This window comes from Convolutriloba macropyga, chromosome 11 (genome assembly GCF_964194025.1).
Source record: "Convolutriloba macropyga chromosome 11, txConMacr16.3, whole genome shotgun sequence".
Classification (NCBI taxonomy): Eukaryota; Metazoa; Xenacoelomorpha; order Acoela; family Convolutidae; genus Convolutriloba; species Convolutriloba macropyga.
In genome coordinates, this window is record NC_134478.1 from 49,850,694 (window position 1) to 49,994,872 (window position 144,179).

At 35.5% G+C, this 144,179-nt stretch overlaps 3 protein-coding genes across 4 annotated transcripts in view; 2 read left to right on the forward strand and 1 right to left on the reverse strand.

Moving 5' to 3' along the window:
• Positions 1–9,321: 9,321 nt before the first annotated feature.
• Positions 9,322–82,978, forward strand: LOC142349160 (uncharacterized). The gene is made up of 28 exons (XM_075400575.1): positions 9,322–9,426; positions 9,496–9,584; positions 10,059–10,228; positions 10,842–11,008; positions 11,961–12,084; positions 17,670–17,750; positions 18,433–18,551; positions 22,980–23,154; positions 24,645–24,771; positions 32,471–32,591; positions 33,013–33,120; positions 36,016–36,231; positions 38,862–39,104; positions 39,415–39,630; positions 41,893–42,085; positions 42,857–43,045; positions 43,537–43,729; positions 44,087–44,205; positions 51,271–51,494; positions 51,716–51,782; positions 53,605–53,982; positions 65,297–65,515; positions 67,887–68,141; positions 68,517–68,693; positions 74,817–74,969; positions 78,157–78,333; positions 81,588–81,992; positions 82,584–82,978. The coding sequence occupies exons 1-28, from the start codon at positions 9,367–9,369 to the stop codon at positions 82,976–82,978; spliced, it is 5,160 nt and encodes a 1,719-aa protein (XP_075256690.1). The 5' UTR covers positions 9,322–9,366.
• A 20,530-nt stretch (positions 82,979–103,508) lies between these two features.
• LOC142350022 (uncharacterized) lies at positions 103,509–115,572 on the reverse strand. 2 transcript variants are annotated; one of them, XM_075401925.1, is made up of 5 exons: positions 114,889–115,572; positions 110,711–110,891; positions 105,235–105,604; positions 104,547–105,169; positions 103,509–103,969 (listed from the first exon to the last, which is right to left on the reverse strand). In XM_075401925.1, the coding sequence occupies exons 1-5, from the start codon at positions 115,074–115,076 to the stop codon at positions 103,835–103,837; spliced, it is 1,497 nt and encodes a 498-aa protein (XP_075258040.1). In that variant the 5' UTR covers positions 115,077–115,572; the 3' UTR covers positions 103,509–103,834. The 2 variants fall into 2 exon arrangements, with proteins under 2 accessions (XP_075258040.1, XP_075258041.1); XM_075401926.1 differs by having other exon boundaries at positions 104,547–105,157; positions 114,889–115,567.
• A 20,244-nt stretch (positions 115,573–135,816) lies between these two features.
• Positions 135,817–144,179, forward strand: part of LOC142349293 (uncharacterized) — a 13,755-nt gene continuing 5,392 nt past the window's right edge. Inside the window, exons 1-2 of the mRNA XM_075400763.1 lie at positions 135,817–136,087; positions 136,744–136,906. Of these exons, the coding sequence (XP_075256878.1) occupies positions 135,915–136,087; positions 136,744–136,906 (336 nt within the window). The 5' untranslated portion in view covers positions 135,817–135,914. The remainder of the gene's footprint in view (positions 136,088–136,743; positions 136,907–144,179) is intronic.

The following is a 144,179-nucleotide window of genomic DNA, read 5'->3' on the forward strand; positions in this document are numbered from 1 at the left end:
TTACTGGTGATGCATTTGTAACCCCACAGGTTGTGCGCGCTCCAGGATGCCCTGTCGTACCATTGTCTCAAGCTTCTCTTTGACCCTGTCTGGGAGAGGTAGAGGTATCTTTTTGGCTTTGCAGAACATTGGCTGTGATCCCGGTATGAGTTTCACGTGCGCTTTGTATCCTTTGAATGCAGGTAGTCTTTCATGACTCACTGCATTGATGCCTTCAAGGGGTAGTATGTCTCTCCCAAGTAACCCAAATTTTTTTGTCGGATTGCACAACTGCTAGTTGTTGTTGCCTATAATTGCTTCCGTTCCACTCAACATCACATGATAGTGATCCCAGAAGCGTCAGTTGATGACCATCATAGGCCTCAAGACGGCTGACTTTCCCATTTAACTGAGGTTTACCAAGCTGAGTCCAGATTAATGATGATATCACGGTGCTATCAGCACTGGTATCAAATTGCATTTTTATTTTATGGTTCTTTACTGTAATGTACTCCCATGTCACCGACGTGTTGAACACAATTTCCCGTGTATAGTACATTTCATCTCCATTTCGGATGATGTATGACCAAACAAAATTACCCTCTTTCTCGCAGAAATTGTTGTGCTGGTCAGACTTACCTGACTTAGGCTGGGTTTTACTTCTGTACATTTTTGAAAAGTTTCCCACTTTTTCACAGGTGTTACATTTCTTGTTCAAGGCCGGCCATGGCTTGCTACTGTGTGGTTTACCTCTACATCTATTACACAAGTTACCATTGCTTTTCTTACCAGTGAACTTTTCACTAAGTTTTCTGAAGGTCTTTTTGAAGTTGTATCCCACTTCTCCTTTTAATACAAATGGTCTATTACCACTTGAGGAACTCCCAAAAGCCATTGCTTGACTTCTTAACCGTAAATTTTCTGTCATTTTAGACAGAGACATCGTAGGCTTAGTTTTAATGCCGTCTATTAGTCTTAATTTGGCGTCAGCGTCTCTCAAACCTGAAATAAATTTAATTTTTACCAACTCGTCCTCAGGGTTGGTTACTGTTTTAAGTTTTGCGAAGTCACAATAACGTGCTTGTTCTCTGAGGTGCGCTAGAAAATTGTCGTTAGATTCTCCAGCGCCTTGAACAACGGACAGAATTTTAGCCCTTTCTGCCGTTTCTACTCTCTCTCTTTAGGGGAAATATAGTTTTGAATAGCTTGTCTGATCTCTTTAAAAAGAGTGTCTAACATTTTTTTAGGGCTCATAAGGCTCCTAAGTTTAAGAATTGCGTCCTGGCCGCATATAGTAAGAAAGAGATTTTTTACTTGTAGGTCCACGATCGTACCGTTGGTGTTGGCTTTATCTTCTTTCTTCTCTGCGCGACATTTCGCCACAAAAGACATGATCCACGCAGTACAGGATTTAGCATTCTGCAGATCCAAGGTTTGTCGCTCGTTTGGTGGTCTGGTCACCATGGTCGTGGTCTCGAGCACGAGTAACAAGAAATTTATTATTTTAATAATTGAATTCAAAATGGTCGAATCGATGATATAAATCGATTTTTAATTCTAGTAGTAGACTGCAAGCTTACATTCAACTAGACGGAGTTTCTGCGCAACTAATCAAACTATCCTTACTCAATTGACATTCCTTCCGCATTTTTAGTACGTGAAGTGAATAACTTGGCACAGCAATCGGTTCACGAGTCGACAATGGCACCCCTTGACACCTAGTCCTTTTCTGGTAAAACTAAAGTTTAGCAAAGTGTCGTGGTCTCGAGCACGAGTAACAAGAATTTTATTATTTTAATAAATGAATTCAAAATGGCCTAAATGTACAAAACTTCACAGGTACTCATAGTCCGTATCACTATGAAAATTTACAGATCCGTCTAGATATAGATAAACTGATAGGGGTTAATTTACACCTTAGTTGTGAACAAGTTTTTCCCCTTGCCGTGTATGGCAAGTACCAGTGCAGTTTTTTGCACTTAACTCATTGTTCTCCCTACCTGAGAACATGTCATTTCTATCTACTAAGAGGGTCGAGGAGTTGATTTCTGATCATATCTGTTGTTGGGAAGGTGGAGTCTATCACACAAAATTATGGTTTAAGTACACTGATAAACTTGTGGTATGAACAAATTTGAATAGACGATTCGGTTCAAATTAGAAGCCGTTATTCAATTTCACTTCTGCAAACATCAGTTAAAAAGTTTTCTTTATATATCGAAGTTTTAATTAAGTTGCTAAGTTTGCAAGTTTGAGCTAGTTTTTTGAGCAAGTTTGTAGGAATAGCTTCTCCAATTCTTTCTGGTTGTTAATTATTTCTGGTTGAAGTTCTCGTGGCCACTGAAGGTTGTTCCCCTTCAACTACTGAGGTTTTTTTTACTAGAGTTGGGTGATGCCACGTCTATGTCGTCCCTACTGCTCTCAGACTGTGGGTCAATAGATTCAGTCTCGATGTCGTCAGGTTCCAGCCTCGCAATTTGGTTGTCACTAACAAGCACTGGCTTGTTTGAATTCTCCGACTGAATGAACGAAGTGTTCATTCCCTTAGTTCAATATTTCAGTCGAGACTCTATCGCCGAGTAATTGACTCGTATGGTGTCCAAGGTGGTGGTAAATTGATTAAACTTAAAATTTTATATAAAATTCTCTGTATCGTCTGCCATCTGAATTTAAATCTAATCTAATCTAATGTAGATGTGAAAACAGCAGCTTAAAATTGCACCTCATGATATTCGCGTAAAACAAATAAACATAAAATTTGAAAAAAACGTGTTTCTATTGAGAAAACAGAAAAATGAAGACCCCATTGAGAAATGTATGATCCTCTTGTTTTCTTGCACTTTTTGGTTGTACCCCAAATGTAGCAATTAAAACTCTGGCTACCAATATGGATCATCTGGTTTTCAGCTTGAATAACGTTGAAAATGATATCTATATGAAGAAGCAGTGAAAGCAAGCAGTTAAAACAATCAATGAACAATGTGGATAACAGAAGTAACCGTAACCAGGAGATATTTACTAACAAATCCAGTTCGACAACGGAAGCGACACTCAAGTCAAACGAAAAATCCAAACCAAGCCGTAACCTGTGCTTAAATGAACAGAGCCAACCGATAAAAAACAATTAGAGAAAAGAGCACGTATTGAAATCGCAAAACAATTGATCCAAATGAGAGATCTTAAAAGCATTTCAGACGTTCTTTTTGATGTGGCCGTCCCCCAATTTTTTTGTTGAGTCTACAGCTACGACGAAGAATGAATCTGGCCAAGTGGACAAAGTATGTAAATAACGAAGATAGCTTTACGTATTTGGCAGCGTATGCCGAACTTTGATGGGACGATGAGCTAAAGAAGTCAACAAAGGAAAAGCTTGAGAAACACGCCTCGGAACTAAAGAAGAGAAATTTCAGTCAGATGTTCAGGAATTGGACTTTTTTGGACTATTTGTTTGCAACATGGACTTTTTAGTTTTAACTGGTAACAAACGGCTGATGTCCAGATCCGACTATTAATAAGGCAGAAACAGCCGGGTCAGAACATCAGCCGTTTGTTACCAGTAAAAACTAAAAAGACCAAGTTGCAACGCACATACCAGATGCTTGTCTCAAATTAGAAATGCCAAAAGAGAATTTCTGCCTCTGCGCAATAGCTCAAGTTGTTGCTAACAAAGCCTCAAAAATTTTGATTAGGCGCAATCAGTAAACAATTGATTCCAATAGTCGGACCAGCAAGAATTTGCATTCAGAAAAAAAACGGCCGAAAGATGCAAAAACTAAATGTCTTTGGCTTGGGAGAATTCGTTCGTGATGGCTCAACTAATTTTGAAGGTGGCCTTAGAAAAACGAGAAAAGTGCAGATAAACGCTTTAACACGATGTATTTAGAAGAGAAGTATCCTCTTCAGTGCAATCGAAAACTTCTTGTACTGAGTATAGAATGCCATCAACAACTTGAAACCTGCTGTCGTGTCATGGCAAATCCCCTCAAAAAACTAGACTGCATGAGGCATTATTCCCCATAGAATGGTTCGCTTTGCGGGCCGAACAAGATCTTTCTTTGGAAGAAAGAATCTAAGTAATCATAAAACTAGAACCCAATCTATGCAACAGTTAAACATTGTCTTACGTCAGTAGCATTCTTAGTTTCTGTTGTTAAAGCAAACAAAAATTTCTCTTTTAGGGGAAACCCTAAACCTTACACCACACGTTTTTGAGTTACCAAAACGCTTGCCGTATACTACTGACTTTGTTTATGTTTGTGATACTCAGGTATATTTTTAGATCATCGTTTGTCAAATAAAGAATTTGATCTTGATATCACTATGTACCTGGTCTGTTGCAAGAGCTCTTTGAACGGTAAAAATTTAGTTTATCTTAACAGCGTATTACAGATTAGAAACAGTTTAATTGTTCTACTTTGCAATTTTGTAACTAGTATAATCTGATAGTAGCTGTTTTTTATCTACACAAGTTTGGTGAATTATGAATGGTTATTAGAATTTCTGTGATAGATTTATCATGATATATTAAAAAAATGAAGTTTCGCCATTTTTGCCTTCATGCAAGTCAGTAGTCTTTTTTTATTATTAGCTGACGCAAACCTAAGCACCTCAGTTGTTAAATAACAATTCTGAATGAAAAATGCAGACAAATTGACTGCAGTTTTTATGGAAGAAACAAAATCTCAATGTGTGGTAAGACAAATCAGAAATACTTTCTTGATTGACATTAATGAATACTCAGCAATTTCTAAACATTTTATTCCAAAATAAGCCGAGTTTGCGACACATCTAGTTCACGTTTGCAGCTCGACGAAGTTCACATTTGCTGTTAGTTCACGTAGAACGCAAGATCTAGACTGAGCAGCCGTTACCTGCACTTAAATGAAAAGAACCAACCGATAACAAAAAAAGAAAAACACACGCATTGAAATTTATATAAAGTTAGCCCAAAGAAAAGAGTTAAAAAGCATACAGAAGTTCTTTCTGACTAGTCCTCAAGTCAATTGTTAAATTTACTGCGACGACGTTGAAGAATGAACCTGGTGAAGCGTAAGTGAGCCTATTTATTTCGTTTTGGAGAAATCGTTTCCTATAGATCACCTAATTGTGAAAAGGGCCCTAGAAAAATGATCAAATTTCAGAAGAACAAAAATCTTTAGCGAGGTATACTTAGAAGGTAATTATATGCCTTCAACACTCTCAAAAATTTGATCGATGCGTTTTTGAAGAACGCCTGGCTGTAGTCTCACGACACTTCCCTTCAGAAAACCAAACCGCACACTCATTCCCCACGGAATTTTTTGCACTGGAAATTGACAACACCTTATTTTGGAAAGAATTTTCTAATATATCAAAAAACTGGAACCATTTCTATACAACAATTGCAATATGCGTAGGTTAGTCCCCCATCGACTGAAAAAAAATTAAAAGTACTGAAGCGCAAAAATAAAAATGTTTTCATAAGTTATAACAGACGTAGGATTTCAACAAGAAGAGATCGATCATTACAAAACTTCAGCACGCCAATTGGGTCTTTTATTAATGCGATTAAGTCACGAGACTACAAATTAACAACAAATACAGGCGGAAGCCAAAGCTTCACAAACAATTTTACGACACCACAGTGTTCAAGGCACTATATTTGTTGGTTTTTGTCTGCAAGAACTGTAAATCAACACTCTCATTTGAACATCAACGGATCTTTGCTATAAAAGGAATACGATGAAATAACAACAAAAAAACAAAAAAAAACAAAACCCAAGAAGAAACAGAAGAAGAAACCCAAAAATCCGAGTAAAGAAATCTTGAATTTTTTTTATTAAATTAAATGTTCGAAGCCATCAGGCAAATTATTAAACTAAAAAAGAGGAAACTGTTTGAATCAAGTGTGATTGATTTACATGGTGACCAAAAATGAGAGCAAAAAGAGACAGTTGTAACAATTTTTTTATGTTGATTTGAATGCAACTAAAACAAATAGTTATAAGAGGAAATCTTTAAATAGGTTCACTTATAGGTGCTGAGGGAGCAATTGTGACAAATCATTATCGTGTATATGTCATACATAAACGAAAACAGAAAGACAAACACAATCAAAAACTTAAGAAAATCCACTAAATTTTGGTAGAGAACTGTGTCTCAGCCCAAAAGAATAAATTATTCATCAAAAATTATTACTATTCAGACACGCCTCTTCTCAATTTTTTGCAATTCCCCAACAACACTTTCCTCCAATTGGAACTTTACTAAGGTGGCAATTCGACAAGGAAGCAAAATCATCCTATAAAAAATGAAATTGTGCTCAAAATAAAAAAAATATGAAAACTCGTTACCAAGAAAACCAAGAAAAGATTAGTTTAATTTAAAACAGTTACAAACATCAAATTAAAGCTCAGAGGAAATTGATTTTGCCTGTTATTACAAAGAGTACGCCACAAGTTGAGAGAAATAAGATAAAGCAGTAGAGAAGTCCAAAAACTCTCCGACATTTTTTTAAAACAAGTATGTTTAAAGTCATAAGTGAAATTAATATAACAGCTGAAAGTATTGTCTAGGTTTTTATAATACCTCTTAAGATAGCCAATTCGGCTGTTCGTTTGTAGACAAAGTCATTGGACTGCAAAAACTTTACAAATGAATGCAAAACATAAGAAATCCATAAAATCTTAGGAAAACAATTGTCCAGAGTCATAAAAATCGTGAGTTTAACACCGTAACCATAAATTGTATTTGTTGGGCCTCTTTTTTTATAAATATTATTTGACAAAAAAATAGCCATGACTTGAAATTCTGGTCAATAAATTAAAAAATCTTTAAACACAGAAATATTTTTAACAAAAGGCCGTGCCCCCAAAAAACTATATTTTTTTTCTACCTTACGGATCCATGGTGAAATCAGGATCAGCCGTGAAATACTCATTTTTTTAAGTGGTTGCCAAACAGATCAATTTTCAAACAATTCTTTCTCGGTATTTTATAAACAAATAATGCGTTTTTTTTATAATTTTTGATTATAAATTTGCGAAAAACTTGCAGTGGGAGTTCAAATAGCTCTTGCGTTTATCTTTCAAAACATATGACCACAAATTTATTTTGTCTACGTTCGACAAATTTAAAGACAGTGGGATAAGAAACAATTTTGGTTACATTTTGGGACGAAAAAGTCTCGATTTTGAAAAATTTAGCTTAAATTCTGTCCAAAAAACTCGGATCTTTCAATTTATCAACCCTTCTTTATCTTTAAAGAAAAAGTTAGTCCGACGAACGTTAAACAATTTTACAAAATTTAGCAAAAGTGACGTAAATTTTGTTTGGGAAAAATTGTTTAAGAGTTATGATAATAATTTGTTCGCTATTCAAAAATTGTATAGAGCTGGTTATGTTGGCTTACTCTGCATTTCCATTTTGCTGTAAAAAAGGTAGGGTTTACAGTATAGTCCTGTATCATTATGTCACAACTATTTATAATATTAATTGAATCCTACAATTAATTTTTTTGTTTTTTTTTCTCAAAAAAATGACGTTTCAATATGTCATAGGAAGTTTTGTTTCTATCATGAGGACTAATATTACTTTTTCTCCACTTTATGTTGTTTTAATTTCACAAGAACTGTTGGAAGGAGTTTTTTTCCGTTAATTAGCATCTTGGCCGAATTCGATTGTTCAGCGTTGTAATATATGAAGGAAATGACCATGATCTTGTCTGGACCCGGAATTTTGAAAAGAACTAATAAATCCAGGTGGGGTGAATACAATTTAATTTACACAGTCCAGGTCCCTATTTGAAGTAAAGCCTAATTCTTTTCATATGTCCAGCTAATTTTTTTCATGAGTCAAGAAGAAGTCTATTCTTAGACATTTTGGATCATGCAAAGTCTTCATAATTATGGCCTTTTCAAGATTGTTCCTTAATTGAGTCGAGCAAAAGTATTTTCATAGGTCTGTTTTTTAGCAAATGTAAAAAAATGTTTAAATATTTTTTTTGTACATACAGAAGCAGCGGCGATGTAAGACTAAACATCATTGCATCAATAGATCCCATCTTAAAAAACAATTAGAAAATTGCCAAGACTTAAGAATTTTTTTGATTCTTAAGATAAAGCTTTTATCGTAGCTGGAATATATTGCTACAATAGTTGGTTGAATAAGAAACGATAGTATAATTGTAGTGGTCTTCTTCCCACAAGCTTATTTGAAAAATTGGCTTTAATTATTCCTTTTCCCTTTCAATTTTAAAAATTATCATTTTTTATCAAAAAAAAACTATGTAATTTTTTGGTAGAGTTTTGGTTCTTCTAAATCGCAAAAGATGACGGAGCATAGATGCTGACTACGTTATAAGCAATAGTTACAAAAAAATGCACGTAAAATATTTATTGGTCCAGGACGTGTTTTATTGTCTGACTAATGTCGAGGACAGCTGCTTTAGTTCCAGCAAAATTTAAGGATATCACGCAAAGTCCACACAATTTCTTTTCATTCTAAAAATCTTTCGAGGACTGTCTTTTCATGCCTTTAAATGTTCGAGAACGGATCTTTAATACCTACATGTTTAGACTAGGATCTGCATTGGAACGTCATCAAATTGTACCTACCATCTGAATTTAAATCAATCAATCAATCAAACCTCAGAAAAAAATTAGGTTAGATTTTCTCTTGTAGCAACGCCTTTGAGAACAAAGCCGAGAGAGAAAGAAACTCTACTTTAAAAGCCATCTCTTCAGTCAACTTACTAATTGCTTTTTCTTAATTTTCTTACAAACTTGTTTTGCAGGATTATGAGAATCTTCCACCCAATTTGTGAGCGTTGGGGACAAGAACTAAAGCTTTCCGTTGGGCGTCTTTATACTTATACTTCTTTTTCTGGTCATTTCTGATGCGATTACTTCGATATGGTCTTTATACTTTTTATCCTTTCTTCTGTTTCATCGGAGTTTTGTTTTTAGATGGGTCTTTTTTTGCTTATCCAGCGCCAAGTCAAATACACGCAAATAGTGTATTATAGTTCATCTACAAAATAAAATGGAAACCAACTTTCCAACAAAATACGTAGAATTCGAACAATTCGCTAAAGTTCCCCGTAACACTTATTGTGTGAAAAAAAGTTTGCAGAGATTTTGACGAGTTGACATAGCTTCGGATATCTCTTAGTCCGACAGTTGATTCAGGAAAACTGATTATTAAACAACCGTAAATGTTATTTTTACTTGTGCTACAAATGCGTCCCGATTAATTGGGATTCATAAACAATCCCGAAGAGATGATCCAATTATTTACTTTAAGTTAGTCCCCTACGTTTACAGATAAGAAAAGATCGAATTAGTAATCATATCAATTGAGAACTTTCTTGCATCAATAGCATTGGAGAGTTTGAATTTTCCTTGGAAAATGTTTCCTGTAAAAATGACGTTGCAGAAAAAATTCGCAGTTGTGGTGAACCTGATTTTTGTAAGTGTCAAAATTTTCTGTATATAAGTAATTAATTTAGTTTTATTAACATATATTGGCTTTTGGCAGATTTGTGTGGGTCGTTCACGTGGTGAAGACGGCTGGTCCGATTGTTCACAAACTTGTGGTGGCGGTGTCTCGACTCGAGAGAAGTGCTTGTTAGTGTCTTTTCCGATTTTTGTGATGAAAAGTGAACTACTCTATCGCCCCAGACGCACATGCTATTTTTTACATATTACTGTGCTATATGACAATACAGCACTTCAAACTCGGGGTGGGTATCAGAAAACACGGTGGAGGGGGAGGGCTGTAAAAAGAATAGAACCGATAAAAAGTTATAGTGTTATTACAGCCACTGGGGCACGCGCTATATAGTGACATGCCATATAACGACACATAAAGGGGGGGGGGTCATAAAGTATAGTGGGGTTTGAGGGGGGGGGGGGGGGTGCAAAATATCAACTTCCAGTTTCGTGACGGATTATTTTTTTGCAGATCTAGTTGAATAACTGGAATATACTGGGAATGAAATAACTTGAAAAATCGACAAACTGATGAAACTTCACCTTATGTTTCATTTTGTCGTCGGCCGCTTCTTCTCATTAGAAAATCTTTTCTTTTTTTACTTATAGAATAATCGGTGGGGAGTCAGTTTGCGACACTGAGATAAAAGTATGCAACCAACAGCCTTGTAGTCAAGATGACGTCATTTCCGGTCACGTGACCGAATGGGAGCAGCTGTGTGAAGAGAAACGATTGGAGGAGTTTCCAGATCTGACAAGATTTGAGCCTTTTATCCCAGGTGGGTTACAACATTGAGAAGTATTATCAGCCCAAGCATAGAATATTGAGCAGTATTATCTGCTGCTGCGTAGTCTGGGGTGTGGTGGGGGGAGTGATTCAGACGATAATCACCTGCGATGGGGGGGGGGGGGGGGTTGTACGGTCGCGGACCTAGGCCTTGGAGGGACAATAGTTTGCTTTATTTAAGACAACCTTTGAGTTCCGTCAGTAGATCAAACTCGGGAGAAATTTTCAATAAATCAACAGAAGTACTCCAAAATCACTCTTCATTTAATTTCTCCAAATGTTTGAGGGTGAAAAAGACCGAACCGATATGAAAAAGAAAACGACTTTTAGCTACTCTTCTTATGTAGTTTTCTTTGCTCTTTGCTCTGGTAGAAATAACTTATCTTACTTTTATAGGGATACATTTTTAAAGAAATGCTTCCTCCCTCACGCCCCACTCGTTAGGGTTTTTTTCATTTTTAATGTTCGCTCAGACTATTAAGAGGTCGGACAACCCACGCAGATTTTATATATCAAATTAGTTGTGAAAAAATGGCAGTCAGAGATGCTTAAGTTTCTATCATTCTTTTATCTCTATGAAATTAAATTTATTTTTCTTTTCTTAGAAGCAGAGCTATGTCGACTGTCGTGTTTCTGGGATGACGTTGGAAGTAGAGGGGGAGGCAGGAATAGAGGCATAGAGGGTGGGGTGTACAAACTGTACGAAGACACACTGCTCCCAGATGGCACTCAATGTCAACCTCACTCTGTATGCGTACAAGGAACGTGCAAGGTAACGCATTTGATAAAAGTGATTCAGAATTCCAGATTTAAACCCAGTTGTCTATTTTGCCATCACCAACAATTTATTAAATTTTCATTTCCAACCAAAAAGATGTAAGAAGATCCTAGAAATCAACTAACCACCCTCACCCCCCCCCCCCCCCTCCCCATTGAACCAGGACTCGTGAGTCTCGAGAGACACGGCCACTTTCAGGCTGATGAAAATCTACTTTAAGAATACGTTCAATAGACTGACCAATCAGAGACAAGAAAAAGAATTTTCTGAAATAAATAGCTGACATTCTTAAATTAGTCTTCCGTCTTACGATATGCACCTATTTAAGTCCGCCAAACTTCTAGATTCGTCACAATAATTATCATACTTTTTGACTTCTATTCAAGCGCTGTGTTAGTCGATCGGGAAAATAAAGTCTTCTTTGAGCGTCGAAATACTTAGCCCTCGATTACTAAAATCTGAGGCTACAAAAATCCACCCCTCTTCGATCAGGCTCAACCCGCTCGCTGGCCGCTCGTCCAGATGTGGTACCACTAGACCACAGATGGGTGAAATATTTTGATCACATCTTATATCATTACAACAGTTTACCGGCACCAAATTAAATTCACTTATAATTTAAGTGGTAGTGACGTACAGAGCAATTAAAAGAAGTAACTAAATGTACGTAAGTTCACTAACGATACCCGGGTTGACCACCATAAACTTTTCCGGGCAACCATAGAAAAACCCAGACTTTGCACTCTGAGTAGAGAAAAAGGAGTTCTTAAGGAGTTCTAAAAAATGTGAAATAATAAATTAGCTAGCCGAAGAATATAATATTTACAATATAATCTTCATCTGTAAGTAAGTTTAATTCGGAGCCAGTGCACGCTAGTAACGCCAGGATTAGGTCTTTTTAAACAAACGATTTCAAAAAAATTACTAAACTGATGTTTCAATTTAGACAGTTGGTTGTGACGAAATTGTTGAGTCTGGTCTAATTTTGGACAAGTGTCAAGAGTGTGGAGGTGATGGGAGTACTTGTACGAAAGAAGACGGAGTTATAGATGTCCAAATTTCATCTACAGGTTAGTTAACGAACTTTTGAAAAGTTTGAGCATAGATGATAGATTTTGAGACAGTATCTATGCTATGCTAACCTATTTGAAGTTTTTAATTAGTCCCTCATTTACATGCGCGTCCACTTTTGTTTTTAAAAAATGAGATTTTACAAAAAATCAAAGTATTAAAGTATTTATTGGGAACTCCGCTTTGATTCTCAGAGGTTTTCAGCACTGAATCATTTGTCACATTGACCGCCTTTAGTATACACAAATAATCTTTTTGCTTAATTGAATTAATAATGGATGATACAAGCGTTTAAGATAAATAAATTAGTTCTCAGTTTTTGGCCGCCTTACGAAACTTTGGGAAATAGATTTGATAATTGAATTAATACCATTAGACATCAATAGAAAAACCCCAATTCAGTTATAAAACAATGATTATAAAGGGTAATTCAAGTTTCCTTGTGTGCAGTTGATTTTTTTGCGATTAAACTGAATTAATTGAGTTCGACCATGCTAAGTTTGTCCTGTGTACTCTGAAAAAGTACTCAAGCGCTGAAACTAAGTCTGAGCAGCTTAATGTCATACTTTAGGATATAGTATGCGCTCATGATAACTTTTTATAGCTTTTAGGTAATTGCCAAAAAGCCCCACTTAGCTTAGTGGTTACAACTTACTGAGCAAACTTAAAGTTACAAGTTCTAAGGCAAAGTTCGTATCGCAGATGAGTTGAGTCAAACAATGTAGGCGGGAATTAAGGTGAACATGCTAATTTTCAAGCAAATTTTCACGCATTACTGGAAAATCAAGTTTACCCGTTGTAGAATGTGACATTAACAGGGTACTTGCCATCCATTACCAACCGAATGACTATAGACTGATTCAGCGCTGATTAGCACTGCCACCAACCTCCGGGAATTCAAATGGCAAATGACGCTTTATTAAAGTTGGTATCATAGGAGATCATCAATTTTTTTCGGTTACCTGTGACCCAATTCAACTATCTCTAATTTCATACACGATAAACCCAATAATCAATTATTATTGGAGGATTGTGTTTCAAAAACTCTAGAAAAAATTCAGTTAATTATTCATTCATCTTTTCAGAAAGTGGAATAGTCTTCAAAAATATATATGTAAAATGCGCTGAGCAGGCGCAAAAACTTGCTAATGCTCAAACACGATGCCATTCTGTATTGAAATTCTTTGATTTGTTACATCGAGAAATGAACTAAAATTGAAATAACGCATTTTAGTGAAAATATTCTTAAAAATTTCAGCCAAATGTTTTGATGACCTGCAAAAGGAATCAGACAAAAGATGCTTAAAATTGTACCAATATTTTTGACGTTGAAACTCTATGCTAAGAGAAAGTATAAATATATGTCGTCATCAAACAGGTTTGAAAGCACGTATGAATTATTTAAGTTGCTCTCAAATTTCGGAAGTCCGAAATGTTTTCATCACTTGTTGTAAACTAATAATCCCTAAAAAACTAGTAAGCTCTCAAAAAGAGCTCACAAAATTTTTCTGCATGAATTGGTCAAAGTGAAAACTATCATTCGTCTATACAGTTCCTTTAGCTTTTTAATACAATCTGTGTTCAGTCAGTAGGTTGACCAATTTCTTAAAGCATTACAAAAAATCCTACTTGTTTTGAAGTTTTTCTGTTTTCAAAATTTTGCTGCAATTGCACCATATTGCCATTGATTATTAATAAATTTTTCACTCTTTACTTAAAATCTATTTTTGATATGTTTTTAAAAAGCTGCAATCTATAAATTTTAAACTCTTCTTTTGAGTTCCGAACAATATTTTTTCTCAAAAATTTAATTACTTCTGGGTTTTGCGAGTTTTGGTCGTTTTTTGTTTCCCTGTCAATTAACTTGAGATTTTTTGATTGATTTGATCATATCAGTTCAAAGCTAATGTCTTCTATGACTTATTGTTTTTAAAAAAAACAGTTTTTTCGTTGTCTAATCAATTCGTTGTCTAATCACTTGGTTTCGTTAAGAACGAGTCATATATTTTGCTCAAGATGCCTCACAAGTAAATGACATATTTGGCTCGGCTAATAGCTAGTGCTTTTTTATACATATGTGCTGTTCGTTTTCGAATAATTTTAGTTAACTGTTTAGTTTTTCCAGTATTTTTGAACTTATTGCTTAATCTCTTATGTCTTATCCGTTAAACTCGTGAGAAACATATCTCATTCTGTTTTAAAGATGACTGAGGAAATACAATTAGCCGCTGCAGTTCATAGTTTTCTTTTTTATTCGTTCCGTACTACTTTCAAAAATGAACAACGAGTTTTTAGTCTAGCTTGTTTTGTTTGTATTCTTGTGGGGTTCCTGCTTAGTCGCAAGATCAGCAATTTTCATTGGCGTTCGCGTACTGTGTTTTAACGATGCTAAAGGTCATTTTTTTCATAAAGTGCTGCTTATTTGTGGAACTCCTAGAATACGTAATCCTGCAATAAAAAAAATTCTCATTGTTTATAGATTTTTTGCTCATTCTGGCGCACATAGGGTTTTGAACTTGGGAGTCTGTCCAAGGTTAATAGTAAAAATGATAACTGTTATGTCATAAGTCAAATCATTATTTTGGTTTGTATTTCAGGTGCCCTGCTATTTTTTGTGTCATCTGGCGCCATTATTTTGTTTTGCAATTTTTCACAAATCAAAGCTCAGAAAGTCAAATTTTTTCAATAGTTTTGTCTCTCACTGAAGAGTTTTTCGTCTGTGCACGTAATGTTTCTTTTAGCACTCTTTAGCAAAATTTTTTGCTAAAGCACATTTTTGGTTGAGTTGATCGATAAGGTTTTGATCATGCGTGATTTATCTCACTCAATAAAATGACTTTGCGTGTTAAATTATAAGTACAATTTGAATTAGTTTAAGGACAATAAGATATATATGTAAAAAAGTACGTAAGAAACTAAAATATCTGGGAGTTATTTTCAATATCTTCATTGGTTTCTCGTTTGATTTTTTTACATAGCTTTTGATTGGCCTCGATAAACTTTTCAACTTATATTTTTTTCTGCTGCTATCTGTATTATGCGACACGCAAGTCTTTTTCGCAGCTTTCTTGTCGATGTTTTGGCTACACTTCAAACTCCAAAAATATTGAAGTGTTGCTGAACTCTTGTGACTACTAAACTTTTGACTAAAAATTGCTGAGTTTTTTGACAATTTAGTGGATTTGGCAGAAGAACGCAGCTTATTACTGGAAATATCTTTCTACAATCCATAGAGGTTCAGTTTAAATTCCGATTCCTAAAAAATTATTCTTGTTTCAAAATTTTGCCCGTTTTTCTGATACAAGTCACAAATTTTGCAAAATGCGTCACTTATTTTGAATTTATCATTTTTGTTTAATCAATTTAAAATTTTCGCAAACTTGCGAAACACGTACCGTTTCATGCAAACCGATCAGTAACATCAAGGCTAGTTTTAGTCTGATCGTGGATTTTTACAATAAAAACTCTTTGTAACAATTACGGCTCTGTTTTAAAAACCATCTTTTGTCTCTTTTGTTTCATGTAATTCAGTTTGCCGAAAAATATCAAACTGAAAAATTTTGCACCTATGCACAGATCTTATATACGGGCAATTTATTCCAATTGGACGCATATAATTATATCAAGTTCAAATTCATGATTTTAATGGCTCCAAATTTATTTGCGTAAACCTGAGTTTTTTTTAGTTTTGGTTGTTTTTCAACCAAATGACTTATTCGAACTAACGATAGGTTTTGTTACCACTCTGGGGCTACTAGATCATCTATTTGGTGTTTTTAGTTGAAACCTGTTTGTTTTCGCCTTTTTTGTTTATTTTTTAAGAAGTATCATTTATGTTTCTTTGAAATGTGTCCATTTTTGGGCTTCTTTTTTTCTTCTCACCTATGATTTAAATGACAGGTTACATAGAAGAATATTGGTTTTGAAAAGTCCGTAATTGAACCTATCTATTGTTGTCAGTGAATAAATTATTGTTTTAACTGCTTTAACTCCGTTTTCAACCAAAACTTGCTTGAATTGTTTTCATTTTTGCCTGTGTTTTTCATTGTTATGCTTTTTTCGATATGAACTGGGTGGTCAAAAGTCTCAGTATGTCACAATGGAATTATGATTGAACCTCTTTTTTGATTTCAGCTGATAGATAATTGCTTTCATGTTTTTGGTTTTTTTTTCAATAGCAACAATTTTTTAACTTTGCCCTCTTTTGTCTTCTTCACTTACTACCTAGTCTCTTTAAGGACAACTTGCAAGTTTGTTTAAGTGAAGTGAAAAATATGCGTTTTTTAGGTTTCATTTGACTGTTTTTTGACTTTGATAAGTGTTTTTTCAAATGAAGATTGAGCTTTAGTCGTAGTTAATTTCTTCTTCTGTCATTCGATTTCTTGTTTGCATTTTATTGTTACTGACATATCTCATCGGAACTTGAAAGCGGTATTATCCACTTTGTTTCAAGATGTGAGTGTAAAGCCATTTTTTTGTACAACATTTGTTTTTGAAAAAATGTAAGTTTTTGAAAGCTTTCGATCTCCTCCTGATTTGGAAGACAATAGGTTCAAAACGGTAGATGAACATGGTGGGAACAATGTACGCGAACGCACATTACCAAGCCTCATTGTTAGAGTTAGAGGCTCAGAAAGTACTCAGATATGATTTTTGAACAGCAGAAAGAGAAATTTCTGATAACTGTTACTCAATAAGGTGTTTGTGCAACCAATTCATCAATGTGCTGTGCTTTTGTATGGCACGGAGTGCATAACAGCCCTAGAGCCTCTGGAATATAAACTGAAGTATTCGGTTAGATTTATATGAGGTCTGAGAAAACGCGATTCAATTCGTGTTGTGAGAGAACGCAATCAGATTCTAACTGAAAAGGAGCTGCATTTGAAGGAAATACTAAAGTTATTTGTCATAAGGAAATCCTAAAGTTATTTGTTTTGACAAATGATAGCCCATTGGAGGAGATTAACTCATCAATAACTTCTGTTGAACTTGAGAAGATATCAAAGTCAAGAAGTACATGTAGATCAACGAAACCATCTAATAACGCAACTGACTGTAGTTCTGATTTTGTTGGCGTGAGGGTAAAGAAAATACTCAACTTCATGCTTAGGTACGGTTGCAATTTTGCACAAAGTATAAAAGCAATGAACAGCAACAAACTGGAAAATTTTATCTGTATGTGTGTCCAATATTACATCCAAGGCAACGCTGAACTACTTTCAAAAGTTTACTGATCTTTATTTCTTTAAGTGTTTTGTTGGTTTTTGATTCCGTTTTTTGTCCATTAGTGGAATTTGGTTAAATTTGGAGAAGAATTTCTGGCCAAGTACCTTTAAACTGCTTCAAGGCATCACAAGACTACGCTTCTTTGAAACTTATTGATGACCAGTTGAAACTGAGTGATGTGTTTGTGCTGAGTGGATAGCATGTCCTTAGCTTCTGAAAACCAATTTAATATAATTTAATTAGCGCAATTGTCTCCCCATGATGATAATTGCAACCATGCTTGCTAGAATTTGTTTTTTATTATTTCTTGATGGCCTCACATATGCATTCTGAGAATTAAAAACGGGTCATTTTTCAGGTGTTGAGGTCAGTGTGATTGAGATTCCAATAGGGGCCACTTCAATTGACGTCAGAAAGACACTGCGAGAAAACATATTCGGTGAGCAGCAAATCTTTTTTCCCTTTTCTATAGCGACCATACGTTAAATGGAAACTAACGATTACCTGCAACAGTTAAAACATATATGGCAAAAAATTTACTATACTGATCGTACTAGAAGAGTTGTCATAGAGGGGTTTCAAGAATCAAAATCTGCATTATGTGCTTTTGCTGTTATGAAAACAAAAAGAAAACTGTCTTTGGAAAATAAGACACTATTGGAGCTGTCAATAGTATTTTGCTATAATTTACAAGAAATCTAGTAAAATCTGGGAACCTCGTCCGAGTTTGAATATAGATCGGAAGACTTTGCGCTTCTTCTCTCTCATAGAAAAGTGAAAATGAAAGTTGAGTTGTTCAGAAGACAAGTTTGAAATAACTTGAATACACGCCCTTTTTGTTCAGCGTAAATTTGCCTGAACAGATAAAGCTGTCAGGACGGGATACAAGAATTCTTTTATTTTGAGGGCTTAAGACAGGCTGGTGTAATGGTGAAGCAAACTAGGCTCCCAAAATGAGAGATTCTTTTTCGGGTCCTGTACATGTAAATTTTCATAGTTTTCGGCACACCTGTTTAGCCCATCCTCCATCCCCCAACCCACCCAAAATTATACAATATCTTACAACATAGCGCGGTCAGATAGAATAGGACAGCTATGCAATTATCTTAATTCATTTTTAGTCGCGAAGAGCGGAGATGGGAGAGATGTTGTGAACGAGAATGAAATCAGAGTTGTCGAAGAAAACAGCGAAGAGCAGATTCTAGTTGATGGACCTCTGAAGACCACTTTGTTTATATCGGTAACTTTTTAAAGAATCTTTTTTTAAAGCCATGTATTTTTGAGAGCTAGGGAAAAACAACAAATGTACATTTATGACCCGTGTTTGAGAATACAGCGGTCAGAAACTTTGTCTTTACAGATGGGCATGATTTTGAGAATTGTAATGAATTATGGAAATGAAAAAGTCATAATGAAATCATAAATTGACATAGTATATACAGTATTTTCACACAGAGTTCGAGCAACAACCTGCTATGGAATAAAAAAAACTGCTTTTTATTATTTCCAACGAAATATTTTCTTATAGCATTCCGTGCATTAAAGTAAAAAACACAAAATTTTCATAGAATGAACGTTATATCTGGATTGAACATCTGCAAAAATATCTGCAGCCAATTTCTGGAAATAAAGCGTACCCAAAAAAAATTTCTGAACATCTGCATAAAATGTTTGTAGCCAACATCTGAAAATAAGGCATAGCAAAAAATTTTTTCAAAAATTTTCTGGGAGCAATTATGAGAATCCATGCAAAACCGCCTCAGTCAACTTCGAACATCTTGCAAGACTGTGACTATCTTACAGAACCTTTTAAGGCGATGACTATTTTCGATGATCTTGCGCGACAATGGCCTTGAATGTTTTTGTAACAGTCTTGAAAATTGTTGCAAGTGAGTCATTCGGCTTGCAGGGGTTTTCAAGATAGCCATTTTTGTCAGAGTTTTGATGAATAGTGAAAATAACCACTTGGTTTCGCCCAAGCAGATATAGTTTAAAAGTTAATTTTAACAAGGCGTCTCGGTAATGTGCGTACGCACATAAGGTTCCGACCCCGCTCATCCACATTCTTGACTTAATTGGCTACCAAATGATGAAGAGTTAGAAAACCTTCAACAGCATACATATCATTTAATAAGCAACCAATGGAAAACAATAACGCCACCCTAGAGGGCCAATAAACGTTGTTGTTAATAGAACAACTAGAAAGTACAATAAAAAATATCAAACAACAAACATTATTCACGACCAAAAATCGAACTCGCATCAGATAATACCTAAACGAAACGATGTGACCTATACCTCTTCAGAAAGATAGGAGAACTGTCCTCAATGCGACTGGTTAACAGGTCGATAAAAAAGAGCAACGAGGTGCGACTTATTTCAAAAATGTGTTTCCATTTTTGAAAACAATTTTACCGTTATTAAGGTCATTAGATATCAACTGAAATCACTAAAATGTTCATTTATATCTCCATAGGAAGCAATTAGGACATGCCATTATTCAATGTTCATTTGCGAGAAATTATAAGCCAAAGGAACCTACGGTTAATGTTATAAATTAAAAAGAAAACAAAAATCCTATAAAATATACAAATATAAAAAATCCCAAATATTTTATGAAATCTCGTAGTAACAGTAGTAAGAAAGACGAGAAACAAGCGTTTGAAGCCAAAGCCTTCATAGATATCAAAATACTGAAATACTGTTTTTTGGAAACGTGTTGTGACCTGTATTTACAGAAAGTGAGCTACAAATCAACCGAAAAACGATTTAAAAAAATAACGAAGCTCAAAATCCCAAATATGTTTTTGAAAACAAATTTTTTCAAAATTTATAACTGACTTAAAAATTCAACAGACAGCGTTAAATTAGATTCTGATACTCCAGATGCCAAATCGGCATGTAAATAATGAGACTATGTCACGACCAAAAAAAATAACAAATAAAAAAAGAAGCCAAAATTTTAAACAATTTTACGAGATCACACTATTTAAGGCATTATAGTTATAACATCATACCTGCAAGAACCGTAGGTTTTCAAGTTGTTTCATTTTATCATCAATGAGCTTTCCTCATAAAAGCACTACGAGAAGATGAGAACAAAGAAAAGAAAACCAAAAATTTAACAGTTTAGAAATCTCGAAAACTTTTGTGAAATCAATAGTCGAAGCAATATTTCACAACGTATAACCCACCGCAAAAAAAGTATGAATCAAAAAAAGCAATTGAGGTTTTTAATTAGTGAGATTGAATTACATGGTTACGAAAATGAAAGCAAAAAGTATGCAGTTGAAAAAAAATGTTTTTCATCATTGATTTTGAATGTCATTAAAACAAACAGCTATAAACTGAACTCTTTAGCTAGGTTGAATTATACGTCCTGGGGACGCAATTGAGACCTATCGTAATCAGGTATATGGCGTACGACAACAAAATAAACAAACAGTGCCAAAAAAGTCCATTTAAATTTTGCAAGATAACTGTGTCTCAGTCCAAAAAGCATGAATTATATAACTAAAACAGTTACAATATCCATATACGCATTTTTCTCAACGAAGTGCGTTTTCTATAATTTTCGTCAGTTGGACTTGCCACTATTATGATAAATTGACAAGGCAACAAATTGAACTAAAAAAAAGAAAAACTTCAAAGCGCGTTGTATAAAAAAAGAGACCATTAATTGAACGTAAACTATTACGAACATTTATTTCTGACCAACAAGAAACCGGTTTCTGCTTTTTTTACTGAGTCTGCAACCGAAGATTAGAAAAATAAGATAAAAAATGTTGGCAGAGTTCAAAAATTAACCGATATTTTCTTTAAAAAATTGTATTCAAGTTAAAACAGACATTAGATAACAACTGAATGATTTGTCTAGATTCATTTACAACGCTTGAAAAATAAGTGGATCTTTGAATGGGAACAAAAAGCTATTGGACCACAAAAATATAACAGATGAAAGCAAAATTCAAGAAAATGGAAAATTTTTTTTCGAAAACTATTGGTCAGAACCACAAAAAGCAAGCGCTTATTCTGAAATCGTAATATAGTCTCGTTGCTCCTTGTTTTTTTAAATAGTATCTGTCATTCATCAAGCCCTGATCTGAATTTCTGGTAAGTAAAAAAAAACTTACATAAAAACCTTTTCATAGCGGAAATATTTTGAAAAAAAGTCGCGCCACATTAAAATCTAGAAAATTTTTTTCTTAGTAGGATCCATAACGAGATTAAGATCAGCCCAGATTTTAATGCGAAATCGAACAAAATACTCATTTGATCAAATGGTTGCGAAACAGATCATTTTTTCAACAAAATTTTACAGGTTGTCAAAAATAAAAATATATTTTGTGTAATTATTGGGTTTTAATTTGCAAAAAACTGGCGAAATAATAACTCCAGAAAGACTCTGGAAGCCAGCGGGTATAGAACTAGCTTGTTTGTCAGCTTAAAAAGAATACGGCAGCAGTTTTAAGGTATCTACTTACAGCAAATTTAGAATGATTGGGCTAAAAAAGCAAATTTGTTCTCGAAAAAAGTCGAAATTTGAATAATTTAGCAAAAATTCTAGCCAAAAAACTCGCATCTAAGATTTCAACAACCTCTTCTCTATCTTTAGAGATAAAATCAATAACACTGCAGTAAAAAAATTGAACAAAATTTAGAAAAATTGAAGAAAATTAGGTCAAAATTACAGAAAATGTGAATAAATACAGCTGATTTAAGTCACATATTCACAAAACTTTAAACCTCGATAACTCCCTATACAAAGCAAAAGTTGAAAAAATCTTTTTAATTCCATATTCTACGCTGGACGGGCTTTTTAATGATACCACTCATAACTCTCTACGATGATTATATCGATCGGTCAATTTTGACTGAACAAAAAAACCCATTTGAGTATATAGTTCCTCCCCCCACTAAAGTGGGTCGGAACAATAATAGAAATTTAAGTCGAATTCAAATTTTGCGATCTTATCGGAGATATTCAATTTCAAATTTACTTTTTTGAGGACATTTTTGGCGGGATAATTGATAAAAACTTTGAATTAAACTCTTGTTAATGTTAAGTTTCGTAAAACCATCTTTAGCAGCAGAGTTGGGCTTGATTTAGTCTCCGCAAAATACTATGTTTTTTCCGACTTTGTTTAGTAACGCAAATTTACTGTTGAACTATACTAATTAAATATTGTTTTTCAGTGATATACTGGTTTTGTAATGGTTCAGTACTGAAAGACACTGGGTGGCGATTCCGGGTATTTGCAGATGAGTCATGAATTCGGCGACAATTACAGCAGCTAATATTAAAATTTTTATGTCAATTCAATGTTTTGTCAGGGAAAATTTTAACTTTTTCAAGAAAGTTTTGAGTTCCCTGTTGCAGGAAAGCATTTCCTTGTAGATGATAGAACTTAACATTAAAAGAACGCTCCACGAAAACCTTACTTTGTTTAATTCTAGAACATTTCTCCTAAGAAAAACCTTGAACTTTTTACGCTCAGTTTTAATTTTAATTCTGATGTTTTGGACTTAAAAAACAAGTGTTTTTTAAGTCCAAAACATCAGAAATAAAATTAAAACTGAGCGTCCAGAAAACATTACGTATTTTCGACAATTTTTTACTTTTAATCAAAATTGATTAAAAACATAAACGAAATTTTCTCTTCTTCAGCTGAGGGCGACTAAAGCAGAACCTGTGCGTGTGAGTTACGAGTACTACGTTCCAAATGAAAACGAAGACAAAACCGATGGTTCTGGTCAGGAGAAGGAAGAAAATGAGGGCGAGGAAAAAGAGTTTCTCTGGGTGACCACACCCCTTGGCGAGTGTACTGTGCGATGTGGAGGAGGTATGACACTAGTTTTTTTTTGACAAATGTAAATGTGAAACTTTCTGAATATATAATTGTTTTTAAAAAACTTTTTTATAATGGTATGAGAAATGAGCTATTTGCTTTATTGAGCTCGTCATAATTGTGCTTTACTATTGTGTAAAACACTTTTTTGGTAAAAACAAATATTTAACTAGTAAATGATTAAAATTTAACTCACGCATTAGACAGAATTTGACCAGTGAGCTCATCCGTGTAATAAAGCACCCCCGTTTGCGTTTTTAATTGTCTGATCGTTAATGAACACGTAAACCAATGTGTCAACAACTTTTTAGGATATCTTTATATCTATTTTTTGAGCGGGGTTCAAGGGAGCAGAAATTCAGAGATCTATCAATTTTAACCACACCTAAACTTATAGTATTGAAAATATAAGAATAATGAAGATATCCCGTACCTAACTCAAAAGCAAATTCAGTACTGAATCAGAGTAAAATTCAGAAATTATCAGTACTGATTCAGCGAAAACAAAATCTGTCAAAATTTTTGTGGATATATTTACTTATATCGTCGAAAAGGTTTACATTTTGTGACGAGTTTTCATATAAAAATTGTTTGAAAAGTTGAAAAATTCTCTGTTGCAAATGCCATTTCTTTTAATTAATGACAATTTTTTTCTCATATGTGTTTTTTTGCCGTTTTTGCAGATTAAGTACGGAGCGGCCATACGGTTTAGTTTACATAAAAATCAAGAAAATCAAATAATTTACTTTAACAGACTTTTTATAACAGACTTTTTATATAAGTGATAAGTGATTATAGAGAAAGTCGCAAATTATTTTTCTATAATGACAGTTTTTTCTCTCAAAGGAACACATTCTGACCAAAATCTTTGTATATTCTTGGTTAGCATAGAGTCTCTAATTGCATCATAGAACCAGGTGCTCAGATATGCAGCAGATGTTGTAAAAAATGATCAGAATCATAGTTAACTTTTATATTCTAAAAAGTGCAAAAAAACTCAAGATGCCTGCTTTTATCACTGCTATTGTTGCAAAGACCTATTTCGGAGCCAGTTTTTTGACCAATTTTGTTTGTTTTGCTGCTTTAAAAAATTTCTGATTTTTGTTCTGAATCAGAGATGATTCAGAAATTGTTATTCTGTATTTGCTCTGATTCAGAGATTTTCAGAGAAAGTTGATTCTGAATTTTTCTTTGAATCAGAGAAATTCAGAATTCGTTCAGAATTATCTCTGATTCAGTACTGAAAACCTATATTTCTCTGAAATTGTTCTGATTCAGTACTGATGATCTCTGAAGGTTAGGTACGGGATGCCAAGCTTAATTTTTTTGTTTTTGTTTTATTTTTTAAAAAAAATTTTTTAAGTACACATACAGTCTCTCTCTAAGATAGGCGAAGATACAGGAAGACCATTATGCGATGTATATGCACTTTAAGAGCTTGCATTTTGTTTGAAACGAAGAAATAGTGTCACATTTTGTCACAGGTATTCAGAACCTGATGGTGAATTGTGTGAAGAGGTCCAGTGGTCTGGTCTACACTGACTCCTACTGCAAGGAACAAGCTAAGCCCAGTTTCCAAAGTGTCTGCAACACCCACAAATGCCAAGTCAGGTTTGTACTACTTAGCGTTGCCCACTAAGAAAGTCAGATAACAAAACCTGAACTAAATTTTATCTTACTTAATCTTATTGTTTAAGTATGATTACTGTGTGTTGTTTAAGTACGCTGTGTGTTGTTGAGCATTGATGGACATTCATTCAGATCTTTATTATTAGTTGATTTTCATGAAGTTTTGATTATGAAATTGAGAAATCAATTACAAAAGCCGTTTTGTAGGACGTTGATTTCTTCCGTTTAAACCGAACATAACGAAGAGTTCTTACATTTTGAACCCGAAAAAACCGAAAACTTCTTATATTTAAGTACCAAAAATACCGAAGATTTCATAAGTTTAAAAACGACTATTTTTGAACTGGAGTAGCCTAAGTTTTAATGAAATTTCCAAGACAACTATAGTTTACGTCCATTTTAAGAAAAAAGACCTTGTTACAATTTGGATTGTAGTGGTGCGCTGTGCTTTTTAAAGACGCGAAGAGAAGTAATGGTGATCTATTTTCTTAAGTGACTTCTATTTTTAGAGGATGTGTTTTAGAGGAAGTCAGCGTGAAAAAAAGTGTTCAGGTCAATCTGCTTAACAAAAGTCAAAAGCAGAGATAAAATTAAGAGGAAAAATCTTTGATTACATGCGGCTTTTTCAAAGCGGTTTTTTTGGTTTGAATTCTGTAAACCAAAGCTGTTTGTTGCAATAATCTCAGCTTGTAAGAGGACAGCTTTTAGTCCTTATTTTGTCCTGTTTGTCGCTTTTATTATTTTGTCCTGTTAGTTGCTTTTGTTCAACAGTTTTTGTAATCTTTTTCAATTTTCTGTAGCATGTGGGGAAACGTTTGGTTGAGTTTAGTCGTTTTAATGTTTTTTATCGATCATTCAATTTTATTGATTTTATTTTCAACTAGTTTTAGTTAAGGAAAATGGATTATGTTCAATCGAGTTTTGATCTGTTTTGATCCGACTTCGTCAGTTTTTTTTGCATATATCTTATGATTTTACCCCTTTCACTTTTCTTGCTATTTCTTTTTTTGTCTACTGTCTAATCTGTATATGTTCTACAGATATCGCGAACAAAAAAGACAAATCATGTATACATGGTTTTTTTTATTGACACGAATTATACACACGGAATTAGGTGGGTCACTGGCAGAGCTGAAATATTTCTCCAGTGGGTTCTCCATTTAATATAGGTACATAAAATACCGCATTAATTTTTTGCAGGGATTTAGTTTATTTTTGTTCTTTTCTTTTTTTCCTTTCTTCGGATTTCTGCGTAATACGATTTTCTTTGTTTGGTTGTTTGTTTTCAGTTGTTTGTAAATTATCCATTGGAAAACGTCTGTTTTGAACGTTTGCATGATGTGTTGTGAACACCTATTTCGGAAGAGCAAGATTGTGCTGTTTTAGATTTTTCTTACAAGTTTTGTTATCAGATTTTGCTTTTTCGCGTAATTTTTAATCCGTTTTTGTTGCAAAAGAATTCTAATATGTGTATGAAGTTATGGAATGTAAACTATAACACGTCAATTCAAAAAATATATTTGTAGTAAAAAGCTGGAATTAGAAAAGAAGTCTACAGAAACTTATTTCAATAAACACCATTTCACATGTCCCTCGAGGAAAAAAACTTTATTAACTAACATGTCTGTGCTTTTCAGTAGCAATTATGAACAAAAAAAAATTGACAGATGTAAGATTTGACAGATCTGTTTCATTTGACAGAATAGAAAGAGTGGATGTAAAAATTTTTTAAATTTTTTTTCTTAAGAAAATTATTAACATCAAAACAAGAATTAAACTTACTCGACTGCATAATAGCGTACGAATCATAATTGAACGCACATTTAATTCGTATAACCGGAAAAAAGAACAATTCCTGAGAATCTCGAAATTTAGAGAAATAGGCCTATAGTAGGTGAAAACGTTTAGTTAATAATCAATTGAATATCTCTATTTCTTAAACCCATATAATTTTTTTGGAAAATGAAATATGTCTGCAATGTTGTTTTTTGATCCTCTGACTATTCTGTTATCAAATGTATTGTAAAAAAACACATATATTGAAAACGCGTGAAGAGTTGGCGAAAAGTCAAATAACATCATTTTTCCCTATGCACTGGCGTACAACTTATCAAAAAAGTCTGGTCGCTTGAGCTTAAAAGAGGAGCAAAACTGGGACAATTTTTGATGAAATTCATTAAGTCGCAAATTAAAGCCTTGCAAATTCACCTTTATCTCTTATTTACTTAGGCGCTGTCTTTTTCCTCATACAATTTTGCGATTTTTGAATGCAAATTTCAGTGGTGATTTTGATCATGACAAAACAGGAAATTGAGCGGAAAAACGAGTAATTTTTGATGTTTTTTTTACATCAATTCGTTGAGGAGTGAGTTTACTTCAAGTGGAGTTAAAAAACGGTATTAGAAGAAATTTTTGGTTTTTGAGAGCTAATTTTTGCTCACAGGCGTTATTTTGACATTTTAGTGTTTTTGTTTAGTTATTTCATTGCATTTTGTCAGCAAATTTTTTTGGGTGTCATTTCTCTGTCAATTCAGGCTATAATGATTTGTTTAATCGAAAACGCTTTGATTTGATCCTAGACTTTGGTCATGTTTTTTAATTCGCGTCACCATTTGATAACGTTTTTATGTTTTGCATAAGTCATAATTGGACTTGTGACTTACGTCATTCACAGTTTTAACTGAATAGATTAAAAATTTTTCACTCATTGTATTAAGCAATCTAGTGAATGCAGTTAATGTCAAAAGAGCACGATCAAAAGAAAAAGCCCGGTCAATAAGTCATAATTTGTAAGGTTAGAGAATTTCATTAGATCGATTGCTAGCTGGAGTTTGTATTTAGCTTAATGGTCTTGAGCTTAGGAGCTGATTTAAGTACAATTTTAGAATTTAATTTAAACTGCCCAGCAGTTTGAACTTTTTTGACATTTAGAAAAAAATTGTCAATTTCTATCTTTTCTTTTCTGTTTCGGTCTCGATTTGCGGTCTATGTTTTAAAAAATAAATTGGTCGCGATTTGTCTACTATGTTTTAAATAATAAATTTAAAAACGCTACTTTCTTTGGTGAAAACTGAACTTGTGCAACAGGTTTTGTTTCAGTTTTTTTACTTACATGGTTTGCCGATTTTTAGTATTCATACACTGGTCATGAATGATCACACAAATCATATCTGACCTAGTATGATTATTAAAAATGTTTTATGGTGAGACAGGTATTTTGTACCATAGAAACCATATGAATAAATGCTGCTTTCAGAATAAAGTTTTCGCGACAAAATTATTTTTAATAAAACTTGAAACAATTTTAATACATATCGTCGCCTGAAATAACAGAGTTCATATTTTGGTTCAGGTCGTTTGACAATTTGTTCAAATTTTCAGCCGCTCTGTTTACTTTATTCAAAGCTGTTATCAGTTTGTCACTTGAACCGAGACTTTTTCGCCTTCTCGTATCCGAGTTTCTTCTTGATGAGTCGTGGCCAATAGTAGGATCCATTTGATAGTCCACTCCTTGCTCTGCAATTTCGTAAAATCTGATTGGCTGAAGTATTTGACTTCGTGGTTGCGCTTTTCCTGCTAATTTCATGGTTTCTTCAACAATAAATGGTCGACCTCTATAACTTGCTCTCTCGGTTGGTTCCGTTTTCTGATTGGCTGCCTGATCCCGTGACGACACGCTCTGATTGGCTGAAATAACTGGACTCTGATTGGTCGACGACGACACATAAGGGTATACAGGAACGTAGCTATAGGGCGTAATCGGTGCAATCTGATTGGCTGGAATTGTGTAAGGGTAATTTGCGGGCATAGTATACAAAAGTGGAGTCGTGCCTGTTACGTAATAGGGTTGCCGAACAAAAGGAATAGCCGAAAAACTTCGCGACTTTGCCTTGTATAAATCTTTCGGCACTAAATAAAATTCGTCGGCTGATGGAACATCGGTTGTGTGAACACTTTCTGAGTCCAAATCAAAATTGTCCATTTGATGGCGAATGTTTGGATTTTTCCTGTATTTTCGCATGATGTTTTCGGCTTCCCAAATATCTTTGGAATTTTTTGGATCTGTTTTTGTTGCCAAATTGTAGTTTACTGTTGGAACCATTTTGTTTGATTTGATTTATTGATTTTTCTGGCGTATCAAATGAAAATTAAAACTTAATGCGTGATTGAATTTTTATTCTTATTGTTGATCATGTGGTTTTGCGGTAAAACGTTGAGCTTTCAAACTGTTCGTGATTGAACTGACTTGAATTTGGACAATTGAAAACGAATATATAAAAGAAGTATATAGAGAAAGAGTTCATACGAACACTTGGTAACTTAAAAACCAAAAACTGGTTAAAACTAAACAAAGCATTGGCATTGATGGCTTTACACAACGTATTTTGATCAAATAATTGATCGGAAGTTTAATCATATAACTTACAGGTTGCAATTAATAAGAATTGATCCTTAGAAATAAACGAAGTCTTTCAGATGGAATGTTGCTATGAAAAAAAAACTAAGTTGACGAGAGTATCAGATTATGTTTCATTTTCGCAGAGAACAAAAAAATGGCTTTTTTTCTAAAGTGAGCGTGTCATTTTATTCCTAGCCAGTTGGCGTGTGCGCAAATCCACTCAATCTTTTAAAACTCGGAGTGACCATTCATCGGTAAGCTATCAGAAAACCTACGAGTCACAGGAAGTCATGTCTGAATCTTCGAAACTATAAAAAATATTTGGCTCCCAGTAACCATCCAATGTCACATCAGATTTGATGATTTTCTCAAAATAGAAAACTGTCATAGAGATTTTTAAGAGATGGCTAAACAACCGCAAAATTTATTATATATACTCTAAAATAAGTTACAAAAAGGTCCCAAGTAGAAATAATATCCCGGACCTAACGCCAAGTCAACTCCAGTACTGGTCAAGTCTAATTCCAAGTCTCATTTCATTCAGAACTATGGTCGTCAATTTTTACACCAGGCAGTCTAAATCCAAGTCTGATTGAAGACTTGGCAAGTCTAAATCCAAGTCTGATCTAGGAGTTGGCAAGCTCTTCTTTGGCCAATAAGCACCGTAACATAATTCGGAGTGTACGGCAAACGGTGGTTGACATCTGGTGAAAATTCCAATGTCGTGTTACGGCACTGCGAAAGAACTTGAACTTGTGCTCAGGCAACCAAACAGCCAAGGTTGTGCAGTGTCTTGCTACAAATGTTCGGTTCGGTTGTGTTCTAAATTAGCTGAAGTAAGCTGAATCATCGCTTTGCTGACTGAAATTATTGCCTCGTTATCTAACCAAAGAGAAAATCGAGATACACCCAAATGTCCTAACAATGGCAGCCAATCAGAGTGCGAGTGTGACTTAAGACTCCAAATCCAAGGCTGATTTAAGACTTGGCAGGTTTAATCCAATCCTGATTTAAGACTTGGCAATTCTAAATCCAAGTCTAATCCACGTCAAAATTCGCCAAAACATAAAAATTAAAAACTAAAACGGCTGAGAAACAGCTGAAAACGGCTTATAAACACCTGAAAACCCATTAAAATAGCTTACTCTGAGCACCGAGTTGCTAATTGACAGTGTTGAATGTCTTTGGTGTGATTTCAAAGCACCCCGGGAATGTGCAAAAAAAATTTAACTCCAAAAAGGTGGCACGTACGAAATTTTTTTAAATCCAAAATTTTTACTCGAATTTTCGCGAAAGCTGGTTTTGACTTGGGAATCAACTTCCAAGTGTCATCCAAGTCTTGGCAAACTTGTATTTATAATTGCCCAGTACTGGGAAACGAAAAAAGACTTGGATTTAGACTTGAACAGTACTGATGTTGACTTGGAGTACGGACCGGGATGGAATTGTCCCGATAATTGTACATTATAGTTCATAATTGTCATTTAGGAATCTTCCATTTCAATTTGAGCACACAAGAATTGAATAAAATGTTTTTGGAAAACATAAGGAAGTAAAAGTCAACATTCAAATATTGAACGACGGTTACGTCTAAGATAAAATATATACCTGACAGGAATTATATCTGATTTGGCATACATAGAAAAGCAACTAGAGTTCCCTACAATCACTTTTGATTCATAAACAATTTTTGGTTAATATATTGTTCTCAAAAAAGTTTTCATAAAAGTCGAAAATCATAGCACAAATGGTGTGCAGACAATCAGAGAGAAACAATGATCTGTTCCTAGTAATAATACAATAACCACCAAACAGTATTTCTATAATATAAAATTTTGAAAATGTTAATAAAAGTTATCGAGCACTGACAATTAGTTGCTTAAAAGACTAGTTCGATTAGCATAAAATGAAGTTAGTAAATTTCAAGCAAATTTTTTGTTTTATACAAATATAAATCTGAATGAAAAATATCAGAAGGATATTTCCTAAGAAGCATATACAGAAGCAGATAAGCAGATTTATTTCGTCGCCATAAAAACAACCGAAACCCTAACACAGTAGTTTTTATAAAACAAGTTGACTGCCCTATAAGTGCCAAGAATGTTTGGTTTTAAATAAAGTTCTAAAAAGTGTTTAGTTTTGTACTTTTTTTCATCAATTAACCCCTCAGAAAAGTTTGTCCGCTTGTGAATGAATTTCATTTACGTTGGAACGTTTTCTGAACATTGTTGAGTTTTTGGAGCAATGAAAATGAAACAAGTGAAATTTTTATCAGCGATAACTTTTTCGCTTTCAGTTTGTTTTGATCTATTTATGAACGATGGTCATTGGTGGACCATAGTTCCGTCCACTCCTATAGTTTTTGTGAATTCAATTTGGTCTTCATTGCATCTTTCTTTTGATAATTGTCTCAACTTTGTCTTGATTTATCTATCGTCTTTTTTGACCATCTGTTTTTTAGACCAAAATTGTTACTCAATTCGTCATTTTTAAAGTTTATTTAATTTGAAACTTGGAAAAAGTAATCACCCATCTATAATGCTTTGCGTTACAAACCTAAATTAGTGTCGGATCATTCCAACTATACAGCTACCAAGGTATATACCTTGTTAATGTGGTATAGCTGAGGTATTTTCCATGGATTAATTCGTAGATATAATTTTTTGTGTCAAAATTTATTGATTTTATAGGCTAATTGAGCTCGTTTTTGGCTTTCTCATCAAACGGATTTTTCATTGGGTCGCAATAATTGCGATTATTTTTCAAACAATTGCTATTGAGAACATCACGCAGCCAACAGCCAAGGAGATGTAATTTATACGAAGGGTAAGGATAATAAGAATTAGAAAATGTTGTCAAACCAAATCAAAATCATACTCAGAATAGGTTACGTGACCCTGGTGAAGTAAACGAGAAAATTTGTCAGTAATCGAGAACAGCGTAGCGGTTCCAGATATAAGCCAGAAGTTTGAAATGACTTTGTCAGGCATCACTTAACATTGCTTGAAATTCAAACTTCCACTGCATAAATCTAGCTTTTTAAAACTCACACGTGCGTGCATCAAAAAAGTTTGACTGCTCAAACTAAGTTATTGAATTATTCTATGATAATGTTTAGTGCCTTTAACTGCAGCGTTAATATTCCCACACTTGCCCCTATTAAATACACCAACTGAAAACGTGACATCATTTGAGATCAATTTGTTTATCATTTGCCGGTTATTTTTAATCGTTTTAGTTAACATAGTGATAATCACTTCTTTTTTCTTCATTCGATTGTAGGTGGATAGCGACAGAGTGGAGTGAGTGTTCGAACAGTTGTGGGGACGGAGTGAGGGCTAGAAATGTCTACTGTGAACAAGAGTCACCCAACATGTTTGACGCAATCTCTCAAAACATAATCGTACGACCCTTTGAAATATTTTTAGCTTCAACAGTTGATCTCTGCGAAAAAAATGTTAATATTACTGACGTTTATATTATGACATTTGAGATAAAACCTTATAGTGGAATATTGTGGATAATTTTAAAGATGATATTCACAAAAAGACGAAGGCTGAAAAATGAAAGCTTTGAGTTCAAGTTCTATTTTCGTCAATTTCACATCAGGTGATTTTTTTTTATTTTGGTTGTTGGAAAAATCGCATTGGATCAACTAGGCCATAATTATGAAATATAATTGCACTTGATAAACAATTTTCAACATAGTCCGTGATAACACACGTTCCTGATGTCACCTATGAACATTGCCCAAGATATAAATTGAAAGACTTTGAATGAATCAATTAATTAATTAAATTAAAAATGGGTCTTAATTTTTCTAGGTTCCTGACGAAGAGTGTGTTCTTGCGGAGGGTCCTAAGCCCCAATCAAGAGAACTGTGCTCAGGTGTCAACTGTCCTGCTTCTTGGAAAGTCACTCCATGGTCTAAAGTAAGAATTATCTACCCGAAATGAGGACCCATTGGGAAATAGTTGCAGTGAATTTAGCCCTGAAATTATTCAAAAATTGAGATGAAGAGCTGTGATTTTTTTGCATCGTGTTCAAGGCACATATTGAAATTCTAGCTCAGATTGACAGACTTAACCTTGCTTGATTAGGCGATTAACACCGTTTACACATTGACCATGATAATCTTTTTGGTGGACTTAAATTTGGGAGACTTCGTTTGAGAGCAATTAATAATAAACGCACATCAGTTGAACTGATGAGCATATATGATTAATTGCTCTCAAACAAAGTTTGTAGCATTCATTTGGGTGTCCCGTTGGTCTTTTTCATGCCATTTTGGCTTGAATGATTCTCTTCTGACAATTTGACTTTGTTTCTATAAAATTGGATAAACTGGTAAACGACGACATTATGATCAAACATGAACAAAATGAACAGTAGCCATGTACTTAAAATTCATCAAAACAAGCTCCAATGAAATCTGAAACTGGATGCATGAAAATTGAACATATTACTTTGAATAGACTTTTTTAAGGCCAGTTGAACTACTAATAATGAGTGACACTTTTATTCAATCAGCTCATTTTTAGACAGGTTAGCACCCTAGACATTACTTATTCTATTTTGGAAATAATGTCGCTCCAAACTTTGATCAGATTCTGAGAACAATTTTTGCAACGTATGTAACGGCTGCTCTCCTATCAAAGTCAAGGAAAACTTTACACCGCCCAGTTCGTTTCAGCGGTTTCAAATCTGTCCGGATATTGTGTTTTTGCAGTTAACTTTTGTGAACTTTATTATCCGCTATACTGTAGAATGCCGTTGCATTACTTGTTGTTCTACTTTTCTCAATAACTAATTGCTCAGCTTTGCTGTATAACAATTTGTTTTTCTCAGAATAACAAAATAATTCAAATTGAAATTATCAAATTTTTGTTGAGTTTTTGTTAATAACTCAAATTATAAATCGAAATTTCAAATTATCTCGAAGTACAGTCTTTAGTAATAGACCCGATAACTAACTGGAACAAAAATAATTAGATTAAACAAGTAACAAAAAAGGGGGAACGCAAAGAAGATTTATCTTAATTTCCAATTATTCGCTTTAATAACTATTGTCTAGTCTTCGATTGGCCTCAATAACACCAATACTGAAAATAAGCTAAGCTTCGTTAAAACCAGTAAGAACAACTGACTATGTGCTTTGCACAAAGTTTCTCTCAATTAGGAACTTTGTTCCTTCAGAAAGAAAGTTTTGAGAATATCAAAGTTAATTCTCTTTTCAACAAGTCAAAGTTATGTTAAAAGTTCACAATCACTATTATGAAATACTCAAACAAGACACGATAACAAGTAATTTACCGCTTAGGAAAGTCTGCTTCAATACGCACTGTATGTCAGTTTAATGTAACCAAAATTGCAAATTTTAACTGATTTTTGGTAGTTTTTCAAGCTCTATTTATAAGCTGTACAAGTCAAAAATGCATCTCTGATTGGTTGTAGAACACTATGTCGTAACATCCTCTGAACACACTGAGTTTGCGGTTCGGATATCCTATACGGTGCCCCGCATTCTCTGAATTGATATGAAAATAGCAAAAATCTTCGAATCTCGCTTACCAAGTTGGACATCTCTTGCTCCGTTTGAGCTAAATTTGTGTGATTGTGAAAACTTGAATACGTAGCAATTAGCAATATAAGCGTAATTCGAGTTTGAGTTTCAGTATAGCTTCATGTATGACGGTTGCGTACTAATAATAGTTGCTAAATATAAAGGTTGAACAGAATGAACAAACCCGTATGGCTTCTGTAGAATGTAGTATTAAATTTTGCTCTTCATGCTATTCTAGCTTTAATGCTTGAAATAACCTTGAAGCGCCATTCAATTTGGTTAATGAGTTAGCAAGCTCAGCCACAATAACGTAAATCCACTACACTAATCCTCTCGCATCCCTTTTAAACTGAGATAGAAGATATAGGTAAGTTACAGAAGCTACAATGTAAACTTGATGATCTCTAGTAATGATATTCCATATTTCCATTTTACAGATTTTCCATAATCCATATTTCAGATTAAAATCATAATTGTCTGAAAATGTCATTTTTTTCTCTTTTTTGTTCAGCTATGATCAAGTTTTTTTTGCTTTAAACGTTTGAAGTAGAAAAGATGTGAATATTTTTGGTTTTTAGGCACCCCAGACAAGCTCCGACTCTTATCTTGCAAGATTCCTGCAAACGACGCTTATTTTGAAAGATGCAAGATCCGGACGGCTATCTTGCAAGATCTTGCAAGATAGTCGTCGAAAAATGTTAAACAAAAAAAGTTATTTTAAAGACCGAATAACTCAAAGATCATTTTCTCTTAAAAGTTCAGTTCATCGAAGGGAGCTCCCGGTTCAAAAGAGAAACTTTCATATTACTTTTTCCTTCAATAACGTATTTGAAGAATTCATTTCCAGAAAAATTGTTTGATGATTGTTTCAATGGTTCATTCTGTACAAACCAAATGTTAATATGTTGGTAAGCACTAAAAGGGTCATTAAACAGCCTACAGTATCTTTCAGCTTATGGTATAAAATGTTTTATTTAATATTTTGTCTCTTAAATGAGACTTTTCCCTGTCTATATAAGCTCTTCTAGCATTATTTGAAGGCCCTTTTTAGACCTAATAACTCGTGCATCTATTTTCCCCGTCAGTCAATCGAGAACAATTCTTGGAATATTAGTTGTCTATGTCTCTGTTTTACTGTTTCTTCAATCAGAAGGAACTCTTTGAACAAAAATAGCTTTTTTCGAAAAACCGGCGCGAATAAATTATAAATACACTTCTTGACAACTGGATGAAAAAAATTAAGAAGGAACTGTTTGTAATCTAGTGTGGCACCGATTGTTTCCAAACGCGAGAGTTGCAGTGTGTTCAAAATGGTCAGCTGGTCGATAACAGTATGTGCGGAGGAGAAAACGATTTGGTGCCGGAGTTATTCCAGAAATGTGCGGGTTGTGAGCCGGCCATTGAGGAAGAGACCAGGGAAGCAGAGGCAAAAGCACAGGAAAAGAGGACTGTCAAATGGATGGTCAACGAATGGACACAGGTTGGAGACGTTTAAACTTTCAAAACTACTCTTCAAAATAAGTAGCAAAGTTTCCAGAAATTGCCCACCTCTAATTAACATCTAACTCATATTTAGTTTTTTTTGGATCTCTCCCCCCTCCCAGTAAGCGAGGCACCCCCCATTTGTATATGTTTAAACATTATGTATGCATTTGAGTTATTACGTATGTATACGTATGAATAGGCATTTAGAAAATACTAATAGAGCGGAGGTATGAAAATATTATGTGTATAGCAATAAGTCACAGCATATAATGTACCCAGTGATTCTGGAATATTTATCGTGGAAGATCTGATAAGATGCTGATCAAAAATCTTTATCGTGTAAGATCTTATCTGGTCTTACACGATAAAAATTCTGCCCTACGTGAAGTTTAATCGTGTAATCAGATCTTATGAGATAATAATTCAATTTTGCTGAATTGTTATCTTATGAGATCTGATAAGTATCTTATCAGATTTTATAAGATGATAATTAAACTGTGTCGAATTCCTATCTTACGACATCTGTTAAGTATCTTATCAGATCTTACACGATAAAAGTTTACGTATGGTTGAACTTTCATCGTGTAAGATCTGATAAGGCATGATTTAAATATAACCGCATAACGTAGTCAAATTCCTATGAAAGTAGAAAATAATCGGTCAACTAACCAATTTTGAAACAAAAAAAGTTTGTTGATTCTATTTTGACGGCAGTTTTGTTCTGAGTCTTAACTAGGTACTAGGGCTAAACTTAGCAGTCTAAGATAGTTTGGTCTTTGAAGAAAAATTTACAGCCTAGTTTGATAATTACTGCCTCAGAAAAAGCCCCTAACACTCGAATAATCCATTTCACAAAATCTAATAAGTCTCAAAAGACAATATAAGATTCTCTGTTGCTCTGACACTTAAGTGTTGCATGCTGTAGCTTTTGGCTACTGCCTGAAAGCAACCCAGAATGTCTTCAATATGAAGAACATGTCATACTTAAGAATTTTTTATCGTAAAAGATCGAATAAAAATCTTATCAAAATGATGAGTTAAAGATTTTGGAATGTTTATCTTAAAAAAGATCTTAGAAGATTCTTATAAGATCTTACACGATAAACTTTTTTCAGAATTTATATCGTGTAAGATCTTATAAATCAGAATTTTTATCTTGTAAGATCTGACACAAGTGAACTTTTATCGTGTAAGATCTTACCAGACCTGATAAATTTTTTTTATCGTGTAAGACCTGATTAATTGTCTCACGAAGTCTTAGTCAGGCGACGCATAATATTATAAGTATATATCAGACATTTTTGTAAGAAACTTGTTAGATCTTACACGATAAAAATTCTCAAATGTCGGGGGAGGCATCAACCAAAAACTTTTTCTTGTTGCATTTTTAATGATTACGAGCTTTGTAAAGGGGTCTACTACTATAGTTTTATCGAAAATTGTTACAAATATGGTTGTTGATGTATTATACCAGGAACGATATTATAAAAATAAATAACCTTTTCAGAAGGGAGGAAAACATTTATTCTGGGGGGGGGGGGGTGCCTTAATTTCGGCTATATAGGACTGGGGGGGGGGGGGGCGCTAGCGGAAAAGATCTGTTTTTTAGAAGTTGAATTTGTTAAATACAGCAAATTTTAATCTTCTGAATTTTTGGTAGATTAGAAATGTGCTGAAACTAAACATTTAATCCTCGGCCGACACTGTCGAAACAAATTAATACCACCGTATTAAACTCTGCGCGCCAATATCCGGGCAAAAACTGATCACAAAGCGGAGGTTGGTGGCATAGCTAATCAGCGCTGAATCAGTCCAAAGACATTCTGTCTTTTTTAGGACGGCCAGTACTCTGTTCGTGTCACAATTTACAAAGGCCAGTCCGATTTTTGAATAAAATTGACTTCATGAAAAATAATATGTTCATCTTAACTCTCGCCAACAAGGTTTGCTTTATATGCGATTCGAACTTCCACACGGGTACTTGTAACATTTAATTTGCGTTGCAGGTCGTAACCACTAAGCTAAATGGGCTTTGTGGAAATTGCCTACAAACTAGTTTAAGAATAAATAGTTTTTATACTACTATAGTAATTACCAGTGTTAAGCTACAAAAGTATTAGGTTATTCTGCTCAGATTTGGGGTACGTGTAATTTTCAGACTATACAAGATAAACTTAGCCTGGGCGAACTCTTTGACAGCGCTGAATTGCTCTGAGACTCAAGTCCGGGAAATTCTTTTCAAAATTTTATTCAAAAAGTTGAACTTAAATTCTTAAGTGAGTAATAATGCGTAATAAATAACCTATCGCGCATCACGATTTTGCACAAACAGTAGATGTGAAGAGATAGAAAAATATGTTGAACAATTATAACTTAATTGTCGTCAAATACTTTCAAAAGGCACAACATAAGCAGTCCAATTAAAATCATCTATGATCAGACAATCCAGACGAAAATCAGTCATGATCATCCGACATCTGATTAAATCAGCTGACAGGCTGACTTTGATTAAGTCCTTGGGCGTGTAATTTGTAATGGGAGGGCTGCACTTCACCCCCTCTCCCACCCCCTACCTTGTACGCTGATAATCCTCTATTCTTCTATCGCTGTATATTTATTTTACAGTGTTCAACTGAATGTGGCGAGGGCGTCCGGACCAGAGATGCCTGGTGCCAGGCTACAATCACCACAACAACTTTTGGTCACCGAAGTTCACCATCTGATGTGACGTCACCAGCGGATGTGACGTCAACATCTGAAATGACGTCACTGTCTGACTGTGTTGAGTTTGTGAAGCCTGCGACTCTGGACAGCTGTTACTCTAAGAAAGGATGCAAGGCTGTTTGGATGCCATCCGAATGGGATAAAGTACGCTTTTTAACCATTTTTGCATTTTCCATTTTTGTCGCCCAAACCCCACTTTCTAGCTTAGAGGGTGCACATTATTTGCAAACCCCAAGCGCACGTGCCATAATTTTACTTATTTACTGTGTAATGGCACGTGCTCTGTAACAAGAGCTCATGTAAATACTTTAAATCGCAAATACAATATATTGGGGCTATAAATTTGTGGAGTCTACAATGGAAAAGACGTCTCCAATTGTTTCAAGTGGGGTTCAAAAAATATATTAACGTTTGTTTGACACTAAGTGAGATTAAATATGACATTTTTTTCCAGTGTTCTGTGGTGTGTGGCTGGGGTATCCAAAAACGCAGTGTCAAGTGCGTGCTAGAAGGCAACAAGACCACACTGGAACCATCTTCCAAAGTGTCTGGATTCGAAGTATCTGCTTCTGAGATTAGCTCCCAGTGCAACAAACTGGCCAAGCCTTCATCACAGAAGAGCTGTTTTGTAAACTGTGACACTCACTGGACTTTTGGAAACTGGTCGAAGGTTAGGCTGACCAGATAACTTTTTTTCATTTTTCTGGCTCAGATCTTTCCGGCTTAGATCTTATAAATAATTTGCGCCCAAATTACAAAATTTAGTTATAAATTTTTTGGCATCATCATCATCAGTTAATCATTGATCGATCTGTCATAAAAACGACATCAGTAAACTTGCTTTTAAACCAGCGTCTGTTATCAGTGTTAGAACCAAGCTGATTTTGTCGAAAGTTCTCGCCTAACTCTCACTCGCTTTAACATCTGAAATAATTTTTGAGTCCGATCCTCGAACTCAAACTTGGTTTGAATGCATTCCTGAGAAATATCAAACTTTACCCAGCAAAGAGATAACAAAGAAAAGTCGTCGGTATTGTGCATTCCCATATAATGTTCAAATCCGTCAGTTGATAAACAATGTACATCAACTAAAACTGAAAAATTATCCTCTGTCAACTATTTCAATATTAACAAGCCCCTGCTGCATGTCACGAGTTGGTTAATCAGTAAGCGTATCAAAACGATAGTCTGTTTGAGTTGTAGTGGCCCATTTCCAACACATAGAGAAGGTTTAAAGAGTTTGAGATCTCAAAATCCCAGGCTGAGGTTCGCGCTCGAAATCGTGCTGATCAGACCGTCCCAGACCGAAAGTGCCTCTGACCAGACTCAACCGAGGTCCACAGTTTCTCTGCACTCGAAGTGCATCCTAATTTGTCTCTGATCAGATTCAAGCGCGCTCGACTGTTGCGCCCCAAATGCTCTCTGATTGAAAGGCTTCGAGCTCAGGATTATCGACTATCTTGAGTTTGAACCGTTTGTGATCAGACCCAATTGCGCTCGAACCATTTATGATCAGACCAAGTTAAGCTTGAAACCGTTTATGTTCGAACTCAAGCGCGCTCGAAACCCGTTCTGATCAGACTCAAGAGTACTCGAAATAGCCTGATCACAGAATGATTTTAATTATAAAAGAATTGCTCTTAATTTTGCTGTAATATATTCATTTCATAAAAACTGATGTTTGCAGTTATATACTCAACTATGGAAGCGCCAAATGTGAAAGGAGATAAAAGCCAGACTTTCAGAAAAAAATTATTATGTATACCGTTGGTGTATTTTTCTATTTTCAATGGATGATTTTATTAAGCTTTCTTGAACTTCGAAATATACGTCTTGGACTACATTTAAATAAAATTCTCTAAATGGGACAGGCATTTGCTATCAGTTGGACCCCTTGTTTCTGATCAGAGCCATTGGATTTTAGGTGAGTGTGTGATTGTAATGCTTCCTTATTGTTGCCTCCTTATAGAGCCAACATCTCTTAGTAAAAAAATAATAATAAATTGCACTCGAAATGGTCTCTGATCAGACCCACTTGTGTTCGAAATCGTTTCTGATCACACCCAGTTGCGCTCGAGATTTTTATGATCAGAACGGTTGCGCTCGAATCGTTTTGATCAGGCACAGTTGTGCTAGAAGCCGTTTATGATCAGACCCAATTGCGCTCGCTCCTTCGCTCGAAATTGCACTGCAATTCCGAGCGCAAAAAGGTCAGGTGTGCGCTGGAAATTGTCACATCAGAACAGTTTCAAACGCACGTGGAATGTTATTAGCTTCTATAGTATAAAAATAATACTCTCTTGGCTACAACCTTGTCATTTTACAATCTTCAATTTTGAACTGGATAAAACTTAAGGACAGTTTTGGAAATAAAATCAAGCAATTATGGTTAATGAAAAACAGCTGCTTATTTGCCTTCATAGACAAGAAACCACCGAAAAATACTTTGCCTGCTGACAGTTTTCATTTAAAATTTTAGCTTTACTTTCATAACAAAGGATTAACTTTTTCAAGAGCTCTCAAGTTTTGCTGGCACAATTTATGCAAGATTTTACAAGATAGCCTTCTGATCCTGACTGAGGTAGTTTCTCAGTTTTCTTCGGATTCTTGATATTGCCTTGTCCAACAGTTCCCTGAGACGAAAACACCTTAAAATACACTGAATCGGAACTATGTCGTTATTGTTGTGCAAAAACTTCAAGAATCAGAAAAAAATCAAAAGTGTTTCCGAAAAGTGAAAAAATACTTCATTAATTTTTTCGAGTCAACATTTTGATACCCATATCCAATTATCTGATTTATCTGTACAGACCGGGAGATAATTAAAGACTCAAAATTACTACTTTAATTTATTGAGGCATTTGAATTTCATCTGAACAACACTTACAGATGATTTGGGATCAAATCAAGCGAGAACGCCCTGATCTTTCAGTGCTCCTCTAAATGCATGGGTGCTGTTGGGTCCCAATGGAGAGAAGTGTGGTGTGAAATGGAGGACAGGACTCTTGTCAATGACAGACATTGTGACAAGGACATCAGACCACAGTCAAACCGGTCATGCACTGGAGCGGCAGGAATACCAGCTTGCGAATCCAAACAAGAAACCAAAGTGTCCACAACTCCTGGTATGTCTTAATCAATAATTATAATATTTTTTTAAAATATTTTGTTTATCTATATGGCACTTAAATTAAAGATAGTTTTACCATAATTATTTGTTTGGTTTCTAATTAGTCAAGGATTTTTTGTCCCAAAAGGTAACTTTTTTGGTCTAATAAAGGCAAGAAAAATTGGACCTGAAGACAGGGGGAATCTTGCTACCAGGTAAGGAACGCTCTGGTCATAAACGCACAAGAAATGGACACACCAGGATAGTGGGAACGTGGGAAAAATTGAATTGCGAAACAATTAGTTTAGCGAATAACAAATTTAGAGTTCAAGTTGTTGAATAAGGCGACAAGAGATCAAACTCTTATGAGAAAGAAATTGGATTAAAATCTAATATCATAGAAATCTCTTTAATCATTGCCCAGTATGAGGTCCCGGACGGAAACTACCTCTAATCAGAGTGTTGACTGAGTCTAATAAGAAGTCGATTCGGTCTCGAAGCTCAACCTGGGTGCCCATTTATCGGTAATCTCCAGCACACCCAGGTCAAATTCGAATGGTTAACTTCTAAGAACTGACAAATTTCGTGCAATTTCTTACAAAGCGACGCATAGCGTTGTAAGTTTTTCGTCCCATTGTTGTTCAAATCTTTTAAACAAGAATTGAACTAGGAAAGCACATCAGGGAATGAAGTAGGAATTCAAATCCAAACAGAAAAATAGAATGTTTTTTCAACAATAATTTGTTTAACTTGGAATGTTTTTTAAGCAATAAATTGTTTGATCCAGCCGAGTGTCAACTTCAACTAGACATTGGCTCGTGTAGTGAGAAGATTGTGCGATACCAGTTTGACAAGAAACAGAACAAGTGCGACCCTTTCTTTTACTCCGGCTGTGGTGGAAACAGGAACAACTTCCCATCCAGGGCTAAATGTGAATCCACATGTTTGATGGGAGGGAGCAATGTCATGATGAGTGGTAAAAATTATTCTACGTTTTTAGAACTTAATTTCAAACAGTTATAGCATGTTGAGTGCGCCATTTTTGTCATTTAAAATAGTTTTAGAGTTGAAAACCCTCGTCAAGGCGCTTCACTGAAAATTGATGGGAGAGGAGGAATTGAAAAGCCAACAAAAGAGCATCAGATGATCAAATTCTGTTTCGCAGCTTTTCCCTCCTACCTCTTACACCCCCCCCCCCTTGCTACCTCTTACACCATCGACCCTTCATAATTGATATTTTTGCACATTTTTAGTGATGAATTATGATGGTCTCGCCTCTTTTTAGCCGATTAAGACAAATTATCGCTTATAATTTGCGAGCATTACAATTTGTTCATACAGGCTTATATAAAAATGCAGCACGAAACAAAACATATAACTTTCTTTTTGATTTGTTTTGTTGCGGGGGTGGGGGGGGGGGGGTGTTCGAGCCAAATAGTTCATATGGCCCGGAATCTGCCTTTCCAGATGAACAGAGTTGCCAGTTCAGTCCCTTCGGATGCTGCCCAGACGGGGTGTCAATGTCCAGAGGTCCTGATTTCCAGGGTTGCCATTTGCCCTCTCCATCTCCATCGCCCTCAACTCCTCTAACGTGTGACCAGAGGCCCTATGGGTGTTGTCCGGATGGGGTTAAAGTAGCACACGGTCCAAATTATGATGGGTTAGTTACCATTACAATAGCAAAATTTTCCTTATCAGGGTCTTTAATCGGGCATTATGATCCGGGTCTTCAACCTTATAGCCCCCAATCTCCCCTGCAAATTACAGTCCGACCACCATTATGGTATGTTACTGGAATGGGTGTTTCTATTTGTTATATGACCCCTGAACTTGTTTGGGGCGTGTAATCGGAAAGACCCCGCAATCTTAATAACTTTTGAGCGCATCACAGATATGCCTAATGTTGCCACGTTTCGTAACGAATTTTTAATGAATCATTGACGATGATTGTTCGAAATGGATATCTAACTAAAGAATCACTTTTCAGTTTCGGGAATTATTACTGTCCTTTTTTCAGTTGTGGCCCTTTGTGTGCTTATACAATGTATGGTTGCTGTGAGGACAACAAATCACATGCTCATGGCCCCAACTTCGATGGATGTGAAGAAGCTATGAACACAGAGTACTCTTGGCAAGGTCACCAAATTTTATAATGCATTTTGCGCCAAATTAGAAATCTATCTCACGTTGAGGTTGTTTTGGCTCCCCAGTGCCGTTTATGAATCTTCGTTACAAATTTGGCATAATTATAGATCGCGATGTTATAAAACAAGAAGAATCGGTAAAGAGCGAGAACACATAAAGGTTGTTAGCCTTCTAAAGATGAGCAATGTATAAAATTTACAAACCTAAGAAAGGTTCACGCGATGAAATCAGCAATTTAAATCTGCAAGATGAAGACGCTTCTGTTAGATTGGCGACCTAAACATAGGCCTTTTGTTCCCAGAATAATTGATGAAACCTATATCAGTTTTGAAATAAATTGCAATAAATAGGGCTCTTCTTCAATTTGTTTCCCAGTATCAATCAATTACGCTCCTGAAATTTGCACATGTGACATATAATTAAAGATTTTTTAAATAAGAAGATTTTTTTGTTTTAAACCCAACTTGAAGGAAACAATTGTGTTGTTTTTCATTTGAAACAACTTTCCAAAATTTGATGTTCATTTTTTTTAGAAAATACTTAATTACTAAGTCAAGATACCGTCAGATTAAACTAAAACTGAACAAAATAACTTATACTTTACTAGAAAGGTATGGGACCATATCATGATAAGGCTCTGTTACAACTAGTACAATTAGACAAAAATGATTAAAAACAACAATGTTAATAAAGTCGGTTATATTTTTGAAAACAGTGAATTTCAAAGTAATAAAAACCATTGGAGATCGACTGAAAACATCCAAACGTTTTTGTGTCAGCGATGTCTATATAGTAGGGCACAAATTTTTATGCATCTTTCGTCAAACCTGAAAACTATCTCACGTTGATGATTTGAGGTTGTTTTGGCTCGCCAGTGACGATTATGGCCCTTCGTTACAAATTTGGCATATTTCCGACCCCTCATGAGGGGGGAGGAACTATATACTCAACTAGGTTTTTTTGTTCAGACAATTTTGGCCGATCGATATATTCATCGTAGAGAGTTGTGAGTGGTATCATTAAAAAACCCATCCAGCGTAAAATATGAAATTGGAAGATTTTTTTGAATTTCGTTTTTTCTAAAGCGATTTATCGTGGTTTAAATTTTTTTGAAAAGTAGACCGATTTGCATCATTTTTGTTCACATTTTCCGTAATTTGTATTTAATTTTGTTAAATATGTTAACATTGTTAACAATAGTGTTGTTTATTTGATTTTCAAAGACGAAAAAGCATTGATGACTATTTTGATTAAGTTCTTGGGGCTAAAAATTTGGGTAAATATTTCATAATTCAGCCTTTTCCATCAAAAATTGCACGAAATCAGCTTCGTTTGTCCACTTTGATTAAAGTTGCCGAAAGCACACTTTGCCGAAAGGATCTTTGTGATCCCCAAGGGGGCTATTCCCACTTCATTTTCCACAGGGAGTGCTCTGGGATTAACCTTTAGCCGTTTTTTGCTAACTTATATCGATGTTTATCAAAAACGCAGCATTCATTTTTGATTTTTTTGCTAACAAATTTATCTCTATCTAAAATATTCGAAACAATTAAGAGCTCCTAGTGAACGAACAGCAATAGCAAGGCTAATTGTGATCCAATCTTGGCCTTGTTTCACTGTTGATGGGTCCAAGTGTCTTACTAAGATTAGCTTCCGAAATAATGTATATAGTTTTTTAATCGAAAGCTTTTGGGCGTTTTGACTTTTAAAATTGTTTGTTTTTGACAAGGGCTTTTTGACAAGGGCTTTTTGAAACTTTCCACTATTTTTCTCTTAATTTGTTCAACTTTTAGCTTAGTGTCAACAAAGAAGGAGTGCTTCCCCCTACTGATTTCAATTTTGTTCAATTTTGCGGCTTTACGGGTTAAATTATGATTTTATAGCCTTCATACTACCAAATTTCAATAAAAGTTTTATTTAGGCATTTCATTTGCCAATTTTCAAGCCTTTTTCTCGTTTTTATCACAATGTGACATTAATGACAGTTCACATAACACATTACTGGCATGCAAATAAGACACAATTGAACAGATCATAATTTTAAAGGTACAAATTATGGTTTAGCTGCTTCGAAACCATTTTCTCGAATAATTAAATTGAGTTTTTTTTTACTTTTGACTTTAACTGTCGTTTTCACTTTGTCTTTTAGTCTTATGAAGTTTAATGTTGAATGACAGGTATCACTGGTTTTTTGGAGGACTAGATGATCCTATATTCTGGGTTGAGATCAATTGTTCAAAAAAACGTTTGATTTTTAGGCGTTTCATTTGCCAATTTTTCACGCCTTTTTCTCGTTTTTTCACAATGTGACATTAATGGCAGTTCACACAACACCTTACTGGAGTTCAAATAATGAAAATTGAACAGATCAAAATTTTTGAAGGTACAGATTATGGTTTAGCTGCTTCGACACCATTTTTTCGAAGAATTTGATTGAGTTTTTTTACTTTTGTCTTCAACTGTCAATTTCACTTTCTCTTTCAGTCTTATGAAATTTTCTGGCGAGTGGCAGGTATCACTGGTTATCTATGGAAGATTAGATGGGCCTATAATCTGGTTTGAGTAGATAGCCGAAAGCTTTAATGATTTGAGATCAATTGTTCAAAAAAAAACGTTTGATTTTTAGGCATTTCATTTGCCAGTTTTTCACGCCTTTTTCTCGTTTTTTCACAATGTGACATTAATGAAAGTTCACATAACACATTACCGGCATTCAAATAAGACACAATTGAACCTATCAAAATTTTTAAAGGTACAGATTATGGTTTAACTGCTTTGACACCATTTTCTCAAATAATTTAATTGAGTTTTTTTTTACTTTTGTCTATAACTGTCATTTTCACTTTGTCTTTTAGTCTTATAAAATTTACTGGTGAGTGACAGGTATCACTGGTTATCTATGCAAAATTAGATGGGTCTATATTCTGATTTCAGTAGATAGCTGAAAGCTTTCATGATTTGAGATCAATTGTTCAAAAAAACTTTTGATTTTTAGGCGTTTCATTTGCCAGTTTTTCACGCTTTTTTCTCGTTTTTTCACAATGCGACAATATTGACAGTTCACAAAACACTTTACTGGAGCTCAAATAATGCAAATTGAACAGATCAAAACTTTTAAAGGTACATATTATGGTTTAGCTGCTTGGACACCTTTTTCCCGAATAAATTAATTGTTTTTTTACTTTGGTCTTTAACTGTCGTTTTCACTTTGTCTTTTAGTCTTAAGAAATTTACAGGGGAAGAACAGGTATGACTGGTTATTTTTGGAAGATTAGATGAGCCTATATATTTTGCTGGTTTGCGTAGATAGCTGATGGCTTCCAAGAATGGAAAACAATTCTTCAAAAAAACACGTTCTGACTTCGCTTTTTTTTGTTCTTTTTGTGGTTTTTTTCCAAGTCTGGGTAATGAAAGATCACATATGTCATTTCTATACATGGGGTAGGTGCAAATGCACAAAATTGTCTCCTTCAAAAGAATTTGTTATGAAGTTACTGCCTTCGACACGGAATTTTTGCAAAAAAGTTAAATTTATTTTTGACTTTGTCTATATTTGACGTTCTTTTGTAAACATAAGACATATTCTGAATAATTAGAGATCTCAACGGTTTTGTGCGGACAAATTTCGTACCCAATTAATTATTTCGTTTTGTAGCTAATGACTTTCATGACTTTGAAAATAAATGTTTTCGAAAAACACAAAAGCAATTCTTAACTTTAGCATTTTTTCTCTTTTTTGTCGACGTTTTACCTGGACTCATTGATCAGAGGTCACATACCGCTTTATTGGCTTTCGAAGAAGGTGCAATCGAAAATATGTTGAGGGGTTGAAAATGGCTTTTTTAAAATTTTTCTATTGAACTTTTATTTGTTGTCTCTATTTGTTGTTTTTTTCGTAACCGCAAGGAAAATTTAATGAAGACACGTTCTAATGCCCTCCTTCGATATAGGCATTTCTTTTGAATTCTTATTTGTTGTCTCTATTTGTTGTTTTTTTTCGTAACCGCTGTTTCCGTTGTTTTTTTGAAAATAAATGTTTTCGAAAAACACAAAAGCATTTCTTAACTTTAGCATTTTTTTCTTTTTTTTCGTAACCGCTCCGCTTTGTTTGTAACCGCTTTTTCCGATGTTTTTTTTGAAAATAAATGTTTTCGAAAAACACAAAAGCATTTCTTAACTTTAGCATTTTTTGTCTTTTTTTGTCGACTTTTTACCTGGTATCCTTGATCAGAGGTCACATACCGCTTTATTGGCCTTCGAAGAAGGTGCAATCGAAAATATTTTGAGGGGTAGAAAGTGGCTTCGTTTTTTTTTCGTAACCGCAAGGAAAATTGAATAAAGACAGGTCTTAATGCCCTCCTCCGATATAGGTATTGATGATAATAAAAATCTTTGGATAATTTTAGTTGACATCTAATGGTTTTCCTTACTTTGAAATTAATTGCTTTTAAAAATATGAGCGAATTTTCAACCTTGCTGTTTTTTCTTTTTTTTGTCTAATGGTAACCGGGCCCTATCATGGTCTGATTCCATATCGTTTCTAGTAAAACACAAATTGCTTTGCTCAGGTTCAGTTCCATCATGCGGTATCTTGACTTTGTTATTGATTATTTTTTAAAAAAAAATTGGACATGAAGTTTTGGATGTATTTAAACTTTGTTGTTGTCGTTTGATTTTGTTGTTCGACTTGTCTCGCTTTCTTGGCATATCTCATCAGATCTCAATGCAGATCTCATCAATCTAATGCGGCATTTTTTACACCACTGAAGTGTTTGCGTTGGAGGTAATCTTTTTGTTCATACACAAATTTTTTGAAAAGTTCTCGATTTTTTGGGGGTTTCTATCTGTTCTCATGTGGATGAGCGGGGTCGGAACTTTATGTGCCAACGCACATTACCGAGCCTACTTGATATAGATTGCGATGTTATAAAACATGAAGAATCCTAAAGAGCGAGAACACTTAATGCTTGTAACTCATCAAACGATGATCGATGTATAACAATTGCAAACCTAATCAATTTTAAAGTGCAAGATGACGACGCTCCTGCTAGATTGGTAGCCTAAACATTGGCCTTTTTGTTTCCAGAATAATTGATGAAACCTGAATACGTTTTGAAATAAATTGCACAGTCAAATAAAACTGGGCTCTTCTTCAATTTGTTTCCCGTAATAAAAATCGTTCACTGTCCTCAGTTTTGCACATGTAACAATTATTTAAAGATTTTTTTGTTGGAATAAGAAGATAGTTTTGTTTTAAACCCAACATAAAGGAAACATTTGTCTTGTTTTTCAATTGATGCTTTTTTATGTGCTTTAAGCAAACAATTTTACTTGCTACAATGAATGTTGACAGTTCAATTAATCGCTGTGTATATATGCCAAATAAATACACTTATTTGAACAGCGAGGTTTACAAACTCTAATAAATCATATAGGAAAAAAAAGGTTTTGAAGGTTCTTTTGAACAATTTTACCTCAATTATCTGACAGAAAAAAATCCCCACTTTTTTTGAAATGCTAGCACAGTCTAGGTAGTTTTGACAAACACCCTCGGCTAAAGGAAGTTCACTGCGTGGAAGATGGACATAGTAGATAGAGAAACAATTTTTTTCTTCATGTCTGTTTTCAATGACTGCGATACAACTCACTGGTTTTATAGTTCTACTAGACAACAAAAAAAAACCATCAGGAAGCATTGAATGACGGCTTTGAAGAACAATTGTTAGAATGAAATTCAAAAGCAAAAACAAAGTTAACTTTGATGTTCGTTCAATGTGACCAGAGAAACATGATCAGCCACCCTAACTGAAAATTGTTGATACTTAAAATCAATGAAAAGCGGATAGTGATTTCATTTCATACTAAAACAGATTAGAAAACGTTTTTTTGCTCCGAACAAAATTTCGAGCTGTCCATAGGGAACCGATTGGGAATTTGTGCTGATAGTTGGATATTTTTGACAGCATTTTGCGAATACCAATTCATAGAAAGCAAAATTGAATCAATTCTTCAATGTGAAAGCAATTATATGTTTTCAGCCATTTCATTTCGGGCAAATAAGGAGAAAACAGCCGCTCTAATTAAGTCAACCGGGGTTTAGCCGAACAAAAACGGCAACCAAATGCACGTTTTCAGTGGTATAGGCTTAAAAGATCTAGCGTGGCAAAAGCTCTACTTTATCAACATAAAGTGATGAATTTTTTTGAAGGATAAGAAACAATATGAGATTGGCCTGCCTTTAGGATATCCCCAACTTTGACAGCTTAATACCATTTGATGTAGTGGTTATAACGTTTAAATAGCACTTTATTAATGCCAGTTCAATTGAGTCCAGTACTGGTCAAGTACATTCACCGTATGGACATTTTCTTTAGACAGCTAATGGAATAAAAGCTGCGCTGTGGGATTGACAGGTAAGTAAGAGATATGAAAGATGACAGCTGTAAAATTTGATGTTCAATATTTAATTTCTTAGAATTTTGAGAAAGATGAACCAATTGTAGATCATGCACTACGTACGCTTTACATAAGTGAACAAGAAACTCAACTGCAATTTCAACGTAAGCTTGGCTAGAAACGTTTTGGCCAGTACGATATGAATGTAAATAGGAGTCTTGTTAAGACAAATATACTAAAAGTTTTTACACAGATTGTTCCAAAGCTGCTTCTGGCAGTTAACCGAAAAACCATCGTAATTTTTCATCACTTCCGATTATTTTTTCTTGGCTTTTCTAATTTGGGCTGGGTCTTTTCCACGTGTTCCTGTCGCCATGAATTGTTAATACAATGAAAATCATCACTTATCACTTAAAGTCATTGAAAATCAAACAATGACAGTTTGTTAAGGTGTTACGCACATCAATGCTTTCATTTGCCTTCTGGTTCTATTTACTACTTTTAGCTCAGTTGAATTTAGTGTGTTATTCAAAATTTAGTAAAGGCAGTTGGGAGCTCTTCCGTTTTATGCCCCCCCCCCCATTTAATTATCCTTTAAATATTAAGTTGTAACTATATTTTATAAAATTTTTAAGAGGTATAATTTATGTGTGGTTTCAGACAAACCGGTTCCAGTAGAACCCTCTCCGGTTGCGCCCAACCCTCCACCCCCAAACAACAACCCAGCATCATCCGACAGTGGTCTCTCGGATGCCATGGTCTCTTCTTGTGCCTACTCACCATACGGTTGTTGCCCAGATGGCAGTGCTGCATACCCTGACAGGTCAAACTGTCAATCTGACCCAAGATTGGGGTGCCAGTACAGCACATACGGATGTTGTCCGGTAAGAATATGGCTTACTCCTTAGCTAATTTTTCGATCGACTTTGAAAAGATGAGACTTTTAGCTTTCAGAATCAATTGATTAGTCCAGCAGTTACAAATTTTACGCTAGTTATCAATACTTTGTTCTTAATGCTTCCAGTTGTAAAGACTTGTAACTAAACTTGTGCAAACTGGAATAATTTAACTAAACTTTGTCCATATTAAGATTTTTTCTGTTTAGGACGGTGAGACTGCGGCATCTGACACTTATCAGTCCAACTGTCACTATAACCCAGCCAACCACAGAGGTACTGAATTAGTTTTAAAAAGGTTCATTTAAGTTTTTATCCAGCTTTAAAATTTTCATGGCTGTTTCAGAGGCAATCTTTGTAATATTTTAACTCCATTAAATCAGTAAATAAAAGCCTTTTTTTTCAAAAATGAACTGTAATTGCAACTCGCTTGGTTATCAAAAATGACTTTCTATAGAAAAAATAAGTTTGAATGAAGCACACGCGGCTTAATGCATTGTTGTTTATGCTTTCCCAAGAAAACTTGATTGCGTTATTGATCATAAGTTCTGCCCATAATTTCGGCGAGACTGTGATATAATTGTCCTCCTCTTGTTTCACCCGCATCGTTCAATTTTTTACGAACAAAAAAAACCAGCTGATCTGGTGATTTCCCCGAAAAAAAATTGGCGTTTCTTGGAAACGAGTGACAATATTTCTTAATAAATTTTTATTTTGTGGAACCAATTTCCACGTTGAAAACTGGAAACGAGTCACTTATATCTTGTAAAAAAGCTTAATGTTTGTTACGATTAATCACAATTAACGCAAACCAATTCCAAGATTTTTGAGCATCTATCTAATTTGTCTAAAATTTATTTACTGAAATTTTTACGGAATTACTTCAGACCAAATTTGAGGACTTCATATTTCTTGCTGAATTGTCTTCCTAATCCTTATTTAGTATCAATAAGCGTATTTCTGAAGTTCATTACCAACAAGGTTTTCTTTTATTTCGGTCTAATTGGCATTGTCTTAGCTAGTATATGCTGCAACTGTGGACCAAAGTGGCGTGTAGAAATCTGTTACCTACGACGTAGAGAATAGTTACCAAAGACACTGTCTTTGTCACGCGAGCTCGAAAAGACAATTTTTGTCGAAACTAGTGCCGGATATGTTCATACTTGAATCAAATTTCAACTAAATTCACTAAATGTTGCAAATTTGCACGTACGCTGGTAATCCTATTATCAAAACAAGGTCGGAATCAGCAGTGACAAAATTGGTTAAACTTAACCGAGAAAACCGACATTGGCCACGGAATGACGTAGAATTTTCGTTTTTTTTTTCAAATTTCTGACCATTTTCATTTATCCTTTAAAGGCATGTTTTGTTTTGTTAAAAATGCGGAACCCCTTAATGGTATATATTTCTCAAAGGAGAACGTGCTAGTGAGGCTCCAATTGATTATTTGTGAAAGCCAGTTCCTGAAACTCTAGAACTAAACATAAACTGTTGAGCCTCGAATAAGGCCAAACAAGTATCAAAATCGCATGTGTACGATGCCTTTTTGATTATCTGCTATCAGAAAATTATACATCGACCAACGGAAAAACGTATACGCCTATATTCTAATTTTGCAGATTACCAATTCTCACAGGATTACACGCTCATTTACAAGAATCTTGAAAGAAAACACTCTTATCTTACAAAGCTCTATATTAACATATACCTATCTTCTATAATCTTGCCAGAGCTCATACGATATAAAATTTGATATGCAACATCTCACTAAATAAGTGTTTTATGCAATATAAAAGTTTACGAAATGTTTCAAAGTTTACGGGAACTCAACGTGGGGAGGTTTGATTTATGATTAACTATGATCCTCGGCTTTTTGTGCTGTGAAATTTTAAAATTCGGCTTATTGAGTGCATGATATTCGTTCGCTGGACAAAAAGTTTTGTGTCTATCGCTCAAATTTTTTGGCACTTATTTCATAAGTTGCAAATTTCGAACTTGGTTTGTTATTTTTAATCGGCATTTTGTTCATAATAGGCTAGAATATTCCGCTTTGTTCGTCGCAATAACGCAATTTGACACATAGTGATAAATTTAGAAATGTGCCACGGCGTACCCCCCGATCGATACATGAACTGCGGAGGAACGTACGAGAGCAAATACTTCTTCAACGAGACAGCCCAACGATGCGACCATTACTGGGCATCGGGTTGCCAGCCGTCCTTCGGGTTCCCCAATTTCGACGAGTGCCAATCACACTGTGGAGGTTCTGGGTCTTCCGAATATTACCATTACTACCATCATTACCCGAACCATTATGGAAATTACTGGGAACACTATGACCCCTATTTGTCCTATTATGGATATTACCCTTATTATAACTACGGGTATTATCATAACTACCCTTATTATTCTTACTATCCATACTATGGTTATGGGGCGTCGGAGCAACTACCAGAGCAAGTCAACCAAGCAGGTTGGGTTACTTTTATCTCCGTAAAAAAACTAATTATAATTGTGTTCATTTTGTTTCCAAAAAAAATTATTGCGTACAAATATATGTACGCTCAAACGAAACGAAAAAAGTACATCTTTAGATCATCGGTAGATCCGTTTCCAGGTGCCCTTTTTATTGTAATATTTAAGAACTGTTCGCGGAATATCCAAGAACAATTACACAAAACTTGGTAACAAAATTTGAGCCCAACTTAAAAAAAATGTATTGAAATTTCCATGAGTTGTTTTTAATGACCATTCTCATTAAGCTTTAGCAAAAGTTGTCCTTTTTTTTCAAAATATCGGCATTGAACACCATTTAGTAAATCACATTTTACAAAAAAAAGAAAAAAAGAATTCTCTTCAGCAGTTCAGCGAACTTAAAATTAAATATTTATTGTTCCGACTCCACTTGAGGGGGAGGAACAATATACTCAAATGGGTTTTTTTGTTCAGACAATTTTGTTCGACCGATATATTCATCACAGAGAAAGGTGAGGGATATCACTTAAAAAGTCGTCAAGCGTAGAGTTTGGAATTAAAAAGATTTTTTTTTAAAATTTTGTTTTCTTCGAGGAGTTATCGAGGTTTAAAGTTTTGTGTGAACACGTGATGTTTGGCATGATCTTGTTTTTTTTAGCAAAACTTTTGTTCAAATTATGATCCTTTCTATAAATATTAATTCAAAATTATGTTTTATAATACAAATGACACAATTTTGTGTTTCCAACAGACGTAAGGCCATAAAAGGGTAGTTTTCGTCCCATAGGGAAGTTTACTAAAAAAATTTCCAGTTCTATTTGAGAGCTGTTATTTTAAAAACCCCTTCATATTTTTTTCAAGTCACTTAGAGACTGGTCACTTTTCAAATCAAGGTGCTGTTGATGACAAACCTTATTTACAATCAAAAAAATGCCCAATGAACAAATAATTCGTTTTCAAGGAATCGCTCAATTTTTTTTAAGGCTTCGGCTTTGAATTTTCGTAATTTTTGTTTAAATTTTGATTTTCTTTTTGAGATTCTAGTAAAATTCTGTAATCTTCTGGCACAGACTCGTTGACTTGAAGTACAATAGACTTCTTAAGGAGCAGGTGGACAGCTAATGGCCCTTTAGACTTTAAAAATAATTTTTCAAAAAATCTTTTTGAACATTACCAGATGTTAAACTTGTTTCTATGAACTGTAATTTGGCCTCAAACAATTGATAGGGTCCACATCCTTTATATTGAAACGAATGGTAATCTGTTTGGTGGAGCGGTTTTATCTTCTAACTATTGTCTTTATGAATTCGCTCTTCAAACTTTTCAATTTTTTTTATTTTTGGTTTTTTTTTAAAATAATTTTGGGTCTCTTTGAATTCCTATCACATTATCCTAATGTTACAACAAATGTCCAATTGAGTTGAAAAATTATCTAACATTGAAAAAGGTTTCATTGAATAGTACATTTTTAAAGGCTTCGACATTTTTCTCTCTCATTTTTTTTCAATTTGCTGTTTTTGCCTGTTTTTTATTATTCTTTATGCAGTCGTGAAAAGCTGTGAAGTCGCATAAGTTTCTAACTGAGGGTTGAAAGAAAGAAGTTACTCAATGAAGTAAATGTATAGCAAATAGCCTTAAGTTTGTGATATTATTTCTTTTCAAACTTTTTCTAAAATTTTCAGATTTTGTTGTGATGTTTGTCAACCTGTATCTATTTCTCTTCATCGAGGGGGGGGGGGGGGGGGGGAAATATATACTTAAATGGATTTTTTTGTTGAGACAATTTTGTTCGACCGATATATTCATCGCAGAGAAATGTGAGGGGTATTAGTTAAAAACTCGTCCAGCGTAGAGTTTGGAATTAAAAAGATTTTTCTGAATTTCGTTTTGTTCGAGGAGTTATCGAGGTTTAAAATTTTGTGTGAAAACGTGTTGTTTGGTATGATCTTGTTCTTTTTGCGTAATTTTTGTTTGAAGTATGATCTTTTCTATTAATATTAATTCAAAATTGCATTTTATAATACAAATGACACAATTTTGTGTTTCTAACCGACGAAAAGCCATAAAAGGATAGTTTTCGTCTCATAGGGAAGTTTACAAAAAAAAATCCAGTTCTATTTGAGAGCTGTTCAAAAACCCCTTCATATTTTTTTTCAAGTCACTTAGAGACTGGTCACCTTTCAAATCAAGGTGGTGTTGATGATAAACCTTATTTACAGTCAAAAAATGCCCAATGAACAAATAAAGTCTTTTAAGGCTTCGGCGTTGAATTTTCGTAGTTTTTATTTAAATTTTGATTTTTGTTCGAGATTCTAGTAAAATTCTGTACTCCTCTGGCACTGACTCGTTGACTAAAAGTGCAATAGGCTTCTTAAGGAGCAGGTGGACAGCTAATGGCCGTTTAGACTTTAAAAATAATTTTTCAAAAAGACTTTTCGAACATTAACCGATGTTAAACTTGTTTCTGTGAACTGTAATTTGGCCTCAAACTATTGATAGGGTCCACATCCTTTATATTGAAACGAATGGTAGTCTAATTGGTGTAGCAGTTTTATCTTCTAACTATTGCCTTTATGACAAAATAATTTTAGGTCTCTTGGAATTCCTATTTTATTATCCTAATGTTACAACAAATGTCCTATTGGGTTGAAAAATTATCTAACATTGAAAAAGGTTTCATTGAATAGTACATTTTTAAAGGCTTCGACATTTTTCTCTCTCATTTTTTTTCAATTTGCTGTTTTTGCCTGTTTTTTATTATTCTTTATGCAGTCGTGAAAAGCTGTGAAGTCGCATAAGTTTCTAACTGAGGGTTGAAAGAAAGAAGTTACTCAATGAAGTAAATGTATAGCAAATAGCCTTAAGTTTGTGATATTATTTCTTTTCAAACTTTTTCTAAAATTTTCAGATTTTGTTGTGATGTTTGTCAACCTGTATCTATTTCTCTTCATCGAGGGGGGGGGGGGGGGAAATATATACTTAAATGGATTTTTTTGTTGAGACAATTTTGTTCGACCGATATATTCATCGCAGAGAAATGTGAGGGGTATTAGTTAAAAACTCGTCCAGCGTAGAGTTTGGAATTAAAAAGATTTTTCTGAATTTCGTTTTGTTCGAGGAGTTATCGAGGTTTAAAATTTTGTGTGAAAACGTGTTGTTTGGTATGATCTTGTTCTTTTTGCGTAATTTTTGTTTGAAGTATGATCTTTTCTATTAATATTAATTCAAAATTGCATTTTATAATACAAATGACACAATTTTGTGTTTCTAACCGACGAAAAGCCATAAAAGGATAGTTTTCGTCTCATAGGGAAGTTTACCAAAAAAAATCCAGTTCTATTTGAGAGCTGTTCAAAAACCCCTTCATATTTTTTTCAAGTCACTTAGAGACTGGTCATCTTTCAAATCAAGGTGGTGTTGATGATAAACCTTATTTACAGTCAAAAAATGCCCAATGAACAAATAAAGTCTTTTAAGGCTTCGGCGTTGAATTTTCGTAGTTTTTATTTAAATTTTGATTTTTGTTCGAGATTCTAGTAAAATTCTGTACTCCTCTGGCACTGACTCGTTGACTAAAAGTGCAATAGGCTTCTTAAGGAGCAGGTGACAGCTAATGGCCGTTTAGACTTTAAAAATAATTTTTCAAAAAGACTTTTCGAACATTAACCGATGTTAAACTTGTTTCTGTGAACTGTAATTTGGCCTCAAACTATTGATAGGGTACACATCCTTTATATTGAAACGAATGGTAGTCTAATTGGTGGAGCAGTTTTATCTTCTAACTATTGCCTTTATGACAAAATAATTTTAGGTCGCTTGGAATTCCTATCACATTATCCTAATGTTACAACAAATGTCCTATTGGGTTGAAAAATTATCTAACATTGAAAAAGTTTTCATTGAATAGTACATTTTTAAAGGCTTCGACATTTTTCTCTCTCATTTTTTTTCAATTTGCTGTTTTTGCCTGTTTTTTATTATTCTTTATGCAGTCGTGAAAAGCTGTGAAGTCGCATAAGTTTCTAACTGAAAGTTGAAAGAAAGAAGTTACTCAATGACGTAAATTTATAGCAAAGAGCCTTAAGTTTGTGATATTATTTCTTTTCACACGTTTTCTAAAATTTTCAGATTTTGTTGTGATGTTTGTCAACCTGTATCTATTTCTCATCATCGAGGGGGAGGAACTATATACTCAAAATGTTTTCTTTTGTTCAGACAATTTAGTTCGACCGATATATTCATCGCAGAGAAATGTTGAGGGGTATTAATTAAAAACTCGTCCAGCGTAGAGTTTGGAATTAAAAAGATTTTTTTTTGAGTTTCGTTTTGTTCGAGAAGTTATCGAGGTTTAAAGTTTTGTGTGAACAAGTGATGTTTGGTATGATCTTGTTCTTTTTGCGTAATTTTTGTTTGAAGTATGATCTTTTCTATTAATATTAATTCAAAATTGCATTTTATAATACAAATGACACAATTTTGTGTTTCTAACCTACGAAAAGCCATCAAAGGATAGTTTTCGTCTCATAGGGAAGTTTACAAAAAAAATCCAGTTCTATTTGAGAGCTGTTCAAAAACCCCTTCATATTTTTTTCAAGTCACTTAGAGACTGGTCATCTTTCAAATCAAGGTGGTGTTGATGATAAACCTTATTTACAGTCAAAAAATGCCCAATGAACAAATAAAGTCTTTTAAGGCTTCGGCGTTGAATTTTCGTAGTTTTTATTTAAATTTTGATTTTTGTTCGAGATTCTAGTAAAATTCTGTACTCCTCTGGCACTGACTCGTTGACTAAAAGTGCAATAGGCTTCTTAAGGAGCAGGTGGACAGCTAATGGCCGTTTAGACTTTAAAAATAATTTTTCAAAAAGACTTTTCGAACATTAACCGATGTTAAACTTGTTTCTGTGAACTGTAATTTGGCCTCAAACTATTGATAGGGTCCACATCCTTTATATTGAAACGAATGGTAGTCTAATTGGTGGAGCAGTTTTATCTTCTAACTATTGCCTTTATGACAAAATAATTTTAGGTCTCTTGGAATTCCTACCACATTATCCTAATGTTACAACAAATGTCCTATTGGGTTGAAAAATTATCTAACATTGAAAAAGTTTTCATTGAATAGTACATTTTTAAAGGCTTCGACATTTTTCTCTCTCATTTTTTTTTCAATTTGCTGTTTTTGCCTGTTTTGTATTATTCTTTATGCAGTCGTGAAAAGCTGTGAAGTCGCATAAGTTTCTAACTGAAGGTTGAAAGAAAGAAGTTACTCAATGACGTAAATTTATAGCAAAGAGCCTTAAGTTTGTGATATTATTTCTTTTCACACGTTTTCTAAAATTTTCAGATTTTGTTGTGATGTTTGTCAACCTGTATCTATTTCTCATCATCGAGGGGGAGGAACTATATACTCAAAATGTTTTCTTTTGTTCAGACAATTTAGTTCGACCGATATATTCATCGCAGAGAAATGTGAGGGGTATTAATTAAAAACTCGTCCAGCGTAGAGTTTGGAATTAAAAAGATTTTTTTTGAGTTTCGTTTTGTTCGAGAAGTTATCGAGGTTTAAAGTTTTGTGTGAACAAGTGATGTTTGGCATTATCTTTTTCTTTTAGCGTAATTTTTGTTCAAGGTAAGATCTTTTCTATAAATATTAATTCAATTTTATTATATTTTACATTTTAATATTAAATTTTGTAATACATATGATACAATTTTGTGTTTCTAACAGACGAAAAGCCATAAAAGGCTAGTTTTCGTCTCATAGGGAAGTTTACTAAAAAATTTCTAGTTCTATTTGAGAGCTGTTATTTTAAAAACCCCTTCATATTTTTTTCAAGTCGCTTCGAGACTGATCACTTTTCAAATCAAGGTGCTGTTGATGATAAAACTTATTTACAGTCAAAAAATGCACAATGAACAAATAACTCGTTTTCAAGGAATGGCTCAAGTTTTTTAAGGCTTCGGCTTTGAATTTTCGTAATTTTTATTTAAATTTTGATTTTATTTTTGAGATTCTAGTAAAATTCTGTAATTCCCTGGCACTGACTCGTTGACTAAAATAGCAATAGGCTTCTTAAGGAGTAATTGGACAGCTAATGACTCTAAAAGTAATTTTTCAAAAAATCTTTTTGAACATTAACAGATGTCACTTAGAGACTGGTCACCTTTCAAATCAAGGTGTTGTTGATGATAAACCTTATTTACAGTCAAAAAATGCCCAATGAACAAATAAAGTCTTTTAAGGCTTCGGCGTTGAATTTTCGTAGTTTTTATTTAAATTTTGATTTTTGTTCGAGATTCTAGTAAAATTCTGTACTCCTCTGGCACTGACTCGTTGACTAAAAGTGCAATAGGCTTCTTAAGGAGCAGGTGGACAGCTAATGGCCGTTTAGACTTTAAAAATAATTTTTCAAAAAGGCTTTTCGAACATTAACCGATGTTAAACTTGTTTCTGTGAACTGTAATTTGGCCTCAAACTATTGATAGGGTCCACATCCTTTATATTGAAACGAATGGTAGTCTAATTGGTGGAGCAGTTTTATCTTCTAACTATTGCTTTTATGACAAAATAATTTTAGGTCTCTTGGAATTCCTATCACATTATCCTAATGTTACAACAAATGTCCTATTGGGTTGAAAAATTATCTAACATTGAAAAAGTTTTCATTGAATAGTACATTTTTAAAGGCTTCGAAATTTTTCTCTCTCATTTTTTTTCAATTTGCTGTTTTTGCCTGTTTTTTATTATTCTTTATGCAGTCGTGAAAAGCTGTGAAGTCGCATAAGTTTCTAACTGAGGGTTGAAAGAAAGAAGTTACTCAATGAAGTAAATTTATAGCAAAGAGCCTTAAGTTTGTGATATTATTTCTTTTCAAACGTTTTCTAAAATTTTCAGATTTTGTTGTGATGTTTGTCAACCTGTATCTATTTCTCATCATCGAGGGGGAGGAACTATATACTCAAAATGTTTTTTTGTTCAGACAATTTAGTTCGACCGATATATTCATCGCAGAGAAATGTGAGGGGTATTAATTAAAAACTCGTCCAGCGTAGAGTTTGGAATTAAAAAGATTTTTTTGAATTTCGTTTTGTTCGAGAAGTTATCGAGGTTTAAAGTTTTGTGTGAACAAGTGATGTTTGGCATGATCTTGTTCTTTTAGCGTAATTTTTGTTCAAGGTAAGATCTTTTCTATAAATATTAATTCAATTTTATTATATTTTACATTTTATCATTAAATTTTATAATACATATGACACAATTTTGTGTTTCTAACAGACGAAAAGCCATAAAAGGCTAGTTTTCGTCTCATAGGGAAGTTTACTAAAAAATTTCTAGTTCTATTTGAGAGCTGTTATTTTAAAAACCCCTTCATATTTTTTTCAAGTCGCTTAGAGACTGATCACTTTTCAAATCAAGGTGCTGTTGATGATAAAACTTATTTACAGTAAAAAAATGCACAATGAACAAATAACTCGTTTTCAAGGAATGGCTCAAGTTTTTTAAGGCTTCGGCTTTGAATTTTCGTAATTTTTATTTAAATTTTGATTTTATTTTTGAGATTCTAGTGAAGTTTTGTAATTCTCTGGCACTGACTCGTTGTCTAAAATAGCAATAGGCTTCTTAAGGAGTAATTGGACAGCTAATGACTCTAAAAGTAATTTTTCAAAAAATCTTTTTGAACATTAACAGATGTTAAACTTGTTTCTGTGAACTGTAATTTGGCCTCAAACTATTGATAGGGTCCACATCCTTTATATTGCAACCAAAGGTAATCTGTTTGGTGGAGCGGTTTTATCTTCTAACTATTGTCTTTATGACTTTGATGTTAAAACTTTTCAATTTTTTTAATTTTATGGTTATTGTTTTAATAATTCTGGGTCCCTTTGAATTCGTTTTACATTATCCTATTATTGACAGTTCCCATTGGCTTAAAGAAGAAATTCATTTGATCATAGATAAGTTTTTCAGGGAAAAACCATTGGTTTTAATGGCTTCGACACTGTCTTCTTGCACTTTTCTATTGATTTTTTGGTTTTTGCCTGTAGTTATTTTCTTTATTATTTTCAAACAACTCATTGAGATGACATTTTGATGATTTAAGAATAACACAATTTATTGCTTTCCCATCGTAACATAATTTCTTATAACTTATTATCTAGACTTCCGATGGAAGCTATTGATTATTATGGCTTTGATGTAACAGCTTTTCTCATAATTTTTGTGATTTTAAAAAAATTGTTTATATTGGTTGGTTTTTTGAAGTCATGATAGTACAAAAAATTCCAATTGTGTTGAAAAATCATTTAAAGTTTAAATATTTTGAAATTTTCCTCTCTCATTTTTTTTTTCAATTTGCTGTTTTTGCCTGTTTCTTTATGCAGTCGTGAAAAGCTGTGAAGTCGCACAATTTTCTAACTGAGGGTTGAAAGAAAGAAGTTACTCAATGAAGTAAATGTATAGCAAATAGCCTTAAGTTTGTGATATTATTTCTTTTCAAACGTTTTCTAAAATTTTCAGATTTTGTTGTGATGTTTGTCAACCTGTAACTATTTCTCATCATCGAGGGGGAGGAACTATATACTCAAAAGGTTTTTTTTGTTCAGACAATTTAGTTCGACCGATATATTCATCGCAGAGAAATGTGAGCGGTATTAATTAAAAACTCGTCCAGCGTAGAGTTTGGAATTAAAAAGATGTTTCTGAATTTCGTTTTGTTCGAGAAGTTATCGAGGTTCAAAGTTTTGTGTGAACACGTGATGTTTGGCATGATCTTGTTCTTTTAGCGTAATTTTTGTTCAAGGTAAGATCTTTTATATAAATATTAATTCAATTTTATTACTTTTTACATTTTATCATTAAATTTTATAATACATATGACACAATTTTGTGTTTCTAACAGACGAAAAGCCATAAAAAGCTAGTTTTCGTCTCATAGGGAAGTTTACTAAAAAATTTCTAGTTCTAGTTGAGAGCTGTTGATTTAAAAACCCCTTCATATTTTTTTCAAGTCGCTTAGAGACTGATCACTTTTCAAATCAAGGTGCTGTTGATGATAAACCCTATTTACAGTCAAAAAATGCACAATGAACAAATAACTCGTTTTCAAGGAATGGCTCAAGTTTTTTAAGGCTTCGGCTTTGAATTTTCGTAATTTTTATTTAAATTTTGATTTTATTTATGAGATTCTAGTAAAATTCTGTAATTCTCTGGCACTGACTCGTTGACTAAAATAGCAATAGGCTTCTTAAGGAGCAATTGGACAGCTAATGACTCTAAAAGTAATTTTTCAAAAAATCTTTTTGAACATTAACAGATGTTAAACTTGTTTCTGTGAACTGTAATTTGGCCTCAAACTGTTGATAGGGTCCACATCCTTTATATTGCAACCAAAGGTAATCTGTTTGGTGGAGCGGTTTTATCTTCTAACTATTGTCTTTATGACTTTGATGTTAAAACTTTTCAATTTTTTTTAATTTTATGGTTATTGTTTTAATAATTCTGGGTCCCTTTGAACTCGTATTACATTATCCTATTATTGACAGTTCCCATTGGCTTAAAGAAGAAATTCATTTGATCATAGATAAGTTTTTCAGGGAAAAATCATTGGTTTTAATGGCTTCGACACTGTCTTCTTGCACTTTTCTATTGATTTTTTGGTTTTTGCCTGTAGTTGTTTTCGTTACTATTTTCAAACAACTCATTGAGATGATATTTTGATGATTTAAGAATAACACATTTTATTGCATTCCCATCGTAACATAATTTATTATAACTTATTATCTAGACTTCCGATGGAAGCTATTGATTTTTATGGCTTTGATGTATGGCTTTTCTCATAATTTTTGTGGTTTTAAAAAAATTGTTTATATTGGTTGGTTTTTTGAAGTCATGATAGTACAAAAAATTCCAATTGTGTTGAAAAATCATTTAAAGTTTAAATATTTTGACATTTTCCTCTCTCATTTTTTTTTCAATTTGCTGTTTTTGCCTGTTTTTTATTTTTCTTTATGCAGTCGTGAAAAGCTGTGAAGTCGCATAAGTTTCTAACTGAGGGTTGAAAGAAAGAAGTTACTCAATGAAGTAAATTTATAGCAAATAGCCTTAAATTTGTGATATTATTTCTTTTCAAACTTTTTCTAAAACTTTCAGTTTTTGTTGTTATGTTTGTCAACCTGTATCTATATCTCATCGTCGAGAGGCCCCAGCCACTTCCTTGTAAATTGAATATTATCGTGTCTATTGATACTACGTCGTAACTGATGTTTTGCCTGTCTGACAATATGCGTTTTTTTAAAGTTTTTAGTGCTCAGTATTTGTGTTCCTTATTTCTTTATGCAAATTATTGTAATTACAGATCCCATTGACTTTCGAACGAAACCCAAGTGAACATATTTAATCTTTCAGTATAATTTTATTTGAATTCGTTTTCATAACATTTGAAATAATAAACATAAAATTCAGATTGCAGCGAAAGATTTTATTGTCTACAATAACTTTTGTTTTCGCAAATTGATTGTAACCTCATCAGCTTTTCTTCGTCTTTAGTCCGTTTAACTGGCTTAATCTAACCAAAGACAGGTCTTATTGGTTGTTTTTTAACTTTTTAGTAAACGTATCAAGAATTTTTTGTTAAAAATATTGGTTTTTAAGACGTTTGAAAATAAATGGTTTAAAATTTTTTGGTTGATTTTTGAATTTCTTCTCATTATTTGTTCTTTTTGTCAACTTTTTGCCTATTTTGTCTCATTAATATAAATTACCATCGGCTTTGTAATATCTAAAAATAAATTTATGCAGTTAAGGTTTTATCTGATTATTTTGCGACGTTGTTACTATGTGCTTTTAAGTTAAGATGTTGAATTTTTGCCGTACAAAATGTTTTTGTTTTTGCGGATTTTGTTGTTTATTTTCCCCCGTAGTCTTATTAATGGTCAATATCTTGAGCTCTGTAATGGGGCATGGCATTATTTAATTCATTTAGTAGATTGTGTTACGATTTTTTTTAAAATTCAATGATCTATTTTTGATTTTCTCTTCATTTGGATGATAGTTATAAGTGCGAAATGTAGATGAGCGCGGGTCGGAACATCACGCACCAACGCATATCAACGAGCATTCTTGTTGAATGCTTGATATTCAAAGTGAAGACAACGTTGATGAAACGAAGCTGTCAACAAAACGAAACTTCGAAATCACTCACCTCAAAAAGACTAATCGGGTGCTCTAATATTTCTTTGAGACAAAATATGTTGGGGCGCAAAAATTATAGGCCCATTTTGCATCAATGAAAAAAGTAATCTTTTGAACAGGAGCGGAATTGGAAGTACCTTCAGTGGTCCAGCCAGTTGCAGTAGCGCCTCAGCCAGCCCCGACAGTCTACTCCCAACCAAAGCCAGTACCAGAACCCTCTGAATCGACAAACCACTGCTCTGGCATGCCACGAACTCAAAACCTGTGTGGATCTGAGTACGTTCTGAAATATTTCTACAACTCAACCAGTGGAATGTGCCAGAGTTATTACGACGGAGGTAGGAACTAAAAATTGATCAGCTTCTGGTAAGAGCAAGTTTTTTTCAAAAACACTTTAATTTTTTTTCTAAAAATTTTTCCTAATGTTTTGTAGACCTTTTAGACAGATTGAAAGATGATCAACCTTCACAACCATTGGAAAATATAAAAAGCTTGCTTTTGATCTATACACTTAAAAGGAGAACATCAACCCTTTTTGAATAATTACTAATAATTTGATAAAGATTTTCGTTTATCACTTTCTTTGCCTGTTATGTGTTGAAATACAAGAGAAAATTTAGTTATTTGTAACGGCTATCGGATGATCAACATCCATTGAAAAAACAGCTGATACTTGAAGCCAGTAAACGTTGAGTTATTTAGAGAATTTCTGTTGCACTGATCTGGGTCCTCGAAGTATTAGGTTAATATTTAATAGTACATATTGCGCTCGGTGAACGCAAAGTAAGCCGAAAGTTATGTAATAGTTGTGTAACCTATCAGAAATATTACATTTTAGCCGTTAAAATCAACACTGCGCATAGTATTATAGCGCATAATGTATTCCAATGAACCAAAAAAACAAAAATACGTCAATTTTACTCATCTAGAGGTTACCTGCCTCAGTGGACCCCTGACCACTGCCATGCCTTTCATCCGCTGTGGGATGTAATCTGGAAACGGCGGGCCCGTTATTGCGGCGAAGCTGCGGCGTTGGCGAAGCGCGCCCACCAGCCCGCCAGGGGCAACTTAAAATACGGGTATCTTAAATTTTTGCGGCTTACTTGGCCTCATTTTCGAAATTCGGCTTGCTTGCCTATGAGCATGCTTGGCCGTTACCATTGCGTTTGTCGGAAAGAAACTGATCAGAGCATTAGTTTGGCTAAAAGAACGTATATTCTTAGCGGTATTTAGGCTCCCTTGAATGCGTTTGCAAATCTGTTTGTTAAACGGAGTACATGATTTGGTTTTGCCTAGTTTTTTTCAAGATTTTTTTGTGTTCTTCGTAACCGTCTCTTATTCTTCTACAGTTTTTATCTCGGCTGGTAAAATAGAATACTGCTTTTTAAAGCCAAATTGTGTGACATAGCATTTGACAAAGATGTTTAGTTTAGTTAATTGGCTCAAAATGATAATTTAACCAAAGACTTGATTGCATTTTGACTAGCTATCTCTTATGATACGGCCACAAATGTTCTTCAGTTTGAAGGTAAACAAACATATAGCTTAATTTTGATGGCATGGTAAAATATGTTACCTCTCTAATTGCGTATTTCGTGTTTATTTGTAAAAGTTAAGTATGTTGAATTTTTCCGAATTTCCCCTTTTCCTAATTTAACGTGGAGTAACCGTTATCGTATGCTTTTGATGATCAAATTGTTATCTTTGAAATAATCTGGATGTTTTGAAAAGATTTTAATGAAAACAGTTCACGTAGATTTTTCTTTTGGAAAAACTACTAAAAAAGGTACACCAAAAATTTCAAAAAAAAAAAACAGCGGTGCTGGCAAAAGCAACCACCACAATGTTCGCTTTATTGGCGATTTTAGAACAAAATAAAGTGGTGCAAATGATTGTTTGAAGAACCCTATTTCCAAGAGCTCAAAGATTTCTAATTTAGAGCATTTTATAGAGAAAAGTTTTTCAACAAGCTTTTTTTCAGAAACACTTATTTTTCTCTGATTTCATAATAAATAATTTTTAAAGGAGAAGTTGATTGCTGTATAGTATGATAAAATTATATTTCTGATTTTTGTCAACCAGTATTAAAGTTTCACCTTAAATATTCAATTGCTTTTTTTAGCTCGGATAAATTTCTTTGCTGCATTAACAATCTTCTTTTCTTTTCTTATAGCTGTTTTGATTTTAAACTATTGTAGCTAATTGCTTTTTTCCTGGTTTTGAATCAAAATAGCTCTAAAATTATTAGTATATTAACTACTATTTTTCTGTTTCGTAATCTCAATTATGCTCAATGTCAAACACGTTTATCAATTTGGCAAAAATTATCTGAGGAATTAGTACATGTACTTTTTCAATTTTATGAATTACAGCTTTTATTCTTGTTGAAAGCTTGAACAAAAATGGGCCCAAAGTTAATTAGTGATCGCACTTTCTCGACTTTCCTTGACTTAGTTAACTGTCCTTAAATATCTTAACCCGCATTTTGAAATGAATGATAACAGTTGAACTGGCACTTCTTCACATTTCAAAGATGTTGATTGTATTTTGGCGTTAAAATTGACTCGGGAAAAAGCCAGGTAAGGAAAAGTTTCCTGACTCCAAATTAATTTGAGGGTGAGCACAATTGTATAAAAAGTCTGCTTAGGTTTGGTCACGTTATTCAGCGCAATATTTTCAGTCCTCTCCGACTATTTTTTCACACTTTAGGCTGCGATCCACAAAACCCCAATTCCTATACCTCCCGGATGTCGTGTCGCGGGGCATGCATCCCCACGACTGTGGCCGACGCTGTACCAATCAGTTACTACTCGTATCAACCAGTGGCACCTTCAATTGCTGCAGATCCAGGGTACAACAATATGTACTACAGTGACTATCTGGCAACTCTAGATAATGCCTGGACGCCCTCTATGGAGGAGCAAGCCTCAGGTCGCGTGACTCCGACTAACCAAGAATATGCGGGTGCGAAAAAACCGAAAGATGGTTGTCAATTTAGCGAGTGACTCATCGGTTGTGCAATTTTCTTCCACTAAAATGGTCTATACGAGGGTTTTCGTTTCAATAATATTCTTTTCAGATTCGAATTTAACTCATTGACAATCACACAATTTCAGTATAACTCGTCAAATGCTAGTCTGTAAACATTTGCGGGCGTTGTGTTTGTTTTATTTTTGAGGAAAACCTTGGCTATCGAAATCCTTGGATAACTTTTGATTATCGCAAATCTCGGAAAGCAGAAATGATGCAAAGATTATGATAACAATGTTTTTTTTCGAGAAATGAACAGGTCATGGAAAAAAATCCTGGATGAATTTTAAACTGATTACTCTGTACTAGGTGTATGTGACCTCCAACCGGATGCTGGACCATGTCGCGCATACCTGTACAGGTTCTACTACAACCCAGAGACTGGCAAATGCCAGGAGTTTATCTACGGAGGGTGCTCTGGCAATGCTAACAACTTCCCGTCAGAGGAAGAGTGCAGCAGAAGTTGCATTGGAACAGGTGCAAAAGGTACTTGAAAGTGTGATATAATGTCAATTACCAATAAATTATAATGCGCTTTTGACCTCTGGACTAACTGGCAGATTGTCGATCTTATAATACTTGGCCATAATTAGAGTATAGAGAGTGAACTATGATAGCTATAGTGATTGTTTTGGCTTTCATTACTTTTCAACTTGAGCAGAAATCGACAGCTCAAAATGTTCTTTGCCGGAAAACATTTTTTTCTTGTGTTGCTGAAAAGTGATCTTCATTATTTTAATTTTTGCTATTTTATCTGATAAACCGATAATTTTTTCAGGTATAATTCAAGGTTAAAAACTTATCACAGTGTCCTCTGAACAAAATGAATGGCTTGACTGTCTAATTGTTAAACTACATCATTGTGCCTTAGATCCTAGAAAGAAATTGTATCGTTGAAAGATAGTGAGTTCAAAAGTCGGTGGGTTTATTAGCATGGGTTTTTGTTCAATTATTTTATCCCAGGGCGACGAATCACTGTTATATAGTGTAAGAATTGCAGCTCTGCTCGGTGAAAACAAATTTGACCGCAGGTACGTGTATCTTTTAGCGGTAACGGATTGAGTTTGATCTGCTCTTTCTGTTATCTTTAAATTCTTTGCGGAAACTTTTTGTTCTTAACGAATTCACATTGCTTATAGTAAATTTTGTAAAGTTTATCAACTATCCGTCAATTGTGATAGTAAAGGCTGATTACTACATGGGAAGTCAGAATGAATTATTTTCTCAAATGTGAAACTTTTCTGTCTTCGCTTTTCTAATTTGGATATATTGATCATTTTTGTTGTAAACAATTGATTTATACCATGTGATTTGCGCTCTGTTTAAACGGCAAGAAGTCTGTCTGTAAATGCAAAATAATGGCTCTATGGTGGTTTAGATTATTATAATTGGGTTCGGTCTCTCATTTCTTGTTTTAATGGGAATATAATAACTACTCGGCTGAACTGGAATTTAATGATCTGTAATTAATGATGTTCAAAATATGTTTATTACTTGTGCATCGTACATATTTAAAGATGAGTAATAAATTCGCCAGATTTTTTGCATTATTTTGAGGTAAAATTGGAACTGGGGTGTGTTTATTAGTATCCTGATCGGAACAAAATTAACTTGCAAAATCTTTTGGATCTTTTCCGCTAGCGCCCCCCCCCCCCCTTTTAACATTATATATGCATATGAATTATTACATGTGAATACGCGTGAATGGGCATTTAGAAAATATAAACAGAGCGGTAGTTTGAAATTAATACGTGCATAATAATAATGAGCTGCATATAATATAAACATCAACCAAAAACTTGTACTTATATTGCATTATTAGGAATTGCGTGCTTTGTAAAAGGGTCTGCTACTTTCATATTCCTGAAAAATGTTGCAAATGTGCCTGTTGATGTATTATACTAGGTACGCAATTATAATATGAACACAAGTAACCTTTCCAGAAGGTAGCAAAACATTAATATTTGGGGGTGCCTAAGTTTCGACTATATAGCTATATAGGACGGGAGGGGGGGGGGGGGGGGGGGGGGGGGGGGCTAGCGGAAAAGATCCGCAATCTTTCACGATGTTGCAGGATAATTTATTTCTGACGAGATCTGGCACGATAAATCTTTTTTTTTAATATTCCATATCCAAAGTAATCTTTGCATAGTTCTCACCAACTGTTTTTGAGCTATACAGGTAGCAAAATGTCGCAAGATACGAATTTGCACATATTTTTGAAAAAGCCGGGAAAAAATCAGACGAATCTCAATTTATAGCGTCTAACAAGGAGATTGGCTTCCCATGTGCTTCGCACAAGATGTGTTCCAACTTATCAAATACATTTTTTTAAGTCATGCGGGCATGAGGGGTAACGTATTGGATTCGATTGGATTCGACTGAATCAATTGGATTTGACGCGAATTTTTACCTTTAATTTTGTAAGTTTATAGAGGAAAAGGTGTTATTGTTATATAGAGAAAAATAATTGCCGCCTCGGTACTTAGTTGTTCGGTAGTTTATGGAGTTTCTTATCAGTATTGTAATTGAATTTTTGAGTAATTGTGCTGCTATGTTTTGTGCTTGTTTTGGCCATGTTGACTTTTTTAAGGCGTTTGAGCGACAGGCAAAAAATCAACACACTTTGACTGCCGTAACTCAGAAAATTTGGCTTGTGATAAATAATTGATGCTAACTTGCAGACGGACACATGGTCAGTGCTCTAAAGTGAAAAAAATGTAAAAATTTTAACTCATTTGGCTATAATTTAACTAATTACGTTACTTATCTCCACCCGGACCCCGAGAACACTCCATCCCCCAAACCCCAGATATTTTTCTTGCAGCTTTTAGTTTAGGTTTTTTAGGGTTTTTACTTTTAAAGGTTTATTTAGACAAACGGTTTCTATTTCAATTCTTTCATAAGCGATAAATATACTTGAAGCTTAAAATAGTTTCTTAGTTATGGTTTCAGATTTCTTACAATGAGGCTCAGTAATGTGCGTTTGCACATAAAGTTCCGACCCTGCTCATCCACATTTTTGGACCACATTTGTCTATCAAATGAGGAACAGATAGAATACCCCCCAGAATTCAAGCATTTTTCAAAAACTTGGTGTATGAACAAAATAATCATCTCAAATACTTCTGTGGAGTAAAGAATGCAGCATTAGATTGATGATATCTGCCATTAATAGGAAAGCGACGTAAGTCAAAGAAAAAATCAAACATCAATGACAAACATTGATTACATCCAAACCTTTATGTCAATTAATTCTAAAAGAAAACTAAATAACAAAGACAAAATAGCGTCAGATAAAACTGAAACTGAACAAAATAACTTTATTTTTGCTAGAACGATAATAAGGCTCGGTCAAAGTTAGACAAAAAAGAACAAAAACAGCAATGTTCATAAATTCGCTTATATTTTAAAAAACAATTAATCTCAAGGTAATGAAAACCATTAGATATCAACTGAAAACATCCAACTGTTGTATTGTCAGAACTGATTATATCGGAGGGCATTGAGTCTTGTTTTTGTTAAAATTTTTATGCGGTTACAAAAAAAATAGAAACAACCAACAAAAATTCAATTGAAACTTGCCAAAAAGCCGTAAAGCCAATTGAACGGCAATAATGTGGTATGTCATTATTGAGACTAGGTAAAAATTTGACAAAAACAGGGAAAAAAGGGTTAAAAGTAGTACCTTTGTATTTTTCGTGCAGAAGCCTGCAAAGTTATAAGGAATTCTGTAAAAAAACTTTATATTTTTTAACATTGCGCCTTCTCTCGACGCGAATAAATTCATATGTGACCTGTAATTAACGAGACTAGGAAACAAAAACACCCAAAAAAGAACAAAAATTGGAAACTCAAAATGTGTTTTTAATCAACTGTTTTCAAAGTCATGAAAGCCATGAGCTATCTACTCAAATCAGAATACAAGCTGACCTATTCAACCATAAGAGTCATCGAGACTTGTCCTTCTCCAGGAGTTTTCAGAGGACTGAAAGACAAAGTGAAAACGACAGTCAAAGACAAAATTGAAAAAAAACCCAAAGTAGTTCTTCGAGAAAGTGGTGTCGAAGCCGTTAAAAATAAAATCTGTACCTCTCAAGATTTTAGTATCTTCAGTTGTGTCTTATTTTGAACGCCAGTGTTGTATTATTTGAACTGCCAAAATTGGGATGAAGTTAGAAAACGAGACAAAGTCTGGAAAATGCGCAAACGCTCAAAAATAAGAAAAAAATGTGAAATATGGTAGTATCAAAGCCAGAAAACCATTACTTAACGCGTAAAATAGGAACAAAATAAATTTTATTTAAGTAGAAGGAAGAAACATACAAATTGGCCCAAATTTGAGGAAAATGTTGGCGAAATTCGAAAAGCCATATTTTATTTCAAAGTCAATTAATTTTAAAAGTCAGAACGACCACAAGATTTTGAGTTAAAAACTAGATACATTTATTTAGAACTGCTTATGAAGCCAATTGGATCTATCACCAATGAGCATTGATTTGATTTGCTATGTATTAACATGAAAAGAGATTTTTTTTTCAAAAAAGACCAACCGATTACAAACCGAATCAGTTTTGGATTGTAACAGTCCAAGATTGGACCAAAACTAGCCTTGCTTTTGTTGTTCGTCAATCAGGAACACTTAATTGTTTCGAATGTTATGAATATAGATATAGATATAGATAATTTGTTAGTAAACAAAACAAAATAAATGCTGCGTTTTTGATCATCATCACGAAAAAATAGCAAAAAATCGGCAAAACTTTATTTCTAGAGCACTCTCAATGGAAGTGGAAGTAGGACTAGTCACCTTTGGAGTTCACATTGTGTTAGTAGTTTTTGGGTGTGTATTTCCAGCAACTTTATGGGGACCAAAGAAAGTTACTTTGTGCAACTTTTGATGAAAAGTCTCAACTTTGAAATATTTAGCCAAATTTTAGCCAAAAAAGAAATCAAAAAGTCTACTATACTTTGTTGTATTTGCAAATCAAATCATCCACACTATTGTTAAAAATTTTGACATATTTTAGCGAAATTGACTAAAACTAGGGAAAATAACGCAAATCAGACTCATCAATCTTAAAAATTTAAACCTCAATAACTCGCCCTCGAAAACGGAAAATAAAATTTATTCCATATTGTACGCTCAACGGGCTTTTTAATGATACCACTCACAACTCTCTACAATGAATATATCGTTCGGTCAAAATTGAGGGAACAAAAAACCCCATTTGAGTATATAGTTCATCCCCTCTCAAGATGGGTCGGAACAATAAGTTGGTACGAAGCTTCATTTCATTATTGGTGTCATCCCGTTTTTTTCTTTGTTTCTTTTCTTTACACCTTTGACCATAAAGCTGTAGAAGTTAAATTTGCCACTCTTAACCAACCTCACTTAAAAATTGACTCATACGCTCCTTAACTCAAATTTAATTCAGTAATTAATTTGGGTCACATATTGAGTTAGAGCAGAACTTTGTTGATCATAATCAGGGTAGTTTGTAATTAATGTTTTTGCTTTACATCAGGTGTAATTGTTTTTGTAATTAATAATAGGATTCCCAAATTTCCCATTGGATTGTTTACTGTATCCGGGGTATAAGTCCGATCTAAAATTAAAATTATAGAAAATTAAGGACCTTCAGTTCACTTCCAGACTCTTCTGTCCAAGTATTTTCTCAAGGAAAAAATATTGCTACAATCATTATCAAATTTGATTGAGGACAAACTTTTTGCTTTATTGAGGTTCAGTTAAGGAGAGCCATTACTATTTCGTTTTCATCTTTATTTGTAATTGACTTTTCTTTTTTTTTCTTTCTATTCCCGTGTTGAGGACAACGACGAAAAAACGACAATATTTTGTAAGAAATCGTAGTTTTCGTCGTTTTGCCGTCGTTTTCATCGTTTTCATTAGTTTCCATCGTTTAAGTCGTCTTTTACGTGTACGAAATGATTGTTTTTTCGTCGTTTTTTGTCGTATCTTACGTCGTTTTTTTCAAATGAAATCGTCGTTTTTTGATAGTTTTTTTTGTCGTTCTTTTGTCGTTTCTTACGTCGTTTAATTGTTCTTGAAGCTTGTTGCTAATACAAAATCGTTTTTAGCGTAACTGTAGTAAGGTTCTGATAGCGCATTGGTGAGTGAAGCACGTATTGTATCGGTAGTTCACTGGTTCGAAACCCAACTGAGAGCACGTTTTTTCGTCGTTTTTTGAAAAAAAAACGATTATTTCCTACATAAAAATAGCGACGAAATAACGAACAAAACAACGATTACCACATAAGGGCTTTGATCGTTTTTATCTAATGAAAACGATTAAAAAACAACGATTTCTTACAAGTGAAAAACAAAATTCCTCAACACGGGTTATGATACCAGTTGTAATTATTTCTGCAATAGATAGTTACAATTCTTGAATGCCAAACGCATTGCTGTTTTTTCGTATGATGTGGGTCTAAGATTTTGTTAGATGGTACGAATCTTTGGTTTGTTTCAGTACTCTTAGGCCACCTTTTTGTTGATCAATTTCAGGAGAAAATAGAGCCACTTTTTGCTAGGGAAAAATCGACCAGGGGAAAAAAAGTCCTCATGTCCTGTTTTGGTTGCTTCAGGAGTGACGTCATCTCGACAGCTGATTGCTGATTGGAGGATTATAGAAGTGAACAGAGGAGACACAGCTGTGCTCCAGTGCATTGTTTACCCAATCAATGAGTACAGCAGGAACATTGTTGTCCTCTGGAAGAAAATGGGCGCAGGAATCATGGAGGAAAGTTCAAAGCTCAATAATAAAAATCTGTTTAATTTCTAAACTATTTTGTTCATTTTTTATTATTTACAAACTTGAAAAAACTCAAAACGAAAATTAATAGAAAATTGGATAGAAAAATTATAAATCATGGATAAGTTGAGAGGGATAGCTATAAATAGTTAGTTTTTTTTAAAGCATATCAAATAAAAGAGATATTTTGATAGTTTAATAGTGACAACTTAAATACCCCCATCTTTTTATTCGTAATTTTCCAGCCAGGAACGTAATTGTTTCGACCCCTCTTGAGGGGGGGGAGGAACTATATACTCGAAAGGGTTTTTTTGTTCAGTCAATTTTGACCGATCGATATATTCATCGTGGAGAGTTGTAAGTGGTAACATTAAAAAGCCCATCCAGCGTATAATATGGAACTAAGAAGATTTAATGAATTTATTTTTCTAGAGCAAGTTATCGTGGGTTAAATTTTTGTGAAAATTAGACCAATTTGCCTTATTTTTATTCACCTTTCCGGAATTTTTGCCTAAATTTTCGTCAATTTTGCTAAAATATGTAAAAATTGTTAACAATTGCACTGTTGATTTTATTTTTAAAGACAAAAAGTATTCTTGGAATACTTCTTTGGCTAAAATTTTAGCTAATAATTTCAAAACTCAGCCTTTTTCATCAAAAATTGCACGAAATAAGATTCCTGAGTCCACTTGGAATAAGTTTGCCGGAAATACACACCCAAAAACAACTAATACAATTTTGTAAACTACAAAGGAAGCCAATCCTACTTACACTTCCATTGAGAGAAACAATTGAGTGATTGCAATTGTCAGTCTGCAATAGAAAGGTTGGTTTTGGTCCGATCTTGGACTGTTATAATCCAGAAATAGTTCGGATTGTAATCAGTCGATCTTTAAAAAAAAATCGATCTTTTTAGGTTAATTAAACAAAGAATAATTCAAACCAAAACTCACTATTTATAGGTCCAAATGGGTTCTCAAAGAGTTCCAAATCAATGTATCTAGTTTCTTTACTTAAACGAACATTGTCGTTTTGACTTTTAAAAGTGTTTGATTTTTAAATAAACAATTTCATATTGAGCTTTGCCACTCATTTTCTCTTAATTTGGTCACTTTTAAGCTTAGTGTCAGCAAAGAAAGAATGCTTCTTCTTCCTCCTATTTCCACTATATCCAAATTTTATCTATTTGCAGTTTTACGTGTAAGTTATGGTTTTTTGGTTTTGGTACTACTAGATTTCACAAATTCTTTTTGATCTTTAGGCATTGCCAATTTTTCATGTCTTTCTCGTTTTGTCATATTATCACATAATTGAAAGTTGAACAAAATGCAATATTGGTTTTCAATTCAAGGCAAAATTGAACATATAAATTTCTTTAAAGGCATAGATTATGGTTTTAACGGCTTCGACAAGCCTCTATCGAAGAAATTAATTGAATTTTGTCTTTTACTGTCGTTTTCATTTTGTCTTTTTAGTCCTATGGAAATTCCTGGATTATGACAGGTCTTATTGGTTTTAATGAAGGAATAAGTGAGACATTTTTCTGATTTGAGTATATAGCTGATGGCTTTCAAGACTTTGAACACAATTGTTTTCAATATAATTTCAAACAGTTTTTAACTTCGCTTTTTAATTCTTTGTCTATTTTTCTCCTAGTCCCCATAATTAGAGGTCACATATTACGTCTCTGTTGTCAGGGGAATGTGCAAATATACAAAATCTAGTGTTTTTTAAGATTTTGTTATGAATTTACTGGCTTCGACACAAGTTTTTTGCAAAAAAATTGAACTAATTTTAGATTTTTGTCTAAATTTGACGTTCTTTTTGTAGAAGTAAGGCATATTCTGAATAATTACGGGTCTCAAGCGCTTCCTTCGGACGGATAAACGTACTTCATTGTTTAATTTTGGAGCTAATGACTTTCAGGACTTTGAAAGTAATTGTTTTCAAAAAATAAAGAAGATTTATTTAATTTTGCCATTTTTCTCTTTTTTGCCTACTTGTCAACTATTCTCATTAATGAGTGGTCGTATAACATTTTATTGGAGCTCAATAAAATTGCCTCAATTGAACATACTTTAAGAGTCGAAATACGGCTTTACGGCTTCGCAGCTTTTTCTCGCAAGTTTTAATTGAATTTTCGTGTGTTGTCTCTGTTTGTTGTTCTTTTTGTTACCGCATAAAAATTGAATAATGGCTGGTCTTAATGCCCTTCTATGGAGCCGAATGGGCTGATAAAAATGTTGAATGTTTTCAATTGTTATCTAATGGTTTTCAGTACTTTGAAATTAATTGTTTTAAAACTATAAGCCAGTTTTTTAACTTTTCTTTTTTTTGTTCGTCTTGACTTGCTTTCTTAATAATGGCTGATCTCATCAATCTAATGCAGCGGTTTTTACTTCACTGAGTTTTTTGCGTTGGATGCGATCTTTTTGTTCACATACGTTATCTTTTAAAATACTTGCATTTTTGGGTTTTTTTAATCTGTTCCTCATTTGGTAGACTTATATACCAAAAATGTGGATGAGCGGGGTCTGAACTTTATGTGCGAACGCACATTACCTAGCCTACTTGTTACTTTTAAAGGCTGGTTGGTTGGTAAAAGTCCATTTAATCTTTTCCATCTTTTTTGCATCGCAATTTTGTTTCATTTGTGTATGTGAGCATCTGAATTCACTCATGTTCTCTTAGTAGCATTCGCAAAATGTTAAGCTATAAACTTATCTTGTTGGTTTTTTTGACTTGCAAGCATTCGCCAATTCCCGTACATAATATAAAACTGAGCTTAAAGAGGGGAAACTCTAATAAAATAAGCAAAGTCATCTGGAAGCAACATAGCATACCAGCGAATTGAAGAAATCAATAACGTACAATTTTTCACCAGAAATGGAATACAAAAAGCTAATTGAAAAACATTCTCATGAATTTTTTTGGAGTGATATGGATTGAAAACATGGGGGATAATGGATTCACCTTGATGTAAGGGGAGATGGTAATGGTGCAACTAATGAAATATGCCCCCCATCCCACTTCTCTTAGAGTGATTTTTGGAGTGAATTTTTGGGGTAGTTTTGACAAAAGTAATCAGCAAATAAAAAAATGATTCACTAAAAAACTGCAGAGTGCCAATAGGAGCTCAAATTGAACTTTTCGAAATTTCCTCTATTCAAATCAGCCGTCTCGAAGCAACAGTCCGATTGCCTCTGAAGGAAACAAGGTGAGAGTGAGTAGCAATGGAAGAATGGAGATCAACAATGCAGATGAGAGCGACTCGGGAGTGTATGTGTGCTCAATCAATGACAATGGAGATTACAAACGGGATAATGTCACTTTGACTGTCACTGATAGAGGTAAGGAATCTTACAAAAAATTCTTCTCTGCTTACATCTATCCATAACTGCCAGTTAAATTGAAAATCGATTTCTTAAAAAAAATTACATCTATTTTGTTTCGAACGTTCATCAATTGGGAGTAAGGAATTTTATCACAGGCCAATTTTCTTTGTTAACCTAATTTTGCCTGATTGACGATTGATATTTTCTGAAGAAATACACAAAAGTGCCCCCATTGAATGGGGCACATTGTCCTCGTCTAGTGTCGCAACTTGGTTGTCGCTCACTAGAATAGTACGTGCTGAGTTTTCGGGCTGTATGAAAGATGTGTTCAAGCCCTTCTTGATGATGAAGCTAGCAGGAACTGTCTTTGTCTTTTCGTTAGCCTTGAATAGAATGGGTTCGCACAAGTCGAAATCTGCTATTGCTGGTTGTCTCACTCTGCGTCCCAACAAGAGTTCAACTGGAGTTTTGCCCCTCGTCTTTGAAGTGTTGCGCATTCAGTCAATATGCAAAGCGAAAAAGAAGAGTAGTTTCACAGATAGTTTTTTTCTATATATTTTTTCAATAATTCCTGGTATTTGATAAAGATCAAGAAAAATGACATGATGTGGCAAATTGCAATGTTTATGTTTTCAGCCTAGATTTGAATTAGTGCCACTTTTGGTAAAATTTTATGTTGCATCTGCCGCTCCATTTCAAAGGGAAAAAATAGTGTACGATTTTTTGCCAATAACAAAATTCAGAACATCTATATAAACTGTTATAAAAAAATTAACCTCAGTTGGTCAAAGCTCTCTGGTTCTCTAAAAATAAGTTTTTTTTCCTAAAAATATAATACGTGTTTGTCGGCAGCAGCTCTAAATCTCGAAATAAACCGCAAAAATTCTTCTGAACCAACGAAGCAATGTTAAAGAACTGTAATTAGGAATCTTATGCTAATTCACTATGTCACTACTGATTTTTTTTGAAACTTATATTCATTTTTCTCAGCTTTTAGATATAAGATAAGATTTTTTCGACCAAACTTCTAACATGAGGCGATACAGACCTGACTATTTTACCCTAACTTGTTTAGGAAGCTTTTTATAAATCAGAGAATCAGCTGCTGGTGATAAAAATTGGAAAAGTAGATAATCGGTTTTGCAAAACATTAACTATGAGCCCACTAATTGTAAAGAAGACTTTATTTCTATAAACAAGTCTTGATATACATCTGATGAACACAAGCTTACATCTAATGAAAACAGTTTTCTTTTAGACTTTAAAGGAATCTAAACACAAGAGATTAATTTTGAGAATTTGAAAAAATGGCGTATTCAATGATACCCTTTGTAGTACGAGGAGGACGCCTTTGTTCTCATAAATAACTGTGGTTATGCATTTGGTTTAAGAAAACTTTCAGATTGAACGTTTGCGGGAGGAACAATTCAGTGCAAACATTATGACTCATCCTTGTTTCAAATAATGAAAACGTGATGCAGTTTTTAAAGAGTTTTCTCGAGTTTTCAAAATAGATCCATTATACTTTGACTTCCGTTTCTGTGAAAATTAATATGACATGTTATAGGAAAAATATTTTCATAGACAAAATAAGTTTCTATTTTTTTTTAATTACGAAGTCATCAACCTCTATGTAAACATACATTTCATTAGCATAAAATTTTTTGCAATATCTAAAACGACTCGAAAAATCCATTAATTCAAATTTAAATAAATAGGAGCAAGAAAAGAGTTTGCACTGACTAAGATTAGTATGAGGCGTAACTATTATAGTAAGATAATAGTTATAGTCATGGAAAAGTGCTGTACGAACGAGCACGATCTTCACGCGTCGCAAGATTTTATTTGGTTTGCCCACATATTTTTATCAAGATATGTTTCGTTTTATTCCAAAAAATGAATTAAAAGGAGATTGATAAGGTATCAAGTACTTTGCAAATAATAATTCTACAGAATTAAAATTGACTTTTGATTTTTGGCTTCTAAAATTGATTTAGAAAACAAGTTAAGTACCCAGGTTGAGGCCCCAAATCAGGTGTTCCCAAATCAGAGCTGATCGCGCGAGGGTGCGTCATACGTTCAAAATTGCTAAGTTTGGAAACAATAAAAATGCAGCCTAATTCATAGCCCACTTTGACCTAAAATTCAAGCGAATTTTTAGTAATAGTTTTCATTTACGATAGCGATATTCAAAAATAATTTAATTTTTGTCTACTGTGTACGGTGCTGTTTTTCAATTCTTAGAACATGACGGTACACAAGACGTATATATGACAGACGGATTTTTTAAAAATAATTAGAGAGTTCCGTGTGATCAGCAACCATAGCGTGGATGTATTTTTGGCCACGTGTTTTGTCCGCCTTTCTAAACAAGGTTCAATTTTGTTGGTCTGGCATATGTCAAGTTTTGGGTCTCTTTCATTTGCATAAGCCCAAAAATTGGTTTATTGTGCCTGTGGTCAGTGATGAAATTTTGGCATGTTTTTCTGGCCTAAATACGGAAATCGGTCTCTTTGAAACTTTTTGAGTTTTCAAGTCATCAATCTGGTGGGGTTATGTCAAGGTCATGGGCTTTAAATTAGAGCATGTAATATTTCTGATGAAATGTTGAAATGACTACTTTTTATTACCAGTATATCTCTAGCAAGCAACAGCAACTTGCAGGCGTCTAGGCTACCTTGCCCTTGTGACCTCGAAAAAAGTATATTTTTAAATTGATGGCGTTTAAATCATAATAACTGAAAGTACTTCGTTTTGATTTTTGAAAAATTATCTGTAAAGAATAAATAAAAAATTTCTAAGATGTTTTTCTATGATTAAGTTGGATCGTACCAGGTTCTTCACAGTTTGCTGGAACCAGGTCTAAGATATATTCAGGCTGTCCTGTGGTCTGAGCTAGGTTCTTTTGAGACTGGCCCTCTGTTTGTTCCATTGTCTGTTAGGTCTTGTACTGTTGGGTCAAATTCTGATCGGTTTGGGACAAAACTGGTTTTTTTTACCCTTTATGCAACCCAGTTTAATCTGCTCCATTGTTGTATTTGATTGAAGGCCTTATCCTGGATTAGCCACAAGTTGAAATGTTTTTTCGGTCTTCGGTTTCAAAAACGGTACTTGCGAAATACGAACGACTTATGAAAATAGAGCTCAGTTGTTTCTAGAAAACGCTGCGACTTTCTTCTTTAAGTAGCAGAAGTTAATATTTTCTCAAACTCTGCGAGCGACTAAAAAAAAGAACCTAAGTCTATAAAATGTCTAACAAGATCTTTAAGGTGTTGAACAACAACAACCTTACCAAACATTAACAACAACTTACCAAACCCACAACACCAACAACAACATCAAGCATCATGAACAACAAAATAAACAACAGGAACATCAAACAAAACAAACATCTTCTAACAATGTACCAACTTGTCCATACGCAGAGCGCGTTCGAATCACCGAGAGACCTGCAACCCAAATCACTGTGCCCATTGGTTCAACAATCACCCTCACGTGCAAAGCCGAGGGGAACCCTGCACCCTCGATCACCTGGTCACGTGACAATGAGAGGCTGTCTGTGGGTGAGGCGTGGACCAAGTATGCGTGGGCGGAGAGTGAGAGCGGGTACTACAGGTGTGAGGCGACGAACGGGTATACCTCGGATGTCGCTTACTTCTACCTTGTAGTTGAAGGTGAGAATGGGTTTTTAAGGGACTCAGATTCGACCCCCCTCTCCCACGGAGAAAAAACCTCTTTAATTTTTGTTAGGAAATAAAACCCCCAAGGAAAATACCCCGACAGAAATAAACCCGCACTTAACTATAAAAGAGTTGCGCATTTAGCGAGTTTGGCTATGCTTTAGCGGACCATGGGACTTGATATAAAACTATCACAACGGAACAAATTTTCGAGACCAAAATTTAATTTTACAATGGGGTTTATTTCCGCGGGGGTTCGTTTCCGTACGGGTTTATTTCCTAGACCCCCCGCAACCACAAAAGTTTCCTTCTTCCGTAGCGTTGTTAAGTTGGCTTTTAAAGGTATGAAGCATAGCAAACAATTGTCACAATTTTCTGTCGTTTTCATTTAGTCTTCGGGCGAGTAGCACATATTGGCTCACGACAGCCAGCATCGATTTGATCATATTATTTTTTAATTCACGAGGTCGAAAAATGATTAAAACGGGTTAATGGATAGCTAAAGAGCAGATGTTTGATTTTTCTATTATGCAAAGCTTAAAATAATTTCTTTTGCCAAGTATAAAATATTCCCATTTTTCCCAGACGTACGAACTCCCCCAATTGACCGACAGCAACAGCGCCAGTTGCAAGTGCAGCCGGAGCAGCAGCCCCCGCGAGACTCTCCTCAACCCACTAGAATGGAACCCGCGCCAACTTACTATTTGCCCCAAACCCATCCCCAGCAATATAACCCTAACCTCGCCCCGCCCCAACCCCAACCCCAACCTCAACTATACCAATACCAACTGGATGCTACCCGCGTGCAATGTGTTGACAACCGACCCGACTGCAATATATACCTCTCGTATTGCAATAACGAAGCCTTCTTCCAAACGTGCTGCAAGTCGTGTACAGCCTACGCGTTGTCTTCAACCAATGGGAACGCAGCTTCGGGAGGATCTCATACGAGTCACATGATTCGCTATCCGATTGCGTAATGTAGATTGCGTAATATAGGACAGAAAACGAGACTCCAAAAAACTGCAAAAACTACTAAACAACTTTGCTTCTACTGCTTCAAATTTCTGCTTTACTGTACTTTTGGCAGATGTTTAACCAACTTAATGAGACTAAAACTTATCAAGCTTTCACGAGATAACTTCAAATTTAAACAAAAACGTAAAATTATTCCCATTATTGCTGTTTTCCATTATGAATTTCCATACAAAAATTCAGCCGCTCCCTCTGATATGATTACTGTATTTTGGGTTTCAAACTTCACTAAGCTGGGGAAGTGGGCTATAATGGGAAAAACCCAAAACTTGTAGTGTAATATACCTGTCGAATCTACCTAGCTATTAACAGATGCTGTAATTATTTATTAATAGACTGCTTTTAACTTTTTAACTCCTTACTGTTTTCTGAAACAATCGAAGGAATATAAAACAAAATTGTACTCACAAACTTTTGTTTAATTAGCGCTAAGGATGTCTTATTAAACGAAGTCCATCGTATGAGGCGCCAGTCAGATGACACATGATCTAATAATGACCACGCAAACAACAGTTACACATTTGAGAGATCTTATGCACAGCAAAAATTCCCAAATCACTGAAGATTTCCGGCAGTTGTTGACGATATTTTCAACCTTTGCTGTGCAAAGCTGAAGTTTTACTTCCAAAAAAACAGGCGTATTAAAATGGACTGGTAATATTATGTTGTATTGGTAACAAAACTGTGGGACTTTCATTGAGAAATCTTCATCTGTTTGGTAAACTGCACGCGAGCACATAAAGAATTCAAAATTTGCTCATTCCAAAATGAAAACAGATTAAAAAGTGTGGTTTTTGTTTTTCTATAAAACATATACAAAGCTTCAATAATTCTATGTCTGCAAATCAGAATAAACAATTTAACTAATTATTTGCAAAACTTAACAAAAATAGTTTATAAAAAAGTTAGATAGCTCCAGAAACGTCATCTGCTAATGGAAAAGATGTACTGCAAGGAGAAACTTTTCAAGCAGACTAATTGTAGAATCAGTTGATGAAACGTTAGCAAAGTTCCCGGGGTCAGTTATAGATAAAAACGCTTGTCATTAAAATGCACAAAGACAAGAAAGGACGAATAAAACTGGGCAACTTTTCGGGAAACTGTTTAAACAAGAATTTCCTTCAATGAGAAAGTTTCTCTTCATGACTGTTACGTAGTAAATATTAGACAATCAGAATCGAGTATTTCTAAAGAACAAATACGCATATAAATCGTTCCAAATAAGATTTAAATACGTTCTAATATACGTAGAAAGTTCCGAAAAATCCATTTAACCTAATTTTATGTAAATATAACCACTATATGTATCGATTAGGCTGGTTTTCGACTTAATATTTCTAGGTTTTCTAGACAATTGCCAATTGAATACGAACTGATTTGACGTAAATAACATCAGACGAAAAACCAGTAAAAGAGCATCGAAAAAAACCTTGCCGTCTAAGCTTTCACTTGTTGCTATGATCATCGTTAATGCTTGTAAGTGGTCTTGGTCGTTACATTGAACTTTATAATGCTTATACGTTGCTTTATTCTCATAACACAATGCTATATGTCGAAAAAAGTTGAATTGTTCGAACTACAGTTGTTTTTACTGAGTTTATATGGTGCCGCTCCCGGTTTAATAAATAGAAGAGCAATGGCCCTATTATGAACATCAGAAAGTGGACCAAATCTGACTGATCGATTCTCGACCCCAACTAAACTGACATCAAATATATCCGTCTCACGCAATTGTCAAGACTTCTTTTACCAATCTATTTATCAATCCCCTGAAACTACAGTGAGCCAAACTGAACAAGAATCTATCTGAAAATACATCGTATTTCGCCAAAAACAGTGACGTCATAAACAAAGGTGCTCATCACAGCGCATGGGACGCATCGACTGTGCAACACGAACTGGAACATAATAGATATCGATGAAAATGACGCAAAAGACAGTTACGTCAACTTTTTTCACGAAATTATAGAAGATCGAAGCTGTGAAGTGGAACAACAATTTACAAGTTCTTTACCGAAAAGACCTAATTGTCGGTGTTGGTAAAAGATTGTGCAAACGATCTACAGTGCTGACTGGCCTTGACACAGGGAACAAAAGATGGAGGAACAGTCCGACGAGTAAAGTCAAGTAGCAGCGAACTGTAAGACAGAACTAAATGATAACACTAATTTCCTATTTGCGCTGAAAAAATCTGAAATTAGACGGCAGGAAACCCAACCCCCCAACCTTTAAATCTTCGATATTGCATGGGGTAATAAAATTAAACCATATCTTGAAAAAAATTTATATAAGGTCATCATTAACGCCCCGCAAACAAAATTTTGTGACGAAAAACATCGATTTTGAAAATTTTTGGTAGATTTACCAAAAATTCGAAAAAATTGATAGTCGGTTCGTATATCAAAGAATAACCTGTGATATAGAGAAATTTGAGAGAAGCTTATGCTAAATTGTTCAATTTTGAAAATTTTTGGTCAATTTTGAGGCAATTCAAAAAATTAGAAATTTATCACCGAATATAGGTAAACCGTATTTTCGAGCTTAAAGTTGTCCAGTTTAGTGGATTACCGTTCCGTATTCAAGAAATTGCAAAAAATTGACCAGAAATAGAAAAAAATTTGAACAAAAGTATAAAGTTTTGACAAATTTGTCAAAAACTCAATTTTCCAGCAAGAAGTTTCGTAAATTGAGTGAAACTCAATTTACACAAAAAAGTTCTGAAAATTTTCACAACCTGCGGCCAACAAAAAAAAATATCGAATTCCCATAATTTCTCTCGTCGATTGGTTATGAACCGTTTTGCCCGCGTCCTTTTCGTCCTTTCGCTCTTTAATTTTCCGTGTTGCGATTTTTTTTCTCTTCTCAATAACGTCGCTCTCCGAAAACTTCGCTTTTCGTTTTCTTCCGCTACTTTTCCAGATTTCAGTGTAATATGTCATATGTGATGAAGTATGTCGTTGTTTTTGCTGTAGTATGTTGAGTATGCTAGTGTGCTGGTTTTTTGTTTAGGTCTTATAGCTTTCTAGGGTGTGACTTAAGTTTATTCTCGAGTTACGGCTGGATGGTCCTTCGACTTTTCAATTTTACTAATTTACTAGCCTTCCTGTTGTAGTATTTTTGATTTTGCTCCTTTATGTTTGTGTGTACCTGTATGATTGCTAGTTGGTTTTGTCTTGTTGCCTCCTTGGGTGTGACTTAAATTTATTCTCGAGTTACGGCTGGGTTGCTTCTTGACTTTTCCAACTATCTTAGTCGACAAATACACTATTGTAGTTTATTCAATTTTGCTGTAGTTTGTTTAATACCGTTAGTATGCTGATTGCTTGTTTTGGTTTGGGTTTAGCTAGGATGTGACTTAAGTTTATTCTGGAGTTACGGCTAGTAAATTTCTTGACATTTGCATCCTTTTAGTGTACTACTGCATTGCCGTAAATTAGTTTCTCGTTAAATTTATCGTTATAGACCCATTATGAACTATATTAGATTGTCTTGCAGTAGCTTCTCTGCTTCTTCCTAGGGTGTGACTTAAGTTTGTTCTGGAGTTACGGCTAGGTTGTTTGGTTGAGTTGTTGCTGTGGTCTGCTAACATAGTTCTTTCCGACCTCATTTTCTGTCCGTTCTTTCCCACCGTCCCGTTTCGTTGCGTGGCGTGTTTTTCGTTCGCTTTCCCGCACGTCCCGTTTCCGTTCCGCCGCGCACTGCTCGCGCGACTTCTCGTCTGTCCCGTTTCCGTTGCGTCGCGCGTTGCTCGTCCGACTTCCCGTCCGTCACGTTTCCGTTTCGTCGCGCGTTCCTCACTCGACTTCCCGTGTGTCCTTTGTCTCCCCAGCGTTGCGCGCATAGCGTTCAGCGCTCCACTTCTGTTTTTGTTGGGCACTGTGTGCTCGACGACTTTTTCTGCTCTTTGGCTGGTTTGTTTTACAGACTGTCTACAGTGGGCTGTGTTTGGTGCATTTTGCGTTGGGTTTGTTTGCGTAGATTTGGTTTGTTTGGAGTGTGCATATAATAGATAACCGTTTGCAGTGGTAGTTTTACTGGTTATTGGAAATAATAACATCGTGATGCCTAATAGTCTCGATCAAAAAGTCAGAAAGTTGTACGCTGCCAGGTCAAAGCGTGAAGCTGAATTGCATGCTATACATGAAGATATTCTTCATTGTATAAATAGTCAAAGTAGGCAAGTGAAAGTTGAAAGCCTAGTAACAAAGTGCAACGAAGCATTTTTGACTGTTGTAGACAAAAATGAGGACCTAATTGCATTTGCTGGAAAAACGGAGGTCCCAAGTGCACTTGTTCCTTCATTAGAGTCTTACTTGGAGGCAATGACAACTAAGAATGACAAGATACACACTTCAGCACAAAACTACTTCAACTCTGCTGATGATAAAGTGAGTGAGTTCCAGGAAGCAAGGGCTCCCATTCTTTCTAGACTTCACTCAATTATGACCTCGTTAAAATATCTAGTCAGCGTAAACATGATTACGTATTTGGTAAAAGAAAGCGCGAAGAAATTGAAAAACAAAATGAGGCAGCCATTCGCCTTGCTAAACAGAAAAAGCAAATGGAATTAGATGAACTGGAGGAAAAAAACAGGAAACGTTTGGCAGAGGCAACTCTGCAAGAATTTGAATAGCTGGACGCCGTTTCTAAAGGTAGCCAATCTGAAACAACTGCAAGTGCTAAGAGCTCAAGGAGAAGTGAAAAGGCTGTCCAAGACTGGATCAATACCTCACTTGCTTTAAGTTTTCGCAATGAGGAGAAAACTAGCGAAACACAGGTTATGATTGACCCTCCAGAATATACTAGCCACCACAACAACGGCAGAACAGTGGAAGATCAGAACACTGAAATTTCAAGGCTTTCTATTCCAAAAAATTGTCGAGGCAATTACATTTTAAGCAATGAGACCTTGCAGCAACTCGACCCCTATTATACTCCACCTGAAAATTTTTTGGCTGCTGCTAACACACAAGCGTTGTACCAGGCGCACCTAAGGGCGCAAATGAATCAAAAGGGCCAGCAAGACACGGCGCTCCCAAGCATAACTAACCGAGGAACCGCGGATAGTCAGCCGCCTTCTGTACACGCCCCAGGGGCTTCTTCACCGCCCATTCAACAGCCCATTCCACCACAGACGTTCGCACCACAAGAAAATCAGAATGTTGCAACCGAGTTTTTTCCCAACGCACAACTTCAATTTTCGCAATCCAGGGGACCTTAAACATCAAGTCTGCCCGAGAATAATTTGGTCCAGCGTATAGGCCCCCGACAACAAATTATTTTGTCCCCCGAGCACCAAACGCCACTCGTCCTCTTTTTCTGACCACAAATCATCCAGCCCCCGCAATAAACGTTCCCCTGCACCCAAGCGCCCCACCAGGTGTCTGCACCTGCCCCTCCGATACCGGACAATGCGGCATTGATTAGGGAATTAGCTGATGCAAAAACAAGCGAGAGAAACGACCCTTTGCCCGAGTGGAAACTTGCAGAGTGGAAACTTGCAGTGAGTTTAACGGCGTCCCATTAAAGTGGCATGAGTGGTATGGTCAATTCAAAAGCGCGATTGACTCGCAGTCGCTCACTGATGACGTTAAATTGACATACCTTAAAACACTCGCCATCGGTAAAGCAAAGATTGCAACCGCAGAGTTTGCTTACTGATGTTTAATGTACAAGGATGCACTAAGGACTTTGGAACGTAAATTTGGCCAGCCACAGGCAGTCGTAAGTTCACACTTGGATAAACTAAGCAACTTTCCGCCTCTTAAAATGCACAATAGTGATAACATCATTAACTACTCTGCAGCCATATCCAGCCTCGTTGGGTTTTCAAGTCACTATCATATGATGCTGACTTGAAAAGCGCTTCCTTACTTAACCAAGCGGTACAGAAGTTACCACCAAACATGAAAGAGTCATGGTCACTCTTTACGGTAAAGAAGCACTTGGTAAAACCTACCCTCCTTGACTTTAACGATTGGCTTAAAGAAAAGACTGAGGCCCATGATCTTATGAAACAAAGCGCAACCAAGGCCAAACCTGAAGAGAACATCATTTCAGTAACAAAGACCAAAACATTCTCAAAAGTGTTTGCATCAAACTGACAACAAAGGGACACAAAGAAGCAAATTCCATCTTCTTCCACAAACACTTACTCTCGGTGCATTGTATGCAAAGGTAACCACCGGCTATGGGAGTGTCGAGTTTTCAAGGAAAAGACTCCAACCCAGAGAGCTAAGTTGGTGGCAGATAATAAACTTTGCTTTTCGTGCTTACGCGATAAGCACACATTCCGCCAGTGTCCTCAAACGAGAAAGTGCCGAGCAGAGGTTACTAATGTCATCTGTTACTGATGTTAAGGGGCTCCTTCAGGTAACGGAATTGCAGTTGGTCAATTCGTCCGGTTTAGATACCAAGGCTTTAGTATTGTGTGATACCGCCTGCAGTAACTCTTGGGTGGCCGGTAGTCTCGCAGATAGACTCGGTTTGCACGGTAAAGCACTAAAGCTAACTGTCAAGGGTATTAATACCGAAGAAGTAGATGACACTAGGATTGTTGAAGTTACTGTGAAACCAAGAGAACATCAAGATTTCGAACCATTTACCATCAACCCTTTCGTTAAAGAGAGTCTGAACGTCGGCTCTGATATAATTAAAGTACAGGCCCTGCAAGAAACTTACCCACACTTAGCGGTCCTTGATCCCGTGACATATTCTTATAAAGACATTGAGATGATACTCGGACAAGATGTCTATCATGCCATCCGCCCGTTAGAATACTTCTCTGCCGATGAGAAGCGTTCACCCGTTGCCGTACGCTTACCCATAGGTTGGGTCTTAAGCGGTCCGTTACCATCAAGTTCTTGTTTAAGCTCAACATGCTTTAAAGTGAATATCGAACATGACAATGAGTTAGCAAGTCAAGTAAAGTCATAGTACGACATTGAATCATTCGGGGCAAACAAGCAGGTCGACTCCAGATCTGCAGCAGACGCAAGAGCTCACGAGATCTTTGAGAGTACCACCATACACAATGGCCTGAGATACGATGTCGGAATGCTGTGGGCAGCAGACAACATCCAGCTCCCAAATAATTACTTCTCCTCCCTTGTGCAACTAAAATCGCTCGAAAAACGTTAGGCCAAGGATGAAGACCTCAGAGAGAAGTATACTAGTACCATCAAAGTAGACCTAAATAAGGGGTATTTATCGTTATAGACTTATTATGAACTATATTAGATTGTCTTGCAGTAGCTTCTCTCCTTCTTCCTAGGGTGTGACTTAAGTTTGTTCTGGAGTTATGGCTAGGTTGTTTGGTTGAGTTTTTGCTGTGGTCTGCTAACATAGTTCTTTCCGACCTCATTTTCTGTCCGTTCTTTCCCACCGTCCCGTTTCGTGGCGTGGCGTGTTTTTCGTTCGCTTTCCCGCACGTCCCGTTTCCGTTCCGCCGCGCACTGCTTGCGCGACTTCTCGTCTGTCCCGTTTCCGTTGCGTCGCGCGTTGCTCGTCCGACTTCCCGTCCGTCACGTTTCCGTTTCGTCGCGCGTTCCTCACTCGACTTCCCGTGTGTCCTTTGTCTCCCCCGCGTTGCGCGCATAGCGTTCAGCGCTCCACTTCTGTTTTTGTTGGGCACTGTGTGCTCGACGACCTTTTCTGCCCTTTGGGTGGTTTGTTTTACAGACTGTCTACAGTGGGCTGTGTTTGGTGCATTTTGCGTTGGGTTTGTTTGCGTAGATTTGGTTTGTTTGGAGTGTGCATATAATAGATAACCGTTTGCAGTGGTAGTTTTGCTGGTTATTCGAAATAATAACATCGTGATGTCTAATAGTCTCGATCAAAAAGTCAGAAAGTTGTACGCTGCCAGGTCAAAGCGTGAAGCTGAATTGCATGCTATACATGAAGATATTCTTCATTGTATAAATAGTCAAAGTAGGCAAGTGAAAGTTGAAAGCCTAGTAACAAAGTGCAACGAAGCATTTATGACTGTTGTAGACAAAAATGAGGACCTAATTGCAATTGCTGGAAAAACGGAGGTCCCAAGTGCACTTGTTCCTTCATTAGAGTCTTACTTGGAGGCAATGACAACTATGAATGACAAGATACACACTTCAGCACGAAACTACATCAACTCTGCTGATGATAAAGTGAGTGAGTTCCAGGAAGCAAGGGCTCCCATTCTTTCTAGACTTCCCTCAATTATGACCTCGTTAAAAACATCTAGTCAGCGTAAACATGATTACGTATTTGGTAAAAGAAAGCGCGAAGAAAATGAAAAACAAAATGAGGCAGCCATTCGCCTTGCTAAACAGAAAAAGCAAATGGAATTAGATGAACTGGAGGAAAACAACAGGAAACGTTTGGCAGAGGCAACTCTGCAAGAACTTGAACAGCTGGACGCCGTTTCTAAAGGTAGCCAATCTGAAACAACTGCAAGTGCTAAGAGCTCAAGGAGAAGTGAAAAGGCTGTCCAAGACTGGATCAACACCTCACTTGCTTTAAGTTTTCGCAATGAGGACAAAACTAGTGAAACACAGGTTATGATTGACCCTCCAGAATGTCCTAGCCACCACAACAACGGCAGAACAGTGGAAGATCAGAAAACTGAAATTTCAAGGCTTTCTATTCCAAAAAATTGTCGAGGCAATTACATTTTAAGCAAGGAGACCTTGCAGCAACTCGACCCCTATTATACTCCACCTGAAAATTTTTTGGCTGCTGCTAACACACAGGCGTTGTACCAGGCGCACCTAAGGGCGCAAATGAATCAAAAGGGCCAGCAAGACACGGCGCTCCCAAGCATAACTAACCGAGGAACCGCGGATAGTCAGCCGCCTTCTGTACACGCCCCAGGGGCTTCTTCACCGCCCATTCAACAGCCCATTCCACCACAGACGTTCGCACCACAAGAAAATCAGAATATTGCAACCGAGTTTTTTCCCAACGCACAACTTCAATTTTCGCAATCCAGGGGACCTTAAACATCAAGTCTGCCCGAGAATAATTTGGTCCAGCGTATAGGCCCCCGACAACAAATTATTTTGTCCCCCGAGCACCAAACGCCACTCGTCCTCCTTTTCTGACCACAAATCATCCAGCCCCCGCAATAAACGTTGCCCTGCACCCAAGCGCCCCACCAAGTCCAAACATTCAACAGCACCACTCCAAACCCGCTCATCCTAACGTCCTTCCCATTCCGATCCCAGTCTTTGCACCTAACCTCACTGCTCCCATCCCACACGCCCCTTTGATTAATCCTCCTCTCGTCAACAACACTTTCCAGAATAAAAAATACCCAGAACACAAAGCTGTAAGTTCCGTTGCTGCTCCTGTCCCAAATATGCCCAATATCCCATTTGGTCAAAACTTTGTGCCAAATATGAGTCATTGGCGGTTTCCACAGCAAAGACCGTCAGTAGTCAACCAAGACACAACCACCGTGAATAGTCTGCATCCAAATGTACACACCCATATCGCACCATCAAGCACTTATATTCCACTACGAATTTATCAGAATTCGCCCCCTTTGATTGATATGCAATCACCATCAGGTGCAGAGCAGGAAAACCTGATCGCGACTACTAGTAATGTTGTACCTGGTCTAGCCACTCCGGTTTTCCAGCCAACATACCCCTATGTTGAGCCCACTCCGTTGAGTTTGAGCGGTCCGCAGGTGTCTGCACCTGCCCCTCCGATACCGGACAATGCGTCATTGATTAGGGAATTAGCTGATGCAATAACAAGCGAGAGAAACGACCCTTTGCCGGAGTGGAAACTTGCAGAGTTTAACGGCGTCCCATTAAAGTGGCATGAGTGGTATGGTCAATTCAAAAGCGCGATTGACTCGGAGTCGCTCACTGATGACGTTAAATTGACATACCTTAAAACACTCGCCACCGGTAAAGCAAAGATTGCAATCGCCGAGTTTGCTTACTGAGGTTTAATGTACAAGGATGCACTAAGGACTTTGGAACGTAAATTTGGCCAGCCACAGGCAGTCGTAAGTGCACACTTGGATAAACTAAGCAACTTTCCGCCTCGTAAAATGCACAATAGTGATAACATCATTAACTACTCAAGTCACTATCATATGATGCTGACTTGAAGAGCGCTTCCCTACTTAACCAAGCGGTACAGAAGTTACCACCAAACATGAAAGAGTCATGGTCACTCTTTACGGTAAAGAAGCACTGGGTTAAACCTACCCTCCTTGACTTTAACGATTGGCTTAAAGAAAAGACTGAGGCCCATGATCTTATGAAACAAAGCGCAACCAAGGCCAAACCTGAATAGAACATCATTTCAGTAACAAAGACCGAAACATTCTCAAAAGTGTTTGCATCAAACTCACAACAAAGGGACACAAAGAAGCAAATTCCATCTTCTTCCACAAACACTTACTCTCGGTGCATTGTATGCAAAGGTAACCACCGGCTATGGGAGTGTCGAGTTTTCAAGGAAAAGACTCCAACCCAGAGAGCTAAGTTGGTGGCAGATAATAAACTTTGCTTTTCGTGCTTACGCAATAAGCACACATTCCGCCAGTGTCCTCAACCGAGAAAGTGCCGAGCAGAGGGGTGCAATAGTTCGCATAACACACTATTGCATGGAGCAGATAGGGTTTTCCCAGCAAAACAGTCAACAAATTCCAATACTATCCAGTCTTCTGGCAACACAGGTCAAAGTAAAGCAACTACTAGTCAACAGCCGTCTAATAAGACCACAACAATGTCATCTGTTACTCGGACAAGATGTCTATCATGCCATCCGCAGGTTAGAATACTTCTCTGCCGATGAGAAGCGTTCACCCGTTGCCGTACGCTTACCCATAGGTTGGGTCTTAAGCGGTCCGTTACCATCAAGTTCTTGTTTAAGCTCAACTTGCTTTAAAGTGAATATCGAACATGACAATGAGTTAGCAAGTCAAGTAAAGTCATAGTACGACATTGAATCATTCGGGGCAAACAAGCAGGTCAACTCCAGATCTGCAGCAGACGCAAGGGCTCACGAGATCCTTGAGAGTACCACCATACACAATGGCCTGAGATACGATGTCGGAATGCTGTGGGCAGCAGACAACATCCAGCTCCCAAATAATTATTTCTCCTCCCTTGTGCAACTAAAATCGCTCGAAAACGTTAGGCCAAGGATGAAGACCTCAGAGAGAAGTATACTAGTACCATCAAGGAAGACCTAAATAAGGGGTATGTAATTGAGGTTCAGGACGCTCACAAAGTTGAGAGCCGGTCTGATAAAGAGTGGTGCCTACCCCACCATCCGGTTTTAAACCCGAACAAAACAGGTAAGGTGCGTAGGGTGCTCAATGGAGCAGCAAAATTTCATGGCGCCTCACTGAATAAATTTTTGCTCACTTGCTCCAAAATCTTATTTACATACTTCTTCGCTTCCGACAACATCCATATGCCGTCTCCGCCGACATCGAGGGAATGTTTCTAAGGTTTCATCAGATCAACCATCACTTCGCTTTCTGTGGCGGGAGGACCCCACAACTAACGTTGTAGTGTATCAATATACGCGCCATATATTCGGGGCTAAAGACTCGCCCACATGCGCCAACTATGCATTACAACGCACTGCGAGAGACAATGCCAAGTTTTACCCCGAAGCTGCAAAAGCTGTCCTTTAAAAACTTCTACATGGACGATTATCTTGACTCAGTGGAGTCTCCAGAGAAAGCCATCAATAGATCGAAGGAATTGGTACATCTTCTCCATCTCGGTGGGTTCAAGCTTACAAGGTTCGAAGGCAATGTACCAAATCTGGCTGACCGAATTGATGGTTCCTCTCAATCTACTGAGCCCAAGGTTATTGTTTCATGTCAGGAGGATTCATCGGATGTGCTAGGTTTAAAGTAGGATCATACTAATGACACTTTAGTTGTGAGTAGGGGTACAAGCTGCGCTATCACCAAGTCCCTCACGCAACGCTTGGTCCTAAGTCTTGTCGCGAAAATCTTTGAGCCCATTGGTCTTGTTGCACCGTTTACCGTCGGTGCGCGACTGCTCTTAAAAGGCATCTGGCGTGTCACAGGACAACAATGGGACGACGAGCTCCCACAAGACATGGTTCAAAGATTTTTGGCTTGGAGTGCGGACCTACCAAAGCTTGAGAACATCAAAATTGCTTGAAATTATTTTACTGGACCCTTTTATAATGTAGAATTGCACATGTTCGATGACAGTTCCCAGGATATTTTTAGTGCCGTCGCATTTCTTCAAGCCCGAGTAACAACTACGGGCAAGGTAAAAACAGAGCTTGCGTTTGTTTTGGGGAGAGCGCGCGTGGCACCAATGAAAGTAATGACGGTCCCAAAACTGGAGTTGCAAGCAGCTCTACTTGCCGCTCGGCTGAAGAACGAAATTATTCAGGCACTTACTGTAACTGTTAACCAAGTATTCATGTGGACAGACAGCACGACCGTTCTTTAGTGGATAAACTCTAATGAAAAGCAACCAATGTTTTTTGCAAACCGCGTTTGTGAAATTTTGGAGTATACCAGCGTTGACCAATGGAATCACGTCGCAATTAAAGATAATCCAGCTGACGCTGGCACACGTGGAATGTCCGCTGAGATTTTGCAACTAAGCAGTTGGGTCAAAGGTCCACGTTTCCTAATTAATTCACGTTTCCTGTTTGTGCCGAACAAAAACGTCATTAAAACCATCAAACTTGATGTCAACCATGCTGGCACTATAGAAGACACCGTTTCTTTGACTACATCTGTCAAAAAACAGACAACTCCCGTTCCTTCAATGTTTCCGTTTGATAAGTTTAGTTCTTATCAAAAGTACTTGCGCATTGCCGCATACGTTCTCCGGCTTTTGCCAAAACATGCCGGCTACCGTAACCTCGATGGTAGCATTACTGACCCTACTGAGCTTGACGAAGCCGAACGTCATCTACAGTAATTGGTACAAGGAGAGTCTTTTGCAACCGAAAGAAAAGATCTTCTTGACAATAAATCTGTTAAACGGAGTAGCCGAATTGCTCCACATTCACCGTTTATTAGTCCAAAGGGGCTAATCCGCTCCTCGGGCTGCATCAAGTGGTTAATTGAAGTTGGGTTTAACGTAAAGTACCCAATCATCTTAGATGCACGTCATCCGTTTGTAAAATTGTTCCTTGAACATACCCACGTAAAGCATTTTCATCAAAGCGTTGAATACCTAAGATCAATTGTGCAGGAACACTATACAGTACTGAAACTAAGATCGTCTTTACGTTCCATCAAACACACTGCCTGAGATGCCGAGAATTCCAAGCTGTTACTGTGCAACCAATCATGTCCGACTTACCTAAAGAGAGACTTGCTTACCAGTCGCCTCCCTTCGCGAGCACTGGCGTCGACTACTTTGGGCCATTCTATGTTACTGTCCGTCGTACTACTGAGAAAAGGTGGGGCTTCATCTTCACCTGTCTCACTACTCGCGCTGTCCATGTCGAGATAGTTACATCCATGGACACCAGTTCTTGTGTCATGGGAGTTGAGCGGTTTGTGTCACGTAGGGTTTCACCTGCCATGATTTGGTCAGACAATGGAACTAACTTTATTGGAGCGGAGAAAGAACTCCGAGAAAGTATTGAAAAGTGGAACGTTGTCAACATTGCAGCTGAGCTCGCTCACAAAGGCATAAAGTGGAGATTCAATCCACCCAGTGCACCACATCAAGGTGGTATCTGGGAGAGGTTGGTACGCAGCTTCAAGCGCGTGTTATATACTATTATTGGCATTCGTCGCCTCACGGATGAGGTACTGCATACTACCTTTTGTCTCGTGGAGAATGCTCTCAATTCGCGTCCTTTAACAGCCGTAAGCGCTGATCCGTGCGATTTGAACGCTTTAACGCCCAACCACTTTCTTTTAGGAGAATACTCTACCGGTGTTCTGTGTGTTGTCGGCAATAATGAGCTTGACCATCGTAAACGTTACGCCCGTGCCAAGTCGTACGCTAATGCGATCTGGTCCCGTTGGATCAGAGAGTACGTACCGACGCTGAACCGACGCTCTAAGTGGCAGACGCCTGCCGAGCAACACCTTAAGACCGGTGACTTGGTTTGGATAGTTGAGGAAACCAACCCTAGGGTTACTACCCAACCGCTCCAATTGTGGAACTCCGTTACGGCTCCGATAGCGTCGCGCGCTCCGCCGTTTTACGTACGTCGACCGGTTCACTCGTCCGCCCGCTTGTAAAACTTGTACCAGTTTTCCCAACATCTTCTTCCGGGCCGGAGGATGTTACGTAGTAAATATTAGCCAACCAGAATCGAGTATTTCTAAATAACAAAAACGCATATAAATCGTTCCAAATAAGATTTAAATACGTTCTAATATACGTAGAAAGTACCGAAAAATCCATTTAACCTAATTTTAAGTAAATATAACCACTATATTTATCGATTAAGCTGGTTTTCGAATTAATATTTTTAGGTTTTCTAGACAGTTGCCGATTGAATACGAACTGATTTGACGTCAATAACATCAGACGAAAAACCAGTAAAAGAGCATCGAAAAAACCTTGCCGTCTAAGCTTTCACTTGTTGCTATGATCATCGTTAATGCTTGTACGTGGTCTTGATTGTTACATTGAACTTTATAATGCTTATACGTTGCTTTATTCTCATAACACGTTGCTATATGTCGAAAAAAGTTGAATTTTTCGAACTACAGTTGTTTTTACTGAGTTCATAATGACGAAGACAAGTTTTTTTTATCAACATCGAACACTTCATTCAAAAAGCTAAAAACAATCAAATTGAGAGTCAAAGCAAAACAAGTTTTCCATCTGTGACCGGAAAAAAAACTGCAACCCAAAATAACTTTTCAACGTTTCATCTTTAAACAAAAAAACTCCCCAGTGTTTCTGGAATTTTTATCTGTAAGATCTGATAAGATGCTTATAAAGAATCTTTATGGTGTAAGATCTTATCTGGTCTTACACGATATAAATCCGGCCATACGGGAACGTTAATCGTGTAAGAGCTGATACGATACTTATCAGATCTTGTAAGATAATAATTCAATTCAATTTTGCTGAAATGTTATCATATAGGATCTGATAAGTATCTTATCAGAACTTACACGACAAAAGTTCACGCAGGGCAAAGTTTTTATCGTGTATGATCTGATGAGCCATGTTCTTAACCGTATAAAGTAGTCAAGTTCCTATGCAAGTAAAAAAAACAATCGGTCAACTAACCAATTATAAAACAAAAAATTGTTTGTTGATTCTATTTTGCCGGCAGTTTTATTGTTAGTCTTAAATCGGTACTATTGTTAAAATTAGCAGGCCAAGATAGTTTCAGCATTGAAGGGAAAATTTGAGCCTTGTGTGATAATCACTGCTTCAGAGAATGTCCTGACACTCGAATAAACTTTTTGACAAAATCTTAAAAGTCTCAAAAAACATTATAAGATACTTTTCTCTTTGTTGCTCTGACACTTATGTGTCGCATGTTGTAGCTTTTTGCCTACTGCTTGAAAGCAACTCTGAATTATCTTCGCTATGAAGAACATGCCATACTTTAAGAATTTTTAACGTATAAGATCTGATAACATTCTCATCAAAAAGATGAGTCTTAGCTTTCCGAATGTTTGTCTTACAAGATCTTATAAGATTCTTGTAAGATATACGATAAACATTTTTTGTCAGGCAGAATATTTTATCGTGTAATATCTTCTTACTAGATTACTGTATCGTGTAATTATAATCTTCTAATATCTGAAAAAAATGAACTTTTATCATGTAGCATCTTATCAGACCTGATAAAATTTTTTATCGTGTAACACCTGATAAATTGTCTTAAAAAGTTTTAGTCAGGCGACGCGTAATCCTATAACAACTTATAAGATTGTGAGATCTTATACGATAGATATTTTCAATTGTCTGGGGCTGGAATACATTTTAGCTCATTTTTAGATTTTGCCTTCCCTTCATTCCAGATTAGCAGAGCAGAATAAATAGTGAAAAAAATTACTGATTTTGGTTTCCTTCTTAATATTAACTCGCGCTCGGGAAAATTTAACTTTTCTCAATATTTTAAAAAACCGTTGTTCGAGGCTTAACTTAAATGCTTATCTTAAAGGCGGAACTGAGAAAATTTTCAAAAAAATAAGTCACAAAAAACTTATTTTTCAAAGTGAAATTTTTACTAGCCGTTGACAAGATCCAGTTGATGCAACTCATTAATTCAACTCTCCTATAACAATTCAGATTAAACAACTTAATTTTCCTTAAAATCGAATATGTAGAACTCTTGAATAAATGTAATTGGAATATGTATTTTTTACGGAAATATTTTTTCTACGTAAAAAACACTAGTTGTAGATACATTTTCACGCAGACCCCAACTAATCATTGTGGCTGTAGAACGAAATGATAGTACTGTGCTTTTAAACAAAAAAAAACTTGTATACAGTTTCTGTTTTAATATATTTTTTAAAAGTTAGCTTTCCAAATTTGTGTAATAAATAAAAATAAAACCATCAATGCAGACAGATTTTTGCGTTTAGGTGTTCCATAAAACACAACTCATGCTTGTAAAAACAGTGTTACTTGAGTGCCGTTTGTTTTTCAAAATAAAGCAGTAAAATACAAAAGTATTCAGAATTCCATGAAATAGCTGCAATAGTTTTATAGGCCTGTTGTCTATGAAGAATTGGTCTGTGATCATTAAAATAGAATGGTTCTTCTACAATTCATAGTGAGGTGTGGCCCTAGTGCTTCTCTAATAAAAGTTTTACAATATATGCGAACCAATTTGCAAATTTTGCATAAGTAATGTATAAATTTAGCAAATTTTTGCAGAACTGTTTCAAAAGATTTGCAAATTTTATGTTTACACTGCAAATATTGTAAATATTGCAAAAGTCTAGCAAAAATTTGCAAAACTTAAAAATAACTTCCAAATGTTGCAAAAATTAATGTTAATTGGATTTCTTAACACGCAAACTTTTTGTGAGAACTTCCTTCCAGCTGCTTCATTAAGACCTCAGTTGAAAATTGAATTTTGGAGTTGAACTTTGAATTATTATAGTAAACGAAAAGAACCAATTAAGTGAAATTGATTTGTTGTCTAAAATTACACTAAATGGAAAAAATGTCCCGCCATACAAATGAACAAATAAAAATAATAACTAATTGAAAGCTACCGCCCACTCGTTCATCTAACCTTGCGGAACACTTTTAATTCCTAAAAAATTTAAGAAAGGATAAAATGAAAGGATAGAACAGGAAATCAAACCAACTCCTTTTACATAACTCATAATTTATCAGGAGGTTATGATTCAACTTTTGAGACAGTTTTTCAGAAAGATTCATGCAAAATTTACATTACAATAAATGCGCAATAAATATCATTTTTCTATGAAGAAACGAAAAAAGAACTGTTATTGTTCCGACCCCACTTGTGGGGGGAGGAACTATATACTCAAATAGGTTTTTTTTGTTCAGACAATTTTGGCCGATCGATATATTCGTCGTAGAGAAATGTGAGTGGAATCATTAAAAAGCTCGTTCAGCGTAGAATTAGAAATTTGAAAGATTGTTTTCGAATTTTGAATTTTTCGACGAAATATCGAGGCTTAAAGTTTTGTGTGATCACTTGATTTTTGCTTGATTTTAGCTTAATTTTTGTTCCAATTAAGGCTTTTCTATAAAAAAATTATATCACAAAAAAATTTCACGCTACAAATTGAGAAAACGTTTTACCAAAAGACACCGATAAAAAGGCTACTTCAGGTCTCATAAGGAAGTTTACTATAAAAAAACTCGAAATAAATTTGAGAGCTGTTATTTTTAGAAAACTTTTCCTATTTATTACCAATTTTCAGTAAATTAGAGACTAGTCACTTTTCAAATCAAGGTTCCATTGATGACAAAATTTTTTACATTAAAATGATATCCAATGAACAAAATATGTGTTTTCAAGGAATTGCTCATGTTTTTTTGTCTTCAACTCTTAGTTTTCGAAATTTTAATGAAATTTTGGTTTTCTTTTTGAGATTTTACTAAATTTTCGGAGTCCTATGGCAGAGACCCGCTAACTAAAAGTGCAATCGGTTTCCTAATATATAAACTTTAGTAAACCTATATAGCGCTTTGAGTGGACATGTGACGGCTGTTGGGACTTCAAAAAATAATTTTTTGAATTTTTTTGGACATTAGCCGGTGTTAAACTTGTTTTCATGAACGTGAAGTCAGTCACATTAATAACAGGATCCGCATCCTTTTTACAGCAACCAAAATTTATTTGGTAAGCGGTTCCATCTGGTAACTATTGGTTTTCATATTTTTCATGGTAACTATTGGACTTCCATAACACGAGTTTCATAATTTAAAAAAAATCGGATTTTTTTTTGTAATTTTGGTTGATTTTGAAATATAATCTCATTATTCTTATATTGATAACTCCCATTGGTCAGTGGCATAAAACAGACGTTAAATGGATCGTAGATAAAGTTTTCAATGAAAATATTATGGTTTAAATGGCTTCGAGTTTTTTGGTTTTTGCCTGTATTTGTCCTTGTTTTCATAACCATAGGACTTATTGTGATGTCTCATTAACAACAAATTGATGAAAAACATCCTTGACTTCACATTGAGGCATAAAGTAGTGTATTTTTTTTCCGTTGAAAGCTCTTGAATTTAATGGCTGTTAAAAATTTAAAAATACTTTTAGTTTTTTTTGTCATCAACCAATCTTAAATTTATTATTGTCTACTGTAAGGCAGTCTCGGTAAAGACAGGAACTCCTTTTTGACAACTAAAGTGAATCTGCTTAGCGGTTTTATCTTCTAACTATACGTTTTATGACTTCAACGCTACGAGTTTTCATAATTCTTTTTCTGACTTTTGGATTTTTTTAATAATTTTGGTTCCTTTTGAAATCTTATCTCATTATCCCGATATTGATGAATCCTATGGGCTCAGAGAAGACGTCCAATGGATCAAAGATAAATGTTTCAGAGAAACGCTTATGGTTTAAATGGCTTCGACACATTCTTCTCGCACTTTCCTAATGAATTTTTGGTTTTTGCATGTATTTATTTTTTTTATAATCATAAGACTTATTTTGATGTCATGCTCATGACTTATGACTGACAAAAGTTCCTGCATTCTCATTGGGGCATGACCAAGCGTATTTCCTTACTTCCGTTAAAAGCTATTGAATTTAATGGCGTTGATATAACGGTTTTCTAAAAAAATTTGTGGTTTGATTATGTTTGTCACTCTTGTTGATTTTTTGAAGTTATTTTTTTTAGAAAAGGTCACCCCCTTTTCTGTTGAAAATTTTTGTGAGATTAGAAATTTGTTACCAAACGTTTTTAATATTTATTGGCTTCTACACATTTCTCGGTCATTTCTTTTAATTTGCAGTTTTTGCTTTTTTTCTTCATGTAGTCATAAAATGGTGGCTGGTCTCATAGGCTTTTAATTGAGGATTGAATGAATGATGTTACTCAATGCAGTCAGTTTATACCGAATAGTATTAAACTTTTTGTCAACTTGTAACTTATTCTCATCATTAAGAGGTTCCATCCAATTACTTGTAATTCAAAAACTATTTTTCCACTGATATCATGTCGTAACTGATGTTTTTTTTGTTGGACAATATGCGTTTTCATAAAACTTTTGTGAGTGGTAAATATTTGTGTTTTTTCTCTTCTTTTAGCACCTTCGATAAAAATTTTTGCTTTTGCTTATTTTGTTGTTGGGTTTTTTTTCTCTCGTAGTCTTTCTAATGACAGATCTACTGGGCGCTGTAATTAGGCATGGTAATATGTAATTCAGTTAGTAGATCGGTTTTGCAACGGTTTTTTAAAACTCAAGCACCTTTTTTCATTTATATCATCATTGGGTTAACAATTAAGCCCAAAAGCTGAATGAGCTAGGGTCGGAACATCATGTTCGAACGCACATTAACAAGTATCCTTGTTGGTATTTGAAATCAGATTTTTTTTCCCAAATCTTGCGAGGTCTATGTAAGCCTCACTAGAGGAGCACAGCTTAATATTCCTGACAAACACAGCTGATAGAACCTATTCCGATGCAAAACAAAAAATTATCCAAAAAGATCAACCTGCATTTTATCAGCAAAATAGCCTATTTAAAGTACTAGCCAATGACAATATTTTAATTCAAAGCTCACATTCAGTGACTTTAGACAGTATAAGTTTACTTGCTAGAAGCAATGAGATACTAATTATAAAAAATTTTTTCTGAATGCCTACCTATTCACATGTATTCATGCGTAAAAATTCAAATGCATACATAATGTTTAAACATATACAAACTTGGTGCACAAAATTTAATTCGGCGAGGGATTATTCTCTTTTTACTCTTAAATTTTTTCAATTTTCCGGAGCATACTTAAATACTTAGTGTGATTTAAGAGGCCTGATGCTTTAAAAAGACAAAGTTATTAAGATTATATTTTCAGCTTTTCGTGAGTAGCAAATATATCAATTGGGCAAAATTGACAGAAAATTAAGGCTGGAATTAATTTTCGCACTCCAAAACAAATTTGGAGTGCTGAAGAATTCATAAATAATATATTGAAAATGTATTCAATAGAGTGAAACTTTTAATCATTCTTGAACTTTCAGAGTTCGTATAATCTTCTTTAGCAAAAAAGAACAAAATAGAAGTTAAAATTTATATGGAAATTAAAATTATAGAAGCTCAATAAATTGATCTAAATTTAAACTATCAATGCAACCAGCACATCGTCAAATGTTTATAATAAAAATGAATATAAGAGAATGTGACTTTGAGTTATCGCAGTTATTTCGAGGAACTTGACTTGAGTTTGAACTTTGCCTCGTCTAGATTTGTTCTTGATTTGGCAACGAGAGGATCAATCTTGCCGTAGATTTCAGTGTAGAATGTAGTTGCAAGTGTGAACGAATCCGCGGCCTCCTGAAAAAAAAAACATGTTAAAACACACAGTTCCTGTATATTTAAAGCTTTTTAGTATTTGTTTACCTTTATCCTCCTTAGAATTGGACTATTTATAATTGATATTATCATAAATGATATTGATATTTGCAATTGATACCAGGATCCACGTTGACTTGACTTTCATGACTGGATAGAACATCATAATTTTTGCTGGGACCAGAACTCTTATCCTGTTCTACTTGTTATCTCAGCTATTATGGTACCAGATCTTATAAAAGCTGTTTAATGGGTTTTTGGCAAAACACGCTCTAGTTTGCTAACATCCGCTAATGAAGACAAAAAGTCTGCTTACGGGGAGATAAGGAAACAGATATCCAGTTTTTTTAAAAATCAAAGTCTGTTTCCCAACTTCCTGTTTCTTTACTTTCCTGCTTACTACGTCTGCTCATCATAACTTATTAGCCATAAAAATTCACCATAATGGTGTAAAGTTGTTATTTTGCTGAACCCGTTAACAGATTGCAATCAAAACTGATACAGCTTTCTTTATCAAAATTAACTTCAATCAATTTTAATTTCAACTCATTACATTTACCTGGAAGAGTTCAGCCTTCATCTGAAGTTGACCCAACAAAGTCGCAATCTCAGCTCGCTCCAGTTGACATAATAAGTATCTATCCGAATCATTCAAAGACATCTTGAACTCACGTTGCAATGTCGAAAATTCTTCCGGTCTCTTTGCCCGCTTTTGACCAGGTACGTGGAAAGAAATTTCAGCATCGTTAACTCGTGAAATTGTTTCGGCTAATTCGTTCTGCTTGTTGTCGAACAGCTTTTTGGCCCAATGAACAGCTTGAGCAAAGTCTTCTAATTGAGCACTTGAAGCTACCAAAAGTGTGAACAAATCAGCTGCAACATGTGAACTCATATCTAATAGCCAATCAGATTCCGCCATTCCAATCTGATACGCCGTTTCCGGTTCAAGTTTCGAAACGAGCAGCTGGCCGAATTTAATTTTTGCCGCTGATCCGAATTTCTTCGAAAAGAATTCGCTTTGATTGTAGTTCTGGTAGCAGAATGAGAGGAAGAAATCAGCATCGTCGGTGTTTTTCAAGGTCAAAAGGTAGCTTCCGAGGTTTAAAGCTGCGCACAGATGTTTTGAGCCAATATTTCCCTTCCCCTGGTAAACTTGTATTGTATTTTTACCTAAAATGTAGCCTATAATAACCAATTTTTGCAATATTTTACGTTTTTCTCAAAATTAGTAATTAAAAAAAACTTACACGTTCGCACAATCCACTTCTCGAAACTCCGTTTGATCAAATTTTCGGCTTTGTTTGCGTTCTGCCCCTTGAGTTGCGAATGACATATTTCCTCGTACTGAGCTTTCTTTGAAAATTTTTTCGGAACGTAAATTTGTTGAAATAAATTAAAAACATTTTCGTATTTTTCAGCCAAATTTTCGAATAGCTCCGTTATCGATTTTTTACTGGAAACAAATGTGACTTTGGTGCCCGATTTCAGGGCGAGATATAAAACCCAATTTGTAAAAATAGTTTGCGCAAAAAAAGGGTTTAGAGGGTTGTCGACAAGGACTATCATGTTGTTCACGCGGCCGATTACTTCTGTGTACACGCTAATTCTCTCGTTTTCCTGAAACATTAATAATTGATCAATTAAAAACTTAAAGGTTTTAACCATTTTGCAATGATTAGATGGTTCAGTGGTCGCACGGCTTAGGTGTACGACTCGGACAGGGACAGGGATCTTCAATACCCCCCCCTCCCCCCGCACCATACAGCAAAAATTCAGTCACGCCTCCCCCCCCCCCCCCCCCCCCCCTCCAAAAAAAGAAATCAGTGTCCATCTTCTGAAAAGAGGATCAACTTTCATAAATACGTCCCTGATAAAAGAGTTCGACAACCATAATTGCAACAATTTTTTAAGAAAAAGTGAAAATTAAAAGAGAAGACCGACCTTATTAGAAAACTTGTAACCGCAAGATACAATACTAAAATTGTTTCAGTACAAAATAATTAATCTTCGTCGATTTGTATCAAATTAATGTAGAAAATCCCGTACTGAACAAAATCTAGGCGGCAATTTTGCCTGATGTACCGTTTCAGAGCTATTTCAATTCAGCTTTGGTATATGGTAATCAATCAGTTAACTATAAAAGATTTTTACCTAAAAAATTAGGTTTGATAAACCAATGTTGATACCTTAATTTTTTAGTCTAATTTTGGAGAAAAACGTTATTATGTATTGGTCATTCTGACAAAACAAGTTTTCATCAAACTCAGAATCAATTAAATAGTTGACTAGGAAGGAGAGTAGCACTTTTTCAGTATATATTCTTGGCAGCTTCTTAGAATCGAAGTCAAATTGGCTAGTCTATTGTAGAATATTCCCAATGGAACTTAAATGAGTTTTTTTATGTTTGTTAGTTTTTCAATGATATGTAGCGTTTTGATTCTTCGATTTGTCCCGAAAGATCGGTCAATTTCTCTATTGGACAAAAACCAGTTAAATTTTTCTTCTGGATGTTCTCTTCTCAAAATTTTGATAAGAAATTCAGATACTCGTTTTCATTTACCTCAAATGTTGGCGGATTTTTTTCTGCAGTCTTAAGTACAGCATTTTTCAAAAGTAAAGTACAGTTGTCTAAAACATTATTTTTTATTAATTTCAGTAAGATTTCTTAGCATTTCTGATTGTGAATCATCGGTTCATCTCACACTCAAAAAAATTTTAGTTGAGAGAATTTTTTTCTTTAGTGGGATTGAAATCTTTGGTCGCCCGATCACTTTTCGCATATTTTCCGACGTCTTGAATGAATCAAATTGGTGTGTAGTTTTTTCGGCGACGCTGTCTCTCTTTCTTCAATTATTGGCAGGACCTTTGATACTGTAAGGCTTCTGCGGTATTCAGTGTCATCTAAGATTTTGTTGTAAATGTTTGTAAGGTATCCACAAGTGAACGGCCTTATTGTTCTTTGATTGGAGAAAAATTTGCTCGCCCCAATTCCATTCAAGAGTACCCAATCATTTTTCAGCTGTCAGTATTTTGGAAAAAACGCAAAGGGTCTGTTCCGCTAGCCAACATCACCTCAGTTTTATGGAGCCGAAAAATAGACAGCAACAAAAATTAATATTTGGCTACGTACTGAAAAACGTTTAGTTGTTAATAATTATGTATCTGGTACAATAGTTTGACAACCGTCTTTGATAGACTTTCAAAGAAAACCAACCCCTTGTAAAAACTGTAACAGCAAGACACAATACTAAAATTGTTTCAGTACAAAATAAGTAATCTTCGTTTTGTATCAAATTAATGTTGAAACGCCCCGTACTGAACATATGCTAGGCGGCAATTTTGCCTGATGTAGCACCGTTTCTGAGCTACTTCAATTGAGCTTTGGTATATGGTAATCAATCAGTTAACTATAAAAGACTTTGACCTAAAAAATTAGGTTTGATAAACCAATATTGATACTTTATTTTTTAGTGTAATTTTGGAGAAAAACGTTATTATGCATTGATCATTCTGAAAAAACAAGTTTTCATGAAACTCAGAATCAAAAAAATACTTGACTAGGAAGGACAGTAGCACTTTTTCAGCATATATTCTTGGCAGTTTCTTAGAATCGATGTCAAATTGGCTAGTCTATTGTAGAATATTCCCAATGGAACTTAAATGAGTTTTTTATGTTTGTTAGTTCTTCAATGATGTGTAGCGTTTTGATTCTTTGATCTGTCCCATAAAACCGGTCAATTTCTTGATTGAAAAAAATCAGTTAAATATTTCTTCTGGATGTACTCTTCTGAAAATTTTGATAAGAAATTCAGATACTCGTATTCATGTAGCTCAAATGTTGACGGATTTTTTTTCTGCAGCCTTAAGTACAGCATTTTTCAAAAGTAAAGTACAGTTTTCTGAAACATTATTTTAAAATTAATTCCAGTAAAATTTCTTAGCATTTCAAATTGTGAATCAAAGGTTGATCTCACACTCAAAAAAATTTTAGTTGAGAGAATTTTTTTTTAGCGGGAATGAAATCTTTGGTCGCCCGATAACTTTTCGCATATTTTCCGACGTCTTGAATGAATCAAATTGGTGTGTAGTTTTTTCGGCGACGCTATCTTTCTTTCTTCAATTATTGGCAGGACCTTTGATACTGTAAGGCTTCTGGGGTATTCAGTGTCATCTAAGATTTTGTTGTAAATGTTTGTAAGGTACCCACAAGTGAACGGCCTTATTGTTCTTTGATTGGAGAAAAATTTGCTCGTCCCAATTCCATTCAAGAGTACACAATCATCTTTCAGCTGTCAGTATTTTGGAAAAAACGCAAAAGGTCTGTTCCGCTATCCAACATCACCTCAGTTTTATTAAGCCGAAAAATAGACAGCAACAAAAATTAATATTTGGCTACGTACTGAAAAACGTTTAGTTGTTAATAATTATGTATCTGGTATAATAGGTTGACAGCCGTCTTTGATAGACTTTCAAAGAAAACCAACCCCTTGTAAAAACTGTAACAGCAAGACACAATACTAAAATTGTTTCAGTACAAAATAATTAATCTTCGGTTTTTATCAAATTAATGTTGAAACGCCCCGTACTGAACACATGCTAGGCGGCAACTTTGCCTGATGTAGCACCGTTTCAGAGCTACTTCAATTCAGCTTTGGTATATGGTAATCAATCAGTTAACTATAAAAGATTTTTACCTAAAAAATTAGGTTTGATAAACCAATGTTGATACCTTAATTTTTTAGTGTAATTTTGGAGAAAAACGTTATTATGCATTGATCATTCTAAAAAAACAAGTTTTCATGAAACTCAGAATTAAAAAAATAGTTGACTAGGAAGGAGAGTAGCACTTTTTCAGCATATATTCTTGGCAGTTTCTTAGAAACGATGTCAAATTGGCTAGTCTACTGTAGAATTTTCCCAATGGAACTTAAATGAGTTTTTTATGTTTGTTAGTTTTTCAATGATGTGTAGCGTTTTGATTCTTTGATCTGTCTCAAAAAATCCGTCAATTTCTCTATTGAACAAAATCAGTTAAATATTTCTTCTGGATGTACTCTTCTGAAAATTTTGATAAGAAATTCAGATACTCGTATTCATGTAGCTCAAATGTTGACGGATTTTTTTTCTGCAGTCTTAAGTACAGCATTTTTCAAAAGTAAAGTACAGTTGTCTAAAACATTGTTTTTTATTAATTTCAGTAAGATTTCTTAGCATTTCTGATTGTGAATCATCGGTTCATCTCACACTCAAAAAAATTTTAGTTGAGAGAATTTTTTTCTTTAGTGGGATTGAAATCTTTGGTCGCCCGATCACTTTTCGCATATTTTCCGACGTCTTGAATGAATCAAATTGGTTTGTAGTTTTTTCGGCGACGCTGTCTCTCTTTCTTCAATTATTGGCAGGACCTTTGATACTGTAAGGCTTCTGGGGTATTCAGTGTCATCTAAGATTTTGTTGTAAATGATTGTAAGGTATCCACAAGTAAACGGCCTTATTGTTCTTTGATTGGAGAAAAATTTGCTCGCTCCAATTCCATTCAAGAGTACACAATCATCTTTCAGATGTCAGTATTTTGGAAAAAGCGTAAAAGGTCTGTTCCGCTAGGGAACATCACCTCAAATTTATGGAGCCGAAATATAGGCATCAACAAAAATTAATATTTGGCTACGTACGGAAAAACGTTTAGTTGTTAATAATTATGTATCTGGCATAATAGGTTGACAACCGTCTTTGATAGACTTTCAAAGAAAACCAACCCCGTATAAAAACCATAACAGCAAAAATGTAACGAAGTTTTTTCTGTTGATCTCTACATTTTCTGCAGCAAGCTGTTGTTAAAGAAGTATTAAAATCACACTTCCATTCTGTTGGAGTTGTCTAAATGTTTAACACAACTTCTACGTACGAAGTACATCAAATGCTCATATAAAGTTTAAACAGATAAAAAACGGATGTGTTGAAATTACTGAAAAGGGGAGATAGCGGAAAGGAGCCTCGATATTTTTACGAGGACTAAATCTTTGCAATAAATTTGGTTAAAGCAATGGTAATCTTTTAACTCCTTTTTTCTAATGAAAATTATTTCAAGCAATAAAAACATACATGTATATTTATAATTATCAACAGTGAAGCAAAAACCAATTTAAAATTTTATACGAGTAGGTAAAGCCTTGAGAAAAATATTGCAAATGTTTTCCGAATTATCTACGATCTTGTATTGTGAAATAGCAGCCCTAGTTTAGACCTGGAATTATTAAAAGACTGCCCTCGATCAATTTAAGGCATGAAAAGACCCGGCTTGAGACCCTGAATGCCTATGAAAAGAATCTTACTCTAAGGTCCTCGACCGGGTAATTGAGCTCAAACTTACCCCCACCTGGAAATAATAGGTCTTTTCAAAATTTCAGGTCTAGGGAGCTAAAGAACACAAGAATTAATTAACACACTTTAATAATGCAGAAAAAGCACAGGATGATAAGGTGAGATCTTAATAAAAAAATATGTACTTTAGTTCCTTAGTTAACTTCGCACAATTTATAACTTGACAAAATTTATCATGATTCCAGACATATATCGATGATCGATATATGTCTGAGATCATGATTATTTTTGTCAAGTTATAAATTGTGCGAAATTAACTTTTTTTATTTACATAACAATTAATGCACCAATATGTCATTACAAAGTATACCAGAGAGTATGGAACACATTTTTGAAACTTGCCGTAGAAAAGTAGTTGTCACATAACACGTCAATGTAGTGGAACAAAGTTCCCCCAGTATGGGACACTTTGCCAGAGTAAACTATCACTTCGTCAATGAGGGCAGCCACACTAGTGCCAGAAGAATACAGCCAGAGAGTGTTGGCATCACCCGAGTGCTCGTTTCCCTTTGAGTCCAGGTATCTAAAGTGCAGCTGGGACAATTAAAACTTTTATCCCCATTTTAGCCCCACCAGCCTGGTGGAACTATAAACTATAGCCTCACTACCCAGGTTGAGGTCCAGACTCAAATTTTTGTCTGTTCAGACTTTCCAGACCAAAGTTAACCCTGATCAGACTTTCCATACCCAAGTTACCTCTGATCAGACTTTCCAGACCGAAGGCGTTCTGATCAGACCATCTTCAGACCATGGTCCAGACTCAAATTCGGACCATTGTTCAGACTTTAATCAGACTATGATCAGACTCAAGTGGTCTCGAAGAGCTTCTGATCAGGCTCAAGTGTGCTCGAAATAGTCTGGTCAGAGAAAGATTTTACTTATGAATAAATTTCTTAAATTTTCTATAATGTATTCATTTCAAAAAACTGGTTTTTGCAGTATTTAATTCATCAAAGGAAAAACCAACTATAAATGTATGCTAAAGAAAACTAAAACCAACTGTTGAGAACGAATTTTTTAGCGTACTGCTTAGTGTATGTTTCTGACTCAATGGATAAAGTTTAGGCAGCTTTCCATAAGAAACATCGTGGTCTCCAAAATTTCCTATGAAGGGGACAGGACTTTGGTATCATCTGGATGCCTTTTTTGTGATCAGAGATATCGGATTTTAGACGAGTGTTTGATCAGACCGCTGCTTTGTTCTTGCCTCTTAGCAGAGCCAACATCTCTAAATAAAAAACAACAAAAAACTGAAAAAAAGGACGCATGAAATGGTCCCTGATCAGACCCAATTTTTGTTTGAAAACATGTCTGATCAGACTCAATTGCGCTCGAAGCGTCTATGATCAGACTCAAGTGCGCTCAAATGGGCTTCTGATCAGACCCAATTGCGCTCGCACTGTTTATGATCAGACTCAAGTGCGCTCGATTACACCTATGATCAGACTTTTCAGACTAAATTGACCGCTGTCCAGACCAACTCCAGACCATGGTCCAGACTGTAGTGCGCTCGAAATTTTGTACAGACCCTGTAATTTCGGTCTGGGAACACACGGTTGTGCGCTCGATTGGGTCTGATCATAAAGCAATTTGGCTCTGCACCTCAACCTGCGTAGCTATGTAAAGAAGAACGGAATGCCAAACCCGGGTCGAGGTTTTTGCGTGATCTTTTGTAAGAAATGCGGTGAATGCGGTGAAATATGTTTTTTTTGACCGCGTTGACCACAATCACCGCATTTCTTACAAAAATTCACCGCATTTGCTTTCCAACGTTCACTGAATCTGATTTAAATCCAAAAGAAATATCGAAGAATTGAGTGATTGCTGGCTCAGTGGAATAAGAAGTTGCAGACACGAACGAGTTAAGAGATTCAGACCCGTGCAAGGAACTTTCTTTTTGTAAGAATACTGTGAACGAGGGGAAAATAAATAATTCACCGCGACTCACCGCGTTCAACGCAAAAAGATGTAAGCGATATTATTTTTTTTTCACCGCATTACACTGCATTTTTTTTCAAATATTCACCGCCAAACATCGACCCTGGAATGTAAGTTAGTATACTCTAGTTTTACCAAGAATAATTTAATTTTTTGACGCAATGTTATGCCAACTGGCCATCCAATATCAAAAGTTTTTTTTTGACTGAAGATCTCCTCCCCTCCGCTAGTGGTATTGCCTACCTTTGAAAATGAGATGATTCAAAATGGTAATTATCAGAAACCCAGGCGTAATTTTGATGAACTCCATCCGAGTTTCACAGTAAAGTTGGTAAAATAAATAACATCAAAATTTAAATTTATATTTCGTAAAGTTAGAGTGTGTTGATTTAATTTTGATTTCCAGTATACCATATATGAGGAGAAATGTTTTAGAGAGAGCGCGTTAATCGGAAACCCAAAAATTTGCACACAATTAGAATTTAATTATTAAAAATGAGACCAAAGTCAAGATCTGTGCTGACGATTCAAACAACGAAGTAGTATCATAACGCGTTTTTGATCAAACAGACAAGATCTCTAACCAATTCTGCCAAAATTTGATCAACGAAGTAATTGGGCAATTAATGTGTTAAAATGGCTCGAAGTCGTCGTTTCATTTTATAAGAAAATTATATTAAAATTAGCAAAATCTGAACTACACATTTTTAATTTAACCAATTAAAATTTTCAAAAATAAATTTATAAGATAACCGGAAAAAACGTACATGTAGCGCATGTATTTTTAATTTTCACAGAAAATTTTGAGGCTCAATAAAAAACTTGTTTCATGAAAAATGGTATTGAATCATCAAAATGTCCATGGGCGGGTTAACAGTTATTTAATTAATCAGAAACTCTGATTACCGTTCATTTTAAGCAAAATAAAAGCAGGGAACCGTTTAAGACAGAGAGAAATACAAGAAATTTGAAAAAGACACCTGTTGCGAATTGTTCTGTTATTATTTTGCTTTCTTCACTGTTACTTTTTCCACTATTTAACAAAGATTAAAAAAACATGGCCCAAAATTTTCGTTCAAAAGAGCATGCACCTACGCACCCACACAGGCAGGCACGAAAACTCACATATACACAAACACACACATACGCACAGTCAAAGACACACGCACACACACAAACACGCACACGCGCACAAAGTCAAAAGCACACAAACATACAAACACACACACTTACATGCGAACACGCACACACATTTACACGCACCACAAACACGCACGTAGACACAAACAGACACACATATAGACACGCACACGCACACATATACACACACGCACACGCACTCTCACAAACACTCACGCGCACACACACATACCTCAAAAACAAATCCAAGCTGTCTTAATTTTAATAAAGCTTGCGCAAATATCTGGTACTGTTTTAATTAACTCCTGTCGCAATTACAATACCTGCATAACTTAGAGTACTGTTTTACTGATTTATTTTGGGTTTTCTGTCACTTGATTCTCGCCATTACCCATATTGCATTAGATAAGCGGTGAAAAGTTGCTTTTGTTTCACCGCAAATTTCGCACGTAATTTTGCGGGGAAATGCAGTGAAATTTTGTAATTTCAACGCTATAGTAAGCGGTGAACTTACAAAACGTCAACGCGTTTCACCGCGCTCACGTGTTTGGAGCTCTGACATCCTGCATGTCATCCACTTCTTCTTCCACTGCGCCATCTCTCCCTTCATCTAGTTTTGTTTTGAATAAAGATCAATTTCACTCTACTTTCTGTAAAACAAGCGCGGTGAATTTTTGCAAGATAAGCAATTTTTAGCAGTGAAATTACATATTTTAGCGCTGAAACGTGGTGATTTTTGTAAGTTCACCGCTTACTCGAGTGGTGAAGTTACATAAATTAACCATTTAGAAAAAGTGTCAATAATATTAAGGGGTAATTTTTTTTGGGGGGGGGGGGGGGGGGGGGGGGTTAAATCTAACAATTACTCCCTTACTCCCCATTAGTTTCGACGCATTCATTGCTGATCTAAAACAATTTTAACACTTTTTTCTGAGCGGTGAATTTAATGTAATTTCATCGCAATCACCGCTTATCTCACACAATTTGGACACTTTTTTCAGAGCGGTGAATTTATGTAAATTTACCACTAAATTCTGCGGTGAAATTATGTAATTTTACCACTACCGAGCGATAAATTTTTTTCACCGCATTCACCGCCGAATTTTCACCGCATTCATCGCTTATCTTACAAAATTTCCCGCATTCACCGCTTATCTTACACAATTTTGCGTTGAATGGCGGTGACACCTCGACCCGGGAAGGGGCGAGAAAAGAATGACGGAATTTTGCAATCGAATACCACAACAGTGTCATAACTTGTGTGTAGCGGGAGTTTGTTATTTATTTCCTTGTTAAGTTATACCTCTGCTGTTTGCCAACATGACCTGAATCTGAGATTGAAGTTTATGGAAAGTGAAGTTGTGAAGAAAGGAATCGAATGAAGGAAAACAAGTCAAGGAGTGAATCGAAAGTGAGATCCGATAAGGAAATGCGAAACTTACCTTTCCTCCAAATTTGCCAGACTACATTTTCCCTCATTGGCCCTTGGAATTATCACTTTTTCCAGACATTCTGACTTGTTCCAAGAAACCTCTTTTCCACCCGTTTGTATCAAGTGATGCCGCTTGAACTCTTTTAGGAAACTTATCGACACCCCCAGATGATGTGACTGGTTAAGCAAAGAAGGCATTATAACTAAGTATAAATTATAATAGCGAACTAACTTTTTAAAAAAATAAATAATCAATGTTTTTATATATTCTTGCAATGAATTGAGAGTGTTTGAGAGTTTACAAATCCAAGATCAATTCAAGTATATTAAACTCTTAATAGCAACAAATCCGCTAAAATTTACTAAATTGAGATCTTTTGAAAAAGCGTTCAAAAATTTATCGCTCGAACATTCCAGAGAAAGGTTATACCCACTGCTAATGAGTTTGCGTGGTCAATGAAAAGATAGTAAAAGTTATAAAAAGTTATTCACGTGTATTTGTAACTTCAATAGATAACTATCATAGCAAAGAAAAGCAAAACTGACTTTGTAAAAATCAAAGATGTTTTTACAAAAACCGTCGGTAAGTTTTTAAATGACTGAAAGTACACGCTTAATTAGATTTTACGAGCTTAGCCACTTTTAATTGCTCATTTTTTGTCAAAGCTTACTTTTTGATCTGCTTTTTATAAGTGGGTTTTTGCATACTTTTGTTGTATAAAACTATATGCACTTTGAAATTCATCTTATACGATTGCTAAGCTTTCGATTTCGGCAACTTGATTAATTTTTCAACGGTTTTTGATTATTTATGCCTCGGTGGTCTTAAAACATAGTAGCAAAACAAAAGCTCAGATTTAAGCTCTTAATAATCAAAACTGTGCTTTTTTTTAATAAGAAAACGAATAATTGAACGCCGCAAGAATTTTAAACTGAGCAGTCACTTCAAATGACAAATATTTTTTCATTCGACAGTGAGAAGAGAGATTTTGCGGACGTGAATGCCAAAACAACTGCTCATTTTTACAATTTATGAACACGTGAACACAAAACAACAATATTTTTGACTGATAGTGCAAATATAAACTACTCAAAAGGAGGTCCCAAAATAACAAACGTGGGGATTTTCAAGACAACAATATCCGAAAGTAATACTTAAGATCTTTTTAAATGTCAAATTCAAGCAGTAATATCTCTAGATAGAACAAAGAGAAAGATCCGAGTTGTCAAAAATATTGTCAACTTATGTGTTCTAAACTAGATTTTACTCATATATCAAATTTTAACCACTAGACTAGACTCTCTATATAAACTGTCACAAAGGTTTGAAAAGTCATAAAGACTTCAATAAAGACAATTCGAGGTCACAATTTTGGTCGAAAAAACTAAAATAAAAATAAAGTGAGACGATTATAAGATGAAAACATTGACAGAATTGTTTAATTTTTTAGTATGTTTTTCATATTTGTTTTTTGAAAATTTGATCCTGCCACTGTTATCAAAAAAATTTCAAAAACTTTTCAGCATGCCTTTTTATCAGCGTCAATTATCATTGGGACCATTTCTGAAAGCTTCAAATGAACAACTAAAGCACTGTATTTCATTTTCGTGGAATTCAAAATGTAGTTTTCGAAAGCTTATTCAAAGTATTCACACATATATGAGCCTAATGATCTCCCGTGATTTCAAATTTGATTTTTTACCTAGTCGTTTTATTTAATAAGTATCGAAATTGCAGACGAATGCTTTTCCATGATCTGAACTGGTTCCGGATGATTACAAGAAGACTCCAGCGAGTCTGCGCACAACAGAAAAGGTTCCAATATTTCTTCATTTTTGAAAAGAATTTTGTTTACTCCGAGAGTCAAATTTTTTATTATCGAGTGACAAGAAAATGCTGTTGCAGCGAGAAAAAACAATAGGAAAAGTTGAAACAAAGACTGTAAAGGTAGAACATCAAGACAACTTCAAGAATCATGAACAGTGATTTCTGAATAAAACCTTGATTTTACCCCATGAAAAGAGCACTAAACACAAAACTAAATTTCAAGTATCAATTACTAGTTAAATGTTTAAAGATCAAAATAAATCAGGAGATACTGAGAAAAACCGAGAGAAATAATTAAAAATCAGAGAAGCAGAATATGTCTAATTTCCCTTATTGGCAACACTTTTTGTTTTCAGCTTTAAAATTTTAATCTTAACTTCGATCATTTCGGCACTGTTTTGAATTAAGCAAAAAAAATTAGAGAACATTTACAATTATTTGTTTTAAAATGCAGTTCAATATTTTTCTTTTTTACCAAAGTAAAATTTCCGGTCGTTTTGCTGGATTCTGTATGATACTAATATAAACTGAATAGTTTTTAGGGATTTCTTAAACAATCACTTGTGCTCAGTGAGTTAAATGTTTGGGCTGAAGTTAAATTTTATGTTGGTTTTCTTTGTGTTCTTATTTCACTATTATCATTTTAAGTTTGGTTTAGTTGAAGAAAAACAAGCTAATTTAAGCAATATTGGCTAATTACTCTATATTTTGTTCATTTTATTGTTATTAGGTTCAACAATAGGGTAACAGGTAGGGTTGTTGTTACTAGTGCAAAAAATTAATGTATGATAGATAAAAAAAGTTTTCTCAAGTTTTCAACTTTAAGTTGTTTTCCACTGTCTTTAGTTGTCATATACTTGCTCGGAGAAAAAGCAAGAAATGTGCCTTACAATCTTTTGAGAAAGTATAAGGAGACACTGAAAATTTTAGAGAATATTTTTGAAAAATTTAGCAGCGTTGTTAGATTTTATACAGAAGTGATTTTTGCTCATCTTTCTGCCTTTTTGCAGATGACTTGCTTAGTTTCTCTTTCTAACCAAAAAAGTTTATTGAAGATAAAATAAGTATAATTGTCATTCCGATGTCAAAAATTGTCTTGGAGTCATATTTGTAATCAGTGTCCTTGTTTTGGCTTTTTTTTTCCTTTGCAAACTGTTTCATCTATTTATCTATTTTTCAAATTGAGTAGTATATCTTATCAGGCTAAGCAGAAACTTGGATCAATATGAAAGGACACAGACAGGAAGCAGTTTATATTTTGACGTTTGAATGCTTAATGACCCAATTTTCCATTAAAGCAGTAAAACTGAGGACTTAGTATTATTTTTTCGTGGTTCCTTGTCGAATAATTGTAATATGGTGGTTTATACATGCTAGGCAATCTTTCATTTTTTCCTTATGTTACCTATTCTTCAAGACATTTTTCAAAATTTTTGTTAATTTTTTGTGACCATATATATTTATTTGAGTTTATTCTTTAAAGTTTTTTTTTGTGAATCCTAAGAAATGAGCATGGACGCAATGAAAGGGAGAGTGTTTTAAGGAAATAATCAAAATTAATTTGAAGCCTGACGAGTTTCTGCGAGCCAACGTTCTATTATAGAGCGAGTCATTAACAACGGAAGACACAAAACTGAGCAAAAATTTAGAATTGAAAAACGAAGCAAAACCTAATTTTGCCCATTTTTGGCGAGTCAAAAATGGCCGTCATATCGAACAAGGAATTTTTTGATTATAGCTGATGACTGCCTGGATTAGTCTGGTTATAGGTAATTATGAATAACGATTAAACTTAGGTTAGTCTTTAGGGATTTCTTAAACAATCACTTGTGCTCAGTGAGTTAAATGTTTGGGCTGAAGTTAAATTTTATGTTGGTTTTCTTCGTGTTCTTATTTCATTATTATCATTTTAAGTTTGGTTGAGTTGAAGAAAAACAAGCTAGTTTAAGCAATATTGGCTAATTGCTCTATATTTTGTTCATTTTATTGTTATTAGGTTCAACAATAGGGTAACAGGTAGGGTTGTTGTTACTAGTGCAAAAAATTATTGTATGATAGATAAAAAAAGTTTTCTCAAGTTTTCAACTTTAAGTTGTCTTCCACTGTCTTTAGTTGTCATATACGTGCTCGGAGAAAAAGCAAGAAATGTGCCTTACAATCTTTTGAGAAAGTATAAGGAGACACTGAAAATTTTAGAGAATATTTTTGAAAAATTTAGCAGCGTTGTTAGATTTTGTACAGAAGAGATTTTTGCTCATCTTTTTGCCTTTTTGCAGATGACTTGCTTAGTTTCTTTTTCTAACCATAAAAGTTTATTGAAGATAAAATAAGTATAATTGTCATTCCGATGTCAAAAATTGTCTTGGAGTCATATTTGTAATCAGTGTCCTTGTTTTAGCTTTTTTTTCCTTTGCAAACTGTTTCCTCTATTTATCTATTTTTCAAATTGAGTAGTATATCTTATCAGGCTAAGCAGAAACTTGGATCAATATGAAAGGACACAGACAGGAAGCAGTTGATATTTTGACGTTTGAATGCTTAATGACCCAATTTTCCATTAAAGCAGTAAAACTGAGGACTTAGTATTAGTTTTTCGTTGTTTTTTGTTGAATAATTGTAATATGGTGGTTTATACATGCTAGGCAATCTTTCATTTTTTCCTTATGTTACCTATTCTTTGAGACATTTTAAAAAATTTTTGTTAATTTTCTGTAACCATATATATTTATTTGAGTTAATTCTTTAAAGTTTTTTTTGTGAATCCTAAGAAATGAGCATGGACGCAATGAAAGGGAGAGTGTTTTAAGGAAATAATCAAAATTAAATTGAAGCCTGACGAGTTTCTGCGAGCCAACGTTCTATTATAGAGCGAGTCATTAACAACGGAAGACACAAAACTGAGCAAAAGTCTAGAATTGAAAAACGAAGCAAAACCTAATTTTGCCCATTTTTGGCGAGTCAAAAATGGCCGTCATATCGAACAAAGAATTTTTTGATTGTAGCTGATGACTGCCTGGATTAGTCTGGTTATAGGTAATTATGAATAACGATTAAACTTAGGGGCCAACTGACCTATTATTTGGTATCACCGTTTGTATTTATTCTTCGTATTATTCGGCCAAATATTGTTTTTTTCTGTTGTTCTTATTCATTGATAAAAAAAATCTTTGAAAATTATGAGTTTAATAAATTTTTACATTAGAAATTAAAATTGTTTTTGCAATGTTTTTTTCAAATTTTTTAAAATAAGAGGCAACATTTTGGCGATAAAATTAACTAAAATTGGTAAAGGTGCTTAGTGGCATTTCGTTTTCATATTGATTAGCTGAGAATTGTCCAAAGTTTTCATCAACTATAAAAAACGAAACAATGCCGGGTTTTCTATTAAAAATTATTGATTTTTCAATCTAAAGATTCCAAATGATAAATGGAGCTTCCTCAAAGAGAGAAAACAGACCGAAATTCTTATAATATTAATTTTATCATTATTTCCAATCAAATGCGACTGCAGTATCTATTAAAAACTAAAAATCTTAAAAAAGTTTGAGCAGCTTCGTCCAAACTAGAATTGAACTGAGCCGGATAGCATTTCTCTCTTGTTCGTTTTGTTGACAAAAGTTTGACGACTATGCTATAAAAATACCAAATAATGATAAATAAATTAGCTTAATGTTTTCGGGATTCCAATTAAACTCCCGATTTTTATTATGATATTAAAAATTTTTGCTCTTACAAATAGTTTTGAGAATTCAGCTCCAAAATTGGATTTGACATAAAAAATTAAAAATAAAACGAAGTTTAACTTAGTTTAAAACAAGGTTAAAATGAAACAAAAAACTAACAAATATAATGCGAAGTTTAACTTACGTAAACATGAAGGATACAAAGTTTGAAATAATATCATGCAACAAAACTGAAATTTATAGACCGGTATTAGCAATATATCACTCCTGCGTTTTCTCTCGTGCTTTACCTGAGGTTGAATTATCCCTTGCACACGCTTTGAGCCACAATATTTAGGCAAATCGAGAAAATATGAGCATTGGTAGTAACGAACCATATTTGTTGCGAAATTGTTGACATACATCAGAAAAAGACAACATATTTTGATTCGAGGCAAATATGGATGGCTCTAATGCAGACCAAGGGTCTCAAAATATCCATAAAGAGGACAGCAGAGCAGATCGATGAGCCAAAACTTTAGTCAAATGGAGCAATTGCCGTAATTGATGACATTTTGCTCTAACAAATTTATAATATCTCATGCTTAATTTGGTTTCTTTCTACCTTTCTTTCGCTGAAAAATTTTCAAAGATGATCTCGACAAAAAATGCAAAAGAAATTAAAGAATTTTTGTCAGCAAAAAAAACGTAATCAAAAATTTTAATTTTAATATAATCTCTTGGTTCATTGTCAAGTCATCCTGAAGGTTCGTCGAATTTTACGCGATGTTAGCAGTCAAAGCAGTTAGAAACAGTTTTAGCACACGCAACTAAGTTTTTAATTATAAACTTTAAAACTGTTTTTATCTATTTAACTTGAATAATTTATTAGGTTTAAACTACCTAGAAATTTTATAAGCTAATTTAGACGACTTAATCAGTCTTTTGAAAGTAGCCACGTTTGCGTTACAAAATGACTTTTCTCGTATTTGTGATCCAAACTTAATTTATAATAATTACAATGAATTGAAGGTTTCTTAATCTCAAATTTAGATGAATTTTTGAAGAAATTTCTCCCCCAAGATAGAGTTAACTTTCTCCCCCAACATAGAGTTCAAGATACTCGTGAACATTGAAAGATCAAATCTGGGTTTTTTTTTCGGCGTAAGAACTTTGAATTTAAGTCAGGGCAATAGTGTAGGACTTGCATCATTGTTTTCCTTTCAGTGAAATTAGCATACACGGAAAACTTCAAAAAACAATTAAGAATCTTGATTAATTACTCAGATCAGTTCTATAAATCAGTGGAATGCGCTTCGAAATCATTTTGTTAACATCTCGTTACAGTTTACATCTCGTAAACACTTCGTTATCTCTTTTGGTTGAAAACTATTTAATTTTTTCTGAAAAAAATCAATGCAACAAGAGGCTAGTGGAAGAGTAGAAAAATACATCAAAATATCAACTTTAGGACGCCTTTTTTTTTCAAAACTAAACTACTATTTTGTTGACCGTCAGCATTTTTTGCTGCCTATTTTTCTTCACAAACAAGAAGAGAGATACAGGTCTTTCCAATCTGAGGCACAAGAATAGGGGCGGCAATTTTTAAGATGGAGCTGTAGAAGACAACATTGGTGGGATCGGAAAAACCCAATGGGCCATATTTTTGGTCCAATTGAGATCACAACAATGAGAAGAACGCTCTTAGAGTGAGTAGAAGACTAATATCAGTTGCAGAAACCAACAAAAGAAGATACGAAGATCCAATATTGATTTATTTTGGTTAGTCCAATTTTTAAGATCAACTAACGCTGGTGTTAGTATAATCAAAATTTTGCAAAAACTGAAATCTGGTTCTAAGTTGTTTTATAACAGTTCAAATTAAAATTGAGATTGATAGTTTTTCTATTCAATTTGTTTTTGCTGAAAAAGGTCCAAGTAGAGGTCATCAATTGAGCAAACGATAGAAAAGGAACCCTGGTTGTTAATTGCGCATTGAAGTCATATAGCACGTTGGCGTAGAAGTTGCATAGTCACCAATCTGTAGTATAAACAGAATAGATCCAAATTCTTAAAATTGACGATTTTAAAAACTAGAATTGCCATTTTTTGAGTGCGTTTCAAATGTTGTTATCAGTATCCCAGAAACTTCTTTTCATCGAAGTGGCTAAAAATACAATCAAATTTAGAATAAATGTTAGAAACTAAAACAACACAAAATTTAAATTACTTTTATAATGAGCTATAACAAAAAATATTAAAAAAGAACAAATATAAGTTGAAGTTAAACTTACACAAATTTTATTAACATAAAAAATAACGTCTTGTTTGAAAGAAAAAAAATTAAATTATTTGGCCGGTAATATCAAGATCTCGCTGCTGCATTTTTTGTGCCTTATCTGATAATGAATTATACCATTCTCACGCTTTGATCTAGGATATTTAGGCAAATCAATCAAAATATGAGCATTCGTAATAGCAAAAAACACTTGGATGTCTTCACGACTTGTACGCAATTTCAAAACGCCAAAAGGATCCAATATCCAGACCTTGTCTATGAAAATGCAAACTAAGCTTAAAGTGTTTCCTTTTCAACTGTGTAGGCGTTTTTGTTTCGTGAGCAGTGCTATGGAATTTCTTTACTTCAAAACTATGTTCTCTTCTAAATAAAAATAGCTTAACGAAAGCAAACACAGAAAAAGTAATAAAACATTCATATTCTTGTTTGTGGTACGATTTATTGACTCAGTCCAAAGAAGATCTCTGAAAAGAATAGCGGTACAGATCGATGAGCTAAAAATTTAGGCAAACGTGGCAAACAGGAGCAAATGGAGATGCAGATATGCTGCTGAAAGAAGATTCCTTTTGGCACCAGTTCCAAATTCACATTTCCTAATTCTTAAAAAGAAGAATTTCTTAACTTTCGAAGAGTTGGGGATTAATCCAAGGCTTGGAAGCTTTAACAGGAAAATTTTAAAAAAAATTGAAAAAATTTTATCAAATGTTAGTTTGGCGGCACACTTACCTCAACTTCTGCGTGATAGAAATTCTTTCTATCTTTCCTTCGCTGAAAATTTTTCAAAGAAATTTCTGAAAACAATAAAACAGTACAAAAAGCGGAAAACCGTAAAAACAGTGTCAAAAATAAAACCGTAATTAAAATTTCGAAAATGCTTTGTAATCTTTCGGGTCATTGTCAAGTCAATTTTTAAATTGATTCAAAGTTTCCAAAAAGTTAGCAAAAAAACACACTTTCAAACAGTATTACCACGTAACTAACTCTTTGGGAGTCAACTTTAAAGCTGTTTTAATCTTTTCAGTTTGATGGTTTTATCAGGTTTAAATGATCCAGAAATTTCAGAGAATAATTGAGCCCACTTAACCAGATTTTTGAAAGAAGCAACGACCTGGTAAAAAATTATTTTTTCCTAATCATGTACTTGTAATTAATTAATAATAAATAACTTGATTTAGGTGCATCTATGAAGTAATTATCCCCCAAAATAAAGCCACATCTATGAACTTTGGATTTTTTAGTGATTTTTCAGCTTAGGGATTTCTTAACTTAGTCAGGGCGATAAATGCGCGGTAAAACTTTTGGTAACCCTTTTGTTTCTCTTGAAAACAAATCAGAATCTTGATTCATTACTCATATCACTTCTGTAAATGAACAGACTCGGCTACAATTTTTTTGACAATATCTCGTTGCTGAGAACTTCGTTTTTTCTTTTAGTTGAAAAGCGTTTAATTTCCTCAGCAAAAAACCAATGCACCAAGAGATTAGAGCATCAGTAGATGAATGCCATCAGAAAAAAATAAGAAAGCTTTTTCTAAAACTAAACTGTTGTGTTGTTGACAGTCAACATTTTTTGCTACCTCTCTACTTTTCATTAGAGAAGAAAGATAGAAGTATTTCCATACAAATTAGCTTCACAGGACAATATGACAATTAGACAGAGATCTTTCACTTCATACAAATGAGTTGTACAGGACATTATTGGTGGATTCGGAAAACCCCAATGAGCCACAGTTATCAGGACCAAGAAGGTCCTGTACAACTCAATTGAATAAATTGAAAGATCTCTGTCTAATACTTCTCTGTGAAATACTTCTATCTTTCTTCTCTATTGAAAACTAAAATTATTGAATTAACTTGGTTACCATGACTAGGCTTATAAAACAGCAGATCACCAGTTTAATAAATCAGTTTCAACAGCTCATTTCATTTTTCCAGATATGAAATATATGTTTCTATTCTCCCCACTTCGGTCAGGTAAGAATAAAAACCTCAAAAATCAAATTGGTTTACACAAGTCATTTAATGAGAGAACTCTGCACTAATCAAGTACAAACATCCGTTGTCATTATTTAGGCGAAATGGTTAATTATCATGTTTGCGTTCCCACGCATTAATTGGATTGAAATGGGTTGAGTCAATCGGTTGATCGCAACGCTAGAACCCTCCGAGAAAGCGTTTCTTCCATCCCCCAGACAAGCTATTCACTTTATTGTCCTTCGCGAGGTTTCAGAAAAAACACCAAGAACTTCAAATGATAGCGGCAAAAAATTCACTCCGGCTTTTCGGCAGTCAGCGTCATGGGCAGCTAGTTTGCGGTCGTCAGCATATGTTAACGCATAACCGGGTGTATCCGCCGCATTTGCAATGATTGTTGATTGCAGGGATGACAACACTGTTACATCGAGTGCTTTTGGTTTGCCTTGTGTCCAGGAGGGTAGAAATACGTCTACGGGTCGGGATTGGTTGTTGCTGCTAAGGTTCTTTTTTTTCAAGCAAAGGGCTCAAACTTGCAGTGACACAAGAAGAGAAAACTTTATCTCTCAGACGGTCGTGACGATGAATATTATCTCCCCGTCCTCCAAAAGTTAGAGAATGGTCCCCGTATATATCGATGACACCATTTTTACATCAGGGACAATTTCGGGGAGCATCATATATAGGGATACCCAATCTATATTTGACGCAATTTTGGAACTCTTCCGCTTCCAGGGGCAGTCCCAGTGCGGATATAGGGGGTGTGGTTAACCAAGCACCTGCATTAGGAGCAAGAAAAGACTGCAACCGAGCTCTTTCTCGCGTATTTATTGCCTGTGATATAAGATCATTGAGTGACTGAGAGCTAAGGAAAACAAAAGTGGCCCCAGAGGATCACCCTGTTGTACCCCACTTTCACTCTTCATGGCGTGACCATTGTAGAACAGCGAACTGTTTTTTGCGTAGCACAAGCTAACAAACGGATATATACATGGTTTTGTTTCAGGCATTCTGATAAAACTCCCTGTCGTTTGATGGAATTGAAAGCGTTTTCAAAACCTATCTGGAGGACTCCTAAACCTTCTCTCTTTCCCTACTCTTCATATATTAATTTTGTTGCGTGGATAACAGATTCCGCCCCTCTCCTTATGGCAACTCCAAGTTGATTGGGACAGAAAATTTCTAATGCTTCCTCTTTTGCAAAGGAAACAGGACATATAGCCAGAAGACGGCGGAAAACTTCTCCGACAAGAATGGGTCGTTCACCTGTTTTCCTTTTCGTCAAAGCTGTTAGAGAGGCGTTGCAGAAAGTTGGGCCAATGTCATTTGGAAAGCCACTAGCTGAACAGAAGTTGATTAGGCTGGTGAGATTTTGCATTGCGGTTCTGGACTTTTCAGGGTTATTGCAGCGAAGGCTCTTAGACTGAGTACGGATTCAAATGAGTAGCAGAAATCAAGGAGAGAAGATATCAAATAGACTGTTAATCGGGAGTAAAAATGGATGCAACAGACCACGAACAATTTAACACGAATTTGTGGGTAATGGAGATGGATGAAATATTTAGCTGGCTTTTAGATTTTATTGGTTATAAAAACATATTATTAACGCGGCTCAAGTTTTACTATTTGGGAAGAATTTTAACAAATCAAAACTGTTGATAAAAATTAAACAGCATGCAACTCAGTTTATACAAGTTATATTAGTTCGTAGGTATTGACAAGGTATTAATTTTCTCAGCTAAATTTAGCTTGGTTCATTTCCGTTGATGCATTTCTTAAGATCAAGTTACGCTGGTGTTATTATGCAAAATTATGCAAAAACTTAAAACTGATTCTATGTCATTTCTATCAGTTCAAATTAAAATTGAGATTAATAGCTCTTCTGTCCCTTGTGCCGTTGCTAAAAAAAGATGAAAAGGTCGACAATAAACACAAGTGAAAAATGGTTGATAAGAAGCTCTGGTTATTAACTGAAAGTTAAAATTATAATAAAGCACTATGGTGTAGAAGTTGTTTGCTCACTGATCCCTAAGTTAGGGACGAAACAGAATAGGTTCAAACTTTTTAAAATTTATGATTTTTTAAATAAAAATTGAAATTTTCTGAGGACATTTCAAATATAGTTTTCAGTATCCCTGGTTTGTTCTATTTTCGTTTTAGTTGGTTCAAAATACAGCCAAATTTAGAATATACGTATAGAGTAAGTGAAGCAAAGTTTAAATTCCTTTATACAGAGTTTATAAAAAACAAAATTTTTTAAAAATGACAAAAAAAATTTAAAGTAAATCTTACTTAAAGTTAAAACAAATTTGAAAAATCACTTCTTTAATAAAAAATAAATTCAGATTTACCGGTAATATCAAGACACAAAGACACATTTCCTGCGTTTTTTCTCGTGCTTTAACTGATGTTGAATTATCACTTGCACACGCTTTGACCTACGGTATTTAAGCCAATTGAGCAAAAAATAAGATTAGTAACACGAAAAAACTTGGTTGTCTTCACGCCGCGCCAGCATTTCCGATCGCCAATAGATCATAATCCAGATCTGTTCTAAGAAAACAAAAAACTTATTTTAAAAAAAATTTTCTTATTTCTGGGGGCATTTTTAATTCTTTAACAGTTCTTCAGAATTTTTCTACTCGAAATGCGTGCTTGTCCACATAAGAATAGTTTAACGGACATTAAAATTGTTAACATGCAGAAAAAAAAGTATAAAAGTATTTTTATTTGTTGATTAAATGGATGACTTGGATGAAGGTCAGGTGGTCTCAAATGATCCCTGATAAAAATAGTGTAGCTGACTAATGTGCCAAAATTCTAGTCAAATGGAGCAAACAGAAGCGAATGTAGTCTCAGATATGAAGCAGATGAGATAAAATAAATGCACTATCCAAATTCATAATTTCTCACGCTTAAAAACATGAGTTTTTGGAGGTTGGAAGATGTGGTTGGATTTATTCACAGGATAATTTCCATATTTGATCAAAAATTTCGACAAAATTTGGCAAACAGAGCATTAAAAATAGTTTTACTCTGTAACTATTTTTTCGGGAGTCAACTTTGAAGCTGTTTTAATCTTTTCAGTTTGATGGTTTTATCAGGTTTAAATAATCCATAAAATTTAGAGAACTAATGACACGGTTCAATCAGATTCTTAACATTAGCAATGCTCCGTTTGTTTTTTTTTCTAATCATGTGCTCAAAATTAATTAAGAATAAATAATATGATTAACAAACTTCCAATACTCAATTTTAGGTCCATCTATGAAGTATTTCTCCCCCAAGATGGGACCACATCCTTGAACTCTGAAATTTTTTGTGGTTCTTCAGGTTAGGAGCTCTTAACTTAAGTCAGGGCTGTAAGACTCGTATCAATGTTTCAGTGAAAACTAGCATGCACGATATAATTTTTACTCTTTTCGTTCTCATGAAAACAAATGATCTCATGAAAACAAATGAAAACAAAACGAAACTCTTGATCCATTACTCAGATCTATTCTCTAAATCAGTAGAATGCACTACAGATTTTTTTGTCAATATCTTGTTGCTGAGAACTTCGTTTTCTCTTTTCGTTGAAAAGGGTTTAATTTCGCCATACAAAAATTATACATCAAGAGATTAGAGTGTCTGTAGATGAAAGTCACCAAAATAACAAAAAACTTTAGGAAGGCTTTTTCTAAAGCTAAACTATTTTGTTGTTGGCAGTCACTTTTCTTGTCACTTTTCTTGTCACAGTTTCTTTTTGCTGCATATTGTTGTTTAAAAAAGATAGTGGTCTTTCCATACGAATGAGCTTTACAGGACAATATGAAAATAAGATAGAGATCTTTCAATTCATACAAATGAGTTGTATAGGAAAATGTTGGGAGATTCGGAAAACCCAAAAGAGCCGGAGTTGTCGACCAATTGAGAATACAACGAAGACAATAAGGCTCTTAGACTGAGTACGGATTCATTTGAGTTGCAGAAATCAAGGAGAAAACAATTGGATTCATCAAGCGTCAACCAATTTGATTTGAAAGTGTGGGTGGTGGTGATAGTGGACATGAACCAAATGTGTATTGTTGTAGATTCTGTTCGTTTTTCTCTAAATCAGTAGAAGCTAATTTTTCTCACTCACTGAAGCCATTTTCGTTGCTGCTGCGAAAACCTTTTCCTTCACAAGTTATGTGCTGTAGTTGAAAACTCAAAAGATTTGTTTATGAAAGCAAAACCCATTTGCTTTTGGAATCCTTTATTTTTTTCGAGCATACTTTCAGCCAACTTGCCTCTGCGGGATAAACCGAAGGTGTGGGATTTTTTTGTGGTAGAGATTTTAAAGTTCATTTAAGTTTGGATGACCTAAATACTGCCCAAAGAATGCCTGGATTTGAAAAAAATTCCTCCTCAAAGGACATGAGGTGATCAGACGTCAAACAGCAATAGATGATGCTTTGTTGGAGACCATCTTCAAGGCTATTGTTCTCAATGGTCTGCTATACATGTTGAAACCCGGAGCTACCTAAAGGAGCTTTGCAGCCCTGAATCAGTACAATTTGCATCATGCATTTTTTGAAGATCATTACTATGTACATGTCACTTCTGGTTATGTATAGGCTGTATTTTATCAACCTAATGAGCCATATGCATGCAAATTTTATGCACATTCTTTCTCGCCTAATGTTTCTTACATGTACATGTACTTGCAACAGACTGCTCGTAAGATGCACATAAGTGGCGCCAGTCTGATATTGATCTGGCCAGGCGTAATTACAAACCACTTGAGCGTGAACAAACTCAATCTGCTACGCTAAGACCATTGAGTCTACTATTCAAACACTGGAAAAAGGTTAACATAAATACACTGGTGCATTCACATTATTCAGGTAGAAACGGCGGAGGTCGGTGGAGGTCGGCGGAGGTCGGAAGTCGGCGGAGGTCGGCGGAGGTCGGATGTCGGCGGAGGTCGGTGGAGGTCGGCGGAGGTCGGAAGTCGGCGGAAGTCGGCGGAGGTCGGTGGAAGTCGGCGGAGGTCGGTGGAAGTCGGTGGAAGTCGGCGGAGGTCGGAAGTCGGCGGAGGTCGTTGGAGGTCGGCGGAGGTCGGAAGTCGGTGGAAGTCGGCGGAGGTCGGCGGAAGTCGGCGGAAGTCGGTGGAAGTCGGCGGAGGTCGGAAGTCGGTGGAGGTCGGCGGAGGTCGGAAGTCGGTGGAAGTCGGCGGAGGTCGGTGGAAGTCGGCGGAGGTCGGAAGTCGGTGGAAGTCGGCGGAGGTCGGTGGAAGTCGGCGGATGTCGGAAGTCGGCGGAGGTCGGCGGAAGTCGGTGGAAGTCGATGTGTCAGTTAATTGTGGTGTAGTATGTACAAGTTCAGCTAGAATGCAGCTCCGGGTATCGCCACGTTGAAAATTTCATGCATGATATCAGTCATTCGAAATTTTCAAAATTTGCTATGTACAGTCTGTTAGTTCTTTGTATGTACAGTCTGATCTGAAACATTCTGTGCTGTGTTAACCAACAATGTAAATGATGCTGCGAAGAAAAAGGACAGACTGGGATCTTGCCTAACCGAGTCTGCGCAGACTGGCAAAAGTATTTATACTGCTATTTGTCTGGTACAGTAATGGTTACAATTGAAAATCAATGGTACAGCGCTGAAACCCACTGCGACTAAGGTACGGGAACTTAGTTAAATCAAGAGTTCTTAAACACGGCAAGACACTTCACAGAGTTAAAAAAAAGTGTGAGAGTACAACCTGGAGACCTGAATTCTTGAATTCTACAAATGACTCATTGGTATTAACATTAAATTAGACCTTGAGCAAGAAAGGACTCATAAAAGGGGGCAATATGGAAAGGATCGCTGGGGGAGGTAGACGTAAAAATTTGTCGAGTACGATGAGAAAGGTGTCTTGTACAGGGCACGCGAGCGATATTGGATACAAATCAATTGGTGATACAAATCAATCAGTGGCTGCATGAACAACTTTTACCTTACATGAAGCAGTGTGCCTGTGTATTCTTAGTTAGTTGACAAAACCAGACCAGTTTTTTGTTCAGTATTTGCTCAGATCACAAAACGGCGAATATTAACTTGTTCTATCAATTGAATCCGAAAGATGCTACAATGGGAACAGATACTGTGCGAGAATTGGAATAATATTGAGCAGAAAAATCGCCAATGCGACTTCAGAAATGTTAATATATGCCTGAATATCATTTAACACTTCTCTAACTCTAAACATCCTCCATGGCACTCCCGAGAAGAAAAATACTAGAATTTTTTAATGAACAGGCAGCAAAAAATAAGGCCAGATGGCTTGCATGCTTGTTAAAAAAAATTGTGTTTGTGTTTTGCTGAGGGTGACTAATGAAGAGTTGGACAGCATTGTGTTACCATTATCAAATAAGGACTATCAAAAATATGATTCCCAAAAACTCAGAGCTGTTTCCAATCAGAGCAATTCACCAGCTGCTGCTTAGAAGCTGGCTCTATAGACAAGCGATCAGATTATGCCGGCAAAGCCACACCAGGTAGGGTTAGCAGCGAGTTGAAACAGGTCAATTCTGGAGATCATCAGATACCTGCTCAAATTCAAAATTTTTAGATATGATGTAATCAGCAACTCTTGATGCTGTGAGGTTCAAAAATTCGGTTATAGGACTGGATGAAAAAGTAGAAAGAGTTTCCAAAACGTTAAAATAAAAACTGTATGTTAATTGATTGCAGAACCTTCATCAGACAGAGTGTCAAGACTATCAGCAAACTTGATCGCATGGTGCCAGAATCAAGGTCTATGAGTTGTACTACTGTTGAAAATGAGCAGCTTGTGTGCATAAAAAAATAATTAACGCCAGTAGCTGTTCAATACGTGATCTTCATGATGATCTAATTTGGCTCAATCCAAAATTATAAGGAATCAGCAGGTTTTAAAAAAAGAACCTGCAAAAGAGCTGGCTAGTTTCTTGGCTACCGATATTGCAAGCAAAATAAAACTGCTTAAAACAACTGTTGCCGGAAGATTCGGAAAACCAGTCACAAAAAGTTCAACAGTTCCATAACTTTTTGTGAGCAACCGACTTTATTCCTCGTTGCACCAGTTTTTAAATCTGATAGATGGTGGGGATTTTAGTCGCTTAATCTTAATTACCACACTAGAGTTAAACCGATATTATCTAAGCGACCTAAGTTAAGTGCTAGAGTAAGTCTCACTATATGCTCACAATATCCTTTTCTAATTTTCAAACCTATGTTGATTTGTTTAAAATAAAATGATTAGGTACAAAGATTAAATATGAAACAGATTGAAATGATGGAGCACAATTTGGGATATATCCTACATTGACAATATGGAGGGATATCTAATCTTAATCAAATAATTAAGCCCATCTTACTGCTGGATGTGAATATCACTCTACGTTTAAGTTGTTATAAAAAACTTACAATTGTTGCACTGTGTTCCCGCTTAGCAGACTGGAAGAGTATTTGCTCTTAGAGCAGAGAGAGTTTTAAAATGTTGAGTTGAAATAGAGCGGCTTAAATCGCGCTGATTGAGTTGTGGGACTATTTTTTTTCAACAGCAACCTCTAGGCTCGTACGTGTTTAAACTTGAGTCAACACGATTATTAATCACGAGGCCTAAATAATTTCTAGGTCAGTCGTGGAGCCGACTAATATTCGTCTTTAGTCATATATCTGTTTGAGACCAGCTACGGTGACGAGCGGCCTGGATAGCTTCAGTATCTTTTACTTAGTACGCATATTAATAGCGGCACTGAATCAACCGCGATAGCCTAGTCAATAATGTGTTAAAAAACAGCAGTTTTGGCTATGAATAATACGTTCTTTTGCTCAACACTATTCAAGCAGCGTAGCTCACTCTCAATATTCCCGTCAGTTTAGACTAGGTCTAAAGTGTTCACAAAGTTGACGGTTAAATAGTAATAACGATTCTGTAGTATCGATAACTGCGGCGGCAATTATCCAATAAGCTTTACCATTTTTGCTCGATTCTAATCTATGGTTTTTTTGTTCAATAGTTTCTTCCCAGTGGTAATCGAAAAATGTAAAAGTTCACTTAATGGTTGCTAACTCGATTTTATTGCCGAGGAAAGATAAAGTTTAAGAAGACCTCAGAAATGAACAAATGTCTTAAAGTCTTGAAATTCAAATTTTAATTTCTAGTAATGGTTGACTTTAGACATGCTCCGAAAATCCACAATCGTGTGAAACTGGCGTTTTGCACAAAACGAGATGAGCAAACTTATCAGGGGGCCATGTTTCGATATAGAAAGTTCTGTTTATTTGTCTGAGATATACTTTATAGAATTGACAAGTGTTATCCTAATGTACCAAATTGAGTTTGACGAAAAATCAGAAAGTAGTTAATGTCATGTAATTTTGATGAGCTCCTGAAGAAAATCTGGCATCAATCAAAACGGCTAGTGATTCGAGATATTACCCAGAATTTAGACGTGACTTCAACAGAGCCAAGTAACGTTGCTTGAGACACGCACTTCACAAGTTTTCAAACGCCCAATTTCAAAATTTGGCTCTGCATATATGCAAAACTGGCGCCCTATAGTCTGGCATTTCTGAGATTTGTCACTTGAAACTTGAGCAAGCGTGTTTTAAATATAGGTTTTGTGACTCTGATTAGGTAACAGAGAAAATGTGGTAGTAATCGAGAATCAAACAGTGGTTCGCGATGCACTTTAGTGGCTTCAGCTGGAGTAACCTAACCTTACTTGAAACACGATCGTTCAATTTTGAACTCTGTTGCAGCCCAGGTTGAGGTGCCATTCGGAAGTGACCTCTGATCAGACCAAGTCCAACGCACACGGTGTGTTCCCAGACCAAAATTACAGGGTCTGAGATTTGGTTCAAGCGCAAAATAAGTCTGGGGATGGTATGATCAGAGGTCAAATTGGTCTGGGGATGGTATGATCAGATGTTACTTCGGTCTGGGGATGGTAGGATCAGAGGTCATTTCGGTCTGGGAACGGTATAAACAGAGGTCATTTTGGTCTGGGGATGGTATAATCAGAGGTCATTTCGGTCTGGGGATTGTTTGATCAGAGGTCACGTTGGTTTGGGGATGGTATAATCAGAGGTCATTTCGGTGTGGGGATGGTATAATCAGAGGTCACTTTGGTCTGGGGATGGTATGATCAGAGGTCACTTTGGTATGGGGATGGCATGATCAGAGGTCACTTTGGTCTGGGGATGGTATAATCAGAGGTCATTTCGGTCTGGGGATGGTATGATCAGAGGTTACTTCGGTCTGGGGATGGTAGGATCAGAGGTCATTTCAGTCTGGGAATGGTATAATCTGAGGTCAATTCGGTCTGGAGATTGCTTGATCAGAGGTCACTAAGGTCTGGGGATGGTATGATCAGAGGTTACTTCGGTCTGGGGATGGTAGGATCAGAGGTCATTTCGGTCTGGGGATGGTAGAATCTGAGGTCATTTCAGTCTGGAGATTGCTTGATCAGAGGTCACTAAGGTCTAGGGATGGTATGATCAGAGGTTACTTCGGTCTGCGGATGGTAGGATCAGAGGTCATTTTGGTTTGGGGATGGTATATCAGAGGTCATTTCGGTGTGGGGATGGTATAATCAGAGGTCACTTTGGTCTGGGGATGGTATGATCAGAGGTCACTTTGTTATGGGGATGGCATGATCAGAGGTCACTTTGGTCTGGGGATGGTATAATCAGAGGTCATTTCGGTCTGGGGATTGTTTGATCAGAGGTCACTTTGGTCTGGTGATGGTATAATCACAGGTCATTTCGGTCTGGGGATGGTATGATCAAGGTCACTTTGGCCTGGGGATGGTATAATCAGAGGCCAGTTTGGTGTTGGGATGGTATGATCAGAGGTCACTTTGGTCTGGGGATGCTATGATCACAGGTCACTTTGGTCTGGGGATGGTATAATCAGAGGTCACTTTGGTCTGGGGATGGTATGGTCAGAGGCCACTTCGGTCTGGGGATGGTATGATCACAGGTCACTTCGGTCTGGTGATGGTATAATCAGAGGTCACTTCGGTCTGGGGATTGTTTGATCAGAGGTCATTTCGGTCTGGGGATGGTATGATCAGAGGTCACTTACATCGGGGGGTGGTATGATCAGATGTCAGTTCAGGATGGGTATGGCCTGATCAAAGTCGGATTCAAGCGCACATTAGTCAGAGAAAATTTTCAGCGCAATTGAGTCTGACCAGAGACCATTTCGAGCGGCAACTTTTTCTTTTGATTTTTTGCTTTTCTTAGCGAGAGATGTTGGCTCTGCCAAGAGGCAACAAAATGCAGCATTCTGATCACAGACACATCTACAGTCTGATGGCTTTGATCAGAACCAATGGGGTCCAACTGATAAATACTGCCGGTCACTTAAAAGTAAACTTTGTTTAGCTGTAGAACTCAACGTTTTATATGGAAAGCTGTCTAAATTCATCCATTGAGATCGAAATATGCGCTAATTGTATACTATATAATTTTTTTCCCAGCAGTTGGTTTTTTTTCTTAAGCAATATTTTTAACAATGCAAACATATATTTTTATGAAATGAATATATAACAAAATTAAAGAATTTCGTTCATAGTGAAAACTACTCACTGATCAGACTATTTCGAGCGCAATTGACTCTGATCAGAGTTGATTTCGAGCGAACAATAGTATGAGGTTTGGTCTGGGCCATGGTCGCACAATCGTCTGATCAGCGGTCACTTCCGTCTGGAAAGGTCTGATCAGAGAGAGCTTCGAGCACACTTCGAGCGCACACGGTATTTCGAGCGCTTTTTAGTCTGATCGAGGATACTTTGGTCTGGGATGGTCTGATCAGAGGTTACTTTCGTCTGACACGGTCTGATAAGAGATCACTTCCGGATGACACCTCAACCTGGGAGTACATGTTTAAATTTGGTATTGCATAATGTGGTCTTTCCCATTATAGCTCCTCCCCCAGGAAATTATGGGCCCCCTCATTATGGTATAATTAACGTGGTTGAGTGTGCTGTGGGTTAAATGACCAAAATGACGAGGGAGTGGGGGCTATAATTGGAAATACCCGCATAATCTGGCACTGCTGAGATCACGCTTTTTTACAACATACGCATCCGTGTTTCACTATTACCAATCGAAGTGCCTCGCAGTTTCAAAGCATAGCTTCTATTTACGTTTTAAGGAAACAATGAATGCACGTGCAATTTTACGCCGTTCAAACTCTTCAAAAAGGCCAGCACAAACGGCCGCTCATAAAACAAAGCTCAAATAAATTACCAAACACTTTTATAACAATGGCCAATTCTGAATCAAATAACAAACTACTCTTACGTGAAGATACAATTCCACGAGAGGCACCTTACTACTGCTTCGAATTCATAATTTATAACACAAAGCAAAGTTTTCAACTATTTTATGAACAAAATTTCCCCAAATTGTCACGATTATTTGCATTGGGACTTGGCAGGTTTGCTTTTTTCTAGTTCATCCGATTAGTATGTTAAAATAGGTTTGCAAAAAATGTAAATGCTACAGCGAATTACGCAAAAAAAAAAACGTTTTATAGATAATTCAGCCCTCTTTTTTGATTTTTAATCAAAAATTGAGGATGTATTTTTTTGGTGAACCAAAATAATTTTGATATGCAGTAGCTATTGAAAATTAACTGCGAAAAATTGTAAGTATAGCACAAGGGCGGATATAATATCTGGACGGGCTTTAGTTCGAAAGACTCCAAAATTTGTGTCTTTCCCATTATAGCCCCCCCCCCACCGTGAATTTACAGCCTCCCCATTATGGAATAATTACCATGATGGGGGGGGGGGGGGGTTAGGTTATCTGACCACTAAGCGGGGGCGGGGGGGGCTATAATGGGAAAGACTCAAAAATTTAAAAATTTACTGTCGCAAACATTAATAGGATCTTTTCGTTTGTGCCAACCACCCCCCCCCCCCCACCCCCAGCTTAGTAGGCGCATATTATGTGCACCCCCCAAACGCACGTGTCATGTTTTTACATAATGATTTACTATGTAATGGCACGTGCTCTGTAACTGGGGGCGCATAACGTACTGGGGGGGGGGGGGGACAAACTGAAAAGATCCCATTAATAATGCCAATTTAGATCTCTCTTTTTCGCCAATGCGTCCAAACAGCCTCTGGATCTGCAGTGTAAGTTTGTGGAGAAGAGATTCTGGTGGGACTTCAACTATGACAAGATGGAGAGGTGTCTCAATGCACACTCTCAACTCACATTCGGAGGGGGAGAGAGAATAGGCGTGTTCAAGGTAATAAATTTTATACTTTTTATAAACAGTCTCTCCCCCCCTCCCCAACTGTTCCACTGTTTTCAATGAGCCCCAATTACAAATTGGCAGTTTGTTAATTATATAACTGTGTGGGTGTGTGTGTGTGTGTGTGTGTATGTGCATGCGCACATTTGCGTGTGTGCGTGCGATCGTTTGTCTGTTCCTCTGTAAGAGTGTAGTGGTATGATGATACGTTTTTTAAATAGCCGCTAAGCGATAGCGGCTATTATTGGGGACATCTTGGTTTTTACAATTGCATGTATTTGGATTAAATTGGTGCGCTGTTTTCTTAAGATGTTTTCACTTCTTTCTAACGACATTTTAGCTTTCGAAGCGGGATAAACTGGTAAAACCGGTGGGAATTAAGTTGCAATAGAGGCCCTAATCAGACTATGGCAGTGCATTGAATCTTTAAAGTACTGAAGCTGCTAGCAACGTCAAAATTCAAGATGAAACGTCCTTTTTGGAGTTTTTGACAAAAAAACTGTCCGGTTTTTATATTTTTTGTGTCTAATTTTTTATTTTTTCCCCTCAATGAATGTTCTATTTAAAACTCCTAGTAGTCTCTTGTCTCTTGCCAGCTAAAGTTTCTTTTCAATCATGTTTTTTGAGGTATTTGTTTCGGTAATCCGAACCTAATTACGAAAAATAGCAGTTATGTTTGCAAATTTTTAAAATTTTTTTTGAAAATGTGCGTTATTCTTTGTTGAGGGGCCAGAAAGTGGTTAACTGAATAGTTTTAAGTGACAACATCCTTATTTTGAAGACTTCAATGTGAGGAATTTCAGCACAATTTCACTAAATTTTGACATTTTTTTCAAGTGTTTGTCTATTTTTGTCAGTTTTAAGTTTTTCACTTCTGGGGCCTATGAAAAGTTTTTAGTGCCTGAACAATTCAATTGTGTTTTTAGTGCCTGAACAATTAAATAGTGTTTTTCAGACGGACTGTTCTGGGATAGCCGTGGTTATGCCCTAAATGTTTATCCTTGGTGCAAGTTCACTGTCGCATGCGATTCGATCTTTACCCTGGTTTATCCGAAAAAGACTAAATCATCACATCCTTGCCATACCCGGTTTGTGCTTCAATCAGAAAAAAACAACAAACGGAAAACTGTTCAGTTCATACTCAGGAGATCTCTGCGACGTCGTACGGACATTATTATCTGGCACGATACGCTCAATAATTCGCTGACTCAACATAGAAGTAACAACTTCACTCATGTGTCGCCAGAAAGATTGAGGAAGATCTTATTGTCGTTTGGCAATCAGATACAAGGGGTCGTCCGTTGCACCTGTGAAGTTGCTCCAGATAGTTGGGGTCATATCAAAACCTTGAGAACCTAAGGTTTCCAAGTAGCAAACATTGTTCGTGAAATTCTGCCGAAGCAAAAATCTAACGATCCTGAAATCCTGACAGAGTATCTTCAGTTGCATCGAACTTCGAACGTTAGCAGCTGTGAAGAGAGTCAACGGTGAATTGAATCGCTTTGCCCAGAAAAACAAAAGACTTTCAAAAGCTCGTTGCGAAAAATCACTTCGCGACCAAAAAATCACTAAGAGCAAATAACTCTTGGTTCTCAGTTTATCATTTGATATAGCTTGAAAACTCATCTTGTGCTACTTCGGATTGGTTTGAGTACCTGGGCCTTATTATCACGTGCTGAGTTTATAGGCTGAAGTATTGTGGGGCAAAATAGCTCGCAACTCCGAAGGGAAATGCAAAACATGTAAAAGTCAAATCAAAATAGGAGAAGCTGTATACAACTGTATCTCTTGTGGATTGAAGAGGCACATGGAATGTGCTGGATTGGAAGAGGACGCCATAAAGGTGTTCTCAAGTCTGATGAGTAGGGTTTTACTCCTGTTTAACGAATGCGTGAATAAAGGGAAGAAAGAGCAAATCATCCAGAACTGCACAAAAGGGAACGTCAAAATTCAAGATGAAACGTCCTTTTTGGAGTTTTTGACGAAAAAATTGTCCGGTTTTTATATTTTTTGTGTCTAATATTTGATTTTTTCCCTAAATGAATGTCCAATTTAAAACTCCTAGAAGTCTCTTGCCAGCTAAAGTTTCTTTTCAATAATCTTTTTTGAGGTATTTGTTTCGGTAATCCGAACCTAATTACAAAAAATAGCAGTTATGTTTGCAAATTTTTTAAATTTTTTTTTTCTGAAAATGTGCGTTATTCTTTGTTGAGGGGCCAGAAAGTGGTTAACTGAATAGTTTTAAGTGACAATATCCTAATTTTGAAGACTTCAATGTGAGGAATTTCAGCAAATTTTCACTAAATTTTGACATTTTTTTCAAGTATTTGTCTATTTTTGTCAGTTTTAAGTTTTTCACTTTTGGGGCCTATGAAATGTTTTTAGTGCCTGAACAATTCAATAGTATTTTTAGTGCCTGAACAATTAAATATTGTTTTTCAGATGGACTGTTCTGGGATAGCCGTGGTTATCCCCTAAATGTTTATCCTTGGTGCATGTTCACTGTCGCATGCGATCCGATCTTTACCCTGGTTTATCCGAAAAAGACTAAATCGTGACATCCTTGCCATACCCGGTTTTAGCTTCAATCAGAAAAAAAACAACAAACGGAAAACTGTTCAGTTCATACTCAGGAGATCTCTGCGACGTCGTACGGACATTATTATCTGGCACGATACGCTCAATAATTCGCTGACTCAACATAGAAGTAACAACTTCACTCATGTGTCGCCAGAAAGATTGAGGAAGATCTTATTGTCGTTTGGCAATCAGATACAAGGGGTCGTCCGTTGCACCTGTGAAGTTGCTCCAGATAGTTGGTGTCATATCAAAACCTTGAGAACCTAAGGTTTCCAAGTAGCAAACATTGTTCGTGAAATTCTGCCGAAGCAAAAATCTAACGATCCTGAAATCCTGACAGAGTATCTTCAGTTGCATCGAACTTCGAACGTTAGCAGCTGTGAAGAGAGTCAACGGTGAATTGAATCGCTTTGCCCAGAAAAACAAAAGACTTTCAAAAGCTCGTTGGGAAAAATCACTTCGCGACCAAAAAATCACTAAGAGCAAATAACTCTTGGTTCTCAGTTTATCATTTGATATAGCTTGAAAACTCATCTTGTGCTACTTCGGATTGGTTTGAGTACCTGGGCCTTATTATCACGTGCTGAGTTTATAGGCTGAAGTATTGTGGGGCAAAATAGCTCGCAACTCCGAAGGGAAATGCAAAACATGTAAAAGTCAAATCAAAATAGGAGAAGCTGTATACAACTGTATCTCTTGTGGATTGAAGAGGCACATGGAATGTGCTGGATTGGAAGAGGACGCCATAAAGGTGTTCTCAAGTCTGATGAGTAGGGTTTTACTCCTGTTTAACGAATGCGTGAATAAAGGGAAGAAAGAGCAAATCATCCAGAACTGCACAAAAGGGAACGTCAAAATTCAAGATGAAACGTCCTTTTTGGAGTTTTTGACGAAAAAATTGTCCGGTTTTTATATTTTTTGTGTCTAATTTTTGATTTTTTTCCCTAAATGAATGTCCAATTTAAAACTCCTAGTAGTCTCTTGCCAGCTAAAGTTTCTTTTCAATAATCTTTTTTGAGGTATTTGTTTCGGTAATCCGAACCTAATTACAAAAAATAGCAGTTATGTTTGCAAATTTTTTAAATTTTTTTTTCTGAAAATGTGCGTTATTCTTTGTTGAGGGGCCAGAAAGTGGTTAACTGAATAGTTTTAAGTGACAATATCCTAATTTTGAAGACTTCAATGTGAGGAATTTCAGCAAATTTTCACTAAATTTTGACATTTTTTTCAAGTATTTGTCTATTTTTGTCAGTTTTAAGTTTTTCACTTTTGGGGCCTATGAAATGTTTTTAGTGCCTGAACAATTCAATAGTATTTTTAGTGCCTGAACAATTAAATATTGTTTTTCAGATGGACTGTTCTGGGATAGCCGTGGTTATCCCCTAAATGCTTATCCTCGGTGCATGTTCACTGTCGCATGCGATCCGATCTTTACCCTGGTTTATCCGAAAAAGACTAAATCGTGACATCCTTGCCGTACCCGGTTTTAGCTTCAATCAGAAAAAAAACAACAAACGGAAAACTGTTCAGTTCATACTCAGGAGATCTCTGCGACGTCGTACGGACATTATTATCTGGCACGATACGCTCAATAATTCGCTGACTCAACATAGAAGTAACAACTTCACTCATGTGTCGCCAGAAAGATTGAGGAAGATCTTATTGTCGTTTGGCAATCAGATACAAGGGGTCGTCCGTTGCACCTGTGAAGTTGCTCCAGATAGTTGGGGTCATATCAAAACCTTGAGAACCTAAGGTTTCCAAGTAGCAAACATTGTTCGTGAAATTCTGCCGAAGCAAAAATCTAACGATCCTGAAATCCTGACAGAGTATCTTCAGTTGCATCGAACTTCGAACGTTAGCAGCTGTGAAGAGAGTCAACGGTGAATTGAATCGCTTTGCCCAGAAAAACAAAAGACTTTCAAAAGCTCGTTGGGAAAAATCACTTCGCGACCAAAAAATCACTAAGAGCAAATAACTCTTGGTTCTCAGTTTATCATTTGATATAGCTTGAAAACTCATCTTGTGCTACTTCGGATTGGTTTGAGTACCTGGGCCTTATTATCACGTGCTGAGTTTATAGGCTGAAGTATTGTGGGGCAAAATGTCTCGCAACTCCGAAGGGAAATGCAAAACATGTAAAATTCAAATCAAAATAGGAGAAGCTGTATACAACTGTGTCTCTTGTGGATTGAAGAGGCACATGGAATGTGCTGGATTGGAAGAGGACGCCATAAAGGTGTTCTCAAGTCTGATGAGTAAGGTTTTACTCCTGTTTAACGAATGCGTGAATAAAGGGAAGAAAGAGCAAATCATCCAGAACTGCACAAAAGGGAACGTGGAAGGATAAACTTGACGACAAGCTCAACGAAAGCCTGAAAAAGATGGAGAACTCCCGAATCCAACAGATCGATCAGAAAATCGAAGCTGCTCTTGCAGGCAGCGAAGCGAAGACTGAGAAATCCATGGAGAAAATCCTTGAAGAGAAGATAGTAAAGAAAATTGTGAATGTGCAGAAAACGTCTGACAAACAGAAGGAAGTTCATCACAATATCTTGAAAACTTTCAGAATTCAAGGAATTCCAGGAAAGTTGGAAAAGAAAAAAGATGAGAGCTTGATTTCACTAAGTGAGAACATAAAAGAAATATTTGATGCAATCGAAGTCATTACGACGGTTGAGAATTTAAGAAGACTTGGAAGGTTTGACAAAGAACTCTCAAAGCCAAGAAGCGTTTTAGTAACTGTTCCCAACTGTTGGGACAAACGGAGGATTTTACCTAAAGCTAGAGAAAAGTAGAAACTACTTTCTGACCGCGGTTTTTATGTACTTCCATCACTAACTAAGGCAGAATCCGAAAAAGAGAATATGTGTCTCAAGAAGAGACGCGAGATGATAGAGAACTGAGCACCTGCAACCGAACTCAAAATTAGAAACTTTGAACTGCTTCACAACGGTACGAAAGTCGATTCGGAAGAACCATCCGATTGACTATAAAATTTGAATCTGATGTTAGTAAAAGCTCGTAGTCTTTTGAATTTTGATAGACGAACTAAATTTGCAAATGCTGTGATGACCTGTAGATACCCCATCGTCATCGATACGGAAACTTGGTGGAATGAAGACATAGAAGACTCAGAATTTAGGCTTCCTGGGTATATCTTACTGAGATGTGAAAGAGCTGTCAACAAAGACGGAAGTGTTTTGGTAGCTATCTAGAGCATCATCAGTGCAAAACGAATCAGTGACGATCTCCCGGATGGATGTGTTCTCACTATCGTTGACATACAACTGAAGAAATATCTTGTATGTGTCATCTACAATCCTCCACTCTCTAGCGCCTACAGATACACTTTTGCTGACTTTGAACAGTTACTCAGAGTTATTGAAGAATTCAAGCAATACGCATGTTTGATTTGCGGAGACTTCAACATATCAAAGGTCAACTGGAGCCTAAATCACAGTGCAGATGAGTACGAGCACTCGGTGATTGAAATGTTTGAAAGACGTAACTTTCACCAAATAGTGGACTTTAGTACTTGTGGAAAGAAAACACTAGATCTTGTGTTTGAACGGAAAGTGGAAAACACGACTGCCAAGATTGATCTTGTCTTCAGACAACTGTTTGACGTTTCAGATCGCGAACCGATATTAATATCGATAGAGGAACACAGGGAAGAACGCAAAACCCCTGTCTCCAATTTTTTCAGCTTTTGCAACGCCGATTACAATGCGATGCGGCGAGAAATGACCTTGTTCCCTTTCGAGGCTACATGCTTCACTAACATCGATCGCATGGTTGAAGAGTTTTATGATTACATTAAATCCGTAATAGAGAAACATTGTCCCAAACTTACTCAACATAGACAGCTTGTGCCTCCCTGGTTTTCTAGGGAGACCTCTCATACCATGAAGATGCTGAGCACTGTTCGGCGAGCTCAATGCAAGAAACCAAACAGCTTAGTGCTATCGAGAAATTTTGAGACTTAAAAAATATTACTTGAACTTGCAGAAGAAGATAGGTGTCAGTATCAACAGAAGCTTGTGACCACTGGTGATATGACAGTGATCTTCAAGCACTTAAAGAGCCCTGGAAAAACAGTAACCCTACCCAAAATACTTTCTCTAGAGGAAGAGACTGCCGATTCCACTCAACAGAAAGTAGACCTGCTCTTTAGGAACATCCAAAGATTAGGAAAAATCCCGAACTGTTGGAAAATTGGTGCTGTGTCGCCCATCCATAAAAAAGGCTGCAGAGCAAGTGTCAAAAAATACAGAACAGTGACATTGCTGTCTATAATTCGAAAGTACTTGAACGATGTATGTATGATCCGATCGAAAAACAGTTCTCGGATCATTTAACAACCAGTCAATATGGATTTGTGAAAAAACGATCCGTTGTGTCGAACATGCTCTGTTTCTTGAACGACGTTCAAGTTGCGTTGGAAGGAAACCGAAATTCGGTGTGTTCCTTATACACCGACTTCTCAAAAGCTTTCGATAAGGTCACGCATGCTGAATTGGTGATCAAAGTAAGGAGAATTGGAGTAGGCGGGTGAACTTAGTCTTCTCAAGGAGTATTTATGTAACCGTAAACAGTTCGTAAGATGTGATGGTGTCAGGTTTATGACCTTCTAAAAGTATCAAGTGGTGTTCCGCAGGGGTCAATTTTGGGCTTCTTACTCTTT

Bases quoted from the DNA above. Each gene is read 5' to 3' on its own strand.
- LOC142349160 (XM_075400575.1), top strand. From the start codon at position 9,367: ATGTTTCCTGTAAAAATGACGTTGCAGAAAAAATTCGCAGTTGTGGTG. The intron at 17,751-18,432 runs GTGAGCAGCAAA...ATTCATTTTTAG, and splicing joins ACTGCGAGAAAACATATTCG to TCGCGAAGAGCGGAGATGGG. The intron at 32,592-33,012 runs GTACGACCCTTT...TAATTTTTCTAG, and splicing joins CAATCTCTCAAAACATAATC to GTTCCTGACGAAGAGTGTGT.
- LOC142350022 (XM_075401925.1), bottom strand. From the start codon at position 115,076: ATGCCTTCTTTGCTTAACCAGTCACATCATCTGGGGGTGTCGATAAGT. The intron at 110,892-114,888 runs GTAAGTTTCGCA...GCTGCACTTTAG, and splicing joins CTGGCAAATTTGGAGGAAAG to ATACCTGGACTCAAAGGGAA. The intron at 105,605-110,710 runs GCAAGTTTCAAA...TTAATGTTTCAG, and splicing joins GTGACAACTACTTTTCTACG to GAAAACGAGAGAATTAGCGT.